The sequence below is a fragment of the Podarcis filfolensis genome, assembly GCF_964270895.1.
Source record: "Podarcis filfolensis genome assembly, chromosome: 6".
NCBI classification, from domain to species: Eukaryota; Metazoa; Chordata; class Lepidosauria; order Squamata; family Lacertidae; genus Podarcis; species Podarcis filfolensis.
This window is the reverse complement of record NC_139609.1, coordinates 4,629,830-4,774,008: the sequence shown is the minus strand read 5'-3', so window position 1 is coordinate 4,774,008 and position 144,179 is coordinate 4,629,830. Positions and strand designations below refer to the sequence as shown.

At 45.9% G+C, this 144,179-nt stretch overlaps 1 protein-coding gene and 1 long non-coding RNA gene across 2 annotated transcripts; both read right to left on the bottom strand.

Moving 5' to 3' along the window:
* Positions 1 to 39,689: 39,689 nt before the first annotated feature.
* BRINP2 (BMP/retinoic acid inducible neural specific 2) lies at positions 39,690 to 126,463 on the bottom strand. The gene is made up of 8 exons (XM_083621596.1): positions 126,444 to 126,463; positions 81,681 to 82,021; positions 63,342 to 63,532; positions 57,801 to 58,000; positions 51,605 to 51,710; positions 49,963 to 50,199; positions 43,337 to 43,559; positions 39,690 to 42,122 (listed from the first exon to the last, which is right to left on the bottom strand). The coding sequence occupies exons 2-8, from the start codon at positions 81,944 to 81,946 to the stop codon at positions 41,009 to 41,011; spliced, it is 2,337 nt and encodes a 778-aa protein (XP_083477722.1). The 5' UTR covers positions 81,947 to 82,021; positions 126,444 to 126,463; the 3' UTR covers positions 39,690 to 41,008.
* Positions 46,905 to 49,956, bottom strand: LOC310765999. Its single transcript, XR_014549914.1, has 2 exons — positions 48,590 to 49,956; positions 46,905 to 48,146 (listed from the first exon to the last, which is right to left on the bottom strand). It is a non-coding gene; the product is annotated as an uncharacterized lncRNA (long non-coding RNA).
* Positions 126,464 to 144,179: the final 17,716 nt, after the last annotated feature.

Below are 144,179 nucleotides of genomic sequence, written 5' to 3'. Positions count from 1 at the left end.
ACAACTTTATTGATTACAGAAAGTGACTGGTTGCATAGGCTCTGGTTCGACTAGCTCCCTGCCATGCAGGTAGCGCTGACCCAGGACACCAGCATAGGTCAGCCAAGGGGGAACACCTGGATAAGTGGAAAGCCGGGAACAGGCTATCTCCGCCACCAAAATGTCCCCCTGGACTCAGGCATGGGCACAACCCCCCCACAGGGGTTGACCAAACCATCGAGTCCCTGGATTCCCTTAACGGAATACCTTCCACATAGGGATAGCGAAAGTGTTCTCCCATCCCTATCACCTGAACCAGAGCCTATCCGCAACCTTACAAGTTGTGACGATCTGCTACGCAGCAGGCGAAACCCAAATGGCAGCAACCAATCAGCCAAGTGGGTAAGATTCCTGCCATGCCCCTGTCCCAACAACAGACGACACACAATGGCATAGCAAGGTCAAGCGCAATAGCCCTAAAATTAGAGAGAGGTTGGCGGGTGTTCCGAATGCACGGGCCGAAAGAGGAAGCTCTGGGTCACGTGCATGGGCATAAATAGGTCCCTCGAACCTTTTGGACTGCATCCCATTGGCCAGATTGTACCCAGCTTCGAGGGACTTACCAGTCGGGTGTTGTGGCTGACCAATTGTACCCACCATAGCTGTCAATTTTTCCCTTTTCTTGCGAGGAATCCTATTCGGAATAAGGGAATTTCCCTTTAAAAAAGGGAAACGTTGACAGCTATGATACCCACCCACAACACAGGGTTTCGGTTGTCCAGGCCTCACCGCAATATGTGCCCTCTTTAAGGGAGGACCCGATTTGCTGTGGACTGACCCAGTCTGACACTCCTGAATTTTCTTGCAGCTGGAGAAGCAACTCCCAGCCAGATTATGCTCATCTCTGAATTCTGCAATGCAGTTTCAGTGCACAAAAGGTGCAAACCCAAATATGTATTTTACATAAACAATATGCGGGGTGGGAGAGCATAAAAACCATAGAAAATATGCACTTTACATTAAAAGTCCATATACTTTAAATGCAGACCTTTTGTGCATCCCTTCAAAAAACCTGCACAAATTGGGACTCAGATCGGCAGCTGCACATGCCGGGTTCTGCCCAACTTTGGGGGTTATGGAGTGCGCATGTAACATCACATGACACGTGTGCTGGGAGGAGGCCCAACAGGGTCCTCTGTGGCTGTAGGTAGGCCTGAAGGGGCCCGTTGTGCCCATGGGAAGTCCCAATGGGGCCTGCCACAGACTGCAGAATATTGAAGGGAAATTTGGGAGGCTTTGCCCCTGCCCCTGCCCGCCCCCCCATGGTGCCCCTGCCGCCAGCAAAACTGAAAAGCAGGACAGAGACTATTAACAGCAAGCTGAGGTGGCAAGCAGACCATGAGCATCACTCTGGGAAAACAGTGGCAGCCATGGTCAGCCAGAGAGGTTCCTGTCCCTGCTGCTATGGAATTTGCTGGACTGGCATCCCCATTTCCTGGAGTGCAGAGGGATCCGTGGAATTGTACAGCAAGCATTGACCCTGTTGTGCTTCATAGAACCAGGCGTATGTCAGTAACGTTGCTTGCACACAACATAGCACAGCCTAGGAACTCAGCCTACTTCAGATCCAATCTGGAGCATGCATACATTTCCCGACTATCCAAGGCATGTATCTTACTCTGATTATTCTAAATTAATTCAGACACAAAGTTGGGTGAGTCAGCCTCTCGCTAGTTTGATTTTCTGGAATGTTTCTAATCCGTTTCTTGAGTATATGATAGAAGCAGCAAACAAAGAAACAAAATTAAACACATTTGTCTCAATGCCTTTCTTACAAATAGCAGGAATGGCCGTTAGAGCATTTACAGGTAACAAGGGAATTATCTGGGCTGCAAAGGCTCGATTTCAATAATCTCTCTGCTGTGTTTGTAAAACTTGCCCCCTTTTTTCCAGGTGTATTCCTTTGGCTTCCTTGGAAGTGTCAGGTATGTAGGGAGCTTTTTCTGTTGCTGTTGTTATGAGACTCTCTTTCCTCCCCACCCCCCACAAATTGCATTGCCTGACACATCCTGTGAAGCTGTGAGCAAAGATGAAGGGCTTGCTGGCTTCTTTCGCTTTTCCCTCCACCCCTTCTCCCTGACAAACTCAGAAGTGCAGTACAGGTGGCAAATTAGCTCCAGTTCCTTGTTAATTGGCAGGCATGAGTGTTTTCCTGCTGTTCAGGTTGTCATACGCAACTTCAGCACATTTGCAGCTGTGTGTGTGTGTGTGTGTGTGTGTGTGCACGCACACATTTCTCGTTTTTGGACCTTTATAAAAGTTTTGAGGACTCTTATCCAGCCACCTTTCCCTCCCTGGGGGCTTCTTGTGTTCCAAAGAGACAGTGAGTCCATTATGGCAGGCCCTGGCGCAAGTGGAGCTGTGATTAATGAGATCTCTGCTCAAAAGCCTCTCTTGCTCCCACTTCCTGCTCTGCCCTTTTTTATTTGAGCTCTCCAGCAAGGCACAGAACAGAGAGCCCTAAGTGACATGTGGCAAAGCAAGGAGACAGGCAGGGAAAACAACAGGCAAGGGGGAAGGCAAATTTAGCTAGCAGTAAAAAGGCAGAGATGGTACAACAGTAGTTGTCATGGTGCTTTATTTCCCCCAAAATCTGGAGGGCTGAAGAAGACTTGCTTATTCTGCATCTCACATCAAGCAAGAGTCTGCAATATATGCACAAATGGGGGATGCAGATGGCGCTGTGGTCTAAACCACCGAGCCTCTTGGGCTTGCCAATCAGAAGGTCGGCAGTTCGAATCTGCATGTTGGGGTGAGTTCCCATTGCTCTGTCCCAGCTCCTCCCAACACAGCAGTTCAAAAACACACCAGTGTGAGTAGATAAATAGGTACCACTGCGGTGGGAAGGTAAATGGGGTTTCTGTGTGCTCTGGTTTCCATCACAGTGTTCCGTTGCACCAGAAGCAGTTTAGTTCTGCTGGCCACATGAACCGGAAAGCTGTCTGTGGACAAACACTGGCTCCCTCGACCTGAAAAGCGTGATGAGTACCGCACCCCATAGTTACCTTTGACTGGACTTAACCATCCAGGGGTCCTTTACCTTTTTGGATGCTCGGGTTGCGAACGTGATCCGTGCGGAAGGCACATTCACAACCCGCAGCGTTTGCAGTGTGTCTGCTCACCTGCGGGTCGCAATTCAGCACTTCTGCACATGCACAAAGCGCAATTTAGTGTTTCTACGCATGCGCAAGCGCCGAAACCCGGAAGTAACCCATTCTGGTACTTCCAGGTTTGGTGCAGTGTGCAACCTGAAAATACGCAACCTGAAGCGTCTGTAACGTGAGGTATGACTGTATGCACAAAATAAAGGACTATCCACCTAAAACATGTCAATAAAAATGATAAATTATTAATTTATGCAAATATGAATGTAAACTGGAGCTAAGGAAAAAGCAAAAACCTAAGCATTGCAGGTTTGCAAACACAGAGGGTGCGCAGGTCCGGCCATGGCATCTAAAAGAAGAAATGAAACATTTTTAAAATAGTGGTTGATTAACATTTGCTGCTTTTTGAACACAAAAAAATGCAAAGAGCTTGTGCTGAAGGAAACCTTATACACATTTACCTTTCCTTCACTCTTTCCAGGCATGGTCCACATTTTAAAGCTCCGTGTTTGAATGCCCCCCCCCCCCGCATTTTGCTCTAGAGAGTTTTCTCCTTTAAAACCCACTCTTTAAAGCTGATTCGAAGCAAACTGCAATCTGTGGGAAACTCAAATTGATACTTACTCTGATTGAGTGCGAAACAGCAGGTTTTAGCAGGGAAAGCTCTGAGGCAAACCCCCCCCCAAACAAACCACCCTGACCCTCTTTCTGTGCCTAGAAAGAGTGGGGAGAAAGATTGTGAGAGACTGATTGTGGATTAAATCTGTAGATTTATATCTAAACCTATCCTACATGTGGCACAGCTGGGCCACCAGCTGAAGCTGATGGAAGGCACTCTGAGCTGCTGAGGCCACCTGAGAGCATCAAGCGCAGGCCATCTCTACCCCCCCCCCCATCTGGTCTAGCGAACCACCTACTAACAGTGCCTCAGTCTCATCTGGATTGAGTTTCATTTTGTTGGCTCTCATCCAGTCCATTACCGAGGCAAGGTAATAATAATAATAATAATAATAATAATAATAATAATAAAAATTATTTATATCCCGCCCTCCCCAGCCGAAGCGGGAGTGGCTAACAACAATAAAATAACACAACGTTCTAAAATCATTTCATTAAAATTAATTCAACTCAAATTGATGGCAACCATTAGGCTAAAGTTCTGTGAAGATTGCCAAAGGAGGGAGTCAGGCTGTGTCCTGACCAAAGGCCTGGTGGAACAGCTCTGTTTTGCAGGCCCTGCGGAAAGATGTCAAGTCCCTGGCTCTAGTTGAGGGCAGCTTAACAGTCCAGCACTTCCACTGCTTCACCTGCAAAGGAGGAGGAAAGCTGAGTGTCATCAGCATCTTGCTGACAACATACTCCAAACCTCTGGATGACCTCCCTCAGTGGTTTCACGTAGATGTTGAACAGCCTAGCCATAAGGGATAGGATCGAACCCTGTGGAACTCCACACTGAAGGCTCCACAGAGCTGAAAACACAATTCAAGTAGGACCAGAACTACTGCAAAGCGGTGCCACATCCCCCCCCCCCAACTTGGACAGCCACTCCTGAAAGATACCATGGTCAGTGGTATTGAAAGCCACTGAGAGGTTGAGGAGAATTAAGAGAGACACATTTCCCCCATCTCTCTCCCAACAGAGGTCATCATACAAGGCGACCAAAGCAGTTTAATGCCAAAAGTAAAAGTAAAAATGCTATCTAGAACTGAACATAGAAAAACATTCTGTTCCAAAATCAAGCATTCAGATCAATATTTAGAGGTTCTTTACTGCTCCAGTACATTATAAAGAGACTCCATATCTCCATAAAGACTTTTTCTTGCTGCTGACCCTCTCATATAGATAAATGCGAAGTCCCAGATTTTAGCTATCCATTCTCTCGCAGATGGTGCTCTCATTCCCACATCCTCATCTTGACTAATAGTAATTCTGACAGACGTCAGTAAATAAAATATTAACAACTAATCATATTTGGCTACTGCGGGGAAATTGTGGCAACTGTGAGCAAGGGCAACAGATCACAATATAAATGAACAAGCAACGTGTTTTTTCTTTTCTTTTGCCAGGAGTGATGAAAGAAATGCTAGAAGTGGTGACATTCTTCCACCCACCCTCCCTACTGTCAAAATGTTTGTGAAAAACAATAAATAGCTTTTGGCTTCGTCCTAGCGTCAATCCACCTCTGGTACTGTATGTCAAAAACCTGCCATTACAAAAGCACATTTTTCAAAAAAGAAGAAGAAGAAGAAGAAGAGAAAACCGCATGCTGAAGAAGATCATAGCACTGCCAGAAACCTGCTTGCCATTAGCTGTGGGTTTGTTGTTGTTATTTTTCCCAGAGAAGTAAAATTCAAACACTCTGAAGAACCCTGTCAGTGCCTTTGATTCAGAGGAAACCATTTCCTTTTGGGGGCGAATTGGGAATGCTGGGTTCATGAAGGAGTCAAGCAGTGTCCAGTGCTCTCCAGCCAGGCAAATCTCTCTCACACACGCACGGATATCGCTGTGAGCAAGGATGCCATTGTCAGAACTCAAACTGAGTTCCCCAGAACCTGTTAAGAGACTTACTCACTCTATTACTTTATGTCTGTCATTCTAAGAAGTCATATTACCCACCGTTTTTGGACCCTGGCCCATATCCCCAGCACCATCAAGCATCTCTTTGCACTCGCTAATAACCCCCATCCCAATAAGCAAAACCCTGGAACAGGCATCCCCAACCTTCAGCCCTCCAGATGTTTTGGACTACAATTCCCATCATCCCTGACCACTGGTCCTGCTAGTGTGGGATCATGGGCATTGTAGGCCAAAACATCTGGAGGGCCACAGGTTGGGGATGCCTTCACTAGAACTTGTGGACATCCAGTCACGCTGAACGTTGGAAGATTTAGGACAGAGAAAAGCAGCAGATAGACAAACTATGGAACTCGTACCCCCAGAAGGAAATGATGGCCACCAAATTAGATGGCTTTAAAAGAGGATTAGACAGATTCAAGGAGAAGAGGACTATGAAGTGTTACCAACCATGCTTGCTATGTGAGAACAGGATGCTGGACTAGACAGGCCATTGACCTTCTCCAGCAGGCTCTTCTTGTGTTCTTAAGCATCATTTCTTGTTCCCATGATATTCAGCACTTTGTGCCTTGTAGTTTGTTTTCAGAACAGGCATGTGTATTCTTTTTTGCCCCTCGCTGGTCCATTCTTTGTCTCTGTACAGCTTTGAGGCCTTTTTAAAGCAATCCCGAACAGGCCAGATCTTGACAGCCTGGCGAAGCTTGCAATATACACTTTAAACTTTGCCGGGTGTGCAGCATCTTAATGAAAAGCTGAGAGGGACAGGAGCTACTGCACAAGCACCTTTGTTGCAGAAGACAAGACAGGTGGGCATGTTCAAAGCCAATGAAAGATAAGGCTGTAAGTTTGTGAAGATGTGGGAAAGGTGAGGTTATGTGCAGCCAGATGAACAAAAAGGCCCAGATAAAGGTTGGAGGAAGAGTGGTAGATGGTCCTGTAGCATGAGCTGTGTCCCAGCATCCTCTATATTGAGGTTATTGATATTGTGCTTATGGAAGCAGCTGGATGAATAAAAACAGACTCTTCCTTGGAAAAATATATATACTTAACACTCTAGTACAATTAAAGTTCACTTTCCTCCTAGTTCTCTGTTTCCCAATTCTGCTTTCCTCCTCCATACCCCCTCCCTGAGGTGGCCTTTTCTCCCTTCCATTTCAAAGTTGCCTCTCCAAGGTTGCTCTCAGAGATCATGTTTAATGGATAGATGCCCTAGCCATGCATTATGCAAAGTTGTTGGAGAGTTTGCCTTGATTGTGTGTCTTTAAAAAATGCATACAGCTTGGCGTTTCTTTGTTTGCTTTTTTTACAGATTCAACTGGATCGAGAATAACAAGTTGAGCTTAATGTGTCTCAGAGCAAGATTCCTGCATTAAGAACTTGTCACAGGTGGAGCAGAGAAGATGAGCGCTGTGCTAAAATTTCCCTTGCAGTTCTCTTACCGTTCTCTATCAATGAATGAGAAGAGAAATTGCATTCAAAAATCACCAAAGGAGAGGGGAAATCTCAGTGAAATTCTCATAGGTGGGGTGCAGGGGTTTTGTCACTCTTATTGAGGTGATTGAGAGGTGTCTGCAAGGATCCTTTATTTTGTTCTAGAAATTGCCTATCTAGTGGCCAACGTTATGCAGCCTCCCTGGGTGTCCATGCTTAGGAACATAGGACACTGCCTCAAACACATATATATTCGGACACTGATTTATATTCTTATGGTCATCCTCCACATGAAAGGCAGCTTTGCTGTCTGCTGCATATATAAGGCTTACTTAGGTTTTGACTAGTTCCAGCTGAACTATTTAAAATTTTAAAAGATGATGCTGTTAAGGTGCTACACTCAATATGCCAGCAAGTTTGGAAAACTCAGCAGTGGGCAGAGGATTGGAGAAGATCAGTCTACATCCCAATCCCAAAGAAGAGCAGTGCCAAAGAATGCTCCAACTACCGCACAATTGCACTCATTTCACACGCTAGCAAGATTATGCTTAAAATTCTACAAGGCAGGCTTAAGCAGTATGTGGATCGAGAACTCCCAGAAGTGCAAGCTGGATTTCAAAGGGACAGAGGAACCAGAGACCAAATTGCAAACATGTGCTGGATTATGGAGAAAGCTAGAGAGTTCCAGAAAGACATCTACTTCTGCTTCATTGACTATGCAAAAGCCTTTGACTGTGTCGACCACAGCAAACTATGGCAAGTTCTTAAAGAAATGGGAGTGCCTGATCACCTTATCTGTCTCCTGAGAAATCTCTATGCGGGACAAGAAGCTACAGTTAGAACTGGATATGGAACAACGGATTGGTTCAAAATTGGGAAAGGAGTACGGCAAGGCTGTATATTGTCTCCCTGCTTATTTAACTTATATGCAGAATTCATCATGCAAAAGGCTGGTCTGGAGGAATCCCAAGCCGGAATTAAGATCGCTGGAAGAAATATCAAAGCCTCAGACATGCAGATGACACAACCTTGATGGCAGAAAGTGAGGAGGAATTAAAGAACCTTTTATTGAGGGTAAAAGAGGAGAGCGCAAAATATGGTCTGAAGCTCAACATCAAAAGAAACGAAGATCATGGCCACTGGGCCCATCACCTCCTGGCAAATAGAAGGGGAAGAAATGGAGGCAGTGAGAGATTTTACTTTCTTGGGCTCCATGATCACTGCAGATGGTGACAGCAGCCACGAAATTAAAAGAGGCCTGCTTCTTGGGAGAAAAGCAATGACAAACCTAGACAGCATCTTAAAAAGCAGAGACATCACCTTGCCAACAAAGGTCCATATAGTTAAAGCTATGGTTTTCCCAGTAGTGATGTATGGAAGTGAGAAGTGGACCATAAAGAAGGCTGATCGCCAAAGAATTGATGCTTTTGAATTATGGTGCTGGAGGAGATCCTTGAGAGTCCCATGGACTGCAAGAAGATCAAACCGATCCATTCTTAAGGAAATCAGCCCTGAGTGCTCACTGGAAGGACAGATCCTGAAGCTGAGGCTCCAAGACTTTGGCCACCTCATGAGAAGAGAAGACTCCCTGGAAAAGACCCTGATGCTGGGAAAGATGGAGAACACAAGGAGAAGGGGACGACAGAGGACGAGATGGTGGGACAGTATTCTCGAAGCTACCAGCGTGAGTTTGACCAAACTGCGGGAGGCAGTGGAAGACAGGAGTGCCTGGCGTGCTCTGGTCCATGGGGTCACAAAGAGTCAGACACGACTAAATGACTAAACAACAACAGGTTTTGAGTATTCTGTGCTGGAGCTTCCAGCTGCCTCTGCCTCCGGGCCTGCTAGGGGAACCTGTGTGTTCTGGGATCTGGACAGAAGGAGTTACTTTAAATAATATCATCCCCATGGTCAATTTAGCCAATTTAGCAATTTGCTCACTAGCAGAAACTCTCCAATATTTGGGGCAGATTGCCAGGGATCCTTTTCGCTGGAGATATATGCTAAGGGTTGAATTTGGACCCCTATAGGAGCACATGCTACACCCCTGAGCTGCAGACCCACTCTCCATGGATTCCAGAGCCAATCTGATAGCAAGCCCTTCTTCCTTGTTCTACCCCACAGCAGAAGGTAAATGGCTTCCTTTTATCCACAGAGAAAGGAAAGAATGACAGACCCATTGTCTGAAGATGTGACTTCCTGCTTCATATTGACACACTCTCTCTGTTTCTGTCTCCTTCAGGGCAGAAGTGGTAACTGTCCACAGGAAACAGTGTAAAAATCTTGGATTTTGACATCGCTGTAATTAGGTAGCAGCCTCTTCCCCCGAGCAAAGTTAGTAGCAAGGACAGGAATCCATGTTCTTTCTGTGTCACAGAACTCATTCCATGTGGGGAAAAGTTGAATTTCACTTAGTTTTAAAACCATTAAAAATTATCCTACCAATGCAAATGCAAACACAGCCCATCATTTGGCTCAGAGAACATGAAGTCCACTTGTGCCTTTTGACAATCTGTGGGGGTTTTTGAAAAGTGAAATGCAGTGATTAGGTGGGTGTCGTGAAACTGACCGCAGCCATGGCTTGTGGGGAGACAGATGATTGACAGTTTCAGTGCAGCCATAATGTGCAATGAAATACCCTCCCCACAGGATATCCTGCGTTTACTCCCTCTGGTGGGAAAATTTCATATAGTGGGAATTATTTTGCTAAGAACAATGGCCTACAGGGAAAGTGTTAATCAACTTGGTGCCCTTCACTCCCACTGTATCACACTTTTAAAAGGGGGGGGGGGATGAACTATGTGTGATCTGAGGCCTAGCTAAATGGTACTTGGAAATCTTGTTTAACCCCCCTCCCCATAACCCCAAGTCTGTCCCCTTTCTCTCGTTGGCTGGTTTGTCTTTCCAGCCAAAAATAGCACCCACCCCATATTGCACCAAAGGTCAATCCATTTAAATTGAACAAACACAGGGAGGCACTCAGCACAAACGACCCACAGCTTTATGTAAAGGCTCTTCTATCATTACTGTTAGCTTTTCGCCTACTGTTCCATTCCCTAAAGTTTATGATGAGGTCAACACCTTCCCTCCTAAAAGGCTTCTTGCCGAATACTAATTAGATGCCTTTGCTATTGAAGCTGCAGCAAAAAGCAAGGAATTTTTACTTTAATACTGAAGCTTCTGGGGGTTGGAGCCACGTAAGGAGGCTTGTGCAAGGGGACTTTGTTCCTCTCTCCACACAGCTCCTCCAGATGGTCAGAGGGACTCCGTTCAACAAGATGGGGCAGGTTGTTGGGAGTTGCTGGGCGAATTGCCCAATGAGGGGCAAAACCATCTTGCAAATGCTCCACCGCAGATGCCTGCACCTCATTCTGAGCAATTCCCCCGCTGCAATAGGCAATCTGTACCCAGTGATGTGCTTCTTCTGGGGGGTTGCCTGGCCCTCTTGAAAGGATTTGCAGGCAAGATGTCATGTCTGGACGGCTGCAGAGGAGTGGTGGGAGGCAGCAGCTGGTGAACCCCCAAGGGAACCCCCAGGGGGAGAAGGCTCAGAGTCACATTGAGTGGTCAGAGGGAGAAGAGGGAGCAGACTGGTGTCAGAAGCTGAAGAGGCAACTGGGGAAGATCAGTTTTGATTCAGGGGCTGGAGGGAAGGGGAGCCAGGAGAAAAAGCTGCCAGGCGGCTGAAGAATCCCAGGAGTCTCCCCCTCCTGCTGTGACCAGCTTCTCTCCCACCACTGGTCTCCCACTGGTCTCCCAGAACAAGCAGAGAAGTGAAAAGAGCAGCGGAGAGTTTGGTTGTGCGCAGAAGTAGTCTCTGATTGCTTGGGGGAAACCCTGGAAAGGAGAGGACTTAGGCAGCTGCAGGAAGGGGCCTTCAGTCCTCACAGCTGCCTCATTGGGGAAAGACAAAGGTATCCACTCCAAGCTTTAGTAGGCTAATACTTCAATATTATGATACCCATTAATCTACCACAGTCAGTTGGCTCCTGAAACAAGCAGAGAGGCCTAGATGGAGGAAGTGGATAACAAAGCGCCGTTTGTGAGAGTTTCCTTCTGCTTGCTCTGCTTACAATCCTTTTTAAATAATAATAATAATAATTAATAATAATAATAATAATAATAATAATAATTTATTGAGACTTTTCATAATACATTATACTAAAAGAACAAACTTCTATTATTCAGTCCAAGGCAATATCTTAGCATGAAACTGCATGTGACTGGGTGGGTAGCTTCTCATACTTCAGTTAAACAAGCTCAGTTACTGTAGTGTAACTGCTCAGGGGATTTTGTGGGCTAGAACCTGACAAACGGGGGCCAGTTTTCTCTTGAAAGAAACGTATATACAATTTTTAGGGACAGTTAAAAATGACACGGCAATGTGATGAGGTGCAGATAATATTGCAAGACGATTTTGAGGTCTTGTGGGGGAAACGATTATTATTTTTGGGCACATTCTCCAATAAAACTTGTAACTGCTGATCCAATTTCAAACTGAGCTGAAAGGAGTTTGTCCATCACAAAAAAATAATGACTTTTAATAAAATTAAAAAGAGAATAGTTTCCTGGCACTGTGCTGATTTGATTTCTTTCCTGAAATGATGATGGTGGTGGTGATCTTATTCCTTGCTGTGAAAGTTGCTGTTTCAAGGGGGCATGGAGTGCTAGCAAAAAACACCCCCCACATCTCACTCTTCAGTACATTTTTTGCACCTTTTTTCAGCCTTTGTTTCCCTCTTCTGCTACTTCACTTGCAGGCACAGGGGACACATTGCCATTGAAGAAGGGAACTGAGCCAACACTCCTTGCCTTCCCACACTGCACTGCAGATTCAGTACTGGTTGTGTGGGGTTATCAGAGTTGGCTCAAGACATTTTGCTTTCCAAGGCGAAGAAGAAGGTGGTGCCCTCCCCCATGCGACGTCCCAAATCTGTCCAGATTGGTAGCTGAATCTTACTTTGATGCTAGCGATGGGCCAGTGTCTTCCATGGCATCAGAAGGCAGCAGGCTAGCTTAGAAGATGGAGGGTGGGCTGCATGGCACAGACAACTCTGTTCCACTCCCCAGCATCTACCACCTGAGGTGGCAGCCTCCCTGGTGCCTAATGGTAGGGCCAGCCCTGGTCAGTATGAATGGCAAACCATTGCAGAACGCGAAGAGCAAGGCATATTAGATTGCCAATGTCACCCATCTGCAGTGCGCCATATTCTGCCTCAAATATTCAACAAAGCATGCCTGGATTGTGATGTGGGAGACTGGTTGCTCTCTAATGGGAAATAGTTCCCTGTAGCCACTCCTAAAAAGGAAGCCACATTTCACGGAGTGCCATTTTTGGCCCCTGCCTGCAATTCAGCTGAGCACTAGAGGTTCCACCATTGCATTGTCTTGGGAAACGTTATGTCTCTGATCAGGGCTCCTCTTGCAATTCCTGTCTCCCAGCCTATCAGGGTGTGTCTCTAAATTCAGACTGATTACGGTTAACGATCAGGTATTATCAGAGACAGGGCCTAGATCAAATATGGTGGAAGTTTGTTTTCCATCTCACTTCTTTTTACCACTTAAATCGAATTGCACACACAAATCACAAAGGCTCAATGGGGATGTTGCACCCTCGGTCAGAAGACTGTTATTCACCTCCTGTCGCTCCCCCTTCACATCAGGCAGTGCAAAACAAATGATAAGGCTGGGACGAGTTCCTATTTTTATCTGAATCCCTTTCTTCTATACCTGGTAGCAACAACTTGATTCTCCTCTTGGAGAAGCTACCTAAGTACATTGTGATTCATCACAGGGAAATTTCCCCCTGCGGCTATAAAAAGGGAGCCATTTCAACCCTGCACATAATGAATGGCCCCGTAGCCTGAGGTCGCTGCCATTGCTATTGAGTCTGCCTTCATGCAGCAACCAAAATTATCCCGATCAATGGGCTGCCCTTTCCGTGTATTTTGCAGAGAATACATTGTGCCCACTGCAGGGCTTAATAAGAAACGTGTTATCCGCACAGATGGGCAGGGAGGAGAGAGTCCAATCTAAAAGTTTGAATGCCCATTCAGGAAGCGTGCAAGTTCATCTATTCCAGGAAGATGCCTCAACAAGTCTCCCTGTAAGCCTTGTAGTGCAAAGCTTTCAAATGCAGTTGTATCTAGACTGGGTTTGAAGAAGCTGCTAGAAGGGGAAAGGAGGGGCGACCATGGAGATGGGGAAGCCCATCCCATTTTGCTGTCTGAGGCAAAACAGGAAGGTGCCACCCCTCCCCCACACCACCCGCCTTGCTTACTGAGGTCACACAGCAGCAGCTCCTGGGAGATCTTACAAGAGTTCCATGAGAGCCAGCATGGTGTAGTGGTTAAGAGCGGTGGACTCGTAATCTGGTGAACTGGGTTTGCTTCGCCGCTCCTCCACATGCAGCTGCTGGGTGACCTTGGACTAGTCACACTTCTCTGCAGTCTCTCAGCCTCACTCTCCTCCTCCTCCTCCTCCTCCTCCTCCTCCTCCTCCTCCTCACAAGAGTTTCATGAGATTTCACCAGAAGCCACAGTTGCATGACCCCGGCGGGGTGGGCAGGGTGCTTTCAGGGGCGCCATTCTGTGGGATTCTGCCACCTGAGTCAACTGCTGCACTCTGCCTCATGGTTGGGCCAGCCCTGCCAATGAGAATGGAGAGCTCAACCCACTCTGTACAACCTCTGAGCCTCCACAGAGACCTCGAGCAAGCTTTGCTGCCACAGGCAAATAACACACACCAACCAACATCAAAGATCTCATGCAAGGGTTCACCCCATTTGCCTTCCCTCTCTTCTAAGCACCGCTCAAGGGCAGTTTATTCACTTAGCAGAATCAAATGGTAAATATCTTCCAGGATTATACCACTTCATGCTGAATGTGAGCACTCAGCGTAATTACAAGATGGATCCATAGCTAGAGGCAGAGCCTCGGGGGGGGCACTGGGGGCGCCACAACTATGATTTACAATGGAGCAAGAGAGATGCAGGGGTGCCGAATTTTGGCATCCCACGGGGTGCTGCTGAAATTTGAGACCCCAAGATCTGCCACTGCCACAACACATTTATAGTCAGGACCCAAAGAGTGGCTTTAGATGTGTTCAGTGCGGTTTTTGGCACTGCTCTGTTCTTGGAACTGCAACCCCCTCTGTCCTGTGCATCTCACAAGTTGCACTTTAAACTCCCATAGGTTTCACATGGCGGTGATGTTTGTATGTGTGTATATATTGTGTATAGATACATAAACACCTGCCCAAACCTCCCTTAGACTTGTGATCCTGGACAACATATTTTCCCACTTGCCGCATAACAACCTGCCTATGCATCCGTTGCCTGTTTTGGCATGTGCCCAACACACGCCAGGAGTTCTCTTAATAGGGAAAGAGACTTGCATGCTACCACATCAATTAATTTTCCATCCAGCCTTTCAGACTCAAGAAAAACCCCTCCCCACAAGGCAGCTTGTACAGCCATAAAACCTGCTAATGTTCAGGTGTGAGGAGCATGTGTGTGTGATATCTAAACATATCTAAACATGCAAAAAATGCTGACTGACAGCCTCCCTTTCCCACTGCTGCTTGAACTCGTCTGTCTTTTCAAAATTAAAAGCGAACAGCTGCCAGACTTCCCCTTGCTTTCTGCAGGCACAATCTAAAGCTTTAAGCATAGCAGAAGCCTGTCTTATTGACATTGAACATCCACAGGGCCTAGCTGAACTGAAGACTGATTAAGCCAGGGTCACTCCTGGAACAGAGGAATCTGTTCCAGATCAAAAAGATCTGAGCGTCTCTCTCATTCACCCTGAGAAGAATTTCCCATTGGTGTGCAGGCTTTTGTGAAGCTCTTTGCAGTCAATATTGTAAGAACCTGCATTAACATAATATGAAATAACAACCTGGGGAATTTGTACTGAAGTGGTTAGTTCAAGCTCACTGCCACGGAGGAAAACACAGAGATTAGAGTTCATCTTTCCATAAAGCTGCTCTTACGCTGGGGAGAAAGCAACTTTGGCTGACAATGCTCAACAGAATAATTACTTAGCAAAGGGCTTGGTGCATAGTCTAAAAATATCCCGCTAGTGGCAAAGACCACATATCTAAATGCCAGGTGTGCTCTGCATCAACAGCCAGGTTGGTTTGCCCATTGGAGAGAAGCTACAGGCACTGTTCATCCATTCACTGAAATGGTGTTGATCATTTTTGCAAGGCAGTGAACAGGCCTATGATTCTCTGCCCTATGTGTAACATAGCACAGGAGGCAATGTTCCGTGTTGTCACATGATCCATGTAAACCGCATTGGCTTTTGCAAAAACAAGTCCTGCCTCTCTACCATCCTTAGAATTCTTGGAGACCTTGATCACATTTTGGGTGATCCCATCAATGTTATGCACAGTATGCTATGTTTCCCCTGCACAAACGTGGCATGGGGCACAACACAACTTGCTTAGCGCAGGAACCCCCAGTTACCCACATGCCAACGACATCAACAGCAGTAACTGGTTAGGAACATAACATGCTGGGAATCTGACACTAGGAAGACTTGTGCCAGTAGATACCTTGTGTTTTTAATGCTGCTGTGATGGGCACAGACCTTGATACATTTATTTATTTTGGCAAGGGCTGGGTTGGCGTGGCAGGTTTCGTTCACCCTCCATGCTCTGCCCCTGGTCCCTCCTGGTGGGCATATGTGCATTTGTGCATGTGCCCCAGGCGCTGGCAAAGGACGCAACATTGTTGCATGGTATGCAGCCTGGTTCTAAGCCTAGGCTTCTTGCTTCCATACCAGAAGTCTTGTCCATGTTTGATTTCAGGAATTCTGGTATCTGGGTTGGGCTGGGAGTGCGTTCTGGGGCAATGCATGGAAAAGTGAGCATGAAACCAATCCATGCTGCTAGTGTGTTGCTCAGTGCTAGACTTTGGATACCCTGCCTTCCTTGACACAGTGAAACCTGTGTAAGGAACTGCATGTACAATGGTAGTGAATGCAGTGATCTGGTACCTGAGATACAAGGTTCAAGCATGTGCACTATATGAGCAGTGGCGGAGGAAGCTGCTCAGGCACCTGGGGCAGCACGCCCAGGGGTGGGGTGAGCCGCCCATAGGGGCAGGGCGCACCGCGGGGCCTCCAGAGTCCTCCTCCCACTCAGCCACCCTAAAGCTGGGGGGAGGCAGCGGGTGGACCATTTGGACAGCGTGGAACCTGTGTGTGCCCAAGCCACTGCGTCTCTCCCACGAGAGATGTGTGTCTTGGGAGCACTGCGGGCACAGTAGTGAGTGCCGGCCGGCATTTTGTCACCCCCCCAGTGGTGACACCCAGGGAGGCTTGCACTCACCACACACCCCTTCCCTTGTCCCTGTATATGAGCATGCTCCTGGCTGGTTTTTACTCTATGACACACACATGCTAGCTAAAATAGTGCTTTCCCTCTGCTGGTCAGTTGTGAAGCCTACATGCATCAGGGGCAGTAGGTGAATCTAGATAAAGCAGCAACCAGGCATTAGACACCCCTCTCACCTCTGGCCCTGAAGTCTGCTGTGGTACAGTCCAGCAACAGTTACCTCACACAGGAACCAGCTGATAGTGTGCTTTATCTCAGTGTCCCATTGCAGAGCCGAGTTGAGGATTTGTGAAAATCTGGGAGAGGGGGGAGAAAAACCTGCCTCCAAGCCAGAGAGCACAAATTTCTCTCATACTAAAAATGCCACCGGCAATCTCCAAGAGAATCCAAGAGACCGGGCGAAAGAATTTCTCATGACTTGGAGGGTGGCAGAAAATAGAACAAATGTAGGCCAGCAAGAGGTTAAGGAATGGCTCCGCTGGAGACAACATAAGGCTATTAAGAGCAGGAAGAAGGAAATACTAATGCATCAAACTGTGTGTGATCCTCCATGCGTCTCTTGCCATTAAACAGTCTTCAACAGGAAAACAAAACACAAATTGCACGATTTTGATGAAGGAAGTTGCCGCAATAATCTTGTGGCTGGCAAGCGGGGGTTGGTTGCCAAGCGATTCCAATTCCAATTCCTTTATTTGTTTCTAGTCCCAAGACCATTGCAAAACAGTATAGAAGTAACAGTATAGAAATAAGACAAGGTAGCAGAAATAAGAATGAATAATTAACCTGGGCGCAAATGAATTATAACATGAACAGTGCTGAATTTCTTTGGCCTATTGTCATAAAAATCGATGACAGGAGATTCTTTTAGGTCAGAGCGTTTTCAAGAAAGACAGAATGACACAAATCTCTTCAGAATGTTGTTGTTTTGTTGTTGTTTAGTTGTTTAGTCATGTCCAACTCTTCGTGACCCCATGGACCAGAGCACGCCAGGCACTCCTGTCTTCTACTGCCTCCCGCAGTTTGGTCAAACTCATGGTAGTAGCTTCGAGAACACTATCCAACCATCTCGTCCTCTGTCGTCCCCTTCTCCTTGTGCCCTCCATCTTTCCCAACATCAGGGTCTTTTCCAGGGAGTCTTCTCTTCTCATGAGGTGGCCAAAGTATTGGAGCCTCAGCTTCAGGATCTGTCCTTCCAGTGAGCACTCAGGGCTGATTTCCTGCTGTCTGCTGGGCCAGGCACACACATTAAAAACACACATTAAAAGCTGCTGTCTGCTGGGCCAGGCACACACATTAAAAACAAAACAAAACCAGCCCAGCTCTTCCTCTGGGTCAAGCCAGAGGTGACTTGTCTCAGCATGTCCTCTGACTCATCCAAGCATCTGGCACATCCTGCTTGTCCATCCTATTTTGTCCATCCTATTAGCTAGTTCAACAGTCCATCTTTCCTGTTTTCTTCAGAATCAAACAAGCCCCGGGAAAAAATAAGGTTAAAATAAGTTAAGATAAAATACAAGACAGAAAACTGAGGAAAATGGAAAGGATTTGCTGAAACACTTAATTGAAGTGGAATACAAAAAGGGAGGTGTGAGGAAGTCGTGGAAATAAGTGAATGAAAGATAAGATACTGAAATTAGGGATGTGTTTTAAATTGTGTTTGTTGTATTTTGTTAATTTAATGTTTTTAGTGTCAGTGTTATGTAGTGTTTTTGTATTGTATTGTATTGTTTTGTTGAATTATTTTTCTTTCTTTTATACTCTTTAAACTGTTAATAAATATTATTTTTTAAAAAAACAGAATCAAACAAGCCCCATCTTCATCTATATTTTTATCTTCAGGACATGCACATCTCCATTTATACCATTAGGCTTACTAAATATATCTTCAATTATACCATGAGATCACTTTTTAGGCCCCTCACTATCACACTTTGTCCTGTAAAAGGGGAGAAAGTTATTAAAAAGATTCAAATGAAATAAAGCATAAGTGATGCAAATCTGAATATAAGTATGTAAAAGCAGAATATACTTGAAATTCTGTATGTCCCTGACAGCATCATCTCTTAAGAATTTTTGTCTCTTGTCAATTTCTGCCTATAGAAAACATACATTTTTCATAGCTTTATATTTTTCTTGACCACCCAGAATATGGAACTCAACTTTCCTGATTTCCTGCCTCAGATTTCACTCTCTCGCAGGCATGTCCAAAATCCGTTTGGGGGGCTTAATCCGGCCCTCTGATCAGTTTAATCTGGTCCCCACAGGCAGTTCCTTCTCTGGGTTCTAAAAAAAAGGTCAACAACTTCAATCCTAAAAAAAAAAGCTCAACACCTTTGGTCGGCCTTCATGCATGTTCACTTCATCAAATCTGGCCCTCTTTGAAAAAAGTTTGGGCACCCCTGCTCTCTCGAAACATTATATAAAGGACAGTATAGAATCCCACGTGGAAGGTCTTCAGCTTGGTCTAAACCACAAGGATTTAAGGCTCTGGCATATTTCTGTACCTTCCTTCTAAGCCAGCTGAAGGTGACAGATCTAAGGAGGCTTTAGCTAAAGCCACCCTATCCCCCATATTGTTTTTGCAATATGACTCTTACATTCATACGTTTATCAGCTTTTTGTAATTGCAATATTTCAGAAAGGGGGGGTTGTTAGATTGACACTCCAATCTACAAGTTGTACTGACCACTTATTTTGTCTATCTGTTGTAGTTTGCCAAGTGTTACCTGGTAGTTACACTGCCAACAGTTCTCCTGCCCTCTTCCCCCTTTGTTTTGACAGATCGGGAGAGGCTCGGAGGTCACAGGCGGGCGGACATTGTCCAGGAGGGCCACAAGACGTGCGGTTTCTCTGCTGGGCAAGGTGCAAAGCCCTTATTTCGCACCCTGTGAAATATAAATGTGCAGAGCTTTTTAAAAACTGGGCAATGGCACACCACCTACCCATGACTCCCGAGCCTCCCCCAATCTTCTTCCCCCTTTGTTTTGACTGATTGGGGAGGCTCGGGAGTCGCGGACCGGTGGCCATTGCCCAGTTTTTGATTCCTATTTGTAGCATTCCAAAGGGCATCTGTTTAACTATCTGTTTAGGAGCAGGGTGCTGGACCAGACCATTTTTTTTTAATCTGGTCCAGCAGTGACACTCTTACGAGAAGTGCTGTGCTCTTGGGGAAGTGTTTTCCAGTCCTGGTCTTGGAACCTTGACCTCTGAAGCTGATCCTCCACAAAATATTCACTCTTGGGTTGCTTCCAAACAACCCAGTTATGGAGCATCCAACCTGATTTATCTACTCAAAGTTTGCAGGTAGGTTATAAAATGTTGGCTGTTTTTTGAGGTTCATTCTTCTTCACTTGCAGGGGTGCTACACAATATTGTGTTAAGCAATTGCTGCCCCATACTTCCAAGTGCATTTCTATATCACTTTTCTTACTGCCAAAAGTGAACCGAGGGTGTTAAGGTGTTGTTGTTGCACAATAGTGTGGGAAATTGCCGTCAGACATAACTATGCATGAGTGCTAGTTAGTGCATGAAGGGGTTAATACAATAGAGCTGGATTCCAGGACTCAGCTGGTTCATGCTTTCTCCTCTGACGAGGGAGGAAATGAAGCCCTCACTTCGTATTCTGTCTCTTTCCATGTCATGGAACATGTCCAAGTGAGCTCCAAACTTAGAGCACGTGTTTGAAGCAATCTTTCCGTAATTTCTACCCAAGAGTATTCTGCCTTTGTTCTTCTTGCTGCTTGGATAGATGCATGACTCTGACATTTGGAACATTTTGTAAGTAAAGCATTTTAAACTAACAGTGTGTGGTCTGTTCATTGCAAAAGGGGTAGAAATAGAGGAGTGCTGTTTCTGGATTAAATGAGATTATAGAGTTTAACAACCTATATTCCCAGCGCTATATTGCTTCTTGACTTTTTATGTGTTTAAACTCTGCTACTGGGGACTCTCTCCTGCTGGAGAGTAAGTTTAGCCCAGGGGTAGGCAAACTAAGGCCCGGGGGCTGGATCAGGCCCAATCACCTTCTAAATCTAGCCCACAGACGGTCTGGGAATCAGCATGTTTTTACATGAGTAGAATGTGTCCTTTTATTTAAAGTGCCTCTCTGGGTTATTTGTGGGGCCTGCCTGGTGTTTTTACATGAGCAGAATATGTGCTTTTATTTAAAATGCATCTCTGGGTTATTTGTGGGGCATAGGAATTCATTCCTTTTTTTCTTTCAAAATATAGCCTGCCCCCCACCCCCCAAGGTCTGAGGGACAGTGGACCGGCCCCCTGCTGAAAAAGTTTGCTGACCCCTGGTTTAGCCCCATGTTTTGAATCCAAACACCCAGCCGATCCTTTTGTTATTCACCCCACATGTGGGACACAGGGATCCATATTCCGCTGTCTGACCCCCGTACAAATAGCATCAAATCACTTCAATTGTGCAACCTGAACTTGCCATTCTGCAGTTGAATCCTGTAAAAGAGCCTAGAAGGAGTAGGCATCAATGCATTTTCAAATATTTATCGGCCCAGGAGATTTGTTAAAAACACCCTGAGGTTAGACTACCAGATCCCTCGCAAACCATGGATTGTGCTACACTTTAAAATTCAGTGTTTAATCAGAGGCAAGACTGCTGTTCCCCTTCATCCTCTTCATCACCCCACCCAGCTGCCCCCTCAAGTCCTTCTGTCTACTGGCTCCTGGGTAGAAGGAGCAGAGAGAGAATAGGTGGGGTGGGGAGCTGTGTCTGCCTCCATCTCCCAATTCAGAGGTTAATTGTAAAGGTACAGTGAGAATCTCTGCGTTGTGATCTGGCAGTGCTGTGCTAAGGGCGTCTCTCCTTCTCCCTGCAGAGTCTTGAGTCAAAGGTGTTTCTTCGCATGTGGCCATCAGCCTGCCTTGGTAAGCAGCTTCTCCTCCCTTGGACGTTGGGGCAGCTGCCATCAGAGAGGCAGGGCGGAGAGCTGAAGCAAGTATAAATAGAACCACTCAAGCTTTGTAACAAGCACTTCTTAACATTCCAGTCAGGTTCTGAGACCTACAACAACAGCCGCAAAAGAGATGGGGAGGTGAAGAAATAGCAGAAACTCTCCAAGCGCTCTAGCAAGCTGTCAGCTGGCAGGTTTCTTCTATTGACAGTGCTGTCAAGACCCCCTCCTGGGAGAGAGGGGTGGCTAATCCGCCTTCCCAGCCTCTCCTCCCTCTCACTCCACAGCCTGTCAGGCACACGGCTCAGCTAATCAGCCAGTCACTTCCCTCAAAAGTTGCTTTTGATTCCTGTCCACCTCAAGTGGGATGGAAACGTGGATGGCTAAATGGTTATGGTGCCCCTGGGCGTTGGGTTGCCAGCTCTTTTGCAGTGGCCCAGCTCCTGTGGCCTTAACAAGCAGTCTGGGTGGCGGGTGGGGATTTCTCAGAAAAGCTTTCCCACTGCTTTGCATGGCATCTGACTACGTCCTACTCAGAGCAGGCCTACTGAAACTTCCCATCCCAAGAAAAGCGTCACCTGCTAAATTCCTGCATCTCAGAAATTTGTAGAGCAGGTAGACACCTTTCTGTTACAGTGAAGGGCGAAATGTCCCCTTTTTGTTCTTCCAGACCTATCAGTGCAATGCACAGCTCTTTTCCTAGGTCTCTGCACCTCATTGTGCTGAGCACGGGGAGGCTTATTTCTGAGCAAACATATACAACGCCATGTGTTTTGTAAATTTGTGTTTTGTAAACTGTCGGCAAGCACATATATTGCACATAAAATATGTAATTAAAACATGTTTTCAGCATGAACTGATTTTGCATTAACAGCTATATATAATTCACGAGGAAAGGAAGATGTTGCTTGGGTTACCTTCAATACCATGTCAGGGGAAAATGGCGTATAACTTTTACATTTACCCATTAAACTAGCTGATGTTAAAATATGCCTTAAATGTAGGTAACATCCTGTTTTGACTGCCTTGAACCCTCCCCTCTCCCTTAAAAAATACTTCCTGGATGAGGTGGCAGTCATGCTCTGTGGTCTGTACCACTTCAGACGGTAGGAGTGCATATTACCTGTTACCTTCCCCATTCAAAAAGAAAGAGAACATCTTGGTGCATCAAAAGCTAGAAGGTCATGGAGAAGTTACAGAGTCCAGGGCCAGCCCTCCCATGAGGCAGACTGAAGCAGCTCCTGTGGGCAGCAGAATCCCTGAGGGTACCTCACCTGCCGAAGAAGCGAGACATGGTGGCAGTGGCTTCAGGTGAGCTCCCGTGAGAGTCTCACGAAATCTCGTGAGATCTTGTGGGGCTTTGTGTGAGATCTTGCCGCTGTGCTGTTTCTCCTCATTTCTCTGGTGAGATAAGTGACGCTTCGGCAGGTGGGTGGGTGGAGCTGGGGGTGGCACCTTACCATTTTGCCTTAGGCGGTGAAATGGGACGGGCTGCCCTTGCCAGGCATAGTTTTACCCAGTGCTTTTTTGGGGGGGAGGGGGAAAGGTGCCGGTACTCACCATGAAATTGTTACAGTAAGTGCCACACTTTTAACATGGGGGTGGGGAGGTGTCAGTACTGTGTACACTTGAGTAAAGGTTAAGGGACCCCTGACCATTAGGTCCAGTCGGTCAGGGACGACTCTGGGGTTGCGGCGCTCATCTCGCTTTATTGGCCAAGGGAGCCAGCGTACAGCTTCCGGGTCATGTGGCCAGCATGACTAAGCTGCTTCTGACGAACCAGAGCAGCGCACGGAAATGCCATTTACCTTCCTGCTGGAGCGGTACCTACGTATCTACTTGCACTCTGAAGTGCTTTCGAACTGCTAGGTTGGCAGGAGCAGGGACCGAGCAAGGGGAGCTCACCCCGTCGTGGGGATTCGAACCGCCGACCTTCTGATCGGCAAGCCCTAGGCTCTGTGGATTAACCCACAGCGCCACCCATGTCCCGTACACTTGAGTAGCCCCAGGAAAAAGCACTGGTTTTACCACCTCATCTGCTGCTGGTAAGAATCAGGCCTGAGATATGCTGCCAATCTCTGGAAGCAAGTAGACTTTTTATTTTGTGGCTCAGAGGTCAGCATTGTTGTTTTTTAACTTCTCACAGCAGCGGTCTGACCCCAGCAGCCACCTAGTGCAATTTCTAAATCATCACTTTTAGAGAACAGCCAAATAATGTTTGCTGAGAACGAATTGCCTGCCTTTGCTGCTTTGATATTATTTCAAAGAAATTAAGAAGCAACATTAAAAGCATTCTTTGAGGAGAAGAGCCTTGCAGCCATCCACTCTCCTTGCTGATTTCTCATCAGGGGGCCATCTCTAGCAGTTTCAGTAGTTAACAGTTTCTGCCTCAGTGTAGAAGTGGCCTATCATTGTGTCTGTCCCCCCACCCCCGAATAAGAAACAAAGCATGAAGGGTAACTTTTTACTGTACCAGCTTTTGTTAAGAATATCTTTTTTCTTGAATGGAAATAAATCCAAGCATTCCAAAGATCGCAATGGTATTCACTTTGTTGGTCACTGCAATGGCACATTCTTCCCAGCAAAATGTCCATCAGCAAATGAGGGACTGAGGCCGAGGAAGAGACAGAATTGTTTGTCTAAGGCTACTGATGGCACAATCCTGGGCACGTCTATCCAGGAGTCCCTCTGAGTTGTATGAGACGTTATCTGTAATAAGCATGTTCAGGACTGCAGTCCAAAGGACTTCATGCACCAAGTCCCTTCCACCTCTTAAATTCCATGATCCTATGAAAACCCACCATATACAGTGGTGCCTCGGGTTACATACGCTTCAGGTTACAGACTCCGCTAAGCCAGAAATAGTGCTTCAGGTTAAGAACTTTGCTTCAGGATAAGAACAAAAATTGTGCTGCGGTGGCGCGGCAGCAGCAGGAGGCCCCATTAGCTAAAGTGGTGCTTCAGGTTAAGAACAGTTTCAGGTTAAGTACGGACCTCCAGAACGAATTAAGTACTTAACCCGAGGGACGCAGGTGGCGCTGTGGGTTAAACCACAGAGCCTAGGACTTGCCGATCAGAAGGTTGGTGGTTCGAATCCCCGCGACAGGGTGATCTCCCGTTGCTCAGTCCCTGCTCCTGCCAACCTAGCAGTTCGAAAGCACATCAAAGTGCAAGTAGATAAATAGGTACCGCTCCGGCGGGAAGGTAAACGGCGTTTCCATGCGCTGCTCTGGTTCACCAGAAGCGGTTTAGTCATGCTGGCCACATGACCCGGAAGCTGTACACCGGCTCCCTTGGCCAATAAAGCGAGATGAGTGCCGCAACCCAGAGTCGGTCACGACTGGACCTAATGGTCAGGGGTCCATTTACCTTTACCACTGTATAAAGATTGTGGGGATGTTTTACTTTGCCTTCATGAGACATGTCAGAGAGAAATTCTCCTGCCCCCTTTCTATGAATGGGGACTGCACAAAGGTGCTGGAATGGGGCGGTTGTCCAAAAGAACTTTCCACTGAATTGTGCCTCGTGAGCCAGAGCTCCTTGAATCCTGTTCTGCTGCCCTAAACGGCATGCAAAATTGACTCCCTGAGTCCATAATATCCCACCATAAAATTTATTCTCTGGATAGTGACGCCGACAGCAGCAGCAGCTCTGACAGTCATCAAGAGATGTATCATATCAGCTGGCAGCAGATGTTGGTGCTCTGGCTGGCTTAACTTCCCTAGCATGTTAAAACATACAGCACAAGAGCTGGGCTAAGTGGATGAATAATAACCCCCGCTGGTCAAAGCCAGCACACAGCAGCCCGCAAGCTCACAGGCAGACTTAAAAGGGTCTCCCGGATTGGCTGGGTCAGACGGCGCCCGGGGAAGAAGGATTTTTGCAGGTCATGAAGCAACTTTAAAGTTCAGACAAATTTTCCTGCACAGATTTACAGTTCCTTCTCGCAAAGGAAGGTGGGCACTCCCCACCCACCCTTGCAATCTCGATCAGTTCTCTTCCCCTCCCCGCACATGCCAAAAATAGGGATGGGATTCAGTGGTGACAGAACACCTCTCTGTGCTTGTTTGTATTTTACAATTCGAGTTTTAGCTCAAGGTGACATACAAAGCTAAAATTATGCTGGTGTTCAATAAAAGAACTAGGGTGAAAATTTGATTGAAGTGTTGAGTTGCTTTTTTGCAGGGGGCAAGTTCAGCTATTGTGCCAGCTTCAGGTTGCTCAGCTCATGAATAGCTGTATTCCAGGTCTAGGATTGCTTTCCCAACCACTACTTAGATTCCACTTGTGTCTTAGAGACTTGCAGATGAAACTTTTCCTAACATAACTTAAAGGAGATGGAAAATTTCTGCACATCAGGCCGTTGTTAAAAGGACAAGAGCAGAATCAATGCTATCTACAGATTCTACACCACCAGTGAGGCATCTGTGGCCTTCCAGATGTTGCTGGAGCACAGCTCTTATTGCCCATAGTAGCTGGAGATGAGAGTTGGAGTCCAACAACATCTGGATAGCTACAAGTTCCCCACCACTGATCTATCTGCATCAGGGAAATGATGTTGTCCCATCAGCCCCAACCACCATAACCAGTAGTCAGGACTGATAGGAGCCATAGTCCATCAACCTCCACAGGTTTCCCATCACCAGTCTATCTGCACCATCCTTTGTGTGGGATAACTAGTCTCATGTAGCCAACAAGCTTAAGTCTAATTAAGGCATGAAGGGGTTAATATCACAAAGTAAGCTGTCCTGCCAGGCTTAGCTATGTTCCACCTTGGGAGGAACTAGTCTTTGTTCCCCTCTCTCCCCCAGGAATTGAAAAGCTCAGTGTGCAAAGAGGTTCTGAGCTGGTTGTTGCAGCTTAAGCCACATGGCTCTAACAGGCCATTCTTTAATTCCTGTACTAATAATTTAGGAACTTTCATCACTTTGTAACAGCTAAGTTTCATCGCCTGTGCAACCTATTATGAAGCACATTAATCTGACCTTTGAAGAGTTTGCAAGTAAACCATTTTATAAACTTACAAAATGTGTGGCTTCTTTCAAATAGAAAGTTTGGAAGGAACTTAGAAGGGAATATTTTAAAGGTCTAATAGCCTATATTCCGACTCTTTACTGCTGCATATTTTGTGATTTTCAATCTCTGCTGGGATTCTCTCACCAAAAAGGACTTGCCCCAAACTTGGATCTTGGCATCCAGAAATTCTCCTTTTATGCCTGTTTTTTTCTCTTCAACCAACACTTTGCTTGCGAGTATGTCTCATCTGTATGCTTATTGATCTCGTTTCTCGAAACAGGGAACATGAAAACACTGTTTATATCTCCCAAGTAAAGAAGCTGGTGTCAGGTAGCACCAATGTGCGAAGGGGTCATGGTGCAGCTTTGCCTTTTAAGATGCCGGACATCTGAATACAGTTTAACAGCGTAGCACTTATTTCTCTCTTCCATAGATTCACATTGGCCTCTTCCTGCTGTATTCTGCCAACAAAAGGAGGCTGTAAAAGTCGTTCAGATGGAAAAGCATTTAGTCCAAAGCCTTTAGACAACCATTCATTCATTTGCAACCACCTACAACTTAGAATTAGCAAAAAGCTGGGAAATTAGGGTACTTTAAGGACTTAGACTTAAGGGCTATCACAAAGCGTTCCTCTGCTTGAATTGCCACACTCTCCGTTTTGTCCAGAAAGACATGGAAGTTGGTGCCTCTTTTCTGAAGGATAATTCTTCCTTCTTTTTGCCTTCAAGCATGGCAACGGTGGAATACCTTCATCGTAGACTTGTTTAGATGGAAGGGACCTGGAGGGTCATCTAGACCAACCCGCTGCAATGCTTTTGTTTTTTGATCTATCTTTAAGAAGGTAATGTCAAATGATCTTAAAGTGCTTACCATACTTACTTAACTCAACTTTTTACGTTTGATAACTTACGAGAGGTAAATTTTAAATGCAATCAAATAAAATATGTTTAAGGGCAGAACATGTGCTTCGCCTTTGCTCAACCAATGGAGGGGCTGCCTCCTTGAGATACTATTTGCATACTTTGAAGCCATTTTGTTGTGGAGCTGTAGGGTTTGATGAATGAATCTCTTCCTGTTCCTGTACGTTTGCCCATAAATCTGTTCTCTTCCATTTGCACATTAAGCTGCAACTTTTTTTAACTGGCACCAAAACTGACATTAAATACATATACTGTCAATGAATGAATGAATGAATGAATGCATGAATGATTTGGGACCTGGCTAGCTGAACAATTGTCTCCTTGAACAGGATGAACCTATTTCCATGATGTGGCCATCTGAAGAGGGCACTTTGAGGTGCAGATAACAGGGATATAAACTCACGAGCTTCTTGGCGTCCAAATGAGCCCTGGGCCACCTCTTCCCTGAGCCTTCAGTTGTCAGGTGAAAACTGTTCTTTGTGAACATGCTTTTCAATAGGCTGCTGGGTGATTTCTAAGCTTTTTGCTGTGTCGGCTCTGGTACTCAATTGCTTTTGTGATTTTTTCTTCTTCAGGTGGATTGTGAGCCACTCTGAGGACTTCATTTTGGTTAGATGGCATGGGGTAAAAATTAGTTTATGAATAAATAAATCTCTGTGTACTGTGTCATTTTGCCCCTAGGGTAGCACGGTAGATGCAGCTGGTGCTGTTGTGTTTTTAGGTGCTCTTTGAAAGGCTGAGGTATTCAGAATTGTTAATGACATTTTGGGTCTCTCTCTCTGTGTGTGCTGGCAGGAAACACTCAAAGCCTAGTTCTCACAGAGGCAGTAAAACCTGTCTCTCGGTTATACCACTTAAGATTACAGGTTGAGGCTCGTATGACTGAACGTTCCTCTTTGCACAAATAAGTAAATAAATCCCTCCACACAAATAGTAGGTTTATCTGGGAAATAGCTAGAACTTCCCCACCCCGCCGAGATATACTAGCTCTCCATGCGAATGTCTTTTTATTTATTTGGTTTTATGAAGGAACGTTGCATCACCTGAGTTCTTACCTATACTCTGAAATGGTGCAGCTCAGGGATCTTCTACTGAAGTGAGAACCTGGCAGGCGGAGGAGCCCAAATTTATATATATTCCACAGAGGACATTATCCTGCAATATGCACTTGGGAGCTCCCACCATATTTTGTGGGCATAAAGGTAAAGGGACCCCTGCCCATTAGGTCCAGTCGTGGCCGACTCTGGGGTTGCTGCGCTCATCTCGCTTTATTGGCCGAGGGAGCCGGCGTACAGCTTCCGGGTCATGTGGCCAGCATGACTAAGCCGCTTCTGGCGAACCAGAGCAGTGCACGGAAACGCCGTTTACCTTCCCACCGGAGCGGTATCTAGATCATGGGTAGGCAAACTAAGGCCCGGGGGCTGGATCCGGCACAATTGCCTTCTCAGTCTGACCCGCAAACGGTCCAGGAATCAGTGTGTTTTTACATGCGTAGAATGTGTCCTTTTATTTAAAATGCATCTCTGGGTTATTTGTGGGGCATAGGATTCTGTTCCTTCCCCCCCCAAAAAAAAATATAGTCCAGCCCCCCACAAGGTCTGAGGGACGGTGGACCGGCCCCCTGCTGAAAAAGTTTGCTGACCCCTGTCCTAGATGACTGGTGCAAGTTTAATCTTCCTTCTTGATGGATGGCAGCTGCAGCAAAAGGGACAGCTGCTTTCTGTCCCCTTAACTGGACAGACGAGTTCCTATAGGAGGAGGAAAGTCATTTCTGAGACCTTGGCCAATCAGAGTGCTTTCCAAAACCTGCCTCACAAACAACCCCAGGTGCCCCGGCTGCTTAGCCTGCTTGCTGTTGCTGGACATATTTATTTTATTTCCCTACCTGGATCAATAAACGCAAGTCATCTTTCTGGCCCTCCAGTTTAATTGCAAGTGATGATTAAAGGCCTATTTGCTGAGGTTTAACTGCTTCTCCATTCAGAGTCATTAAACCTTCACTAGGGGCCTCACGTTTCAGCTGCCATGATCTGCTAAATGCATTGTCATTTACCATTGTGATACCAAACTAGATCACCCAGGTGGCTGCAGTAACACACTGCTTGCTCCCTTGTTCTTGCACCCAACTGCAGGATAGATGCACAGAACATTTAAACAGGTCAAGCTTTTTCTGGCACAAAAATAAGTAATGTGAAAAGTATAACCTGCCATTTGTTTTAAGCTACTGTTAAAGTAACAGGTTAAAGGGGGAAACCCCCAGATGGTCAAGTCCAAAGGCGACTATGGGATGCAGTGCTCATCTCACTTTTCAGGCCAAGGGAGCCAGCATTTGTCCACAGACAGCTTTCCGGGTCATGTGGCCAGCAGGACTAAGCCACTTCTGGTGCTGAACACCGTACTGTAACAGAAACCAGAGCGCACGGAAACACCGTTTACCTTCCTGCCACAGTGGTACCTATTTATTTGCTTGCACTGGTATGCTTTTGAATTGCTAGGTTGGCAGGAGCTGGAACAGAGCAACGGGAGCTCACCCCGTTGCGGGGATTCAAACCACCAACCTTCCGATCGACAAGCCCCAGAGGCTCAGTGGTTTAGACCACAGCGCCACCCACATCCTGTTCAAGTCATAGGGCCAGCTAGAAATAAAATCAAGGGGAAAAGAGGGGGAATTCTGTGTTACTGGAGGAAAAATGTTGCCTTAGGAGGTGCTTCTAATATTTACCCAAAGCTGCATGTGAACATAGAAAAGGACGCTGTTATTCCTCTTATACCTAGAGCTACTTGAATTCTGAATGTTTATATATGCAGAGTTAGATGTAGTGCAACATTTGGATTCACACACAAATCTTCTTTCATATGTATACAGTAGGTTTATAGTCCTCATGATTTCAGGTGCACTTTTAAAAATACTTCTCACTATTGCACAGCTATTATCCCACATTTTAGGGGGATCTTAAAAAGCTGCTTATAAAGAATTTTAAAACTATATTTTTCTGCACATTTTATATCATTTACTCTAGTGGCAACGTAACTTTGTTTAGTAAAAGTGGCAAGTTACATTGTGGGTTTTTTCCCATTTCTGAAGATGCACAGGCTGTTCTGTGGCTTAGCCAGAGCTATCTATGCTGCGATTCTGGGAGAGTGCAGACCCCCCCCCCAATGTAATATTGGATGCAGGATTCAGCTTCCTAGAAGTTCAGCTTAAAATTTCAAAACAGCACATTTGTAGCCTTTATGCCTGTAAAAATGTATGTAATGCCTGCTGAAATTTCAGAAGTGTAAAGTCTATTGTAGTAAGATTTTCTGTGATTGGGCAGTTGTTTAGCTCCTTATCAACAAGTAAAAATATAATAAACAATAATGCAAATTATAGTACAAACTGCAGATAAAATTAAGCAAAATGTAAGTTATGCAAATGTGTTTTATTTGCTTAATTTATACAAGTTGTAGGATTCAATTTTTTTGGAACAAAATGTCAATTAGCTGGCTGAGAAATTTTAGCGTACCTCTACTCTGAGCTTATTTTATATAACATAGTACAATGGTAGCTCGGTTTTTGAACATAATCCGTTCCGAAAGTCCGTTCATGTTCCAAAATGTTTGAGAACAGAAAACTGAAAGCGGGAGCCTCAATATGGAAAACTTAAAATGAAAGCTGCGTTTTCTGTTCAACTTCTGAGGCACATTCGAAAACCGAAGCATTTACTTCCGGGTTTTCAGTGTTCGAGTTCCGAAACGTTCGATTATGGAGCTGTTCGATAACTTGAGGTACCACTGTATACTGTGGTATCTCAGGTTAAGTACTTAATTCATTCTGGAGGTCCATTCTTAACCTGAAACTGTTCTTAACCCGAAGCACCACTTTAGCTAATGGGGCCTCCTGCTGCTGCCGTGCCGCCGGAGCACAATTTCTGTTCTCATCCTGAAGCAAAGTACTTAACCCGAGGTACTATTTCTGGGTTAGCAGAGTCTGTAACCTGAAGCGTATGTAACCTGAGGTACCACTGTATAGGCTGTAAGGTGAACTGGAAAGTAAGGGATGCACAATCTCTTTCTTTCTCTCTCTCTCTCTCTCTCTCTCTCTCTCTCTCTCTCTCTGTATGTGTGTGCGTGTGTGTGTGTGTGTGTGTGTGTGTGTGTGTGTGCGTGCGTGCGTGTGTATACAGTTGGTCCTGGCAAGTATTAACCACTCTCAATTCCAACCTGATAATTGCCACCTGCCCAGATTTTAACTTGTTTGAATTAATTTTAAGATGTATTCTAAATAATTGATGTCTGTTTTTATGTATATTGTGTTGTTTTTATGATGTTAGCTGCTCTGAACCCCGGTCTCGGCTGGGGAGGGCGGGATACAAATAAAATATTATTACTTTTATTATTATTGTGGTGGTGGTGGTTTTTTTTAAAAGAAAATAACCCCTAGATTCTGAATTAACAGAGCTCTGCTAAATTTCCTGCAGATTTGGTTTTTTTGGTAGATTACATTTAAAGCAATGAAACTGAAATTTGTACCCTTCTGGTGCAAGAGTTTGAGATGCTAACTTTCACACTGTTTATCCTATGTGGGCCCAATATGACTGGAAGAGATCCACAGTGTATTGAAATAATTTGTGGGAACATCATGGAGAAGATGCAGAATATGTGTGCAATAAAGCTTAGGGTTTCAAAATCAATCAATCAAACTTGGTTTAAGGGTGGGGTCCAAGGGTGAGCACGGTTTGAATTTTGCATAGTTTCTGATAGCAGGCTAAACAGAGACCATTTTGATGTATAATGTGCAGTTGAAAGCTGACACCCTGAGGTGTTAGGATTTTTTAATTATTAAGTGAAATATGAAAAATAAAAGTTATTCCACTAGTTAGTATACATTTTGCATTGTCTGTCCTACATATTTTCCACGATGCTCCCACAGATTATTCTTACTGGGCAAAAGGGTACTAACTTCTATTTTAATAATAATTATTAAAATTATTATTATTAAAATTATTCTTATACTTATTCTTATTTTAATTTTAGAGCTGTTCATTTAAATGTACCCTTGCAAAAGAAAAGAAAAGGAAATTTTGTATGAAGAATTTAAAGTAACGTTCTGGAGCAGTACTGCCCATCTGAAAGAAAATAAAAACAAAGAATGCATGTTCCACATGGAGTTGCGATGAAGTGAGATAATTGTGGTCCTTGCCTCGCAGCCTTGCAAGAGAGGTTCATTTCAACAACTGGCTGGTCTTATTTGATCATGGAATGTGAATTTCTTGGTAGAAACTGCTTTGATCTCTCCAGTGCAGAATATGAGCAGGGGAAGTTCAGCAGGGAATAAAGCATCTGAGCAGCTGCATAATAATTATGTATCATCTGAGTGCAAAAAGTGCTTGGCGTAAGGCAGGCAAAGGCGATTGCTGTGCCCACATTTAGAAATCAGAAAGAGTGGCACGTCCAAAAACCTTCAACGAGGAATTCCAGCCTTGGCCTAGTTTTTTAAAAGGAGATCGCCTCTGTCTGCCTACCTGAGGACTCGGAACAGAGTGGGATTGTCTCTGGCTCCTTATTTTATACCCTTCCCCAGTTCCCGGGACTGGCCTTCAACCACAGTTCCTCCCACAGCCCCACTGCACCTGCCAACCGACTCCATCATCTGTGCCCCACAGACGCTTCTAGAACCCCACAAGCCTAACCTGAGCAGAGCCCGTCCTTCTGCCCCAACTCCCTAGCATATATTTGGCATTCAGTGTTATACTGGCTGGAGGTTCTGAGTTTCACAGCATGCACCCCCACTATACCTAAACCAGCCACCCACATATATACACCCCTCCATTATCCCCCCCAAAAAAAAATATGCCATAGACTTTTAAATGTCGTGGGTTGCATTCATTAGGATCAGAGTACAGTGGTACCTCAGGTTACAAACGCTTCAGGTTACAGCCGCTTCAGGTTACAGACTCCACCACCCCAGAAATAGTACCTCAGGTTAAGAACTTTGCTTCAGGATGAGAACAGAAATCTGTGTTAAAAAAGAATGTTTATATTACAGTATAATGAGAAGGATAGAAAGGATAGTGTTGATGAACACTTTTATTGTGTAAATAATGTTGTCTTGTCTTTTCTTTTCCTCTTTTGATTATTTTTACTTCGTATCTTTGTTATTTCTTTTTTTCTTTTCCTTTTTTTTGTTCCTTTAGAAATTTTCTATTCTCTACATAATTTTCTTTTTCTTCATATGTAAAGAGATAGCATATGTTTGTATAGATATGTAAATTTTAAATCAATAAAGAATTAAAAAAGAGAGAGAGAACAGAAATCGTGCGGCGGCAGCGGGAGGCCCCATTAGCTAAAGGGTTACCTCAGGTTAAGAACGGACCTCCAGAACGAATTAAGTTCTTAACCCAAGGTACCACTGTAGAAGCATTTCCTCCTATCTCCTAAACGCCCCTCCTGGACTCCCTTCAGATGGAAAGAGGACAGCCTTGTATAGCTTTTCTCAGGATAGGGGCAGGGAAGGTGCAGTGTGAGGTGTGCATTCTTAGGCCCCAATCCCCACCTCCATTAAAATAAGTCCAGGCAGCATGTCATGGAAGAAGTAAAATGATTGCTCTTGGCTGCACATTACGCCACTCAGGTTTGGGGTTTGATGAACTCACTCTCTAGAGGTCAGTGCCCTGCACTGAGAGGCAGACCCCGGGGAACAAGGGGCTCATCTATTAGTCTCACACCATTGTGCAACTTAAGGGACGCAGGTGGTGCTGTGGGTTATACCACAGAGCCTAGGACTTGCCAATCAGAAGGTCAGTGGTATGAATCCCCGCGACGGGGTGAGCTCCCGTTGCTCGGTCCCTGCTCCTGCCAACCTAGCAGTTCAAAAGCACGAAGTGCAAGTAGATAAATAGCTTCCGCTCCGGTGGGAAGGTAAACGGCGTTTCTGTATGCTGCTCTGGTTCGCCAGAAGTGGCTTAGTCATGCTGGCCACATGACCTGGAAGCTGTACGCCGGCTCCCTCGGCCAATAAAGCGAGATGAGCGTCACAACCCCAGAGTCGTCCGCGACTGGACCTAATGGTCAGGGGTCCCTTTACCTATTGTGCAACTTGCAGTGGAGGTTTTCCCACTGACTTATCCATGCAGCCCCTCAGCTTGTCTGATTTTATTTTTAAAAATGAAAATTTGGTTTGCTTAGTCATCTCAACGGAAAAATAGATATCTTGCCTTGGTTCAACCAGAACTTTTAAAAATATGACTGCAGATGCTATAGCTTAAATTTTCCATTGTTGTGTTCTGATTAAATAAAACAATTCTGCACTGTGTTTGTGCTTCCTTGGTGCATTATTTTGTCCCAAGCAAAGGAAAGAAAGTGTGCCTACTGGAATCATCTATGATAATGTAGGTTCAAGACCCAGCCTCGCCCAGTGAAATGGCTGGGTCCATGGGCTTCTTAAGCCTTTTCTGAAGCTAATAATACAGCAACTTTGGGGTTAAGCATTTCTACAGCACTTTTGAAACTATACTGAATCCTCTTAAGATGAGGAACTGATTCAAGAAAATGATTAATTGTATTAGCCAAGCTGTGCATCGATTTGGATAGCACACATGGCATTGCCCAGCCTTGAATTGCATCAGCCACCAGGTAAGCAGGTTTAGGGATTCAAGGGAGGCAAGAGTAATGAATGCGTTTTAAAACTGGCGGGGGCAGGGGCAGCTAACATTTCACAGCATGGTTTGGCATGGTCAATCTTAATCCGATTTGTGCCTGGATTTCACCTCTGCAGCCTGATCCAACCCTCACTACCTGAAAGCTGCACCTGTTCTGTGCTACTCATGGTCTCCTTCGGGAAAGGCTCATGGTTCAGGTCCAGCTGCAATTCCCAGCATCTCCAGGCTAGGAAAGCCCCATCTGAAAGGCTGGAAAGCCTGCTGCTATCAGTGCTGACAATATTGAGCCCAATCTGGGACAGGTAAACTGAAGAAGTTGCTGCGGACTACAACTCTCATCATCCGTGAGCATTGGTCTTCGTGCCTGGGGCCAATGGGAGATGCAGTAACAACTTTTAGAAGGCCACAGGTTCCCCCATTCCTGTGCTAGGTGGACCAATTGGTCTGACTTTGCATAAGGCCGCTTCTTGTGTTCCTGTCTTCTGTGTCTTGTGGGCACTCAGCAAAGTGAGGTCAGGACAATGGTATTCCTCGGTGGGTTGGAGGAAAGGCGTGCAAGACCCTTTAGGCTTGAAAGAATTTCCATCCCAATGGAAGCTCCTTCCAGTAAGAGCTCCTGAAGCCCTTCCTTCCTTCCTTCCTTCCTTCCTTCCTTCCTTCCTTCCTTCCTTCTTCTACGCAGGAGTACTGCATTCTGCACAAATCCCTTGGAAGTTGAACGCCCTCTCAAGAGAAGACCTGATTTGGTGGGTTTTTTGGAGGGTTGCAACAAACAAGCAAGCAAGCAAGCAAGCAAACACTCTCCTCTAAAATGCCATTGGGCACAAGGAACATTTAAGGGTCTTGATTCTTGCCTTTTTCATAGAATCATAGAATGGTAGAGTTGGAAGGGACCCCAAGGGTCATCTAGTCCAACCCCCTGCAATGCACAAATCTCAACTAAAGGCATCCATTACAGGTGGCCACCCAACCTCTGCTTAAAAACCTCCAAGGAAGGAGAGTCCACCACCGCCCAAGGAAGTCCATTTCATTATCAAATAGTTCTTACCATCATAAAGTTCTTCCTGATGTTTGGTCGGAATCTCCTTTCTTGTAACTTGGAAGGCACTGGTTTGAGTCCTACTCTCCAGAGCAGGAGAAAATAAGCTTGCTCCGTCTTCCATGTGACTATCATATCTCCTCTCAGTCTCCTCTTTTCCAGGCTAAACATAAACCCAGCTCCTTCAAGGACTCCTCATAAGGCTTGGTTTCCAGACCCTTGATAATCTTGGTTGCCCTCCTCTGCACATGTTCCAGCTTGTCAACATCATTCTTATATTGTGGTGCCCAGAACTGGACTCAGTATTAGAAATACTTTAGCTGCTTTGTGATGGCTTTATGTTTTATTGTGTTAATTTATGTCTAAATCATATTTCTATTATTGTCACAGTCAGCCTGCCAGCTTTGATAAATAGATAGATAGATGATAGATAGATGATAGATAGATAGATAGATAGATAGATAGATAGATAGATGATAGATAGATGATAGATAGATGATAGATAGATAGATTGATAGATATCCACTTGAAATAAATGTTAAGAGAAATCAGTGAAGTCCCAGCTTCTCTTCCAATGGAGAAGAAAACATGAACAAGAAAACACAAACCTTGATCCACACACACATCAACACTTAAGGCTCTCCAAGTAGGGATTTACATGAAGGTATCTAACACCCTAGGACCACCCAAAACATTTTTCCTAGGCAATCAGACTGAGCTTTGGGACAGAGGCAGACCTGTGTATGGAAAGAGCAGATCTCAGCAAGCCAGACCTGGAAGCTTTCCCAGGGGGGTCAGAGAGTATCACCTGATCCACTGTGACCTATTGTGCAAGGTAGTTTGGAACGACTGGTCTCCTGGCATTTTCCACCCACATCTGGGAGACAGTGTGCAGGCTGAATCTTGCCTGACGTTGCCCACTGTGGGTTGGTTTTCTGACACAAGCACTGATGCATGAAAGTTCAGCATGTAACATTGGACTATTTCAGTGCTTCAAATGGAAAAGCAAAAGCAAACGCAAAAGGAAAGACTTCCATGAGCTAGGATGCAACAGAACGAGTCACAAGCATTCCAGTAAAAAACATAGCTAGTAAACATGTGAATAAATTGAGTGTGGTTCCAAGGAAGTGAAAAATATTGAAGGGGGCTGGATAGAACTTGAATAGGGGCTCATTTTGCCACCTGGGCCACCCCTGAGCTAAAAAAACTCAGCAATGGAGTTCTTAAGAGGGTGTGAAATCCCTTACCTGGTAGTTTCCAAGAAAAAGCCAAGTAGCTATGAGGCTTGCTTTAATTACAATGCACCCTTTGTTTATAGGAAACTGAATGGCTGTGATGATCTATCAGGATCCTTCATGATTCCATGGCATAAACCTGGACTGTTAACACAAACATGTTCTGCAAACAGTGCAAAAACATTCCCCCCCCCCGGCACTCCTAGAGAATTTTAATTGGACGCAGTGCTGTGTTCAATTTCATGGCAGGCAGGTGAGCTCTCCTGGGGTGTAGCTGGAACAAGCAGCAAGTGTGTATTACAAGGATACAACTAGAGTGTGCAGCTGCCTGGCAAATACACAGCAGCGGGTCATTCTTGGCACACACACACACACCGTAGCAGCTGTGTGTACTAGAAGGGGAATAACCGGGATATGCAGCAAGAGAGCAGGTGTGTTTTCTTGTGAGATGGTTAGGTCCTCCGGCATTGGCTAAGGGAGCTGTTTAATTGCTAATCTCAGCATCTCTCAGGGATTTCAGCTTCAACTCAGAGAAGGTGAAGTTTAGCTTGCAGGAATACAGCAGAGTACAGAAGACAGGACAGAACAGCAGGGTTGCATTCTGGCCCCTGCTACATATTGTGGTGGTTAGGGAGTAAGACAAGCCACAGAATCAATTAGGAGTGGGGCTTGTGGGAGATTGCAGTCAAACATAAATAGGCATGAGTGCTAGTTAGTGCATGAAGGGGTTAAGACAACAGAGCTGGATTCCTAGACTCAGCTAGGTCACACTCCCTCTTCTCTGATGAGGGAGGAAGTGAAGCCTTCTCTTCCTGTTCCCTCTCCCTCTATGTCATGTAATTGTGCCTAAGTGAGCTTGCAAGCTCAGAGCATGTGTTTGAAATTATGTTTCTGTGTTGTCTATTCTATTCAATAATATTCTGCCTGTGTTCTCCTTGCTGCTGCTCGAATAAATGCATCAATCTGACATTTGGAAAATTTTGTAAGTACAGCTTTTAAAACTTAACAATGTGTGGTCTCTTCATTGCAAGAGGGGTAGAAAGAGAGGAGCACTGTTTGCAAGTGGACTAAATGGGATAAAAGGGTCAAGCAACCTATATTCCTAACACTATACTGCTGTTTGTGTTTGTGACTCTACTGCTACTCAGGGCTCTCTCCTGCTGGAGAGTGAGTTTAGCCCTGTGTTTTGAATCTAGGCATGCTGCTAATTCTTTTATTATGTACCCCACACTCATGGGTCACAGGCTTTCGTTTTTTCCTCCCACAAGACTCTCATTGGCTTTTCATATTAGGCCTGGAACATGCCATAAAACTGTAGCTGATCAGGTGGCTGTTAGAATATTCATTTACTTGCTTTGGCAAAATGTTACCAGATGGTTGTGGATAAATTGGCAACTCTCAATGTCACCTACTACCAGAGAGGTTGCTTTGAGGCTAAAAAAAATGCCCCCTTGATCTTCTTGGTGAAATAGTGGGATACACTGTGTGAGACGATATTTATCTAGCTCCCTTATGATTATTTTTACATTTTTCACCCAGTGCCCAACATTCAGTATCAGTTCCCTGGAAAGGTAAAGTTGTGCTCCCACATTCAAATGGTGCTAGTTTACTCCAGCAACAACTTCATCTCTACTACTTTAGGGGGGAGTAAACTGACAGTTCAGAGGCGAGGTGCCTCACTGCCCAAGTTTCTGCTGGAATAAACATTTGCATGAGTGTAAATTTGCAAACACATCTACCCCATACTACATATTTATATCATATACTACTACTCCTCGAAAGATTCCATCAACCGTGTCTTGAAGATTTTTACACATCACTTGGGAAGACAGGTGAACTAATATCAGTGTACTGGAAGAAGCAAAGATCACCAGTGTTGAAGTAATGATTCTTCAACATCAACTTCATTGGACTGGTCATGTTATGCGGATGCCTGATGATCGTCTTCCAAAGCAACTACTCTATTCCGAACTTAAAAATGAAAAGCGTAATGCTGGTGGTCAACAAAAGAGGTTTAAAGACTGTCTCAAGGCAAATATAAAAAAATGTAGTATAAACACTGACAACTGGGAAACACTGGCCTGCGAACGCTCTAGTTGGAGAACAGCCTTTACCAAAGGTGTCATGGGCTTTGAAGATATTTGAACTCAAGGCGTGAGGGAGAAATGTGTTAAGAGGAAGGCACGCTTGGCAAATCCACACCGTGATCAACTCCCGCCCAGAAACCAATATCCCCACTGTGGAAGGACGTGTGGATCCAGAATTGGCCTCCACAGTCACTTACGGACTCATTGTTAAAACCGTGTTTATGGAAGACAATCTTACTCGGCTGCGAGTGATTGCCAAAGAAGAAGAGAAGACATATTTCTTTGCACCCAGATGTCTTTGCACTTGCACACACACACTCCAACTATTAAAGAAGCCATTTAGTCAATTTTGATTTGTTTACTGCTTTCCCTTTTTCCCCCTCCAAAAAAACCAAACCAAACCAAACCAAAACATAACATAACAATTTCTCCCTCATCCCACCCCTTACAAAATATATTAAAACAAACGCTTGGATAAGATGTGTAACTCAGCTGGAGGAGTCAACTGAAAATGAACATCCCACTCAAATTTTAAAAAACGCAAAAGCAGAAATACTTTTTTTAAAAAGCCAATCAGTTAAAACCAATACATAATAAATAAACGCTTGAAAGGCCAATCATCCATTGGGCTCTGAATACCCATTTAAAAACTGCCTGTGTGCCACTGGGAACACTCTTCAAAAGTGTATTTTCCCCCTGGTGAAATTAGCTTTGTGTGACAGGACCATGTGATGTGAATGGAACAGAAGAGGGTGACATGTTCCCTGGGGATGGTTGAGAGAAAGGGGCAATTTAGGCACACTTTTCATGTGCCAAACGCTACCACTCACCAGTTACTGAAAAGATCTCACCCCAAAGGGGTGGATCAGGAAACAAAGCAAAACTGTGGATCCCAGGTGGTGGTCAGGCAGCTGAAATCAGGGCTCTGCACTGTGTTCTTAAACTCATTCCTTTAAGAGGAGCAAGTTTCACTGGTGCGAGAAACGGACCTCCACTAATGTCCAAGAAAGCGTGCTTGGGGTAGCAGCTTTAGAAAGTAATGCGGAGAATGTAAAGGCGATGACATTGTTAGAAACACCCATAAAAACAATACAAAAGTAAACTGCGCCAGGGGAGGCAAGGGCCAAAGAACGGTTCTCCTAAGTGGGTGTTTTCGAAGCACTTGACAGAATCCTCGTTCAATCCTTTTGCTGCTCCTCTCTCCGTGTGTTTAAGGGCTGCTGACCAGATCACAAAGGCCAAGTCTTTAGTGCCATTCCCACAAGTTCAGCCCTCGGTCATGTCTCTCTCCGTCTCCCTTCTATGTCTCCATCTCCTGGTTTCTTCGTGGACCTGTACATTTTCTTGCATGCTCCACAAACGCAGCCTGCAAGAAAAGAGAGGATGCAAGGCAGACTCCTCAGCAACTGAAGCAAGACGTTTGCAGCAGCAGCCCTGCCATTTGGTCTCTTCTTTGCTGCTGTCGTGCCAGAGATTTGTGCCGCATCTCATCCCCGGGTTTGGTGCCACAGAGTCTGCAAACGCTGGAGTCTTCCAGGCTGGCAGCTGGCTGTCTCGCCGAAGAGCACGGCTGGCATGAAAGTAAGGCCTTTGGAAGTCTCGGCTTCTCATTCCCCAGTCCTCCCCTCCGGGAGCTACAAGGACAGCCCTGCCCCACTCCCAAGGCTAGCTGCACAATTTACCAGTCTCATACTCCACTGGGTTTGGCAATTTGGCATTGAAGGCCTGCAGGGTGGACTGGATGCGACTTACCTCGTTGTTGGCCAGCTTGAGCCTGTGCCGGAGCAAGCAAGAGAAAAGATCAAGGCGGGTTTTCCCAGGTGGAGAGAGGCGGTTTACCCGGTCCCTGATCTCAATCAGTTGCAATATAGCAGAGTCTTGAGAGCCTTGAGTATACGGATAATCCAGCTGGAGGACAAGGTCCCGAATGGCATCAGACTCAAAGGGCAGGCTGTAGCCAAAAACCTGCAAGCTATTGATCCTCATGTAGCCTAGGTTCTTGGAAGAATCCATCTCCAAAGGCTCATAAAATATGGTTTCATTTGAGCTGTCGTTGAGAGACTTGATGCGACTCCTCAGGTAGACATGGACTGTCTCAAAGAAGGTCTTCCACTTGCTGCCTAAAGTGAGGGTCCAGTTTTGGCACTGGCCAGAGGCATCCACATTAGTCCTTTCCCAGTCGGGAAAGCCAGTTTCATTGGTGGGCATGAACCAGCTCTCTGAGTGGCTGCCCCCAAATGGGTTGACATAGATTGCCATGACTGGCTCCAGGGTGCTGTTCTTGGTGAGACAGATCTGGAGGGAGAGGGCCAGCATGAGGTGGACCAAACCTGGCTTGTACTTGTTGCTCTTCAGGGTTACCAGCATCCTCTTCCTCCAAGAGGGGTCAAACCAGGTCCCCAGGCGCATGTCATTGCTGATGAAGATGGAGTGCACTTCAATGCGGCTGTCCCGCTTCTGCAAAAGGTACTTGAGCTCCAAGTCCTGCAAGTCAGTCTCCAAACCTATATAGTGCTCCAGGGACTCGGCCACCTCTGGGCGGCACAGTCCCAGGGTGAGCACATAGCCATAGTTGCAGGACCCACACTGGGTGGCGTTGTCCTCTGCACACGCAGCACATCCTGGTCCTTCGCCCAAGGCACATGGGATAGTCCCCTGGCAGGAGGGCTGGTCATGGGGGCAGCTGCAGCTGTGGCTTTCTTCCACAAACGTTCCTGGCACAGAGGTCTCACTGCAATAGAGGAGGGACTGAGCATGGCTCCACCAGTAGGTCAAGGGCCTGACAGAAGAAGGCACAAAGAAGATGAAAAGTTAACTTTGCATCAACACAGCAAAGACGTGTATAATTAGTCTGAACCATTTCCCATGTTTCAATCGCCCCCTAAAAAAGAAAGCAAAATCCTTCTGCAGTAAACCTTAGTACTGCATAAAGTATACACACTTTCCACATAGAAAATCAGGGGGCTGGACTTCCACTTGAGAGGGATGCATGCATGTGTTCTGTAATTATGAAACCTTCTCCGCAGGTGGTAAACTGGCAAGTTGCCAGTGGCTGGTAGTGTTTGATGGAACTCAGTCACCTGAAATCCCTTTATGTAATTATGGGAGAAGCCTGCTCTAGGGATGAGAAGGAGCTGGCCCCTTTTCCCCTGCCTTTCTGTGCCGCATATAGGAAAAAGGAATCAGTCGTGATCCAAACACTCAATGATGTGTGAACAGCAGGCTTTGAGCTAAAATGTTCACATTGTACTTTTGCATAAATAAGAAACAATTACTCTTGTTAATTATTATTTTAGACTCACTAAGTTCGGGAGGAGAGTTCAGGGTGGGGTGGCCAGGACCCTGCCTTCCTGTTAAAAAATAAAAAAATCTATCCCTCCCATTGGCAGTTGTGGGCTGGAAATAAATGAAACTGAAGTATACAGCAGCTCCTGGGTTGCATAATTCAATCCCTAGTTTGGGGGCATGTCAGGGAACAGGGGAGCTGTTGGCTCCTTCAGATGGGCAGTGATGTGTGTGTGCATGTGTATATGTGTATATCTATCATCTACCATCTATCTATCTATCTATCTATCTATCATCTATATCTATCATTTATCTATCATCTATCTATCTATCTATCTATCTATCTATCTATCTATCTGTCTATCATTTATCTATCATCTATCTATCTATCTATCTATCATCTATCTCTATCTATCCATCTATCATCTATCTATATGTATGTATGTATGTATGTATGTATGTATGTATGCAACTCCTTCCCAGTCTGTGTAACATGTAGAACATCACTAAGCCTCTTGGGGGCTTCAGATTCCATATCAGATACTAGTTCCCATGACAGATCCTTCCCACTTGGACTCCAAAAGACAACGACCACAATCCAAACAGAGTTTAGACATGCTTCAGCACACAGAACATAGTGGGCTAGAGGCATCTCTATCTTTGTACTGGATTGTGCCCAAGAAAAGCTGTCCCAAAAATATACCAGACCTCTCCTTGGGAAGTCTGAAGTGAGGTTGCCTGTGGCAGCGTTTGGCCAGATTGAAAAGACGCCGGACAATCCGATGGGTCTTCTTGGAGAGCATCTTCAAGGTGCTGCCCAACTTCTGATAGCGGTGCTGAATATCAGGATCCATTGCCCAGTACTGGGAGATGGCTGTTAAGTTCAAGAAGTGGTCCACAGGGAACTTCTTCACCAGGGACTGTAGTTCCTCTGCCAAGACAGAACAGGATGTCAGCAGGAAGGATAACACTGGAAAGCAACACTCAACCCCTGGAAAGTCATCACTCCTTTAAGAAGGTAGAGGACCAAGTGGTAAATCTTGACCTGGACTGTATTGCTTTGGGGCTCCTCCAAGGGAAAAAAATCCCTGGCACATAGCAAACTTGAGTAACAATGGAAATGGGGCAGTTTTATCATTTGATTCCAGGAGGTTGTGGACTCTCCTTCCTCTGAGGTTTTTAAGCAGAGGTTGGATGGCCATCTGTCATGGATGCTTTAGCTGAGATTCCTGCATTGCAGGGGCTTGGACTAGATGACCCTTGGGGTCCCTTCCAACTCCACAATTCTATGGTTCTATGAGTCACCTAGGACTCTAATCCTTCTCTCCCTTTTCACAACAAACAGGTTGCAGACTGGGCTACAGCACAGCCCTCCTCTCCCTATCCATGCTTCTTCTATGCAGAGACTCTTCCATGCCACACTTTGTGACATACCCGTAATGCACTCTCTCGGCAGAAGCAAAAAAGGGCTGCAGGTGGTGCCCTGGGGAGAGTAAGCCCTTAGATCATTGGTTCTCAACCTGTGGGTCCCCAGATGTTGTTGGACTACAACTCTCATTGTCCCTGAGCTCTGGCCTCGCTAGCTGGGGGTGATGGGAGTTGTAGTTCAACAACATCTGGGGACCCACAGGTTGAGAAAGGCTGCCTTAGATGCTCCAAGAAAAAGATGCAGAAGGAGCTTGAGGGTGTGTGAACGACCTGGCTGTACCCTGGGGGACAAATGCAAAAATGGAGGGCTGCACCAGCATCAACCTAGACTGCAACAGGCAAAACCAGGTAGGTGTGAACAACTTGTTGTTTCCCAGTACATTTTGGTATCTGTTATTCAGAGGCAAATTATGCAGCAGTGATATATATATTCCCTGCTAATGCTCCATTTGGGGAAGGACTGTGTCTTTAAACCACAATCTCACAGTGAGGATGACAGAAGTGAACGCAAGGTTGTTTCCCATTAATTGCTATTTCAGAATATTTCATATTTTGAAATACTTGGGGGGGGGACTGATTAAACTATATAGCAAATATAGAACAGAGTGGGTAGCTCAGTCTGTAGAGCAGGAGACCCTTACCTCAGGGCTGTGAGTTCCAAGCCCTACTTTGAGCAAAAGAAAATTCCTACATTGCAGAGGATTTCACTAGATGACCCTCATGGTCTCTTCCAATTCTATGATTCTAGGAAAACCATTGCATTTCTCTACAATTGCTGCTCCTGTTCTGTAGAGCAACATTCCTTGTCAAGACACAACAGACACCTACTTTCTGGAAACAACTGAAGAATTTTTTTTTTTTTAATGATATTTATTCAAAGTTTCAAAAATACATAGGTATGAAAAAAACAAAAAAGTACAACAGAAAAATATATCAAAAGAAGTACAAAAAGAAAAACAAGAAAAAAAATACAAATCCCATATTACATCTTTTCATTTGCTTGTTTCTTGGACCTCCTCACACCTCCCTTTTTGTATTCTAGCTTAATTCGTTGTTTCAGCAAATTCTTCCCATATTTCTCAATTTTTGTTTAAATAATTTATCTTAACAGTCTATCTTATTTATTAACTCAACATATCCTTTCCATCTTTTGCTATATTCTATTGTTCAATTTACATTAATTTCTTTAACCTTATCTTGCCTTAAAAGCCTTAAAATTCAAATTTTAAGCCATATTTCTACATAACTCTTTAAATCCTTTTTACTAAAGCCAATTGGTTCCATTCCAGCATAATCCCTGATATTTCATTAGTGTTACACTAATTCCAAAAAATAAAAAGAATTTTTTCTTTTTATAGATTTTTTCTTTTTCTCTAATTTTTATCCAACGTCCCTTCTTCCTGGTCTCGGGTTATGTCAGTCCTTTCTGACCATTGCATCCAGTCCATCAATCTGGTGATCTTATGTCCGAGGCCCTTAAGTCTCTTCTAGGCCCCTTCTGCAGATTTTCTTGTTCTTGTTTGTGCTTATGCTCTTCTTTGTCTTTTGTTGGTTTCTTTCGTAGTTTCTTTCCTTTCTCCTTGGGGAGTGGGTCTCTGGGGAATTCCAGCCGGTAATAATCTCCATTTTCCTTCATCAAACTAGCCCATTCCCCGCAGCCCCACTTCCCGTCATCGTTATTGTAATCCAAAAAGTGGTTATCCAAAAGATAATTGTCAACCTGTTTCATAGTCCCACCAGAGTTAAGAGCTTCCTTAACTCCAGACACTTCCAGCCACACTCCAAGTTCAATCTTCCAAAGTAGCGGCTTTTGTTCCTGCAAGACTTTGGGTCTCACCATTTGTGTTGCTTGGGAACTGAAGAAATTTTTGCCCCGACAGACTTTCCCAGCTGAGTGAACGGCCATCTTTTTTTGTTTCTCTCTGTGTCTCTCTCTCCCCCCCTCAAATATACTGTATCTGCTGTTTTCTGTTTTGTTTTCATCTGTTTTTTAAGCTCTTTGGATTGTATCTTGTATGCATAGGCTCAGAAGCTGACTTCACGTGGCACACCACATCCAGCGCCGCTTATAAGCTGGGCCCATGGAGACCAGCAGAGGAGACAGGAAGCGACTGCAGGCAAACATGTTGGGAGGCAAGAGCTACAGGCTGCCTCTGCTTGTGAAGCCTTGACTTATTTTGCCTCTCCTTCAGCCGCTGACAGTCCCCATGTGCACAGGACGGCAGCGTTAATCTCCAGCCATACAGCCGTGGTGAAATAACTGCTGGCTTACAACAGATTTATTAAATCTGACATCCCATATTAGATTGTAGGAAAGGAAGAATATATATATATATATATATATCACACCATCACCTTGACATTCTTTGGAAATTCAGACAGTATTGGGAAATAAATTATTGGAAAAACAATTTTTGTCGGATTAATGTTATTGAAGATGAATCCAATATTTTGTCTCTTGTTTTAGGAGCTGGAATGTCTGCATGCTTTTTATAAACTCTGTAAGTATCCTGTATTTGAGGCTATTGTATTGACTAACTTTGTTTTTAGATTAACCCATATTTACGGTGAATAAAAATGTCATCAGCCCATCCCAAATATGTGCAACTGAACTGAATATATTCTTTTTCCTCCTCTGTTATCCTTCCATCCACCTCACTTTGCAGCTCCCTCCTGCGTTGAATTTAAGACTGTAAGCTCCAAGGGGCAGGGCCTGTCTCCCCCAACCCCCGCCACTGTTGCTCTGTAAAGCACCTCGCGCAATGATGGCACCATATAAATAATAGAAAACTAAGATACCATTTTAAAAACAAAAGTAGAAATTTACAGTTCAATTTTTTTTAAAAAAAAGAATTCAGCCCAGCCCCACTCATAACCCCGATTAATTTCCAAAAAACTGTGAGGATTATGTTAATAACCAGTGCCTTTTGCAAGGCTCCACTCTTCTGTGATGGAGGGTCATCCACTGTCTCCCTGTATGAGTTACTGTACTCCTCTTATCTCTTTCCAATCAACCTCTGTTTGTGGAAAGGAATGGCAAGTTCTGTTAACTTTCAGGTTTTCATTTCAGCCCACAACATAGCATGGGAGGGCAAGGGAGCCATGACTCTTTTGGGTGCAAATTTCTGAGGGGGCGCAATCAGGTGCTCCCACAACAAGCTCCCTCATTGAGGCCAGAGCTGCGGGAAGCAAGCTCTGCCCAGGCTGGGCCTTTGGAGTTGGGGTGGAGCTGCCGCCTCCTCCTCCTCCTCCTCATGGCCAATGAGGGGACACCCTGGGACAGCTGGGAGGGAGGGGAGGGTGCCGCTGCTGCCCACTGAAGAGGAAGGTCAGAAAGCACTGCCAGAGCCACGTGCATTGCCCAGAGTGCCTCACTGCAAAGGCAGGAGGGTGAGGCAACACAGTGGTGTTCCTGTTTTCGTGTTTCTGTGCCGTATCTCTGCTCCCAGGTTGGGATGAGTTTGCAAGGAGAGACTCCCTTGATTAGACACTGGTTGGTGAAGGGACCATTGCCCGGTCCATTGGAGGCGGCGCAACACTTGCCCGCCCCGGGCACCGGCAACCCATGCTATGCCACTTATTTCAGCCCCATAGTACCATTGAATCACATACTCAGTAATTAGAAGAACAAGGATTGCTACTTTAGAATACACCGTTTCCAAGAAAACGTTAGCCTTGCAAAATCACAGATTGCAGCCTCTACTCCTCCTTGCCAGCATTTGGCTGGCAGGACCTCCCCATTTTGTTTCCCCAGCTATCACTAAGAATTTGGCTTCTATTGGGTTTCTTTCTTACTTTCTTTTCATTTTTTATAGCTTTGCTGTCATCTGTCAGGCCTCAAAATCCTGCAAGCCCTGAAGGAGCAAGTAGAATTCTTTTAGAACAGAGGGAAGTGGAACTCTGCTCCAGCTATTGCTAATTAGTTGCACTTTTACTGCCTCTCTCCTGCCTTTACCTGACGACTGTGCCATCACTTTCTTGGGAGCTGCAGAAGTCTTGCATTCACCCAGTACAACCAGTGCCTTCCCCTGCCTTCTATCCTCCACCTCTCCACCCTCCCCAGATCCTTAGTGGTGGGGGTGAAGAAGGGCTTCCTTGGTGCCCCCTTCATTTGTTGTTGTTTAGTCGTTTAGTCATGTCCGACTCTTTGTGACCCCATGGACCAGAGCACGCCAGGCACTCCTGTCTTCCACTGCCTCCTGCAGTTTGGTCAAACTCATGCTGGTAGCTTCGAGAACACTATCCAACCATCTTCTCCTCTGTCGTCCCCTTCTCCTTGTGCCCTCCATCTTTCCCAACATCAGGGTCTTTTCCAGGGAGTCTTCTCTTCTCATGAGGTGGCCAAAGTCTTGGAGCCTCAGCTTCAGGATCTGTCCTTCCAGTGAGCACTCAGGGCTGATTTCCTTAAGAATGGATAGGTTTGATCTTCTTGCAGTCCATGGGACTCTCAAGAGTCTCCTCCAGCACCATAATTCAAAAGCATCCATTCTTCGGCGATCAGCCTTCTTGATGGTCCAGCTCTCACTTCCATACATCACTACCGGCCCCCTCCATATCTCCCACCAAAATAAGGGCTGAAAACTTCTCAGCCTCAAAAAGCCTGCTGAAAAGCACACACACAAAAAAGACGTTTGTGCTCCACACAAAGTGACAGCAGATTTGTCAGGAAAAACTGGAGGAAGCCCAATGAGTAACAGCAGCTGGAGGAACAGTTACCATCTTTCTCCAATTTGCTCACCTAAGAGCTTAACAGGTGACATGAGAGCTATGAAAGGACTGGGGGTGGGGGGGGGGTGGGCCTAAAAATCCAACAAAATAGCTTCAAACATTCAGCAGTAGCTGCGGGAACAAAGGGGTGATGAAACACTCCTGTCAGCCAATAGTGTTTTCCCCGCAGACTTTCTTCATGATTTCAGCTACCTTTAAAGCACTTTTTTTTTACTGAAAATTATATCAGCAGATGAGTCTTCTTCTTCTTCTTCTTCTTCTTCTTCTTCTTCTTCTTCTTCTTCTTCTTCAGCTATTATTAAAATAATTGCTTTGCATGTGTATTTATCTATTTATTTGCCTTGATAAGGTTCATACTTATCTTCTGATCAATTTATTTTTGGTTTTATAATACACCGATTTAGTGGTTATATGTTTAAGCTGTTCTCAGCAGCTGTTTTACTTGTAGTATGATCATGAACATTTTGTTTTTCCTAACTGACCATGCTGCAAATATGCAGAATTAACCTGGGGACTAGAAAAGATATATTTGTACTGAACACATTGATGACACATTTGAATTAGCCCCACGACTCTAAAAAATAATGCTGTGTCTACCTTCTTCTAACATAAAAGTTTAGGAAAAGCCACTGCTGTTAATTTACTTAAGGAAGCCCTCAGTGCCCCAGAACTGCCACTCTCCCTCAGGTTCAGCTGGTCGACCGCCAGATGTCAATAACCATCAATGGTCAAGCACTTCCTAGCTGGCTTTTTTTTACAAACTATAGGTTCTGGTTTCCAACTGAGTTTAAAGGAGGTTCCCAAAATTGCTTCCAGTTCCTCCTGCTGTCTTTCTCCCTTTCCAGACGTTTATCTTCAAGCTTAGCTCCATCACCACACACTCAGCCAGTCTTTGCCTCCCCACATTTTCCTAGTCTTCTCTGGTTCACTTAGTAAATTTGCCTGCCCTTCTTGTGGTTATTGCAGTGGCTGGCATCTCACAAGACCTGCCTTCACCGCTTCCTTCGTCTTCTGGCTCATCTGCATTCTCTGCCAGGCTGTTCACAAGAGAGGTGCAACACTGAATGGCTCCTTGCCTCAGTCACCTGGCATCCTCCTTCCTTGCTGAGTCAACTGGATGTGGGCAATCATCCACCCATCGTCACGTTCCCCATGAGACCCACGTTTCCCAAACTCACCTGATTCCCGAAACTGTTGGTTGTGGTTCTCCCAAACTCCCTGGATCTGAAAAAGGCTCTGTTCCATAGCCTGGATGTCAGCCTCGGGGCAGTTGCATTGTGGGAAACCAAACCCACAGTAACACCAGCAGTCATTCTCTCGGCATATCAGCTCCCCCTCCGAATTGCAGGTGATGTAGCTCAAGGCAGCAGCCACAAAGCGTTCACGCAAGTACTCGGGCAGCAGGGCTTGCAGGCCTGCGAAAAGTAGGCAGAGACATTACAGGCCTCAGCTCAGCCATATCTGCATTAAGGAAAAACAGGTACTATGGAAACTTAGGAGCCACCTCCTAGGGGCCGAGGGGGTGTTGACCCCCCAATAAAATATTTGAGGGGCTCTCTCAAAGGTGATGGGCATTGCCATTCAAATGGTGTGCTTGTGCTGCGTCATGTGATTGATTACGTGGGGCAGGGCTTACCTGGGCCCCCACAATATTTTATTCAAGTTGGCACCCCGTATGGAAACCAAAGAGCTACACTCACTTCCCTAGCAGATTTTTTCGACCTATGGAACACCCTATGGAACAATGGCTTCTTTCATGATATCTGCCCTTTAGATGTTGCAAAAGAACATAACTCCATTGATTTGTGAGTTTTATCTGTTTGTGCGTATACTGAAAAGTCCCACACCTGAGTTGGCTGGAGACTGAGGACAAGCCCTGGTGACTGTGCACACATCAAAAGACGGTGAACCAAGGGAGGACTCTGACTTCCACAGCAGAGCAGCAGATGGTCCCAGGGGCAGGCAAGCTCCAGCTTCTCTGGCTAAAATGGACCTCATGGAAAAGTACTGGACATGGCCTCTGTCTGAATATGCTATCTTCAGCAAGATTTAGACAAAACTAGCCCAGTTGCATGACGGAACATTGCATGGGCAATATACAAAATTTACTGGAGGCAACACATATTAACAAAATGATGTACTTCATGTCTTTGGTCCATGATTCTATAGCATCCATTAGTGTGTTTGTTTGTTTTTAAAAAGCACTGAATGGATGATATTCCAAACTTCTTGTTGATTCTTATTGATTATGGATTTTCTCCACATCTTCATAAAAATATGCAGAATCCTCAGTATTTAACCCCAATTTACCCCTGTAACATACACAAGCACTGTGTGTTCTTCAATGAAAGAACACACACATTCAAATAACTTTGTTTCTGTGTATGTGGTGCAGTCATATGACTCACCCGGGTGGTCAGCAGGCCTGCAAGAGTTTGCATGATCCAGCTCTTGACTTAAAGGCGCATCCTCTGATTGATTTTGAGTGTAATCAGAGCTGAAGGTAAGTTACAGATATAAATGAAGGGATCCCTATGCAGAATCTGCCTTGGGCCAGGAAACAGTTCCAGCCATGGCAGCTGGGCTTAAGCCTTCAACTCAGGGTGCAGAGTGATCTAACTCAGTTCCTGTTCTGAGGCCTTCTGCCATGGAAAAGAGGTGAAGATTGTGAGCCAGGAGCAAGCAACACACCAAGACAAATGCATTTTAACTTAGAATTGCTATTTCCACCTTGTGAGCAAGTTAGAAGATGAGTCCAGTTAGTGTCCAGTGGATAATGTGGATGCAATTCCAGGCAGGTGGAAGGAGAAAAATCCTTACCGAGAAGTTGAACTTTGTTCTCAGGGCTCTGGACAAGAACAGAGCTCACAGAATCCAGGTTGTCGTAGTTACTGCAGCCAAGTGGCCCCGTTCTGGTTTCAGTGACCTAAGCAATGGAAGAGGGCAGCTTTACCATAAACAACTGAAATGCAAAGATAAAAGGACCTTTGCCCATCCTTAACATACCTGCTCTGAACATTAGATTGAATTGTGTGCATATGTTTTGATGACAGAATTTGGTGCTAGTAACGCCAAGGTTGCAGGTTCGATACCCATATGGGACAGCTGCTGAAGGAGCTGGACTAGACAATCCTCATGGTCCCTTCCAACCCTACAATTCTACCATTCTACCTGGAAAGTAGAGCCCTTTCCCAATGTTCTCTTCGACCCTCACCCTCCCAAAAGGCTGGTTTTCTCCCAGTGGAGAAATACCCCATGTATTTTCAAGATCCTCTATTGCTCTGCTCACATTCACACCACCCCCTCCTCACAACTGCATTTGTTTTGGTCCTTAAACAAAAACCCTCCATTCAAGTCCTCCAAGAAAGTGTGTGTGTGTGTGTGTGTGTGTGTGTGTGTGTGTGTGTGTTAACTATGAGCGTTAGCGTGACTTCAGCCTAGCCACCTCACATTTTAGTAGTCATCTCTAAAGCCACAAACAATGGGGTGAACAGAGAGGCAGAGATAGAAACACGTTCCAAGAAGGCGAAAGTGTGTATCTCCACGTGCACAAGACTTAAGCTCCAGATGGAGGGAAATCATGCAATCTTTAGAAGCTTAGCCAGGGATATTTTGAAACTACTATTTAGGCTGGCTTGCCAGGAGCTGGGGTTAAGCCAGGCATAATTGCTGTATACACTCATTTGCATTTTTGTATGGTTTGAGTTTTGTATGGTTTGAGTCATTTTGCACACACATTTTGCACCCTACGACAAAGCATGGAAACAGATTTTGTGTGCCACTAAGGCCAGCAGAGTGAGAGACAGAGATATGTGCCACTGGGCACAATCCACCAGGATTGTCTCCTGTGCAAGTCTCATCAAAATGAATGGGAGAAGCGCAGGAAGAGTGTGGATTCTTGCACAGCTCATGTTTGTTTCAATTGAGCCTCGCAGGCAAAACATTGCTGGTGGATGGGACCCATGTTCAACTAGTGGGGGAGGGGGGGAGAGGACATTTGGATTTTCTACACTGGACATTGAAACCTCATGAGCTGGCCCTGTTTACACTGAATTACCCTCAACATCCTCAAACTATGGGTGGGTGTATAAACACAGAAATCCAACAAAAAGTGACATTAAATTAAGAAGAGCGTGGAATGTATAAGAGCTTTGGAATGACGCAGTTAAAAATGCCGTCGCCATATTGGGAAGTTCTGTCGGAGGTCTTGAGTCTGGGAGGAGAAAGAGAGAAATAGAGCTGTTTATATATTGTGGGTGAAACTCCTCAGAGGGACTTAAGAGCGACAGTTTTGCGAGATTAATGATGGAAAGAGCGATGTTATCTATGAAGGTGATGATATATGGAAAGCATCTCGATTTGAGGATTGGAAGAACGGAAAAATTCACACAGGATTATTATTGGTGTTTATCGGCTTAAGGAGACTATCAGAAGAGATCATAAAGAAAAAAGAGAAAATATATGAACAAGATGTGATGTGGAAACAGCAAGATAAGACTGGATAGAATTATGAACTCTGTTTGGACTGATTTGGATTGATTTGGATATTAACGCAGTAGCAAGAAGATGATCGGAATCCCCCTTCGGATCTTGAAATATGGGTCCCCCCAACAAAATTTAAAATTCGGCTTTGTAATTCGGAATTTATGTGATGTGATTTAATTTGATTGGCCGGTTAATAAAAATTGTTATTAAAAAAAGTGACATTAAATGCAACAAGAGAGAGAGAGAGAGAGAGAGAGAGAGAGAGAGAGAGAGAGAGAGCGCTTTGAAACAGTAAAACTTGAGCCAAGCACTCCAGGCTTATGAGAATGCAAGAGGCCACTTTGCTTCTAAAAAGGAGGAATAATTGTGCAGTAATTGGCTTGCTGATGGAGAACAGCCCTGCCTCTAGCCACCGCCCCCCCATGAAAGCTCACCATCATTAGCATGGCCGATTTCCCACAAATAGCACAAAGGCGCCAATTGTGGTCTGACTCCCTGCTTGCTGCCCCTCCTGTTTCCTTGGCGGGGGGGGGGAGTGGAATGGGAGAGGGGAAGGCTGACTAAAGCGATAGGTTTATAATTGCAGAGCTGGGTAGCAGATCTCAGGGATGGCAGCCTTGCTTAAGCAACCTGCAAATTAAAATCCAGGCATATGTGATGGGGCGGGTGGGCAGGCAGGCAGGCAGGCAGGCAGGGAGAGAGTGGCTAAGGGGGGTGGGATAAAAGCAGAGTTGTTGCACAAAATGAAATGGAACAGGAAAACAAGCGTCTTTTCTGGTCTGAGTCTGACTGTTGCAGTACATTGTTGGAGGGAGCTGGGGAACTGGAATCCTGCATCCCCCCCCAAAGGAAAAGAAAATCAGTTAGTGGGGCTGGGAAAGGGATTTCTTGACTTTGGCTCTGGGGTGCAGTCTTGGGTGAGGCTGATCAGCAAGTGCCCTAGGAGGGTCAAACAACTGCTGACCCCTGCCCTTTGGGCTTCCCCCCCTTATATGTTTTGCACATCTGCAAGCCCTGCTCATCTCTCCATCACGGTGCCATTTTGGTTACATAACGATCCGCACTCAAAGAACGAGGTCATGATTAGTATGTAGGATACCTCCCATTTTCCAATATCCTGCCACACTGTCATGCGACCGAAGAACCAAATCTGGAATGGGACGACACAGAAAGGAGCAGGCTTGAATGCTCCTATACCTGGGATCAACAGGGGCAGGCGGTGTGCTAAGCACCTACAACCCCATTACCTTCCTCCGTTTAATGGGGACAATTTCACAGCAAGAATGAAACCTGCTCCATCCCTCATACAAGACGACGTGTCCTGATGGATGTGGATCCTTCAAAAGCGTGAGATGGTTTTTCTGTGAATCCTCTAAGGGTCCCTTGTGGTATGTATCTTGCTTATCCCACGCACAATAAACCACCCTCAACAACAACAAAAAGGACATTCTGTATACTGTGTTTACTGTGATATAAGTAATAACCAGCGCCAAACCTCCTCTCTATTATACTCACAGCCCATACTCATATCTTGGAATGCAATACTCTCCCCCCCACCCCACCCCCCCACAAACAAACACACACACACACACCCCAACCTGCAGTTCCAATTTCAAGCAGCAAAAATAGGACAGAAAGGCAATTTTTCAGTGATCGGTTGTGTGAAGACCTCTGAAGGCAGCCCTGTTTAGGAAAGCTTTTAATGTTTGACAGACTTTTGTATTTTAATATTTTGTTGGAAGCCAACCAGAGTGGCTGGGGAAACCCAGCCAGATGGGCGGGGTATAAATAATAAATTATTATTATTGTCAGGGGCTCAGGAGCAGGAGCACAGGGGAGAGAGGAAATGGAGAGCGAAGGGGAAGAATCCGAGGGCAGCGTAGGGGAGTATGACAGTGGCCCGAGAGATTCCATGAGCTTCTCCAGCGAATCAGAAGATTCCCAGAAGGGGGCGCCGATGGTCAGGGCAAGGGGGGTCCCAGGGGGAACGCACCAGAAACAAGGAGCCAGCGGGGAACCCCGAAGCAGCAGCGGGGGATCAGGACCAGTTTCCCCACCAGAGCGTAGTGGGGGGGAAGAGTCACATGTGTCAGGGCCAGCGTCTCCTCCAGTGGGGAGAGGAGATGAGTCAGGGCTGACCCCGCCTCCAACGGAGGGGAGGTCAGTTGCAGCTAGCCTCCCCGAAGGGGGAAGCAGTGACAGCAGCAGTGAAACGGTCAGGAGGAAAGTTGCTGGCTGGGCGCGCGCGCCAAGTTCAAATGTACAGGCGCGGGGGACAGCAGGAGACCCGGATGGGGAACCAGCTCCTAAAGCCCGCCGGAGGGAGGGGGAAGGCTCAGGGGACTCAGCGTCAGAAGAGGCTAGAAAGGGCGAGACCCCAACGGCCAGGCGGAACCAGAGGCGGAAGGAACTGAGGAAGAGGTGGAGTAAGGCTAGAATCTTAAATTGGTGTATGGGGGGAGGAGACTCAGACGGAGCATCAGCGATCTAGAGTTTGAGACGTAGAGCTGCACGCTGCGGCTCTGGAAGTGAAACTGAACCTCAATAAAGACTTTCGTATTTAACAACGAAGTGGCGTTGGTCCTTTGTGAGCTGGGACCTCGGGCAGCTCTGACAATTATTATTATTATTATTATTATTATTATTATTATTGTTGTCAGCTGTGCAGTTTCTTTTCCTTCTTTTCCTCAGACCTCCTCTGCAGTGGCCTCCCAGCAGAGCATTTGGGGTGTGGAGGAATGATGGCTACCGCACAAGCTCCCCTGCACTTAAGAGTTGCCATCTCCCCCACTCCCCAGGAAGCAAACTACCTCATGATTGAGTTTCATTCTGAGAAATGACAGGCAGCGAGCCCTGGGACAAGAGCCAGTGCTACCACCATTTTTGGCCACAGCGGCTGCCGCCCATAACAAACCCCCTCAAATGCAAAATTCTGCTCCCCGCAAATCACCCCTGTTACAAGTCCTAAGTTTAGCCAAACCTTCTCAAGCAAGGCCAGTCCAAGATGCTGTGCATGGGGGGGGGAAGCAAACATGCGCCCCTCCCACCCATTCCCAGTTAACAGCAGAGGCCTGTTCATGTGGAACCTTAACCTGGGCAATCTCCTCCCTCTTTCGAAGATGTTTTAAAATGTTTCCAATGTTGGCTCCTCTGTTTTGTTTTTGTCGGATCGATATTGGTTAAATGCTTAGTTGGGGTTGGCAGTTATTTTAATGAAATATACTCAGAGTCGCAAAGTGATTTCATGCTCTTTATTCAGCTCATAGTGGTGAGGAGGAATGAATGAATGTCCCCTCAAAGTATCTGCTTTATATACATTATTTACACAATGGGCTGCACATGATTGGCTCATTCTGGAATTCTACTGTAAGCCAATCAGGTTGTGGATTCACTTATATCTGGAGCATGATTGGGTGGTTCCTGCCAACCAATCATACTGCTGCATTCTGAATCCTATTGTTCTAGGACCAATCAGACTGCTGCAGTTTGGATCCTATTCAACTCAGTACATAACATTTAATTTGGGTATAACTGTGAACTGTTTATTATTGTTATGATTGCTATTGTTATGATAAGTTTCTATTGATTTATTGGTTTGTTTGTTGCTTGTATAGGATATTTTGTTTTTTTAAACATTTGATGCTTTGTTGTGGGTTTTTTTATATGTTGTAAGCCACCCACAGTGGCTGGGGAAACCCAGCAAGACGGGCGGGATATAAATTTATTGAAGAGGAAGAATCAGATGAATTGGGCAGCTGTATAGGGGGCCAATGTACCGACACGTAGCACTGCATCATAGTTATCACTGCTAAATTTACACCTTCACATATAAATTAGCACATGCATGTTTTATGCAAATCTGTGGCCTATTCTGCTCTCTCTCTTTTTTAAAAAAAGAAATATTTATTGAAGTTTTACAGAAACAAATATGCAAGAACACATAATAAAAGAAAAAATAAAAATAAAAATACATATAAAAACACAGAAAAAATAAGAAAAATTAAAAACAAATCCATTTTTCATAACTTAAAACTCATTTGCTTGTTTCTTTGACCTCCTCACACCTCCCCTTCTTGTATTCCCATTTAAATAATCAAATCAGCAAATCCTTACCCTCTTTCATTTATCTTAACTCTATATCTTAACATTTTATAACTCTGTATTTTCATCCATTATCAATTCATTTTTGCATATTCTTATTAACTTTGTTACTAATACCACTTATTTCCAATCCAACATCATTTTAATTATGTTTTTACCTATTTATAACCCTTTTTTCATATTCTCTTAAAGCATTACAGCTGGAAACCACTTAATTTCTATCCAACATCATTCTAACATTCATTAATTTTACAATATTTCTGTAGATAGTCTTTAAATTTCTTCCAATCTTCTTCCCCCTGATGCTGAAGTGGTGACCCAATCAAGGCCTAGATTGCAGCAACACGCTCTACACAGAGATGCCTTGGAAGCCCACGGCTTCATGTGCTACGGAACATCCCCCTGCCTTTTGGCTCGCCTCCAGGGTTACCTTGATGGCAGCTGTTGCTATCTGTATGTGATGGAGGCGCCGCAGAGTGCTCTCCCGATCAATGAAGTATGAGGCTGCCAGCTGGTGCAGGGTTTCCAAGGAGACGGTGGCATTGCTTCCACCACTTCCTGCCAGGCCGCCGGCTTCCGCTTTCCGACTGAGCTTGCGCTTGTCCACAAAAATGGTCAGGGACTCTTCTCCTGCAAAGGCATGAGGCACAGTGTTTAGTGAGCTGCACATCAGGACTCAGATGCTCTGGGCTCAGTGTCCCTTTTGGGTGACTGTCCAATCACCAGCTTAACGAAGGGACAAAACGCACATCTCACAGGAGAGCTTCAACCAGAGCCAGATCCCTGGAAAATGTTGAAAAGTTGACTACCATCCCATCACGATCACCCCTTGCCTCTCCTTGTCTGTTATGTGAGGCTCACGGCTTTCTTTTCCGGCAGACTCGCTTCACCCACAATCTCCCAAAAGCTAATTCACTCCCCCCGGCTCAAGTCCTTCAATGGTCACCAGGCCATATCTGGAGTCCGCAGGTGGGCAAATACCTTTAGCAGGTGAGTCAAAGCTTAGCCCCACAAAGGTCACAGCACAGAGGCAATACTGGTAGGGTATGATCCGGAGGGCATTAGCCTGCCGGTGATTTATGGAGTCCCTGTGACTGTATCTGAACATCGGGACTCAGAACTGCTTCTGAAGAAGCAGCTCAGAGTTGTTAAGAACATAGTTTCCCATCTTGAGCTAACGTCCCAACCACCCCTGGGTTGGAGAGATCAGACCTTGCTTCAGTAATCCATTACCTCTTTTCTAATCCAATCCTGGTTTGAGAACTGCAATGTACACTAGATGCGGCTGCCCTGGATGGTAACGTTGAATCTTCAACTGGAGCAGAATGGTATTGTCTATCCCATAGCAAGTGTTAAGTGTTAAGTGCATGTTCAACCTGTTCTGTGCCAGTTACACTGGTCACCAATTGGTTCCCATGCCCAGTTTGATTTAAAGCCTTGCATAGCCTGAGATCTTCCTACCTCAAGGACCATCTCACTAACTGGGAGCTAACCTGCAGGCTTGACTAACTGTTCTGGCCTTGTGACGGGTCCAGACAGGGAGAGCCAAGAGATGGACTTTCACTGATCATTCCCAAACTGTAGAGCCTTCTCTCTAAAGAGGTTAAGAGAACTACCTCTTTATTTTATTTCCACACTTGTACCAGGCTTTTGAATTTGTCTGTCTGTTTGAAATCACTTTGAGCTATGGGATAAAGGTAAAGGTAAAGGGACCCCTGACCATTAGGTCCAGTCGTGACCGACTCTGGGGTTGCGGCGCTCATCTTGCTTTATTGGCCGAGGGAACCGGCATACAGCTTCTGGGTCATGTGGCCAGCATGACTAAGCCGCTTCTGGCGAACCAGAGCAGCGCACAGAAACGCCGTTTACCTTCCTGCCAGAGCGGTACCTATTTATCTACTTGCACTTTGACGTGCTTTCGAACTGCTAGGTTGGCAGGAGCAGGGACCGAGCAACGGGAGCTCACCCCGTCACAGGGATTCAAACCGCCGACCTTCTGATCGGCAAGTCCTAGGCTCTGTGCTTTAACCCACAGCGCCACCTGCATTCCTTCGGATACAAATGTTTTAATAAATTAATAAACCTGGTGTCCTCCCTCAACTATACGGATAGTTTTGGCAGAGGAACGCGGCAAATCCAGAAGTTCTGTATCAGGGACTGGCATCTGATTGGCTCCTTGCTTGTCACCTGACTCTCCAGATCAAGAGGATTTTAGGCTGTTCCAGCAGTGTTCTAGAAACATAGATAGCTCAGTCAGTAGAGCATAAGACTCTTAATCTCTGGGTTGTGGGTTTGAACCCTACATTGGGCAAAAAGATTCATGTACTGTAGGGGGTTGGACTAGATGACCCTTGTGATCCCTTCCAACTCTAGGCTTGCCATTCCTTCCTTTGACCAGTCCCCTTGGTGGCACTGGGGGGGGAATGAACCAACTCGTGATCCACACAGTTCCTGGTCTTGAGCCCCATAATGCTTTTTGGTGCCCATACTTCAAGCTTTATAAAGCACCCTAGGTGTCTTCCATGGAAGGTCCATTTAAGCCAACTCTCATTGAATAAATTAACAATGGTTATGATTATGGCTATGATTGTGATTTATATACTGCCCTTCATTAGAAGATCTCAGGACAGTTCACAAGATAAAAAAAACAAATAATTAAAACAAAAACAACAAAACAATAGCCCCCCTCCCACAAACACATTTAAAACTGAGGATATCCTCCTGCCTCTGGGCAATTTCTACACACACACACACACACAATCAGATCCATTTATAACTTGAACATGCTAATTCTATATATGGGTGTCAACAGCAGTTCCACAGTGGACTTTTAATAGACCTACAGAAGATCAAAACACAGAAAACACACGTTCAGACTAAGGAGGGGAGAGGAAAAAGCAGCCTTGGCAAGTGAGGAGGTATTATTTAAGCCAATTGGTCACTTGCACAGCAAAATGTCACTAATTGTCTTTAGCTGTCTGGCAAGCTTGTTTTGTTGCTATTAGTAGACATGACTTATGGATTTCTAAAAATCCATACCGCTACTTTAAGCCCTGCCTTGAACTACGGCTTTAATCAATAATAACAAAGTCTTCACGCCAATTTGTATTAGTGTGAGAACTTTGTTGCCAGATTATGGGGAAAGGGCGATTCAGCGGACCCCAACGCCCCACGTGAGGTTCCCAAAGTTGCTTGGTGTGACAAGAGGTGTGGGGAGACATGGGAAGACTGAGAAGGGGTGTGGAGGGCTTCAGCAAAGAGAGACAGCCCACCATAACACCACGAAGACCCAGGATGGTACAGCTCAGCCATGGAGCTCCCTCACCTTTGGCAATGTGCCTTCTCTCAGCCGACCCCATCACAGGGCTGTTATGGGAAAGATGAGAGGGCTGTACAAAAACAGAACAGACTAAGCAACTCCTGTGACTGCCCATTGCGGCTTTTCTCATGGTACATAAACATTTCTTCTGCTTTGGACCACAGTCTTGTGGTTGGTCTGATGGAGAGTTAGTGGTGGGAAGACCTGGTCCTTGGGCTTGTGGAATCTGTGCTGTCCCACAGAGCCAAGGGGGCCTCTTTGTAATCTGCCGGTGCTGGTGCACACAATGCACTGGGGATCAAGCTTACCAGACAAAGTGCCTCTCACCCCACCAAGATCGTCGGATGAGGCCAACCTGGCAATGCTGTGACCTGCAGAGGTTCGCTGCAGTGCTTCTCAAAGGATGTGGCAGGAAGATTCAAGAACGATCCAATATTATAGTTCACGAAGGATTCATGTTGTTATGTAGCTGCATTATTTTATACTTTCCGAATGCCCCGTGATGATATTTTAAGTAGTTGTGTTTTACTGCTAGGAGTTGTTTCTTTTTGTTTTCAGATGTATTTTTTTATCAATTAAAAATTTGGTGTGCTGTGAGCCGATTTTTATTCCAAAAGTGTGGCTCAGAGAACTTTTTTTGAGAACCACTGCCTTCCTGTGGAACTGCCTGTGCTCCAAATGCAATTTCAGTACTTGAAGAAAACACATTTGTGGAGGCCTTTCCTGACCATGTAGTACCAGTTGGATTTTATTTCCTTTTAGTTTCCTACCATTGACTTAATTTGAGTTTTATTATTATTTTTGGTTTTTTTTTTTTTTTTTGGTACACCACTTGACTATTATGCATGAAAAATGGTATATAGATTTTAATAAGCAAAACAAAATATGACCAGCGGTAGCAAGTGCAGGATGGGGCGGGGCATCCACTAAAGCCAGGATGGCAGTGATACATGCCCGCCTCTGTGACTAACAAGTCATGGAGTGGCTCTCGAGTGTGAGGAGCCTAAGTTTTCCCCATGCCAGGCCAGTTTTATCCACCTTTGCACTTTTCCATTCAACATGGTCTCCCCACTGAGTTCCCATAAATATATGTGCATAGAAATCAGCAGTATTCAGAAGCTGGGTTGAAGTGTAGGGCTCTTGACAGGTCGGAGCCAAACAATACAAACTGAAAGCTTTTGCAGATGACTTAGTATTGACATTACAGGAGCCAGAATCTAGTACTAAAAGAGTATTAGAATTGATTCAAGAATTTGGTCATGTGGCAGGATTTAAGTTGAACAAGTTAAAAACTAAAGTTCTTGAGAAAAACTTAACACCGTTTGAGAAAGAGAGGTTTCAGAAGGAGACAGGCTTAACATTGGTTAAGAAAGTAAAATACCTGGGGGTTAATATGACTGCTAAGAACTTAAATCTATTTAAAGACAACTATGAGAAATGTTGGTCAGAAGTGAAAAAGGACTTAGAAATATGGTCAAATGTATGGTCAGCCTACCTGCTGCCCTAGAGATATTTTAGACTTCACCTTCCCTAAGCTTCGGTCTAGGCTGGCTTTGGTAGTTGTGGTCCAAAACATAAGGAGGGCACAACTTTGCAAAAGGGCCATCTTGACCTTTGTGTAAACAACTCTGGAGTCAATGTTTGTTTCTGTCAGGCCCCCCAATCTTTATGCTCCTTCTGCTCCTGGTGCTTTGAAATGTGTGGCTGCTTCTCCATGGCAGTTCTGCCTTGAGCTGAAAATATGTGTGTGGCCATAATGCTTGGGCTGGGAAGAGGAATTTGAACAATTTTAACCCTGTTGTATGAGCAGCACTATTGGTTGCTGAGCTGTGGTGCCAGCATAGAGGCCTCCCATGAGGTTCAGCTGGATCTTTCTTTTTCTTATTCCTCTTGTTGATGAAACTGTGAAGAGTTGCCTGCGACATACTCATGGCACTGCTGCCTGTGGGCTGTGTGTCAGTCTGCTGAGATGTGGCACCATGATGACCAGGGGGGCGGGTGATGTGGTATGACTGTAACTGTTGTCAGGGGAAGTTTTGCCGTCGCAAAACTATTGTTCAAGAGAGTTGTGGGCATCACCACCAGGCATACTGCTTGCAGTTTGATGGTTGCCATTGTATGGCCAACTGTGCACTGGGTGCCAGCCTAGGCTCTGGCACCGCAAGGACATTTTGTACAATGGATACAATGGAATTGAACTGCCTGACTGCAATCCTTTGCACACTTTCTTGGGAGTAACCAACCCTCCTCCCCACTGTATAATGGGACCCGCTTCTGAGTAAAGATACAGTGCATGGGACTGTAAGGCTGCACATCTATGGATAGTTAATTGGAAGTAAGCCCCACTGAACTCAATGCAACTTAATTCTGAGTACACATGATGAGGAGCTTTTGTTCCCACGTTGACAATCTGCAATCTCACAACTGATACACACCTTGAACTCCTTGAAGAGGAAGAGTGGGACATAAATTAAACAAATGAATAAATTAATAAAACTGTTACAGTAGTACAGAGATATTGGTGTGCCTGGAACACATTTTTTTAATACAAAAACACAACACTTAATTCAGGTACTCGGCCGATGTGGCTGAAGACTATAGTTTTTTTTAATTTAAGAGAGAAAACACATGGGAAGAAAGAGGACCATTCACCTCCAAGTGTGGCAGAGAGCAGGAAATGGGTCCCGTATTTTTTAATCAGGTTCTCGGTGATCTGCTGGAGGCTGGGCCGACGCCCCAGAAGGCGAATGTTGCGGATGAATTCTGGAGCCAGGGGCAGAGGCAAGCTGAAGAAATCTTTCCTTTCCAATGCCAAATTATTCACCTTCCAGCGAGCAAATTCTCTGGAGGAGAAAGCCAAGAAAACAGTAATGGCAAAGTAAGCACGATTATAACTGTATCCAGGATCCAGGCCTGGTTTTTCTGAATATAAAAAAGGAGCACATTTCCAGCACCTAGGAATAAGGGGATAAAGGACCCTCTGAAGATAACTCAAATACAGACTGTCTGTCGTGAGTTAAGTATACACATGGGGAGGGGGGGTCGACAGGGGCGAGCACACTAGTTCCACTTCCATTACTACTCCAGCCATCCTCACAAGTTGGAGGGTGACGTCCCAAAGTGGGGAGCCTCCTATGCATGTGGGGGCTCCTTGACACAATTCGGAACCCTGATTTTCCAGGCTTCTAAAACACACAAGGCGCCTCCGGGAGTAAAAGAACCCAGAAGCTGCAGCCACTGATCCTTGCTTCCCCAGTGGCAACAGTGGTAGGGTTGCAGGAGAAGTGAGAAGGGGTGGTGATATCTTCTAGAGTCTCACAAGATCTCACCAGGAGCCACTGCTTCTCCTCACTTCTCCGGTGGCAGGGGGGGCGCTGCCCCTTGGGATTCCATCCCCCCCCCCACCAAGATGGTTGCCTTAGTCCACCTCAGGCCAGTCCTGCTCCAAGTGAGGCTGGGAGAGGGATGGGGACCAAGTTGCACACTAGTCTCTACGGTCCACCTCTTCCTTCACCGACTTCCCTAACACAAAGACAGAAAGCCTGAAGAAGGCTGATGCACTAGAGAATTCTGCACGATATTCTGAGTGTTCTGGGTTTCTGTATGAATCCAATCTTAAGCACAGGCCTTGCAGTGTGAAGATTGTAGGCTTAATTTAAAATGTTCCAGAGGGGGAAGTGAGCCCTGCTAAAGACATTGAAAAGCTGTTCTGAATCAAATGAATCGTACTGAGCTAGGTGAACCAATGATCTTGCTCAGTATAAGGCAGCTTCTTAGGCTATACTCCTCACCACACCCTTATATGTATCATGCTTCCAAGATAGGATCCAACTCACACAAACATGTAATACCAATTCACACACTTTACTTACCTGGCAGTACAGACATCGCCGAAAAACAACGATAAACAACAGCAACTGAAAATATTACATGCAAAGTGTTCTGAAAACCAGGTGTTTACGGAAAACAGCCTGAAAAAAATGCAATTAAGACTATAGACCTAAGTATACTTACTAGGGATTAAGTCCCATTGAGCTCAATTAGACTTTTCTGCATTAACATAGAGCTACACTCTAAATTATTTTCTATTTTCCTTTCCTTTCCTCCCCCCCCCCTTCCCTCGAAATTCCTCATCTGATCCTCCTGAGCAGAAACCTCCAAATTCACTTGGACATTTAAATTTTGCAGCTATTATCATTTTCCCCACTGCGTGGAGAGTTGCTTCACCAGCCCAAACAGGACATGCAACGCTGGTCAGAGGCAGAAGGTAACATTCACAATAACAGTTCGACTGAGAACCTGCAATTGTGTTTTTGGTGGGCTTCAGGTAAAGATGTATGGAACACCACTACCAATAAATTTCCTTAGTCTTACTGAAACATTCTTATTGCTTCCCTAGGAATTCCTTGGATGTTTTGCCTAAGCAGGAACCTCCAAATTCACATCAATATTTTTGTTTCAGACAAATATGATGGCAACTCTGTTGAAGACTTCATTTTCGTGCCTAGTACCTTGACAGTAACACTGATTGCTACAACCAGAAATGAGTGATGCCAACAGCTTGTTGAAACACATAGTGGCACTAGGCCAAGAGTGCTGGAGGAATTTGGTTCACATCAGTTTGATCCTATTCCTTCAAGGAATATTTCTGATCCATACTCCATCTGTATGAACCAGCTTTCCAGATGGATAGGACATTAGAGAGATTTATACAAGGCAGTCTATACACCACAGTAAATACTGGCAATCTGTAGATCTGATAAAGTGCCCCAAATTATAAAAGGGGGTAAAGGGCATATATTTGCACGGCTACTCTTTTCCTTCCCCCAAGGCAGGATAAAATAGGCTAGCAAGCAAAACCACTTAAGAGTAACAACAAGATGACTACACATCTGCTTCGTCCTATGTTACGGTTGTCAAGCTAAACCACGAAGACATTGGCTTGCCTTTTAAAGGGTTTGATGCAGTTCTTCCTCAACTACAGAGGTGATGCTCTGGATACTGCTTTGCTTCCATCACTCCCGGCTGGCATGGCCAATGGGCAGGGATTGTGGGAAACATAGCTGAACAACATCTAGAGGGGCAAAGTTTCCCCATCCCTGCTCTCTTGGGTTCTTACAGGAAGAAAACAATGACTAGAGACCATGGGATTTGCTATTTCCGCTGCCTATTGATTCAACTCAGGAGACAATGGAAACTGCAAATTCCATGCTGCCTGGTGGGAAATTAGGCTCTTGAGCAAGCTCAGGAATATAATTTACAGTGAAGGAGAAACCGAAAGGCTTCCTGCATTTTAGTGATACCTCTCTGCTGCTAGTTACTCCTACCCCATCTGAAAGGAACCGTTTTTGTCTTGGAGAGGGGGATGGGGAAACTGGCAGGGGAAGAATGTGTAGTCCTCTATTTGACAGGTTCATAATTGTGTCTACTTCTGCCATTATCAGTACAGTTCCATTTGAGTCTAGTCATTGCATGAAACCAGACTATGTGAAGTTCCATCACTACCACCCCCTTGCCAAGTCCCAAGAAGCCAACCTGACAAAATCTCCTCTCCTTTAAAAGCTCAGCGGCCCTGCTGCCCTTTTTGCACATTGACACCTTAAGGGACACGGGTGGTGCTGTGGGTTAAACCACAGAGCCTAGGACTTGCCGATCAGAAGGTCAGCGGTTTGAATCCCCCCGACGGGGTGAGCTCCTGTTGCTCGGTCCCTGCTCCTGCCAACCTAGCAGTTCAAAAGCACGAAGTGCAAGTAGATAAATAGGTACCGCTCCGGCGGGAAGGTAAACGGCATTTCCGTGTGCTGCTCTGGTTCGCCAGAAGCGGCTTAGTCCTGCTGCCCACATGACCCCCTCAGCCAATAAAGCGAGATGAGCACCGCAACCCCAGAGTCGGTCACAACTGGACCTAATGGTCAGGGGTCCCTTTACCTTTACCTTACCACTGTGACTGGAGTTGTATCTTCCTTCACACTAGACCTTGGCTTATAAAGAAAGGCCCCTCCTTTATGAAACAGCTTTTACACTGAGAGCCATTTCGGAGTTTAGTTTTTAAGTCTTTCTGTGTGCAAAATATAGGCTTTACTCCAGATGATTCACTTTAAATTCTGATTATTTACTTCAGTTTGACCTTGGGGCAATCTCGCTCTCTCTCAGTCTGACCTGTCTCACAAGATTGCACTGAGATTGGGGAGGCAGAGGTGTACCTTGTGTATGGCACCTTGAGGGGAAAACGGTGAGGCAAAAATGTAATTAACAAAAGCAGTACCTGTTTTGGGCCACCTATCAGGCCATTCTTTGTATTGAGATCTCGGCCAAAGATAAACGTGTTGACACTCAGCAATTTTATACATATCAGTTTAACATCTGCTGCCTGTGGAACAAGTCATGAGCTACGTGCCAACCAGACCTCCACTTAAGAGGCCTCACATATTCTTCACACTATGATGGCTGGCATGGAGATGATTTCGGCAGCCTGCTGTGTCCCCTAACAATGCGGCTGTAAACAATGATCGGCCAATTTCATTCTAATCTTGACAATTTCACTGTAATTAAAACCAGGCTGTGGCTTGCAAACACTTTAATTAAGTCTGATTGGGAAAGATGGAGGAGAAGCAAGGGAGTATAGCGCATGGCTGGCAAAGCCAGCAATAACACAGAGTTCTAAAACTTCTGAGCATGCCACCCACGCAGCTGCCAAACTAAGTTTTAAACCAGGCTAAATGTGGAGTGGAGCAGAGTTTAGGCTCAAATGACAGTTGCGAGATTGTAAACCCTAAGCCAGTTTCTCCAAACTCCTGGTGGTTGAGGAACATGTTTTACTTAATTGTAACTGAATGCACAATTCACTCTTCAACCTGGAAAACTTATTTCTAAAATGTTAAGAATAAAAATTGAATCCCACCAATTTTGGTTTCTGTTCAAGTCACTGAGATTCGTCCTGGGCACAAACTTGTGCAGATTGCAGTTCTTCTGCATCGCTGCATCTCCAGTGTGCTCACACACAATACAGAAGGTGGGTTTATTTATTCTTCATACAACATAGCTTGATAATTACTACCACATGGCAGTGGCAGCAACAAAAAGAGCATCTCTCTTAACCAATACAATCTATTCGGTGAATCTCGCAGCAGAGCTCTTTTTAAGTCTTAAACTGGCTGGTGCAGACCAGGGTTGCATCACTGACAAAGGACCAGTCAATATCCTGCTATGAAAAGTCTCTGCCATTTTGAACCCATGCCAGTACAGTGGGTTTATCTATTTGCTCATTTTCACGAAAAATCCTTCAGGGCAACTTATATATATATATATTTTAAGTGCATTAGAATAAAACCCTCAAAATCCTATTAAAATCCTTTTAAATATAGGTTGGGAAATAGTAGAGAGATCTGATGGATTTATTATTATTATTATTATTATTATTATTATTATTATTATGCTGTTACCCATCCTGTGAGATTGAATATATAAATAAATAAATAAATAAATAAATAAATAAATAAATAAATAAATAATAAACACACCTATTTATGTATGTTATACTGAATGTACAAAGTTTAGTGGTTAATGGCATTCACATGTGAATGCTAACCAGCTGCAAATTACCATAATCTGTTTGCCCCCACTTTTGGATACACAATAAAACACTGACAATGACGTTTAGATGGCTCTCAACATTCACTGATTTAAATGTTATGTTTCCATTCCTCTTTTGAGTGCTTTGCATGATAACCAATAAGAGACACACAGGAGGAGGCTGGGGAGGCGATTGGGAATGGAAAGTTTACCAATGGTGGGCTGGTGCTCAGAGACATTATGGCTGGGTACACAGTATCATTTACTTTGGCTCCAGTGTGCTCCCACTCCTGCTGTTTGGAGCCATTTACACATTGTGTTAGCCACAATACATATCTATCTTGCAAAACATATGCAGGTCCTGCTTTCCCAACAATTGTTAGATGGAATTTCAGTTATCCAAACATTAGGAACTTCACTATACATACTTCAGATTCAGATATCCAAACAGCAGGACCTCAAACCAAGTAAGCAGCTTAAACAATCCTAAGTTTTTGTGTGGTAGGAGGGAGGGGGAGAGATCAGACAAATAAGACAGCATTTTTCCTTCCTTGTTTGTTTTTTGCAAGGTTTCAGAATGTTTTATTGGGTTTTCTCATCCTCTTGGGGTCAAAATTTTGTGGTCAGGAACGCATTAGAAATTTCCCCATAGGAATAAATGGAAATCATAGACTTGCTATGTGAATCCTCGGCTAACAAACTATTTCCTGAGAATGACTTGTGTTCGTCTTCCAAATAAATAATAATAATAATAATAATAATAATAATAATAATAATAATAATATATTTATATCCCGCCCTCCCCGGCCAAACCGGGCTCAGGGCGGCTAACATCAAAGTATATAATACATTAAAGCATAAAATCCAGCAACCCCACAATTTATAACTATAAGGGTTGGGAACATTAAGTACTCACCAGGCTCAGTTTTTTGTATGAGCCACTGAGAAGAGTTAGAGAGGCCGCTTATATGCAAGGTCTTGTAAAAAGAGGGGGGTCAGACTGGACCCTGACCAAAGGCCTGGCAGAACAGCTCCGTCTTGCAGGCCCTACTCTATTTTGAACTTAAAAATGGAAAGTGTAATACTAGTGGTCAACAAACGAGGTTTAAAGACTCACTCTTTAAGGGGGGAGTCCAATTGGAGAACAGCCTTTACCAAAGGTGCCATGGACTTTGAAGACGCTCAAACTCAGGACGAAAGGAAAAAATGTACTAAGAGGAAGGCCCGCTTGGCAAACCCTCGCTGTGATCAACTCCTGCCTGGAAACCTATGTCCTCACTGTGGAAGGACGTGTGGATCCAGAATTGGCCTCCACAGTCACTTACAGACTAACTGTTAAGACCGTGTTCATGGAAGACAATCTTATCTGGCCACGAGTGATTGCCAAAGAAGCAGCAGCAGCTTGTCTAACAAACTATTTCCTGAGAATGCTCTGTGTTCGGATAGAGAGACCTGCATGTACTGCTGTTTAATGCATTTGCCTGAAACCAGCTTCCATCCCATTGAAAACATGAGCCACATTCACTTCACAGTGAAACTGAGGTGTGTGTGTTTCAGACAGTCATTGTGCATGTGCAGGTGGCAGGTTCAAGAGCAGGAGCTGGTTCCAGATGTAGGGAAAGCAAACAGGTAATGTGCATAGTGTGGAGATATCCCCACCCCCTTTTTGATGTGTACAACATGCAAATGTGACTGCTGGCATATACATAACCTATAATCCCAGATACCATGGGAGGGGGCTGGTACCTTCCTGCCCCGCCCTTGAGCCAGGGATGGAAAAAGATTCTGGGCTAGGCAAGGCCTCAGATGGATCCAACAGGACTCTTGGGTGTTAATACGTCAGTTCTGACATCACCATAGAAAGTTGCCAAAGCTGTGCCCAACCCTAGTGTAACGCCTTTGTTCTCAACTCCTGGAAACACTCACTGCTGAACAAGCCACTAGGAAAACTGTGGGGGGGAAGAGAGAGAAATGAGACAATCAAAAAGTAGCAGTGTTGGTCTGAGTTAAGTATTGCATTGCCCTGTTAAAAGGCTGTGGCAAAGGTTAAGAAAGGGAGGAATCTGCAGTGGCTAAGGCTGGCCTAAGTTTACCTGCGCTTCTGTCTCGCTGAAACAAACAAAAACCCCAGACTCACAAAGGGTTAGCAGCCTGCCTGCTGCAGAGGAACAGAAAGATTAAGGCCGCTCTAGTCCCACAGGGTTGACTCCTCCTGCCCCATTTCTGTCACCAGAAACCTCTCAAGAGAGCCTGTGGGTGTCCCACAGCAGAAAGGGTGTGTGTGTGTGAAGGTAGAGAAGGTGCGGGGAGAACCCAACTCTCTCAAGGCCAGGGCTTAAGAGAACAGACCTAGCTCAGGCACTGGCGCCAGTGATGCTGTTGTTGTTGTCAGACGCACTGCCTTTCAGCATCTCTTCCCTCCCTGTGTGCATTCATTTCCCCAAGCCACATCCTGGCTATTAGGGTTTCCGTAAGCTGGGGAGGGGCCAAGCACACCATTCCTTCAGGAATAATCAGGTGGGCTTTGGTGATGCTCATTAAAGTGAGGAATTGACAGGGCTGATTAGAACGAGGCAGCTTGTGAGCAAGAACCGTGAAAAACTGCCAGGCTCAGAACTCCGCAGAAACTCGTCCATCATGACTTGCGATGCCCCCGTGCCTCTACCTTCCCACTGGCTAGAAATCTGCAAATGATGCCAAATCACATCAACCTACACAAACAAGCGCAGCAGAGCGGGGGAGGCTGGAAGCAAAACTTGAGCAGGGCAAATAAAGTGCCCTTTAGGGAAGTTGACAAATACAAAAAAAAACCCCATGATTGAGTGTGGCTGAATCAATGGCCTCCTCATTAGCTCATGTGGGTTGCCCAGTAAGTGTACGGCCAAGAACACAGTAACCCAGACCCAAGAGGGGCCTAAAACAAAATGTTGCAGCGTGTCTTCTCCCCTAAAAAGAGTGCTCTAAGAAGGGAGGGTTTCAGCCATTCCCTGGAAGCAGAGTATTCCAATTCCCTCTCTTTATCTCTCTCACACACATACACATTCTGTTTTTTCTTTTCTAGCTATCACTCAATATTCTGTAGCTTTTAAGCAAGCTCAGTCCTTATTAGCCAGGGTTTTTTGGGGGGTGGGGGAGGCTGCCTTCTGGATAGTTTTTTTGGGGGGGGATTCGTTTTGCACTGCAAACATTGCTGCTCCCCCAGTCATGCTGATTCTTGCCTCTAGTTGTAACTTCCCCAAGTTCACCACCACATGGAGAGAAAGGAACATAAAAGCACCAGCAGATGCAGCTGATACATGTAGCATCACCAAAGTTATTTACTCCTTCCAGGCACAGACCATCCCAAAGGAGGCCTTATATGACTGAATATTCCATGGAATGGTTGAATGTCAGGACACTCTGTTGCTAGGTCTATGACGTCCAACTTGCAGGTGGTGATGTTCTGCACGGGGTGGGGTGGGGAGACCTTTGTGTCCATGGAGTAGGGTTACCAGACATCCCCATTTCTCGGGGACAGTTCCCGGATTTGCGAATAAGTCCCCGGACAAATTCCATCCCTGGAATGTCCCCGGATTTCATCTAATGTCCCCGGGAAACGCAGAAGCAATCTCAGCAGCCCGGAGCACTTGGCTCTGGCTGGCTTCAGGAGCCGCTCAGAAGTCCCCATACGATGGTGGTGCAGGGGCTCAAAGATGCAGCTTCCAGGATGCCTTCACCTTCCCTCACCCCAGCAACTAACCTGTGAAGGGAGACTTCACGCTGCCTATCGGAGCAGCCTCCCAGCTCCTACTTGCGTGCAAGCAGGAGGGGGCAGGGATCTCTCAGTTAGGCAACAGGAAGCCTTCCTTCCCAGCTGAGGGATCCCCGCCCCCTCCTGCTTGCACACAGGTAGGAATGGGATTGGGGCTGCTCCGATGGGAAGGGAGGCATTGCGCTGCCTGAGAGATCTCTGCCCCCTTCTACTTGCACGCAAGTAGGAATTGGGGTGGGGCTGCTCCGAAAGGCTGTGTGAAGCCTCCCTTCCCAGCTGAGGGATCCCTGCCCCCTCCTGCTTGCACACAAGTAGGAATGGGATTGGAGCTGCTCTGATGGGAAGGGAGGCATCGCGCTGCCCAAGTCTCACCAGTGCCGCTGCTCTTGGCCCTCCTTCTCCGCCTTCCATACCTGACCCACTGCACACCACTTCCCCACCACCACCACCAAAGAACCAACAACATGAGCCCAGGCTCATGAAGAAAGGAGATAGAAACCTTGGAGGAAGGGGAAACGTGGTGGTTGAGGTCAAGGCGGCAGCCGCCCCTCTGCCACCGCCATCGCTGCAGCATCAATGAACATGTTTGCATTGATTGATTGATTGATTGTGTCCCCATATTCACTGGAAAAAAATCTGGTAACCTTACCATGGAGGCTCCTCCCGTTTTTAGGACTCTGAACAATTTGGAAGGTGACAGAACCTTAAACCAAGGGGTGGCATGCCCATCCCTGCTGCTGCTTTCACACTCATTTTCTTTATTATTCTTACAACTTTTGCTACTTTATTTACACATCACCTTATATCTGAAGGGCTCAAGGAGACTTACATATAGCAAACAAATATTAAAAACAAATATTAAAAACGTAACTGCTGGAGAGGGCTTTAGTCTACGAATTATGCGAATCCACCAACCCCAGATGTCAAATCTTTATTGCTTAGCCAAAGGCCACCATCAGTCATATAACAATGCAATGGAAAAGGCGGGACACGCCTCAAAATAGGATTAAAACATATGAATAGCACAACCCACTGAGATATCCAATATATATCCAATATATTTTACATGATGATAGCTTTAACTTTCATTATGAAAGCAACAGGTTCTTGCCAGTTTGTAATTAGCCCAACACTTTAACAACAGAATTGACAAGTCCTCCTACTACAGAAATTCTTCATCTGCCCTTCATTATTCTAAATCATGCAGGCAGTCAATCACGTGGCATTCTACCCATTCTTTTTTAATAAGCAAAACTACAACTAGAAAACTAGCTAGGTCATATACAATCCTCCTACAGGTCTGGTGGTTAATAATAATAATAATACCCCGCCCATCTGGCTCGATTTCCCCAGCCACTCTGGGCAGCTTACAGCATATTTTGAAACATAATAAAACACCAGACATTAAAAACTTCCCAATACAGGGCTGCCTTCAGATGTCTTCTAAAAGTCAGATAGTTGTTTATTTCCTTGGCATCTGAAGGGAGGGTGTTCCACAGGGTGGGTACCACTACCGAGAAGGCCCTCTGCCTGGTTCCCTGTAATTTCACTTCTCGCAGTGAGGGAACCAGTGGAAGACCCTCGGAGGAGGACCTCAGTGTCTGGGCTGAGTGATTGGGGTGGAGACACTCCTTCAGGCATACTGGGTCGAGGCCATTTAGAGCTCTCAAGTTCGGCACCAACACTTTGAATTGTGCTCGGAAATGCACTGGGAGCCAATGAAGATCCTTTAGAACTGGTGTTATATGGTCCTGGTGGCCACTCCCCGGCACCAGTCTAGCTGCCACATTCTGGATTAGTTGTGGTTTCCGAGTCACTTTCAAAGGTAGCCTCACGTAGAGTGCTTGAAATTATCGTTCCACAGATGTGCCGAAAAAGATAAGAGATAGGTCAAAGCCAATCGCCCTACCACACCCTTTCAACTAAAATCAGTAGCATCCGGTAAGGTTGGCCAGAGCCATGATACCACCCTCCCAACACTGGAGACATTTCACCTTATCTAGATAGGGCTGGAGTGGAGCAGAGCAGAGCAGATGGCACGAGGTTGGCTCTGTAGCTCTGCCCCACCACACCAGGCATCACTCACTAAAATGATCTGGACAGAGAATCAATGATTCTGCCATTTTACACGCTGTCCAGGGACTTCTAGTTCTTCTGAGTGCTGGTGCAATTATTTTTATTATTACCATCAGTGCAGAGAAAAATAGAGTGGTGTGGCACACCAAGCCCCAACCACCATCTCAGGACCATTCAGTAAGCTTCCCCTCAATGAGGTAATGCACTGAGACAATCCCCGGCTACTGCTGCTGCTTGCCTTGGATGCCAGAAAACGGCAGGTTCCCTTCTCTCTTCGGCTTGTGGGGATTGATCTTGGCACTTGCTTCGCCCCAGAGGAGAGCAGGGAGCTTCTGGGGCAAGTCCCCAACCACCACCTGTCTTGGCAGCTGGCTCGCTCCTAGCTGCAAGACAGGCACAGAACAAGGAACCGATTCCATGCCTCACCTGGTTAACAGGGCAAAGCCGCTTGGCTCAGACTTAGATGTTTACAGAAATACAAAAATATCAGGTTCCTCCTGATTAATAATGCTTGAGAGCTGATGTAGGGTACTAGCTGAGCAACAATAGCAATGAATCTGAATGCTCGTGGTTTCCATCTTGCCTTGCCAGGAACTCACAAGGTTCCTTAGGCAAGCCACCCTCTCAGCTTATCCAACTGCAGTATGGGGTTCATAATATGATTCTACGCAGGTGGCGCTGTGGTCTAAAGCACTGAGCCCCTTGTGCTTGCCGATCAGAAGGTTGGCGGTTCAAATTCCCGTGACGGAGTGAGCTCCCGTTGCTCGGTCCCTGCTCTTGCCAACCTAGCAATTCGAAAGCATGTCGAAGTGCAAGTAGATAAAGAGGTACCACTCCGGCAGGAAGGTAAACGGCATTTCCGTCACTGCTCTGGTTTCGCCAGAAGCGGCTTAGTCATGCTGGCCACATGACCCGGAAGCTGTCTGTGGACAAACGCCGGCTCCCTCGGCCTATAGAGCGAGATGAGCGCACAACCCCAGAGCCGTTCGTAACTGGATTTAGCGGTCAGGGGTACCTTTACCTTTACCTTACAAGGCTATTGTAGGGATTACAACAAGATATGTGAAATGCTTTGTGCACTCAAAGGTGAAATATAAAGACTGTTATTATTAAGAAGACAGGCTTATGCTTGTCTTTGCCTTACTGCTGTGGCTAATGCCCTCCACTGACTTCTTTATTTCCATTTAACTTTTAACTCCTGTCCCAAGAAAACTGTCCTGTAACTAAAGCTAGAATGAAAACCAATATTTCTCCAAATCTGAAGCTTCCCATACATGAAATTGCAGTATTTAGAAACAGGGTATTTTTAAAGCACCAAACTGGGCTCTTGCCGCAAGGCACTGACAGCCTCACAGTCTGCTGTGAGGATGAAACATAGATACAGGGCAATTTGCCTTGAGCTTTTGACATAACATGGAAAGACATTTATAGAGAACAAAGCAAGTGCAATTTGAAAAGGTTGAGTGTTAAACATTTTTGAATCCTGATCAACAGTAATTACCAAACCTGAATTATCCTTTTCTTGTTTGTCCAAACCCAGTCTTACGGTTTCTGTCCCCGAGACAAACAACGAGAAATATACCAAGAATTAATCTTAGTTATAGCTTGTGATTTTTCTGAAGTGCTATACATTCTAGGTCAGGCTTCATCAAACTCGGCCCTCCAGATGTTTTGAGACTCCAGTTCCCATCATCCCTAACCAATGGTCCTGCTAGCTAGGGATCATGGGAGTTGTAGGCCAAAAACATCTGGAGGGCCGAGTTTGAGGAAGCCTGTTCTAGGTGGTGGGGCCTCTGGAGACCATCAGTTGGTACAGATTTCAGCTGCTGGTTGGTGCTGAGCTACTGGAATATATTACACCTAAAATGGTACCAACTGCATTGGCTGCCATTGCCATTGCTGGTTATAACCTTTAAAGCCCTGAATGGTAGGAGACTAGCCACCTGACCCAAACCCACCAACTCACCAACCCACCATGAGTCTGTTCCTTGAGTTTGGCATTGGAGGGCTCGTTTATGTGCCCACTGGTAAAGACAATCCGGTTGATGTGTACTCATAATATAGTCTTCTCAGCAGTGGCTCCACAGTTTTGGAAGTAGTTCCTTCTGAGATTTGGCAGGCCTCATCCCTGCCAATGTTTAAGAGGACCTTGGGACTCCCCTCCCCTTTGATGGCTTTTAGGGGTTAATGTATATCGGAGTTTTAATACTGAAGTAGTTATGGAATGTCTATTTCATTATAAATGTTAATCCTGCTGTGATTTTAAATAGTGTTGCGAGTTTGTAGCTAAATAAATAAATACCCTGGAATTATCTTCCCATGGAAGCAAATTCAAAATGGAAGCTTCTGATCTGGGAAAACCATCTAAACTGGAACAGCTTCAGTGCCTCCCAGTTTCATCCACAGCCCTGTCTCCTTTCCCTAAACAGAACGGTGCCAGCACAAAAATAATAATCACAGTTGCCATTTCCTCCAAATACCCAAAGCAGTATCTTAACTGCACAATTAATTTATCTCCCTGTAAATCTTTATTTTATTAGCAGTCCTGGCTTCCTTACAGAAAGAAGTTCTACAAGAGATGAAAAATTAACCATTGAGATCTTTTCTCTTGGAGTATCAAGAGATGCACTATATTGGGAGGTGGTATTGTATCAATTGTGTGGTTATCATCTAGTGGAGGAACAAGGAATCTTTTTGAACAGGTCAACTCGAAGGAAGTCTGAGCCTCTGTAGGATGATGGCAGACTGAGCTTTTGTGGATGATTTAGTGTGCTTCCAAGAGAAATGAATTCCTATTTAAGATCTTCTAGTCACATCAGCCACAGTTAACCTCTGGACAATTTTTTTGGCTTAGGCCAGGCATGTCCAAATCCTAAAAAAAGAAAAGCTCAACAACTTTGGTTGGCCCTCACACATGTTCACTTCATCAAATCTGGCCCTCTTTGAGAAAAGTTTGGGCACCCCTGGCTTAGGCACTTCAATTCAGAGACCATTCCAAAAATCCTATTTTGAATCGTGGCTATCCTAATATCACATCAGCCAAATTTGAAGTTTCTTCTTCAGAAAGTTCTGAATGTTCTGAATAGAAACACTTGCACTTTGCCTTTCGGTTACGCAAATAAATGTTTGCAATGCCGCAAACATTGGCATTTGCAACAAGACGTACCAAGCTGTGAAAGGAAACCTATAACTGCCGGGCAAAGGACAAGGGACACTCAAGGCTGGTCGATTCATGCTGGCAAACATATTCAACCCTCATTTCAACTGTTTACCCAGTTTGGAGCTCCAGTCCATCACTGCGGACATTATATGTTCTGCAAATACACCAACAGGGTGCATTCCTTCAACAACCCAGGTGCCCACCAGTGTGTATCATTTTTAAAAATTTGGAGCCACACTTGAGTAGCTTATGCTATCAAGGGAAAACCCTAGGGATCTGGCCCACCAAACCACTGTTTCAGTGGCCCAACAGCCCCTGGTAGAATCAGGCAGAATCAGGCCCAAGACATTTTGACACCTGAGGTGGACCACAAAATGGTGTACCCCCCCCCCCGAAGAAGCTACTACTGTATTTAATAAGTTAATGTGCGTTGTTAAATTTATTTATTTATTCAGCAATAATTATATACCACTTAATTAAAAACAACAACCCTCTAACAAAAAATAACCCCCAAAAAACCTCCCAATGAAATAAAACTTTATAAACAAGGCGACATAATCAAATTATCAAAATATAGATAAAACCAAGACTTTTACAAATGAATATAGATAATAAAATTACATATCGGGGTAGGCTTGCCTAAATTTTTTTTTAAGCAGGCGTAGAAAACAGGGTAATGACGTCACTTGCTTAATAAATGACTCAGTGGCGAAGAGGGACCAACCAGCACTAATAACGATATAATACCAGCAATATTCTCAAAAGTCAGAGTTAGGTTTATATAGGGCTAATTTTGATACGGTAAATCTCATGTGCATAGGGACGTGGGTGGCGCTGTGGGTTAAACCACATAGCCTAGGACTTGCTGATCAGAAGGTCAGTGGTTCAAATCCCCGTGATGGGGTGAGCTCCCGTTGCTCGGTCCCTGCTCCTGCCAACCTAGCAGTTCGAAAGCACGTCAAAGTGCAAGTAGATAAATAGGTACCGCTCTGGTGGGAAGGTAAATGGTGTTTCCATGCGCTGCTCTGGTTAGCCAGAAGCGGCTTAGTCATGCTGGCCACATGACCCGGAAGCTGTACGCCGGCTCCCTCGGCCAATAAAGCGAGATGAGCGCCACAACCCCAGAGTCATCCATGACTGGACCTAATGGTCAGGGGTCCCTTTACCTTTTTAAATCTCATGTGCAGCCAGGCCAACTGATTTGCTGCTATCTTGCGCCTCTGTTATATTTGGTCCAGCCAGTCTCTCTCCTCCTGCAGTTCAGGCTGTGAATGCCTGTTCAATACTGCTTTGTAAGAACCTTAAATCAGTTTGTTCAAATGGAAGTGTCCACAAAAGATCCTTATTTTATGTTTTATTTATCATTACATTTCTATTACTGCTGTTACTAATAGTACTTTGGCGCAAGCTTTTCCATTGTCGTTGTATTTTAGGGTCCTGATGGAAGTAGCTTGCACCGAAAACAGCCACCACAATTAAGAGCACAGAGAGGTGACAGGCACGAGAATAAAAGTGAATTTTTAAATCCCTCCTTGGAGGGAGCGCAGCTGACAGCTCCCCTGTCACCAACGGAATTGTCAATCTAAAATGATTGCTTTTCCAATCTAATTTTGATGCCTGGATAGTTCCGTTGCAGCTTGCCAAAATGAGAAAGTCAAGTGAGTAAGCAAGCAAACTACCACAACCCATTGTTGTTGTTGTTTTATTAAAGCAAACAAAAACAAACCAACTGAACCACTGATCCTGCCTCGTACAACCGGCTTTGCTCATTTTCTCCGAGAACAGCCACTGAAATATTTATGACAATCTTTCCTAGTGACATCGCCATGAAGTCTATTCAAGCCAATCCCCGATATGTTGACAATCAAGCTGTAGCCCAGCAGCTCTTTATGCCAGTTCTGAGTCTGATAAACAGCATTCCAAATGGGGACATTTCATGGGTTACACTTTAAGCCTCCCCCAACCCATGCATTGTGTTTTGTTTTCTTCTCACAGGGCTTCAAAGATCACCCCTCCTTTCCCCAGTGGCAGTGGTTCTTATACTGTCAGATGAACCTCCCTAGTGGGATATCGTCTCTAGAGCAGGGGTATGGACCCCTTTCCCGAGGGCCACAGTGCCTTCTGGGCAGCTTTCCAAGGGCCACATGCTGTCAGGGACAAAAGCAGGCAGGGCAATGGATGTAAACTTGACCACTGTACAGTCTCACACCCCTCTCCATCCTCCCTCCAGGCAAGCAAGGGGCATAATCAGAGTTCACATAATGACCAGGCTAAGGCATTCAGAGTGCAAAACTGGAAGAATGAGGGTGTGTAGCCTGGGGAGATTTATTCAGGCCAGATTCAGATGCCTGAAGGGTCAGATTTAGCCCCCCAGGCCTGAATTCCCCCAACCATGCTGTAGAGCAGACTTTCTCAAACTTGGTTCCTCCGATGTTGCTGAACTACAACTCCCATCATCCCTAGATAGCAGGGAAGGGGAAAGCTGCTGTAGAATATTGTGTGCACACAATACTCCAGGGACGGATAAGATCCTGAAGCTGGTAGTACGTTCCTTTCCCACCAACAAAGACAATAAGGGGATCCATACAGATACAGAATGGATTTATAGAAGTGACAACATCTCCATTGCCCCATTATCTGAGGGAAAAGCTACAGCTTTGTTAAGGTGGTTCCCTATGTATAGTTTTAAGACAGCCCAACAAGATTGCATTCCGTTCCTCTCCTAAGGCTAGTGTTGAGCTGAGTATCCCAATTCCACAACAGCAGGCGTATGAGCATTGGAGGCAACTATCTTTGCAAGCTCATCTATAGAGAATCTGGTGCTGAGACAGGGTGTGAGTAGAGCAAGTTTAGAAGGGGACCCTGAGCTCAAAAGGTTTGAGAAACACCTCCTCTATATAGGTTCATGGCCAAAAGTCAGAAGCAAAATGTAAACCCGGCCCAGATTTAAGGAAGTGCCCGTTTATCAATATGAACGAAAAGCATCTGAAACCCTACTGAGATGGAACAATTAAAAGGTTAACTTCTGTTGGTCTTCAGTTCTGTGGCTGAGTTGCCATAATGGTTCGGTTTGGTCTGAGCCAACCTTTTTCCTGGATCCAAAGAAAGGGATCCAAAGAAAGGCTGCTGCTGCCTAGCAACATAATATCATGCTATCCAGGACAGGTTTTGCCTCTGGGCAATTGCTGCTGACTTCTCCCTTCCAGCAAAAATCTCCACTAAACCGCAGCGTAGCTAGGAATGGATAGATTTGCCCATTGTACACATTTTGTCCAATGCACACATTTTTTAAAACATTTTTTTCCTACTATAATGCATTTTTGTATGTTTTCCCCTACCATGCACTATTGTAAGTACTCTTCCCAAATATGTACAGGGTTGGAGAACCTCATCACACAATTCAGAGAAGTGTGGCTTTTCAAGGATTGCTGCATTTCAATTTGTGATTGGTTTGGGACATGCAAGTTAAGCAGATTTGCATTAAAATATGAACATATTTCTCCATCATCCCTAAATGTAGTGAAGTAACCAACCCATAGATGTGAGGACAGGGTGAGGACATAAGCCTAGATGATGGGAAAGGAGTAGAAGTTGAGAACTTTATTGTCCCTCTGTTATAGTTCACAAGGGGGACTAGCATCTGATCTCCATCAGGGCCAGCTTCACACATTTTGGTACCTGGCAGAATATCCAAAGGGCACACTTCCCTCCCACAAAGTAGCACAGGGCAAAATCTCCTCCTTCAGCTCCTCTTAACTTAAGTGAACCAGATGCCTCCTTCAAGTCCTGCCTGCATCAATGGTATGTTCTGTGGTGACCCAAGGCAGTGTCTTCTTCTTCTGTCACTGTGTCCCAATTGTGAACTCCCTTCAGATTGTTCCCCTCATTACCAGCTTTTCATTGCCCCCCTCCAAAAAAACCCTTTTACCTTGATTTGTTAGGAGTTTGTTTAGGGGCAAGCTGAGATTGTGTTTGTTTAATCTAAAAGTGATGAAATATTGTACTGGTTTGCTGTCTGCTGCCCTGAAATCCTCTTGGGATGAAGCATAGTCTAGAAATAATGGGACTCAATCCATTTCTATATACCGTAGATTCTGGCGTATTAGGCGACTGGGCATATTAGACGACCCCCCAAACTAGCAGCTGCAATTTGGGGGTTCATCTTATAAGCCCAGTCGCCTAATACGCTGGGCAGTTCCGCGCCGGGAGAAAGTCGCCCAGCGCGGAGCGGAGCCCACCACCCCTGCTGCTGCTCTGCTCCGTGCTGCCCATACCCGGCATATAAGACGACCCCTGGCTTTTTAACCCCTTTTCCGGGGTTAAAAAGTCGTCTTATACGCCGGAATCTACGGTAACCCCTTTCAGTCCATAAGGTGAGATATGCTGGTGATGGAACTGATGGAAAAAATCCCGGCCCGTCTCTTTGGCTTACCTGTAGATCCTGTACCTGGTGGCGAAACCCTGCCGAAAACGCTCCATGAAGTCAACATACTCTGGGGCTCGGTGAAATGGTCCTCGATCAGTGAGCAGCCAGTCCAGTGGTACTTGGCTGGAGGAGGCTGTGGAGGCATGCTGTTCGTGTGGTGTGGCAACAGCTGCAGCCAGCCCCCAGCACCCCAGAGTCAGGACCAATACTGAGGACACCCATGGGACCATCAGCCAGAGCCCGTTAAACTGAGCGCTGCGCTGCCACCTCATGCTTCTCCTGCTCGGTTGGCTTCTTCATTCTCTCACCACTCCTTCCCTCTCGGCGCTCCTTCAGGATTTCCTGCACTGAGAAGGCACAAGGAAAAGAAAATGGGTCATGACTTATCCAAACAAGGTGCTGAGCAATGCCTAGGGCACGGCTGCACAACCTCAGGACCCACTAAGCTGAACGCTTGTAGCTTGTCTTTCGGAAGGGTCAATCCCCTTTTTATTAAACAGAGTAAACAACACGGGGTCCAACCAGTACATTGAACTCTGCCGCCTGAGGAGGGCAGATGGGAGCCAACCTTCACACCCATTCAAAAGCGGGACTGGCACATGCCCACTGCTGAAACAGCCATCCAGGGGCAACGAGTGGCAGCACTGCTGGGTCAGATCCATGAGGGGCCTTTGAAGTTCCTGGGGGCACCAGGCTTGATTGACTAAAGCACACAGATCCAAGTGGAGTGCTTACTTGCCCTCGTGGTCTCCATGCTGCAAGTGCTTTGTACGTTTGTTGTTCATCCGGGGCCATCTGGGGTAAAAAGATAGGGTAGAAGCAAAGTGCCAGTGCTCCTATGCTTTTTCCCCTAAGGGGGTTCAGGTGCTACAGCTGAGAGAGAGCTGCAGTGAATGTATGAAGTTGTCTTATACTGAGCCAGCCCCCTGGTCCATCTAGCCTCACCTGTTCCAACTTTCTCCAAGACAATGGGACCTTTGAGTCCTGTATGGCCAGCCCCTCCAAGAGACTGCAGGTCTCCAAGGATTTCAGCAAGAGTCGTCCCAGCCTGGTGCCTGAGATTCTTTAACTGGAATTACCAGAGAATGAGCCCAGGAGCTTCCACATGCAAACCAAGTTCTCTGCTACTCATCTGCATCATCTCCATATAAATATAAATATCCCAGGCTAGACACCTGAGGCAATGCTCACTCAGGTCATAGCAAGCACTTAGCACTTGCACAGCGTAGCTCGAAGCATTGTTACACTTCCCATACATTTAACTCAGTCATCTGTATAATTTAGGCTGACAACTGACCAGGTGTGCGGCCTGGCCTGGCCTCTTGCCTTTTAAGAAATGGCAAGTGCCGTTTTTCAAAGCATGGGAGATGGCTTTTAGGACTTTCAAGATGTTCCCTCCTCTGAATGCCATCATACCAGCTGTTCCTAAAGGCACAGCTATAGCAGCTTCTTCAAACAGCTCACAACTCTAGTGGTTGTTTGAAAATTAGCAGCCCTGCTTCTAATAGGCCTATAGCACAAGCCAGGGGTCGGCAACCTAAGGCCCATGGGCCACAAGCGGCCCATAGGGGTCGTTTAACTGGCCCATGGACCCCCGCTGCCTGCTTGGGGACCCCTGCCGCCTGCTCAGTCTGCTCCCATGTGCCATGCTAAACCGGCGTGGAGCAGAGCGGGGACTGCCTTCCGCAACGCTGGCTGGCTTCCCACTGGCTGCAAGAAGCTCCTGCAGCCAATGGGAAGCTGTGCACGCCTCCTCCGCGCTGGAAATAGTGTTTGCGCATGCGTGCGCACGCACTCCGGCCCACCGCGGTGTCTGCAGGACCGTGAACCGGCCCAAGCCACAATAACTTTGCCAACCCCTGGGATAAGCCTATATTATAACTCAGGACGGACCCATTGACACTCAACGGCATGACTAGCTTGGGTCCATTAATTCTGTTGGGTCTACCCTGAGTATGATTTGGTCGGTGCCAATCCATTGTAGGTATGTGGGCTGAGATGCCCCCAGCCACCTGGTGGCCTCAAGCCTTGCTTATCCTGACACAGCAACAGAACCACTGCATTTCCCAAACAACCCCCAAATTTATCCAGCATTTATCCGTCACAAGCGGCCTTCTCTTCCTCTTCTGGGGCAGAGTCCTCTCTACCTGCCAGCCACCTGTCACTTAGTTATGCCCCACTTGTTCTGCAAGAGGGCACCTGCCATGCCCCCCACCTCCCTTAGCCCCAGCCTTTTAAAAAATAAAATACTGTCAACCCCAATTCTGCGCATCACGCGCCCTGCAAAAGCGAAGGGCTTATTTCTTTTGTTCTAAGGCCTCAGTTGCTGAGGAAATGAAATGTTGATTGACAGCAACGGGAATAATTTGTCAGGATCACAGCGCCAGTTGCCAAACCAGCTAGACAAATAAAATAAATAAATCCCAGACAGACAAAGCAAACAAACACAATATAAACAAACAGCTGAAAGAGCATCTCTCTCTCCCAGTCTGGGGCAGCATTTCCCTGCCCCCTGCAGAATTCAACTTCTATTTCAGAACTAAAATAGATGTGTAGATTATTTCAAGGAGGCTGGTGTGATAGCAACTTTGCTTCACGTATAAATCTCATCCCGGTTGTAGATGAGAAGCATTTTGAAAATCTGCTCACAGGAGTCTTTAGTTCCGAGTCTGTGTGTGATTCTGTTCTTTTCTCAAAGTACAAACGTTTTGTTTTCCCACCCACTCCAGAAAAAACAAGAGCAAGAATAGAACGAATTCTGGGACCTTTACCACCATCACTGCTACTATTCATTTATTTATATGCACCATCAATATGCAGAGTGCATAGGCAGAGTAAGATTGGGGGTAGGGATAGTCTCTTGCTTTAGCAGCTTAAAATCTGAATGGAACTCTCTACTCAGGTGACAGGCTAGCAATCTCAAGATGTACTCCACCCCTGATGCCCTTCAAAAAAAGGGCTATAACTTTGTCACATCTGTTGTTTCTTTGCTTGCAAGAAGACCTGCACCAGCAGCTGGTACTTCCAGGAGCCTTGGGAAGAGACTTGCCATCATCACCCTCCCCGACATTTGCCATTTGCTGCTGTCAGTCTCCTCAGGAGTAGGGATTTGGGAGCCAGCTGTATGTCATCATCGAGCCCTCCCCTCTGAACTGCATTTAAGCCAGACTCCTTAGAGTGTAGCAAGGCCAGTACCACAAACTTTATTGTTGGTTAACACCTGTTTTGCTTTATATTCTTAAGCCTACATTTATTCATTTGGGGAGGGGGCAATATTGAATTGATTCTGTGTTTGCCAAATTGTTGATTTTTTTCCTGTATTTATTTCCCCACTGGGGAGAGGTGCTGCGGTGATAGGTGTACATGGGGCAGGGGCAGAAGTTGCCCTGGAGACAATGCTGCATTGACGTTCTCCTACCCTGGCGTGCGAGTGGCACACAGAGCCGGTGACCAGTGGGCCCTGGTGGTGTTACCAAGTGGCGTGCTTTCTTTGCAGGGTGTGTTTTGCCACCGCCACCCTCCTTTTCTTTTTCCCCCCTTTTTTTGAAGATAATCTTTATTGATTTTATGATTACATACTATACATATACACATTACTTTACATTTACATTTACTCCGAGTTTACTTCCCGCCTTCCTTCTTCTGGCTTTTTTATGTCGTCTCTAAGTTTTTCACATTGTCTTTATCGATTTTGTATATTGTTGTTCTTCTTTCAACTTTATCCATACAGTGTCTATATACAAATAAATATTTCTGTATATAAATGTCTTAAAGGTAAAGGTAAAGGGACCCCTGACCATTAGGTCCAGTTGTGAACGACTCTGGGGTTGCGGTGCTCATCTCGCTTTATTGGCCGAGAGAGCTGGCGTACAGCTTCCAGGTCATGTGGCCAGAATGACTAAGCCACTTCTGGCGAACCAGAGCAGTGCACAGAAACACTGTTTACCTTCCCGCTGGAGTGGTGCCTATTTATCTACTTGCACTTTGACGTGCTTTCGAACTGCTAGGTTGGCAGGAGCAGGGACCAAGCAAAGGGAGCTCACCCCGTCACGGGGATTCAAACTGCCGACCTTCTGATCGGCAAGTCCTAAGCTCTGTCCTTAACCCACAGCGCCACCCAAGTCCCTATACATGTCTTATTGTTTGTCTATATTCATTTACAGATACAATTAGTTACCTTGATTGTATTTTACATTTTAATTCATATTGTCATTAACATCCAATAAAGTTTCTTTTAATTTCCCATTATGAGGTTTATTTCCATTCTACTGATTTCACTATTTCACCTTATCCTATCCTACCTTATCCTTTTCTGGGCTGGATATGTGTCTAGGACGTCATGGAGGTTGTACCAGAATAGCAGCAGCATAGCTGCCACTCCATCCTGGTTTAACTGGTATGCAAGCTTGCTTTGGGGAAAAGTAGCAGGAGAAAAACAGCACCACGATTTCTTGTTAAGAACACGGGATAAATGGAAAGGAAGAACGAGATTGAGCAAATCCCTGCCTATTAAAACAAAAGCTGCTGCAGGCATTGGCACAAAAGCCGGTGGGGGGCGGGGGCAGCATGGAGCAGCTGCCTTGAGAGGTTTCTCAGTCTGGAATCAGTGGCTAGCAAGCTGTACATCAGAAAAAGGTCTCCAACTCTAGACCAGGGATGGAGAACAATGTTGTCGGACTACTGCCCCCATCATCCATGACCGTTGACTTTGCTGAGTGAGGCTGATGGGAGTCAGAGTCCAACCACACCCAGTGAGAGTCCCACTGGCTCTCTATCCCTGGTCCAAACAATTTGAAGCTGTTAGGAACCAGTTTAGTCAGCTGACAGGTTAAGAAGGAAGGCCTGACAGTTCTTTGCTGCTCTCAGGAGAAAAGAGTGGCTTGGTTCCCCCCCCCCACCCCCAACGGCTGCCTCACCTTCACTTTTGATCAGATTAGCGGTTTCATCAAGCCACATTTGTTCGAGTGCAGAACTGTAATCTCTGTCATGGAAGATTTCTGTCCAAATAGGGAATGAACGATACAGAAAATTTTGGCCATTGAGAAAGTACAACATAATGTGTCAGGAGATATTAATGAGAAAAGGTTTATCAGAGCCTTCCTGCAGGTATAAACCATCATGTTTTTGAGTATTTAATAAAAAATTAACTAGTTTTAAAAAATCTGTTCTGATTCGTTACCTGTTATTTTTAAAATTCAGGATGTCCATTCTGTTTTGGGATTTTTTTAATGTTTCAAACTGGGAGCTAAGGAAGACACTAAATCAAGACCTAGTAGTGATGAGCAATTTTATTTTAAAAAATGTAGTTGGTCCATTTAATTCTGCTATTACAACTTCATTTGTTTGGTTATTAAATTCATTGAGATCCATCATATGTGTTGCTCTATGATTATGTAATTCATTCTCTTTGTTCATTATTTTTGTTTCCTACTTTTTATCAGTGCAAGACCCAAGTACTCTTCCACGGCCAGCAATTCCTGCTACTATGAAAGAAATGCATGCCAAAGTTGTAAAATAGTTCCAAATACTATACATTAATTCATTGCTCACTCAGAACTCATTCAGTAAGTTTGCTGAGGCCCTCGGATTTTTATGAGCATCCTCTGTTTTAACTGACTGTTGCTTTTTTAGTTCATTGTTTTCAATCTGCTGTTTGTGCATTAATTTGTATGATTATTATTATCATTTATTTATTGTACTATTTTGTTTCTTGTTACTCTGCTAGCCCCACTGTTGAAGGTGAAGAATAGAAATAAATAAACAATACTATTAAACTCTGACCGACCTACATGCACATCACTGGGCAAATGTTATTGTCAAATGATGTTTTTCCCATTCCATTTTATTCAACAGGAAGGGGGGGGGGGAATCAAGGCGCTTTAACGAAAATTGACTCTTGCTCCCCAGTGGAATATTCTTTAGTTTTACCCAGCCATGTTGCTTCAGCAAAGAAGTATTTCAATCAGCTCTAATTGATTCACATGCTGTATTCTGGCTTTCAAACAGCCCACTAACCTTTATGGGCTCCTTGGTTGAAGCAGGCCCCCCACAGAGCAAGAAGCATCACGGGGGGGGGGGGGGGAGCAAGCAGAGCTCTGCCAGAAGAGTAAATGCAAAACCTGCAAACAGGGTCTCCATCACCACCTTCCATAATAAACCGCTCAAAGTGCGAGAAACAAGACATGTCAATCACAGCATGTGGCTTTTCCATTCTAATGCAAATATAGCAAATGCGGCGCACCTTCCAATGCTTGGTTGGCAGACTATTACTATAAGGGTGGACTTGGGGTGCATACAAGCCTACAATGATCTGTGCAGCAGCCTTGTTGTGAATGAGTGCGCACAAAACCTTTCCCTGTAGGTAACAGAGAAATCCATTATGCAAGTCCTTTCCCTGCCTGAAGGCAGGAGCTGATTTTCCCACCACCCCACCACTCCCAGGAACTCCCTTTGTCCTGAGGATGGCACTGATTTGGCCATAGTCAGAGTGAGTCAGAGGGGGGAGGGCTGCAGCTGAGGAGAGCCTGGTACAGTACTGGAATTTGGGGTGGGGAAGGGGAGGGGAGCTGCTGAACCCATAGAGGCCAGTGGTGCGGGGCGTTGGGGCGCCAAGTTCTGGAGGGCGCCAGGGAAGAGGCGTAGGCTGCATGCAGCACCTCCTGGCATCAGCTTGCCGCCCTCGCCCACCTCCGCCATGCTGCGGCGCCTTCATCTGCCATGGCCACTGCAGCACGAAGCGTCCAGCTGAGCTGGGAGGCGCCGAGTCCACCCTCCGCCTCTTCCCCGCCGGAGGAGCCGCCCTCCAACCACTGCCCACCTCCTCCAGCCCTGCCGGCAGCGCTGTCCTCCCTAAAAAACTCTGGGAAACGGGAGGGTGGGTGGGCACCGGAGGGAGCTTTGCACCATGGCACCGGATATGCTTAAGAAGAAGAGGTTAGGAAGAGCTGTTTCTTAACCCCTACTTGACTCACACAGGAGCAGAGTCGGGGGGCAAGCACAAGAGTGCTGGGACTTCCATGGAAAACATGGCTCCTCTTTAAATAAATAAATAAATGCCAGCCAAGATGCCCCGGAACTGGGTAGAACTATGAGGAAGTGGATGGAAAACAGTTTCTGGAACACTAGGTATCATTTCCATATGTTGCATTAACTTTGCACTTGAGTCATGCACAGTTATGTATGGCAGGCTGATCCTGGAGCCAATTCTCTTGCACACAACCTCTGGCTGTGCAGCATAGCCCTGATCCAAAAGCCCACAGAAAAATGCCAGTCCTTGGCTCCCATGAAGCTCTAATAATACATTTTGGATGTGACTGGTAACTGTCCTGCTGTTCTCTTACAAAGGACCTCAAATGGCTCTGCTAGCGCATGCTGTTCATGACCTCCCTCCACCCCAGTCCTCCTGCCATTTCAGTTCTGGGCTCTACTAATGCATGTCAATCAGCACTTTCAATGCACTCCCTGCTATTTCATTTCTGGATCCCCACCTGGCTCTTCCGCCGAATCTCCATCAAAGCCTTCATTACCCCTTGCTGCTCCATCTCTTCCTACACACATACAACACGGCCATTGCCACTGGGTGTTATTACTGGCTTCCAACATCCCCACCTATCCGTGCTGCGAGTCTCCTCCTGACCACACAGCCAACACACCTTAACCTTGACCTGCCACATGCTGGCTAGTCCAGCTCCAGCCAAGTACAGGATGAGAGGAACTATTTCATCTAACACACAGCTTAGGGAGCAATTTCTAAGGCTGTTTCAGAATGGGGCTCGCACTCACACATAGCCAATAATTGAGGCCAGCCAGCACCAGGTGGTCCACAAACCAGGCTGCATGTATTCCATTCTGCTATGACATGGGTAGGTAAACTAGACCCGGGAGCTGGATCCGGCCCAATTGCCTTCTAAATCCGGCCTGCAGACGGTCCGGGAATCAGCATAGAACGTGTCTGTTTATTTAAAATGCATCTCTGGGTTATTTGTGGGGCCTGCCTGGTGTTTTTACATGAGTAGAATGTGTGCTTTTATTTAAAATGCATCTCTGGGTTATTGTGGGGGATAGGAATTCATTCATTTCCCCCCTCAAATATAGTCCGGCCCCCCACAAGGGACAGTGGACCAGCCCCCTGCTGAAAAAGTTTGCTGACCCCTGTGCTATGGCCTCAGGGTACAAATGCCAAATGGGACATCAAGGACAGAAGTTGGAATCCTGGAAATCTCAGCTTTCATTAAATATTTTTCTAGCATTCAATAAGGGAAGAGGTATGAGTAGGCTAAATACTTTACAGCAGGGTTAGCCAAAGTAGTAGTAGTAGTAGTAGTAGTAGTAGTAATAATAATAATAATAATAATAATAATAATTATTATTATTATTATTATTATTTATTATTTATACCTTGCCCATCTGGCTGGGTTTCCCCAGCCACTCTGGGCAGCTTCCAACACAATATTAAAATACAGTAATGCCTCAAACATTAAAAGCTTCGCTAAACAGGGCTGCCTTCAGATGTCGTCTAAAAGTCTGGTAGTTGTTGTTCTCTTTGACATCTGGTGGGAGGGCGTTCCACAGGGCGGGTGCCACTACCGAGAAGGCCCTCTGCCTGGTTCCCTGTAACATGGCTTCTCGCAGTGAGGGAACTGCCAGAAGGCCCTTGGAGCTGGATCTCAGTGTCTGGGCTGAATGATGGGGTGGAGCCGCTCCTTCAGGTATACTGGTCAGAGGCCATTTAGGACTTTAAAGGTCAGCACCAACACTTTGAATTGTGCTCAGAAACGTCCTGGGAGCCAATGTAGGTCTTTCAAGACCGGTGTAGGGTCTTCCAGATGTCTTGGGCTCCAACTCGAAGCATTTCCCCTTATCATTATTGGCCTAGCTGGCTTCAAATATAAACAGAGTAGCAAGGGGAGAGGGGGAGGCTTAAAAAAAATTCCTCGTGGGTTGTCCGCCTTATTAAACCACCTTTTCCAGGCTGCTTTACTCCCCACAGAAGAATCTGCGCGTGGGTGCGAAAACAGATGGTGAGGGAGATTTTTAATTGTAAAAAACGGCTGCAGGGAAAGGGTTAAGCAAGCTAGCAAGCATACGCACATATGCACCAGCTTTCTGGCCAAATCTTTCATGGGCTGTGTTAAAAGTTAAACAAACACAAAAACAGTTGGGAGACTCTCCACATCACTCCCAGCTTCCCCCTTAAATGCTGTTCAGCCAAGCCTGCTGAGAGAGGATGGATACAGGAGGCCTGCAGGGCTTTGCCCTGTTCCTCCGCGTATGGCTGTTTCTGTCAAGCGCAAACTGCTGCCTTTTTCTTTTTTTCCTTAAAAAGTCCATGCCTATGGACCCCTTTTTCCATTAAGAGCCTGTCACCTGTGTGCTGCCACCAGAACGCTGCCTTGCGCTCCGGGCACCAAACCCACACTGCCAGCACCAGAGAACCACTGTCTGGCGGAGACAGCTCATTCCAAGCTGAAGATTCGCCCTGCTGTTTTTCCTGCTGCTGCCGCCGCCGCCGCAGATGCAAACAGGGAGCGGCTCTCACCTCCTGTGGGCCCTGGCGCAATGAGCTCCCCTGGGGACTCCGAGGCAGCCGAACGGAAAATGTGACAAACAATTCAACACAGCAGTGATCATCTCTCCCCCGAGGGCCCTGCAGCACCGGCCACTGAGGAGAAAAGGAAATAAACTCACAAGCTGCACAATCCTGGCAGCTGACAACTGGGCTTCCATAGGGTGGTGCTCTGGACCAGAGCTTTGCAGGTCCAGGAGAAAAGCCAAAGGTTTGCCACCTCTTTATGGAGAGCTGGGTGGGTGGGGTTGGGGCTCGATCATGTTTTGACATCAAAGAATCACAGCAGGGCAATGGTGAGCATTTTAATAATAATAATAATAATAATAATAATAATAATAATAATAATAATTTAAAAATATTTAAATTATTATTATAATAATAATAATTTCTGGGGGTGTTCTGGAGGGCACAGTGGGATACCTATGGGAACTATAAATTTGAATTCTGAATTTATTGTTATTCATGTATTTTATGCTGTTTTTTGTTGCATCAATTAAATGTTTTAAATTTAGCCGCCCTGAGCCTGGTTTTCTGAACCGGGAAGGGCAGGGTATAAATAAAAAATTATTATTATTATTTTTTTAATTATTATTTTTTAATTTAAATGGGGGGCAGAGTGAGATCTTGGGGGTCCACAAAAACCCTTTGGTGCCATGATATCGCAGCAGAAGACCCACAAAGACAGTTAAACAGCAACAGCCATTTTTCCTGCGTGGGTATGGACAACGCAATTCACTTCATTTCTGCTATAAGGAAAGCCTGTTACAGTTGCTAGACAATCTCAAAAGGCTCAGATTTTATTCAAATTTCAGCTCAGAGCGATTAATGGTCTCCCTCATAAACTCAGAGAGATTTCACTCTGTCTTTTAAGCCCCACATTTTCAATGTGGAAATCTTTCGTGCACAGAAGCTGAACCCGGCTTGCAATTTTAAGTGCAAAATGGAGCTTTCTGATCAGCATCTGTAATTACCAGCAGGCCGAGATGAAAGGATTGCACTATTCCTAGGTTTGACCTCACAGCCCTCCAAGGGATTTAAAACACATTTTACTTTCCTTTGGAGAAGAGTCTCCTCTATCTTAGCCCCAAGTTACCTCTTCAGTGAGCACAAGGGCTGTTGGAATGAGAGGGTAAGAGAACATGTCTTATTCCTATAATCCAGGCATCCTTCCTTGGGCTGACACTTCCCCTGAAACAAAGAGGAAGGGCTGTGAGCCTTTCCAGGATGTGTTGTTGTCATTTAGTCTTGTCTGACTCTTCGTGACCCCCTGGACCAGAGCACTCCAGGCACTCCTGTCTCCTACTGCCTCCCAGAATTTCATAGAATTCATGTTCATAGCTTCGAGAACACTGTCCAACCATCTCGTCCTCTGTTGTCCCCTTCTCCTTGTGCCCTCCATCTTTCCCAACATCAGGGTCTTTTCCAGGGAGTCTTCTCTTCTCATGAGGTGGCCAAAGTCTAGGAGCCTCAGCTTAGGATCTGTCCTTCCAGTGAGCACTCAGGGCTGATTTCCTTCAGAATGGATAGGTTTGATCTTCTTGCAGTCCATGGGATTCTCAAGAGTCTCCTCCAGCACCATAATTCAAAAGCATCAATTCTTCGGCAATCAGCCTTCTTTATGGTCCAGCTCTCACTTCCATACATCACTACTGGGAAAACCATAGCTTTAACAATACGGTAACAATGTGTTGTTACTCAAACCATTAAAACACACTCATACTCAGTCAAGAAACACTATTTGGGCCATTGGATTTATACTGGGACATCGGCACGCCTTTCCATTTGATTTATTAGTTGTTTTGTTACGCTTGCCCAATGTTTCCACATTTCTGCCATCTGGAGGGGCATTCTTGTGCTACTGTGCAACAAAAACTACTGCTGATACAAATGAAATGGAAGTGTATAGCCACACGAATAGCCTCAACACCACAAATCATGATATATGATCCATAGAAAGGGCGTGCAGAGCAGCCCCGACTTAGCAAAAGACATGTCTTCTTATTAACTGCTAGTACAGTTCCAGCTTTTCCTGACACCTTCCAGAAGCTCCACCGCTTAGGACCCCTCTCAACTAGCTAGTTCCTCCACAGGATGAAGGTTCAGGGTATATGGTTGCCAAAGGCACAGCCCCACACTTATGGGTGGTGCCTCTTAGGGCAGGCAGTGGGAACTTCTAGGCTGGAGTAAAGCTCACTGGGGGTACAGCACTCATTGGGATCAGCACCTGGTGGGGCAGAGGACAAATACTGGCTCTGCCTGGTTGTTCAGAGAAAAGGCTTTACTAACATGAGGACAAAGCAAAAACAGAAGCCCTCAAACCAAGGAGAGAAGAGCATGCCATCCCTATGGGATGCCAGTGTGGTGTAGTGGTTCAGAGCGGTAGACTCGTAATCTGGTGAACCGGGTTCGCATCTCTGCTCCTCCACATGCAGCTGCTGGGTGAGCTTGGGCTAGTCACACTTCTCTGAAGTCTCTCAGCCCCACTAACCTCACAGAGTGTTTGTTGTGGGGGAGGAAGGGAAAGGAGATTGTTTGCTGCTTTGAGACTCCTTAGGGTAGTGATAAAGCGGGATATCAAATCCAAACTCTTCTTCTCTTCTATGGCTCCAGCCTTCAACCTGAGATTTTAGCTCTGCCTTGAAGGCTAAAACTTTGAAACTTCAGGCTGAACTCTCATGACCTGTCCAAGCTACCTGAATACCAACCCATGAAGCCAAGGGTTGGGTGGAGTGAGCCAGGGAGCAAAAGGCCAAAGTGGAGAGTAATAATTTCCTCTGAATTGTCCACCAGCTTTGTGGTTCCTCAGGGGTCAAAAAAGGGAGAGTTCGCTGTTGCTTGCCAAAGTAGGGCCAAAGCACCACCCCAGGAACATCAGGGGTTGAGATGCTGCTCCATCACATCTAGGGACTGGTTCATGGGCTGTGGAAGTGACGGAATCCACCAAATGGCGCCTCAGAGCTACTGGAGCTGGGTGGGGTTGCTGTCTCATCTCCCTACTAGAAGTTAGCACCAGCTCTGTTTGAGCAAAGAAATGACCTCATCAGGTCCGGGTGGGACTGAAAGAAGGCCTGCTTGCATATTGCGTGGGAGAGGCAAATGTTTCTCCACTCTGCCCTGCTCCCCCCCCCACTTCTGCTTCCATGGACAGATGGTATTAATGGGGATAATCACCTTGATGGCTCAAGGCAGGGGTGGAAACTTTTCTGAGCACAAGGAACACCTTTCATTGTGGGCAACCTTTTGGGGGGGGGACTGCATGCCAGGGATTGGCAGAGTCTAGTTTCAGTCATGCAGAAACAAGAGGTTCCTACACAGGTATCTCTTCACACATTCCGGCCAGGCGAAAGTACCCACGGAGGGTGCAGAGGAGGGTCACTATGAGTTGTGGCTTGGGGAGTCCTGCATTTGGTCCCCAGACCAAAGATTCACCCCACTGTTCTTAAGAGATGGCCCCACAACTACCTGTTCCAGCTGCTTTTTCTCTTTGCCCAACTGATGATTAAAGAACAAGCAGTAATAATAATTAATAATAATTTATTATTTATACCCCGCCCATCCGGAGTCTGGGAAACTTGGTAGCAACCCTACAGAGACCGACAACCAGAGCGTGTAAGATTTAGAAGTGAGAATTATTTCCAATTAAGCTATAGGATTAACTTTGCTTTTCATTACTTATAATTTTGTCTTACTCTTATGCCTCGTACAGCACATTATACTCCAGCCTCATTATTTTTGCATCATTAACATTTATTATTTTAATCTCCCCCCATTTGTCTCCATTGTATATTTTGCACGGGCGATTGCTCATATTCATGAACATCCCCATCAAAGTGTTACAGTTCTTGCACTTTCCTTACAGAGTGACCATCCTTCTTATCATTATTTTCAGTCTAATATGTATCTGCTGCCATCTTAATTGTAACCGGGACCCAGGACCAGGAAGGAGCTACCGCAATCTATTTCATTTAAAGGGATGATTTACAACCCAGTGAGCAATTTGATCATCTGGCCATTGATTTTGGCAACCTAATGGGAAGTTGAAAATCTGGTCCTAAGGAAGAAAAATTGGGCTTTTGTTCAGGAGTCTGTTGATGATAACTATTTATAACTTGCTGGACAATTCGCCTAGGCATAAAGCCTAGTCATAGATATTTTCAGACATTTAAATCCTTTAACACTTGTGCGTTGCCAAGAACACAGTATAAACTACATGTATGTGGACTAGAAACAGGTTGCTTGCTTAATATGCAAACAGCCTGCTGAGATGATTTGAACAGGTCACTGGCAAGAGTTGAATGTTGTTGTTTTTAGCTTATAGAACTTCCTCGCAAAAGGAGGAAAAACAGATAAAAGGGGGAAGAAGTACAAAGCTATGGTTTTCCCAGTAGTGATGTATGGAAGTGAGAGCTGGACCATAAAGAAGGCTGATAGCCGAAGAATTGATGCTTTTGAATTATGGTGCTGGAGGAGACTCTTGAGAATCCCATGGACTGCAAGAAGATCAAACCTATCCATTCTTAAGGAAATCAGCCCTGAGTGCTCACTGGAAGGACAGATCCTGAAGCTGAGGCTCCAATACTTTGGCCACCTCATGAGAAGAGAAGACTCCCTGGAAAAGACCCTGATGTTGGGAAAGATGGAGGGCACAAGGAGAAGGGGACGACAGAGGACGAGATGGTGGGACAGTGTTCTCGAAGCTACCAGCATGAATTTGACCAAACTGCGGGAGGCAGTGGAAGACAGGAGTGCCTGGTGTGCTCTGGTCCATGGGGTCACGAAGAGTCGGACTAAACGACTAAACAACAACAAGCTCTTATGACTTGTGGCAAACTACTCCTGAATCTGAGGGTTTCAAAAGCAATTTGTAGTATGGGATGGACAAAAAAATAATAAAATCCACTAAAGGAGCACAAGCACCCCATGGGAAGTAGATCTTTGGATCCAGGCCCCCAGGAAAAGGACACAAATGTCTGCATCCAGAACAGACTCCCAATTCGATACCCTCCCCCAAAATCTTAAACAAAGGCATAAATGTTCCTGACCAATGGAATCTAGAAAACAATATGAAAGTCTGGGGGAAAAATGATTTCAAAATGCTTTACTTAAAGCCCCTCATGCAAAAAGTACTCAAAAGCAAATAAAACTAAATTGTTTACAATGCCGAATATTTTAACACTTTAAGAACATTTTGTCAAATAATGAGTATGGCTTTAAATAGTGAGTAGTAACTCTAGTTGTCAGGTGTTTCACTCAACCTAGTTGACATGTTCAGTGGCCTAAACGTTGCAAATACTCAAGGAATCTTTTAGGTTCTGCTGTTGAAAACTGAAGTTCACACTGCTGATTCATAGTCTCCTTGCCCACTACAAGTATTCAGAGTTTATAGCAGCTGCAATTATTCAATGCAGTCTGGCCTCTTGACCTCACTAAGCCTCTGAGCAACCAAGTACCTAGCTTTTCATCTACATCTTGAAAATATGCAATATCATTCCATAGCGAACCCAGAATAATACAGTATTTATTTTAATGCCTTTATAACATGTAATGTTTCACATTTTTGCCCCTGTCCGGGTCGCAACCATGGTCAGTACTGTCCCACTCTTATACTACTGCTAGCAATAAAGTCTAGTTAAAACCGAGGTTTTCACAAAACCTGGTGCCTTGGAAATCCAGTCCCTTTATGAGGTTAAACTGAGCATTCAAAATTACTAATGACCTTTATAAATGTTGCTTTTAAACTGCTGCAATTCATCCCATGGCTTTTGACAATCACTTGCCCAAGGCTCTGCCTGTACCTGTTTAAATTCGCCGTTTGTACGTTGGGAGCATTATGCCTAAAGTGCCTGAAGTGTTATCTCGAGTCGCAGGAGTGTGTCGGTGTGCACCAGCACATGGTTAGCAGGGGAGTAGGGGGTGGGGTGGGACGGGATGTAATCAGAAAGGTAAAGGACATGCAGAAAGTACAGACAGAGATGGCTACATTCCTAACATTGGCCACCCTCAAAGGTTGTAGGTGATAACACAGACATTCTGGCATCAGTAAGCAAATGAATATTCCCCCAAGGCTTGCAACCTCCAATGCTTGCAATACCAGCCCCCAGCAGCTGCACACACATGGTACCAGGCTGGGGCAGCCTGGCAGGCAGAAGTTTTCCAAGATTTCAGACAGGAGCCTCTTCCCACCCCAACCTGGAGATTCGAGGGGTTGAACCAGGGGTGTTTTGCATGCACATATTCACTGAGCCCAGAGGTCCTGCCCATCCTTGCTGCCTGGTATCTTGGAGATGCTACCACTTGAGCCGAGGATCTCTGGCACACAAGCCATGAGCTCTGTTGCTCAGCTGTGGCCCCTGTCCCCCTTTGTGCAAGGATCAATGCAGAGAAAGCCGTTGGCACGCTGGCATGAAATCCATGCACAGCTGCACAGCTGCATAAAGAAAAGGCCAAGGCGCTGTTGGGGCTGAATTCTCCATGCAATAGCATATCTGAGCAACGCCCTAGAACAGGGGCAGCAGACAATACACAGGACTAAGACTCTTTTGCATGGCAAAAGGCTTCTTGTGGTGTCCCACAATGATAAAGGCAAAACAGTTGTTGCTTTTAATTACATTTATGTACCACCTTTATGTGGGACGTGAGTGGCGCTGTGGGTTAAACCACAGAGCCTAGGACTTGCCGATCAGAAGGTTGGCGGTTCGAATCCCTGCAACAGGGTGAGCTCCCGTTGCTTGGTCCCTGCTCCTGCCAACCTAGCAGTTCGAAAGCACGTCAAAGTGCAAGTAGATAAATAGGTACCGCTGTGGCGGGAAGGTAAACGGCATTTCCGTGCGCTGCTCTGGTTCACCAGAAGTGGCTTAGTCATGCTGACCTGGAAGCTGTACGCCGGCTCCCTCGGCCAATAAAGCAAGATGAACGCCGCAACCCTAGAGTCCGTCACAACTGGACCTAATGGTCAGGGGTCCCTTTACCTTTACCTTTTTACCACCTTTATCTTCCAAGGATCTCAAGGTAGTGTACATGGTTCCCCTTCTCCCCATTTCGTCCTCACAACAACCCTGTGAGGTAGGCTAAGCTAAGGATTGTCTGATGTTTGCTGGGGGGGTTAATACACACACATATACATATGCACGAGAGAGAGAGAGAGAGAGAGAGAGAGAGAGAGAGAGAGAGAGAGAGAAAGAAAGAAAGAAAGAAAGAAAGAAAGAAAGAAAGAAAGGAAGGGAGAGCGCTACTTATATTTCATTTAACAGTAAAACTATTACGCTGTTTTCTGTTAATCCTTGTGCTATTCATAGCATTCCCATTCTTTCTCTGTGTTTGCTAGATTGAATGGTTATTTTTTTGAGCTCTGGCATTATCAGAGTCATTGTTTTCCAGGCTGAAATATATTTTGCCACACAACCTGTCATGATAGAAGGAAGCAAGGGGTTCATTGAAATCTGCATGGAGGAAAATCCTTCCAGAAAAAAGCAGCAAAAAACTAAAAACCAGAACAGCAGCTATCTTTGACATCAGATGCAGAAGTTGCACATGAAAACAACAACACGGTACATTTCACACTTCAACCTCTTGTAGCATCTTTCTGTAAAGTTTCCAGAAGCAGATATTATCCAATCAAAGAGCTTTCATGAGTGGTTAGGTTCTCTAATGGGTCAGACCCACGTAGTTGTGATGTCCACACAACTAGGGCGCACTCAGGCATGGCTGTGACATTATATCCAAAAGCCAAATATACATGCAACTTTGAAGTGTGCAATCACTCATTACTGTAATATACATTTTGAAAACTGTGTTCACTGTAAGTTAAATTGAGCAACAGCCACATTTTTTTACAATGCAGAACACGGCAGAATTAGCAGCAGAGATCAGCTAAAACCGTGCTGCGAACCAGATCCACAGTTTCCCATTCAGCCCTGATTTTAACACCACATTATGACACAGCACAGGATATATAACTAAATCAAGCAGTGATGGAAGTAAAATTGCTACCTGCTGCTTCTTAGGCAAGACACTTGGGTCTGTCGTTCCTCCGCCTCTAGGACTTCCCACTTCTTGCCAAGTCCATTGTGTGCTTCCTCCCTCCCTCCCGCTGCCCTGCCGTTCTTTGAAATCCAGGGACACCGTTCTGGCATGGCAGAGGAGCTGGCGACCTCACATTCAGACCACAGGTGGGCATTCTTCCTCAGCAGCACCTACATTTTGGGCTGATGCTCATTAAGGTTTGGCCATTAAAAAAACCCCAACCACATGAAATGCTGTTACCATACATCACCCTGCTGTGAATATCTCTGCCTCTCTCTCTCTCTCTCTCTCTCTCTCTCTCTCTCTCTCTCTCTCTCTCTCACACACACACACACACACACACACACTGATGTATTTTCTGCCTGGCTTAAAATGTGCCCTTTTTGAGGATCAAGATAAAAGTCTCCTTTGTTTGACCGGAGCCCCCATTAAAGCCCTCTTCCCCATCCATTTTACCAGTCCACCCCCCTTTCTCCACTTGAGCACACAAAGAGGAGATGCATACAGTGTATACAGGCTTTTGGAAAACAGCCAGCCAGCCAGCACCTCAAAATTGCAATTTTTATTTATAGATCTTAGAACTGCTTGGCTGGTGGTAACACTTGCTTGGCAGCTCATTAACGGCACAGTTCAGCTTTTCAAAGCCTGGAATACAGGTGGGTAGGGTGGCAAGACACATCCCTGATGAAGAGAGCTAAAAATGACTGCCGCTCTGGCTCCCAGGGCACAGGGTCTCGCCAGCTTGCTCAGCCCCTTAAGGCCAGACTAGACAGGACAACAGTTACACAAAAGCAAGTAACATGCATGTTCTCTGATGTAAAAAGCCTGCCACGGGGCAGTAGGCCATGTTGCCTTTTTAAGCTTTCAAATTCTAAAAATTCTAAAAAAGTTGTGACATGACTTGGGAATTCAAAAGATATTTTGGTTAGATTAATATGATTTAGTTTTGCTTGGTAAGCAAAATGTGTGTAAAATTGCATAAAGGTAAAGGTAAAGGGACCCCTGACCATTAGGTCCAGTTGTGAATGACACTGGGGTTGCGGCGCTCATCTCGCTTTATTGGCTGAGTGAGCCGGCGTACAGCTTCCGGGTCATGTGGGCAGCAGGACTAAGCCGCTTCTGGCGAACCAGAGCAGCACCTGGAAACGCCGTTTACCTTCCTGCTGGAGCGGTACCTATTTATCTACTTGCACTTGACGTGCTTACGAACTGCTAGGTTGGCAGGAGCTGGGACTGAGCAACAGGAGCTCACCCCATCGCGGGGATTCAAACCGCTGACCTTCTGATCGGCAAGCCCTAGGCTCTGTGGTTTAGATCACAGCACCACCTGCATCATTTGCGACATCGTAGTGATGATGTATCAATAATGCTGCTCTAAGTGGATTCTGGGGGAAAGAGGGAAGTTTTAAAAGAGGATGTCACCCCATGCTTGGGGTTCCTACTCCTGTGTGGACCTGTCGTGCAACAATAAAGATAATGGTCTCACGGGCGGGTTTGGTGTGTGCAGGCTTCCCATCAGCTCAACAACTCTGGTTCCCCTGAAAAGTATGAAATAAAGTCAAACCATTTTTTGCAGGTAAAAAAAGAAAAAAATCAATGTGTGTGTGTGGGGGGGTGGCAATACATTTTCCGCACCTGGTACCAGCTGACCTTGCTTTGCCACTACATGGTCTACTGACCGCTGTTTTGCTCCAAATCACTTGGCTGGAACTTCCTTCTTTTACTGACTACATAGACCCGTGGGGGAGGTTGCACAGACCATATTTAACTTGAATGATGGTGCCTGAAGGCAGCGCCCTCACATTTTGCATAACCAGGAACAGATGCAGTCCTAGAGACTTCCAATGCCACCTTTGTCATAGGGGAACGTTGCAATTAAGTCTCCCACACCAGGAAATGGTAGCTATCCTATTCCAAAGGACTCGGAAATGTTAAGATTAAAACATATGAATTTTTTTAAATAATTGGGAGGGGGGTACAAGGAAAAAGTTTGCCCCCCTGCACCAATTCCAGGACAAAATCACCACCATTTGGCTTTATGTCTGTGTGTGTATATCACTGGAAAGTGTTTAGAGCATTCCATGTGCATTATCATTGCATAACCTTGTAAGGTAGGGCAATCTTATTATTATCCCCATTTTGCAAATGGGAGCTGTGAGAGAATGATTTCCCAGAGGCCAGCGAGAGGCTGCCTAGTGGGTTATGGCCGAGGCAAGGTTTTGAGCAAGGGGATTTCTTACATCCATCTCTGTCTCTCGGCCTCTCAGCCACTACAAAGCACCAGCTTGAAAAGCAGTTGGTTTGACATGCTTGTTCAAAGTAGTGATGCGCAATCCTTCCAACACACTTCAGGCATTTCCTAGTCCTACAGAAACTCCTTTCGCTTCTCTGAAATTCCCCTGAATCTTTTGCACAGCCAGGAAGCTTCAAAATTGTCTTCAGTTATTGCTTTAGACAAAATGTACAGGACAGTCTGTGCCACTGATCTGCGTCACTGGAGCAGATTTGGGAAGGCATTTCCTCTGCTGGGCTCTACCACCACAGAGGCCCCTTCTGTACTTGCTGAAGCTGCAGGTGAAAGAGAGTGTAAAGCCTCAACATTGGGCATTGGGCATTACAGGTCTGGAATGGCAGCGATGAATCCAAAGCTAGAATCTTTCCTGGAGCGGACACAACAAAACAGGATAAACTAATAATAACTACCCCAGACTTTCCTCCCTGACAAGTGGTTTTGGATGTAGCTCCATTCTGCCCCACTTCTCCTGGTCTGAACAACAACGACCCCAAATTGGTGTTGCACAACTGAATCGTCATACCACATTAGGTATCCCACTAAATGCAGTGATCTGCCTTCTTTTGACCAGCAAAAATACAGGCGGGACCAGCAAACCTGCTGGGATTCAGCAGAGGAAACACAGCCCAGAATAACTAAGGAGATAGTACAAGAATACTTGGCTAGTCTAGATGTATTCAAGTCTCCAGGGCCAGATGAACTGCATCCAAGGGTATTAAAAGAACTGGCAGATGTGATTTCAGAACCACTGGCAGTCATCTTTGAGAATTCCTGGAGAACAGGCAAGGCCCGGCAGACTGGAGGAGGGCAAATGTTGTCCCTATTTTCAAAAAGGGGAAAAGAGAGGACCCAAATAATTACCGCCCAGTCAGTCTGACATCAATACCAGGGAACATTCTGGAGCAGATCATTAAGCAAACAGTCTGTGAGCACCTAGAAAGAAATGCTGTGATCACCAATAGTATGGATTTCTGAAAAATAAGTCATGTCAGACTAACCTGATCTCGTTTTTTGACAGAATTACAAGCCTGGTAGATGAAGGGAATGCAGTGGATGTAGCCTACCTTGATTTCAGCAAGGCATTTGACAAGGTGCCCCATGATATTCTTGTAAAGAAGCTGGTAAAATGCGGTCTTGACTATGCTACCACTCAGTGGATTTGTAACTGGCTGACTGACCGAACCCAAAGGGTGCTCATCAATGGTTCCTCTTCATCCTGGAGAAGAGTGACTAGTGGGGTGCCACAGGGTTCTGTCTTGGGCCCGGTCTTATTCAACATCTTTATCAACAACTTGGATGATGGACTCAAGGGCATCCTGATCAAGTTTGCAGATGACACCAAACTGGGAGGGGTGGCTAACACCCCAGAGGACAGGATCACACTTCAAAACAACCTTGACAGATTAGAGAACTGGGCCAAAACAAACAAGATGAATTTTAACAGGGAGAAATGTAAAGTATTGCACTTGGGCAAAAAAAATGAGAGGCACAAATACAAGATGGGTGACACCTGGCTTGAGAGCAGTACATGTGAAAAGGATCTAGGAGTCTTGGTTGACCACAAACTTGACATGAGCCAACAGTGTGACGCGGCAGCTAAAAAAGCCAATGCAATTCTGGGCTGCATCAATAGGAGTATAGCATCTAGATCAAGGGAAGTAATAGTGCCACTGTATTCTGCTCTGGTCAGACCTCACCTGGAGTACTGTGTCCAGTTCTGGGCACCACAGTTCAAGAAGGACACTGACAAACTGGAACGTGTCCAGAGGAGGGCAACCAAAATGGTCAAAGGCCTGGAAACGATGCCTTATGAGGAACGGCTAAGGGAGCTGGGCATGTTTAGCCTGGAGAAGAGGAGGTTAAGGGGTGATATGATAGCCATGTTCAAATATATAAAAGGATGTCACATAGAGGAGGGAGAAAGATTGTTTTCTGCTGCTCCAGAGAAGCGGACACGGAGCAATGGATCCAAACTACAAGAAAGAAGATTCCACCTAAACATTAGGAAGAACTTCCTGACAGTAAGAGCTGTTCGACAGTGGAATTTGCTGCCAAGGAGTGTGGTGGAGTCTCCTTCTTTGGAGGTCTTTAAGCAGAGGCTTGACAACCATATGTCAGGAGTGCTCTGATGGTGTTTCCTGCTTGGCAGGGGGTTGGACTCGATGGCCCTTGTGGTCTCTTCCAACTCTATGATTCTATGATTCTATGATTCTATGAAACCTTGTTGGTAGAACTACCCAATTTCACCTCTTTCCATCAGCTTTCTCACAGGGCCATGGGCCAGTGGCAGCTGGTGAACCCAGAGGCTACGGGGCAAAAAGCCAAGCAGCTGGTGGAAGGCAAAACCAGGGGTAGCGAGAGGTGAAGATAATGGCAGGTGTTAGGTAGAGCACCGCAAGATTGCAATCCTATTCACATTCATGTGAGAGGAAGCTCCACAGTGGGACTTGCTCACGAGTAAAGCACAAAGGACCATGGTCAGGCCACATGGATGCAGACTCCAAGCAGGAAGAGAGTGTGTAAATATTTGAAAGGGGAGAAAGAGGAGAGGGCATTGGGCTCTGGGGCAGACAGGGGTGGGGGAGCTCCCATGGCTTCAGACCTCTGGGCTGACAAGAGGACTGTGATGACACCAACTCTCCCTCTTACTGCGCTTAAGAGCCTCCCCATGTGCTTAGGCCCCTCTGCACACAGGCAGGCTGAATTCCCACTGTTTAGGCATATGACCATTCTTCTCTCTGCCAAAACACATACATGCAAACAAACAAACAAATAAAATACCGCATTTACTCAAATACAACGTGAACTTTTTTGGCGAATTTACGTCATGAAAATTAGCGTGCACATTAGATTTAATGGCACCAGCAAATACTTTTTTTGTTTCAAGGTTCTGAAAATTGAGGTGCGCATTAAATTTGATGGTGCATTAGATTTGCGTAAATGTGGTCAATATGTGGGTTCCACTAACCCTTCGAGCACAATGCCCCTTTACTGGACAATATGCACCTGTTGGCAGTCCCTATCAAGAGCACCGCATTCCTGTCCCTCTTTCTCAAGTCACCCAACCATATGCAACTCTGCCCCTTCTGCTTTCAATACGATAAGAACCATGATTTATATAGTGCAATTGCACTGCAGAGAGCTCAAAACATTTTATGTTCACTGCCTTCCTTACAACAACCTTGCAAAGTAGGTGGCATTATTGCGCTCATATTGCAGGTGGGGAACTGTGAGAATCCCCAAGGCTTTCCCAAGGCCACCCACTGAGTTCATGGTGCAGGTGAAATGTGGAACAAGCACCAGCAGACTCACAACTCAGGTCCATCCTGATGACACATCAAGTCTCACGCCGCTCTGAGTCACTTTCAGACTCAGCGAGTCCCAATCCCAGTGACAAAAAAAAATCTGTCTGCTAATGATTTTTGTTTCATTTCAGACTAATAGGAAGCAGTGGGGATGGGGTAGCAGAAATTAGAGGTTAAAAAACCCCCCGATGTGATCCATTTCTCCTGCGGCTAATGCAGGATTGGTCCCCAAGCGCTGCTCTCTCCTGCTTTCACTTGTCCAGTTCTAAACGACTGTAGCAACAGGGTTTCGTCTGCTTCCCCAGGGAGCTAATTCCACGGTCTAGTGGCTTGGACTGCTAGGAAATGGTTCCTGATAGCCATTTTATGCATTTCCTTTCCTTAATTTCAGCCTATTAGTATGGTTTTTAGAGTGTCCCCATTTTCCCCAGACTCCAGCCCAGATTCTTGGAGCTGTAATTTGGCCTCCTCAAGTCGAAATTAAAGAATGAAGAGCAGCATCTAGATTCTGTCGCTCTGCTATTTCTAATACATATATTTTTATCCTCTTTTATATAAATCCTGTATTTCCTGTTCACCCAGCTGCACTTTCTCCCTTGTCACAGCACGACGCCCATCTGTTCTCCTAGAAATAGGCTTCAGATATTTCCGACATCATGTTGGATGCTGCTCGGTCACTTGAGAATCCAGCAGACAAGAAGAGAACAGCAAACACTGGCCCTCCCTGCCTCCCGTCCCCAGGAGGTATGGCCATCTCTGCAAAGGGGAGCCTGAAAGGCAAAGGAGGAGGGTGCCAAATCCAACAGATGGCACGTACGCTGCAGCCTGCTGGAGAGAGCTCCCCGATGGCTAGCTGAGGAACAATCAAGGACCAGGCAGAAAAGGATGAGGAGGAAGAGCAGGATCAGGTGGGGAGGCAGGGGAAGACCCATAGCCCAGTGGTAATGGCATATGCATTGCACGCACATGGTCCCACATTTCGTCTCTGGGGAAAAGAAGCTCTGGTCGAACAACTGGAGAACTTCTCTGCATGTGGGAGAGGCGGCAATTCTGCAGGGTGCGGGGAACGTTCTCCCACACCAAAGCCTTTTCATGCAAATTACCTGGGAGTGGAACTACAACGGAAGGCTCCACACAACATTTAATATATCCTGCTACTAACATCACAAGTAACTTCTATTCAGGAGCAAATGTCCTTTCTAATGCCAATTGAAAGATCCCTATTTTCAGGCTCAGCTGAGGGATTAATGACGAGTAGCCTCTGATTTGCACCATGAATGGCCTCTTTAAATGGCACACCCACACCCACCCACAATATCAGACGAGCTTCCTAAATGGTTCCATGCTGAAATGAATCTCAGGGCAGGGGCCAAGGCTTTTTTCTGATAAAACAATGATGGGAGTTCACTCATCTCCTGCGCATTGTCAAGCTTGGCTCACAGGTTAGGTGCATTACTGTTTGCTTCCATAGGGTCTGCCCATCTCTCATTTGCACAGCCTGGATGCCCAGAATCTGAACCTATAAGCCAAAAAGTCTTCTGACATTTTTAATCGGGGAAAAAAATATTGGAAGGCTGTAAATTCAAATCAAGGAATGGTAGGAGAGGAACTACTTAACCTTTCCCCACTCCTGCTATCGGTCTACTCAATATCTCCTGTCTCATAAGCTGTATTCCCAGAGACAGCGGGTGGTGCTGTGGGTTAAACCACAGAGCCTGGCTTGCCGATCAGAAGGTCGGCAGTTTGAATCCCCGCGACAGGGTGAGCACCCGTTCTTCGGTCCCTGCTCCTGCCAACCTAGCAGTTCGAAAGCACGTCAAAGTGCAAGTAGATAAATAGGTACCACTCCGGCGGGAAGGTAAACAGCATTTCCGTGAGCTGCTCTGGTTTGCCAGAAGCAGTTTAGTCATGCTGGCCACATGACCCGGAAGCTGTCTGCGGACAAACACCGGCTCCCTTGGCCAGTAAAGTGAGACGAGCGCCGCAACACCAGAGTCGTCCGCGAATGGACCTAACCATCAGGGGTCTACCTTTACCTTAAGAAACAGCTTTGGGAGAGTGAATTTGATAGTAAAACAGTGAGAGGGGCAAACATTGACTCCTGCGCCACCCCTCCACTAAACCTGGCATCTCCTCTAAGCTGCATTTAAGTTCAAAACAAAACAAAACAGAAAGAAGTCCAGAAACTTTTCACAGGTCTAGCTTGACCCTGAAAACTAGGCCTCTGTAGTGTTGCTATACCTCACGCCGACATGTTTCTTGCCTCTCTAAAGGCAGTGCAACTCCCAATACACCATCTGCAGTGCAGGCAGCTGGAAGAACATGGCCAGAGAGCAGGCAAAGTGTGTGAGATGTGGGAAATGGGACCACATGTCCACCGCAAAGCGGCCACCCCCGACAAAGCAAGTTCTGTGAAGATGCCTTCAAGGTCCAACACCAGTCCCCCCACTCAGAGCATTCTGCACAGTGACACCTTCCCCCTGTGGCTGTGTTTCCCGATCCTGCAATGAATTCTACGGAGAAGGCTACTAGAAAGAAAAACAAAAGGCAGTAAACGGCCACTGCAGTCCAACGAAGTTTCACTTAAGGAAGCTGAAGGTGGTAAAAAATAGCCTATGGCAGTACCCTCGCCCACTTCACACGTCTTTGGATTTTTATGGACTCTTTGGACTGTATTTAACAAAGACACTGCAGAAACAGAGCAACTTCCGCTCATGCAATGGAACTTTTCCTTCCTTTGAACACCCCACCCTTTGCTTTCAGGGTCCCAGCAATGCTCCAAAGCAGATTTGAGGTTTGTGTGGAGTCACATACATACATACATATACATAATTTTATTTGTGTGTTGCCTTTCCATAGTTCAAACCATGCTCAAGGAGGTTTACAACATGAAAAAATACATAATTACAACATAACATAAGCAGTCATAAACAAGAAATAAAACATCAAAAAATACACAAATCAAACGATTTCCACATAAAGCATAAGGTAAAGGTAAAGGTACCCCCGCCCGTACGGGCCAGTCTTGACAGACTCTAGGGTTGTGCGCTCATCTCACTCTAGAGGCCGGGAGCCAGCGCTGTCCGCAGACACTTCCGGGTCACGTGGCCAGCGTGACGAAGCTGCTCTGGCGAGCCAGCACCAGAGCAGCACACGGAACGCCGTTTACCTTCCCGCTATAAAGCGGTACCTATTTATCTACTTGCACTTAAGGGTGCTTTCGAACTGCTAGGTGGGCAGGAGCTGGGACCGAACGACGGGAGCGCACCCCGCCGCGGGATTCGAACCGCCGACCATGTGATCGGCAAGTCCTAGGCGCTGAGGTTTTACCCACAGCGCCACCCGCGTCCCCACATAAAGCATAATAAGCTCTAAAATAAATATACAAAAACTAATAATTTCAATTAATAGCAGAAATTCCCTCCCCTCCAACAATACCCCATCCCAAGAGTCTGTTCAGCAGCCACAGCTTTTGTAGCTGAAGTCCGTCTGGGCCCCACCCTCCCAGGCCAGAGGGGGAAAAAGCCTGCAGGGCAGGGAGAAGGTCTTTCAGGACTCACAGCCAAGATGTGGAAGGAGAAAGGAAGTTTCATAGCGAAAGTGGAAGTTGCTGCACTAATGCAATGACTTTGTTGGATCCAGCCCTTCTTATTTTGGAAGTCTTGTCCACAATGGGTGGGAAACACATTACAGAAAACCTTTGTCCATATGTTTCTCATAAGAAGCAGAATCCCAAATGGAGGACAATAAATATTGTATGGATGACAAGCCCCAGATGATGCATTCACCACTTTGGAGGGCTGAATGAAACAATACATCTTCTGTCAGTATGGTGCAATTTACACTGCCGTGATGCTTACGCTGTTTTGATGCCAGATAAGGAATTTCCCTTGACACGGGGAAATCAGAGCACAAATTTGTATAAGCGGGAAAACATTATTTTCCTACAAGCCCTTTTTGGGGGGTGGGTTGAAGCTCTTATGTGCAGTTCTAGCTTAAAGGAGGAAGGCTGGTGCTATAAAGTCCTTTGATTACCTTCTTTTGTCCTACTGATGTGGCAAATGGCTGGACTACTCATAATTTGCCTGGATAAGGTGTCAACTATACCCATGACAAGGAGAGATGAGCTGCAACTAGGATCTGGGCTTTTACAATTGTTGCTTGGAGGCATTTATCTGCAGCTACTGGTGGGTTTTAGCATAATGGAAATCCTGTGCTCATTTCATATGACAATACAAACGTATTTTGTATTTCATATCCAGTACATCTGATGACATTTGGAGAAAGAAGAAGCAAATAGATTAGACTGCTAGAAATGAAATCACCCATCAGTTGCGTGGCCAACACATAATGACCATTGAGACATGTTTTTTAGTACTGTGGAGACCTAAGAGCAGGTTCAGTGGGCTGTGTTGCAAGGCAGGTTTCTATAAGAATCCTGAACCTAGCCTGGCAGCAGATGGGAAGCCAGGGCAGGTCTTTTAAAACTGGATGTCATGTGCAGACAGCAGTCTGTTCCCATCACCACTCTAGTAGCTTAGCATTCTGCACTAGCTGAAGCTTCCAGACCAGACCCAAGGGCAGCTCCAGATTTAAATATTGCCATTTAAATACTGAATATATCTACAAGTGGATCTTTGCACTTTGCTCCACTCTTTTTTTAAAAAAATAAAAATTGGGCCCTTTGCCTCCTAAAACCAGGCTTGTTTTCTCCTGTACAGTTGTAGACCACCAGCCCCATCCGGTTAAGAAAACAAAGCCAAGAATGTGTCCTTCTACATGGGTTAGGCAATGACAGGTTGTGATACTTGCAAGGTTCTCATGGCAGCCACAAAGTCCTGAGTCACCCCTGTCAAAGCAATCATGGCATTAATATTGAGGTCCCACCATTCCTCTAGGGCTGGTACATCAACAGAATCCCATATCTGATTGCGCAACAAAAGATGTAAACCTTCAAAAATGGAAACCAACCAGATAGATGAAATGCCAGCACCACCTTCTCCAGGGACTGGAACAATGATGGTACCAGAAGCTGGCTTACTCCATGTGAATTCAGGATTCCAGCATTTTCAAACACTGTGGGAAAGAGGGCCTCCAATTCCACACATGGCCCAACTTGAGTTCAGAAAAGAGACAAGGCTGAAGAACGCAGCAGCGGGGGAACAATAAAAGAACCTCATTGCTGGCTTGGTTGGGCTTTAAGGTGAAAAATAGCCGGATTAGAATGTCAAATTGCTGAATCCTGCAGACCTGAATCATCAAGTCCTTTCAAGCTGTGTGCTTTCTTCCTACCCGGCAGCTGCTAATTAACTCCCAGCTTCAGGAAATATATCCTGAAGCTGCGATATATATATATATTACACACACACACACACATCGGGTTGTGTGTTGTCAGCCAAATAATCAAAATGAAATCACTCTGCCTCCGGAGGCAGTGGGAGAGAAAACACCAATATTAGAGACTGGTTGTGGTAGGCAAATAGACTCAAAAGGGGCTCACACATCACATGCACACCTACCCCCCTCTCAAGCTTCCAGCTGAGCATCCCAGCAGGGGCCGGAGAACACTTTCAACACAGGCTGTATTACCCAAGTACAAAGCCCTGAATCGACCCTGAAGAATGCACTTCCGCATTCTCTTTGAATAAGGTTTCATTTGAATATGCAGCAACCCTCTGACAAAGGGTTTGCCTCAGCAACTTTTGGATTCATTTAAAGCTGCCTTAGCAACTGTAACTCGGGCCAAAAATCAAAGCAGGCTGTTTGTTTCCACCTTCTTTTGTTTTGCAAGCAAAAGTGGGATACACCGACTCTCAGGACCCACAATGACAGATCCTTTGGGGGTTAATAGGAAGTGGGGTGTTTTCAACATCACAGGTAGGATGGGCAGATGTGAGGACATAGAATCATAGAATCATAGAATTATAGAGTTGGAAGAGACCACAAGGGCCATCGAGTCCAACCCCCTGCCAAGCAGGAAACACCATCAGAGCACTCCTGACATATGGTTGTCAAGCCTCTGCTTAAAGACCTCCAAAGAAGCAGACTCCACCACACTCCTTCGCAGCAAATTCCACTGTCAAACAGCTCTTACTGTCAGGAAGTTCTTCCTAATGTTTAGGTGGAATCTTCTTTCTTGTAGTTTGGATCCATTGCTCCGTGTCCGCTTCTCTTGAGCAGCAGAAAACAACCTTTCTCCCTCCTCTATGTGACATCCTTTTATATATTTGAACATGGCTATCATATCACCCCTTAACCTCCTCTTCTCCAGGCTAAACATGCCCAGCTCCCTTAGCCGTTCCTCATAAGGCATCATTTCCAGGCCTTTGACCATTTTGGTTGCCCTCCTCTGGACACGTTCCAGTTTGTCAGTGTCCTTCTTGAACTGTGGTGCCCAGAACTGGACACAGTACTCCAGGTGAGGTCTGACCAGAGCAGAATACAGTGGCACTATTACTTCCCTTGATCTAGATGCTATACTCCTATTGATGCAGCCCAGAATTGCATTGGCTTTTTTAGCTGCCGTGTCACACTGTTGGCTCATGTCAAGTTTGTGGTCAACCAAGACTCCTAGATCCTTTTCACATGTACTGCTCTCAAGCCAGGTGTCACCCATCTTGTATTTGTGCCTCTCATTTTTTTTGCCCAAGTGCAATAATTTCTCCCTGTTAAAATTCATGATTGTTGTTGGACTTGACCCCCCAATAGCCAGCTGTCAGGGATGACGGAAGTTTTAATCCAACAATGTCTTGTGGAGCCACAGGTTCCCCATGCCTCCTGCAGACAAAGGAAAACTTGTGGGCTTCCCCCAGACATTTGGCTGTCTACAATGAGAACAGGATTTTGGACCAGATGGGCCTTTGGCCGGATCCAGCAGGGCTCTTTATATGTTCTTTCTCACTAGTGCACAAGTGCTATTTCTCCACCTCACAGATACGTTTAATTGATCTTTTAATTGGTGCTGAAACACTTTCCTTTCAGACTTTTTTAAAAAAAAAATAAAAACAAAAACTGAAATACCACTTAAATGAAGGTGTTATATCACTGTGATGCATGTTATTTTAATGCATTGCACTGCTACAGCACTATAACACTCTTAAATGACAGCCAAAAAAGCCATTCCTAGTCACTGCAATTTCAGCAGTGTAGTTAATATTGGTGAGTAGAAAGATCAAGTCCCTAGCTCAGGGAAGCCATGCAAATATATTGCGTTTAATTTTTCAAGCCAGATGTTATAGTTCCACAGGTGTGGACCATTATCCTGAACCTTCCTCATATCTAGTTTATTTCCTGGGGGTGGGGGTAGGAATATATTGGCTGATAGCTACACACACAAATTCTTGTGCAAGCTTGCCAGAAAGGGGTGGGTGTGCCTGTGGAAACTATTGTGCAAGCTAATGCTGGTGAGAGCAATGGAAGAAACAGGTGGCATCTTGTATTCCTAAAAGCAAAGTCATCTGAGATTCTTGGGTGTTCAGGACCATGAGGTGGAAAGCACAAAAGTGCAAGGACAAAACAAGGATCTAGAAGAAAATGTGGAATGCTGCTGCTATCCAATGGAGGGGAGTGCCAGTCTTCTTGTCCCTGCCCAGATCAAACAAGCAGGTCAGCTGCCCCTCCACCCATGATTACCTGTCTGCAGCTCTAGCTGAGGCCAGGTGGCACTGACCACACTATCTGAACCTGGCTGTTCCTCCATCACTGGGTCTACCCCACCAACGTTGCGACAATACTAAAATGACGCAAATGTGCGTAAGTAATGCAAGAGAACAATCCGGAAATCTCATCTGTCTTTTTAACAGCTCGGTGGCAATGACAAGTGGTACAGCAACGGCTTCTCGCATTCTGCATTTCCTTCCACCTTCTGGAAAAGATAAAAAGGTAAAGGCCCCCTGACCGTTAGGTCCAGTTGCGGACAACTCTGGGGTTGCGGCACTCATCTTGCTTTACTGGCCGAGGGAGCCGACGTACAGCTTCCGGGTCATGTGGCCAGCATGACTAAGCCGCTTCTGGCAAACCAGAGCAGCGCATGGAAACACCGTTTACCTTCCCGCCAGAGCGGTACCTATTTATCTACTTGAACTTTGACGTGCTTTCGAACTGCTAGGTTGGCAGGAGCAGGGACCGAGCAACGGGAGCTCACCCCGTCACGGGGATTCAAACCGCCGACCTTCCGATCGGCAAGCCCTGGGCTCTGTGGTTTAGACCACAGCGCCACCCACATCCCAGTCTGGAACAGGTAGGACTCTTCTTTTGGCAGCATAGCAGGCATAAGAAGCAGGACCAGAAGGTGCAACTGCCACCTACCTTAACTAGTTCCAGTGCGATGGAAGAGTTTGCCATTGCTGCCGGTCACATTAGGGCAGCCATGACATTGTGCCCTACTTATCAGACGGTCCTTCATTTGAAAGGCTGTCAGGCCCAAGTCCAATTTAAAGGACCATCAGGAGGCAGAACCAGCAAGGGGGGAATGACCTTGAAGTTGCCCATTGGTACTTAGCACTTGAACAACAGACTGAGCAGGCACTCAGGCACTGGACCCAGCCTCTCCCACTAGAGGTGAGATGTATTCTATTTCTATTTAATTTATGGTGGTTGTTTCTAAATATGCATATGTGCTTGTGAATAGGCATACACAAATCTGGGGCAAATCTGTGTCTTCTTTTTGTGATGTGTAACGGACAACCCTCTGATCCCCTTTCTGCCCCAGGAACTGTGCCTCACCCTCAGTAAAACCCTCCCATCCCACCTTGTTTCTGCAGATAGGACAGTGACCACAGGGCGGGAGAGCTATAGCACCTTGAAAGGAACACAGTAGAAGTGAATGGGGCTTCACTCGCTGGCTGTACAGTGATGGTTTGTCTGGGGTGGAGGGACTAAGCCAGGAGGGAATAGCAAAACTATCTTCTCTTGAAGCAGTGCTGTTAAATGGAACAGGCGTGACTTCCGAGTTGCAACTTGGCAATTCTGGAGATAGGCTGGAAAATGAGACTCCAGAAGCCAGACCTTTCTTGCCTCAAGGGGCAAAAGAGCAGTTGTTCCACAATGCCTTTGGCGGTATAAATTCACCTTGCTGCAATAAAGTTAATGGCACGCACTGCGCTTCCCTTCTTTTTGCAAGCTGGGTTTCCAGTCCATTGCATGTCCAACAAGGTGTCTGGCCCCTGGTTAAAGTATTCTTAATTGACTGCAGAAGCTGATTCAGGAAATGGATGTAGCATGACAAAAATCAATGCTAATCGCCCTGACAATTAGCTAATGCCTTAATAATTGGAAATCCAGGCAGTGCCATGGTATACTGTACATCTCCAGGGATATCAGTGCTATCACCTTCAGAAAGGAAGCAGGATCATACCTAGCCTTTGGAAAATTAGAGCTTAGAACTGCCTGCTAATTCTAAAAAGGGGGGGGGAGTTCGCACCCAGGATAATAATTGGAAGGAATTTTAAGGGAAGCAAAAAGAGTTCTGACTTGTCTACTTAAAATTTATGAGGGGGGGAGCAGCAGTCTTCCCCTGTGCTGAAATGGCCTCCAAAGCTAGCCTTAAGATAAAGAAAAAAAGTTGAGGAGAATTTGAAGATTCCTTACCCAAGACATTTTGGTGACTCATATGGAGAAACCGAAATTGCACACAGACCCTAGACACGCTAACGTGAGAGGTACAGCCCAACGGAATGCTGTACAAGGATAAGATGGATTGCACCCTATTCAGAGTTGTCTCCAACTTGACCACCTTTCATGGCCTCCCTGTCTTGCCTCATGAAAAAGGCTTGTGTAGGAGAACTCCCCCAGAGGCCATTCAGCGACTTTTGCACAAAGCAATCCCATGCGGCAGAGGTCCGCAGGCAACAAGGCAACTGCAAGGACAGGGCCAAACTGCCTGTCTGGGAATGACGTGAGAAAGAAGAACCCACCTGATTGGCCCCCCACGTTTGCCATGTAAGGTAAATACGGCATTATGAAAAAGTCGCCATGGCTACAACCACCTGACAAAGTTCATTTTATAGTACTACAGTCGTACCTCTATAATGTATCCCTCTGGATATGGAATCTTTGGGTTACGGCCACGGTGAACCCGGAAGTGTATACTTCCGGGTTTCACCGAGCATGCATGCACAGAAGCGCTCAATTGCGCCACGCGCATGCACAGAAATGCTCAATCATGCCACGCGCATGCGCAGAAGCACGCCTCTATTTAGGTTATTTTGGGGGTGTGAACGGACCCCCGGAATGAATGACGTTCGTATCCAGAGGGTCCGCTGTATTATTTTAGGTTCTGCTGTTTAAAACTGACCGCAGTTATGAAGGGGGTTCATGGAGAGAAAAAATTGTTGACAGGATGCATGAACTGTGGATTAGCCAGCCTCATATAAACAAAATGCTTAAGTCTAATTAATGCATGAAGGGGTTTAAACCATAGAGTAAACTGTTCTGCCAAGCTTAGCTCACCTTGGAGGGATTAGATAATCAAACCTCTGTTCCCAGGTTGCTCCAGGCTCAGACCTCATGGCTCTTACAAGTTACTCTTGAGTTCCTATACCAATAATTTAGGAACTTTCACAACTGTAACTATGCCAAGTTTTACTGCCTGCACAACTTTTTTTGAGTGCTGTATGGAAAAGCACATGAATCTAACCTTCGAAGAGTTTGTAAGTCAACCATTCTTAACTTACTAAACAAATGGTCTTTTTCTATGCTAAGGGAAGAAGGAAGATTTGGAAGTCACAACAGCATATTTTGAAGGTTTGACAGCCCATGTTTCCATGCTTTACTTTGCTGCATGTTTTGTGATTTTAAATCTCTCCTGGGGTTCTCTCATCTAACAGTACTTGCCCCAAACTTGGATCTTGGCATCCACAACTGCTCCTTTTATACCTATTTCTTCATTGCCACCAACAGGAACAGGGCAAATTACATCCAGAAGGCATTTATCCTCCTCATTTCACCTGCTAAAAGAGCCTCCCTCCATCAGCATTCAAGCAGCCCCCCCCCCACTGCTGTTTCACCAACAGCAGTACTGTGTCTCCTCCTCCCTGGGCACCCCTTCATCCCCCTATTTTAAAGGTCTCAAAAAAAAACCCAAGAACAATTACAAAAAGCAAATGTGGCCATGCTGACCCATAAGGAAAAATCCAAAACACATATTAGAGGAAGGCCCAAGTTCTTCATAACTCCTAAATAGGTTAGATGGTTAAAACAAAACAAAAAAAAGGCCAGGAGGAGAGGAGGGGGAAAAGGCTATTGTTCAAGCAATCTTTCCCTGCATCTGGTAAGATTCTTAGACGGAGGTAGGAGTCACTCAAATGAGACCCTTTCAGGTGCTTTGCAGGATTCAGCTTGCACCAAGGCTTCCTGCAAAGGAGAAGGGGCGTAATGGCTCGACCCCCCATCCCTGCAAACACCAAAACTAGCTGTTACTGAATTCTACCTCCATCCTTAGGTGAAACACACAGGTTATTTTGGTTGGCAGAGAACAGGAATAAAAGAGCAAACAGGCAGTCCTCGTATAAACAGAGGGAGAGACTACCGTATTTTTTGCTCTACAAGACTCACTTTTTCCCTCCTAAAAAGTAAGGGGAAATGTGTGTGCATCTTATGGAGCAAATGCAGACTGCGCAGCTATCCCAGAAGCCAGAACAGCAAGAGGGATCGCTGCTTTCACTGCATATTTTTCACTTCATTTTTTTTTTCTTGTTTTCCTCCTCCAAAAACTAGGTGCGTCTTGTGGTCTGGTGTGTCTTATAGAGTGGAAAATACTGTACTTTTAGGTACCGGCAGTATGTTAGGTTGAAAGAAAAAAGTCAATGGAAGTCCAATTGAGTAGCTCTCCTCGGAGGCCTCCGTGCTCCTTCTGAGAATCAAGTCCCATCTTCTGGAAATACAACATCCACTTCCTCCAATTTAGGATCCTGCCACACATATTGAATATATGTAATTGGTTATTTGAAAAATTGTGCCAGCTGCTGCTATCAAATATCATGCAGCTCTGGTTTTCTCTTCCTCCAGTGGTTGAATGTACTTAACTGTGCAGGTCAGTGAGAAGGCCACGACAAGGCTGGGTCTTCCTGGCTTGCTGCTGTCCTTGAGTGTCTGAGCGAAAACACGCTACGTGAGCTCGCATTATTTAAATAGAACTCTTGACCCATGACACTGTCTGTGGAGCCCAGTTTGTACTCATATCCAGGTTACAGCCAAGCACACCTGAGCCATGTGACCCCACCATGGTTGCACTACCAAGCCATTTGGTTCTTCGTGGGTTAATTCAGGAGGTAGAAGTAGGGTTGTCACTAAAACAGTGCGAACACCAGTGGTGTAGCGTGGGGGGTGCAGGGGGGGCCGGCCGCACCGGGCACAACATCTGGGGGTTAGGGTTAGGGGGCGCAAATCCACGGGTTAGGGGGCGCAAATCCACGGGTTAGGGGGCGCAAATTACTTGCCTTGCCCCGGGTGCTGACAACCCACGCTACGCCACTGGCGAACACTCTTTCCACCAAAGCACTTATCAGACACAGCACAACCTATGCAAAGGCTGATATTGTGGATGCACAATGGAAGAAGATGAGGCCATCTCCTTAGGCTTTTTCAGTTGTAAGGAGAGCTTGTTTCATAAATGGTTAGTGGGTGCTTCAGTGTTTGCAGGACACACCCTACCTGTGCCTTTGCGAGATTGGGGGGATACAGGTGTTGGGTAGACAAGAAAAAGCTAAACAATATGAATTCAGCCAGCCAAGCTCTAGATCTGCATTTCTGCAGTTGAGTAAGTTAACCTTCAAATTATTTTATTTTGCAGTCAGCTAGCAAAGACTCCATGCAACTGAGTGGTGTAAAATGGGGTCTACTTGGAGGGGAGTCTCAGCACTAGAAACAGGACCCAACAGAAAGTCCAGAAAATGAAACCTGGTACAATATAGCAGCTAAGAAACTGGGCTATGAATTAAGGCAGCCTCAGTTTGAAATGGATTTCTGCAATGAACTTATTCAATGGCCTTAAGCAAGCCACTCAGTTTGCCCCAAAGCCATTTGGGATTGAGAAAACCGACCTCCATTGCAAGTAGGTTATGTAAGTTCTGCAAGGTATATAAAGCACTTTGTATATTGTAAAGAGCTACACAAACGCTATGAATGGTTATGATGATGATATCACTGTCTCAAGTTCTTGTGTCCTACGACTCGTGTAAAATTGCCATGTCTAATTTTAAGAAGCCTCATTTTGAGAAAGGATGCATAGAAGGGAGAAGGTAAAGGACTGGAAGAAGACTGCTGTTTGCCTAAGGCTAAAGACTGGCTTCAGCAACCTACCCACCCACTTCAGGTTTCTGCTTCTTCCAGAAGAAACCATTTCTGAGCAAACTCCTAACAGAAAAACATGTTAGACACAGGAAGAGCGCACAGACTGAGAGGGAAGGCTGGCCCCTGCTGGTCGACAAACGGCATGGCATCATGCGCCTTGCTCCAGCTTTCCGAAGGATTGTTCCCGAGACCCAGCTAAGCTCGCAAGACTTGTTGGGATTACAGTGCACAGCTCACAGCTTTGAGCAATGCAGTTCGCCCTGTAATGTGGTGGAATATATTCATCAGAGCAGCACTTAGGTATTATTAAAGGCAAGACAAGGGCTACACATTGGCTACAGCTCTTTAAGCAACAGAAACTCCAGAATCCAATGGGTTTGGAAAGTTTGGTTATTCTATTTGTTAAAATGGAATGTAAATCCCCAAAATTCTGCAACTGGAATTAACTGAAGAAGCTACAGTAGTGTAACGGATAGAGAGCAAATCCTGATGCTGCCACAAAGCCCACTGCATGGACTTGGGCAAGCCCCTTTCTCTCAGCCTTTCTCACAGGGCTGCTGCAACGGTCAAATGGTTTCAGCTCGTCCATGTCATCCTGGTTACCTTGGCAGAATAAGAGCCAAGGTCCCTTCAGGTCCCCCAATGCAATATTTGTAGGGTGCCCCCCCCAAAAGTTGATAGGCATTGCCATTCAAATGGTGTGCACGTGCCACGTCTTGTGATCAATTATGTGGGGTGGGGTTTACCTGCCCCCCCAGTACTTTGCTTGGAAGAAGGGAAGGGAGACCAAGTTCCATCCCATCTTAGTCCTTGCCTCCCTTTGTAATTCTGCGCATCTCTACTCTGACATCCTTGGCTAACCAACTGTTGTCCCTTTGTAGCAGAAGTCTGCCTGTTCCCCACTGTTGCCTCCTCTGCAAAGAACTCATTCTCCGGACATGATGAGGTGGCCCTCCCCCCTCCAAACCCCATCTTTATCACTAGGCCTTTGGTTTAATTCCTTAATCTTCCTCTCCAACTGTAATTAAGCTTAAATCCCTGTAACTGCATTTGCTCACATTTATCCTTTCATCTTCTTGCCTCTCCTACCCTCTCCCCCCCTCCCTCCCTCAGCGTTCATTTTAGATTGCAGGTTCTGCGGAGGCAGGGACCGGTCCATTTCTTTATTGCTTACGAAGCTCTGTAATGTGTCATGCAGATTGATGGGCACTATATAAATATAACCATCAAGATGATGCAAATCTACGCTCTTCATTCCGTCGTTGAATTTTATTGCAGGGTGTTCAATCCCAGGCATCTCCAGGTAGCTCTGGAAAAGACTTCTGCCTCAAGCCCTGGAGGACCCCTGAAAGTCACCCACAAAGCTTTCCCAGCAAGCTCCCCCAAAGACTTAAGGAGCAAAATAGGGTTGCAAGGTCCAAAAGAGGACAGGCTGTTGCTGCACCCTAATACTTGTGTAAAAGGGAATTCCAGAAAGCGCATTTTGCCGTGTAAGCTATACCTGCTGAAATTATGTCTTCTATGCAAGTATCAAGACAGAGCCTGTCCTTTTTCACACCTGGCCACCTTTTCTCATGCCTTGGTTCCTCTTTGTAGAACAGGAACAGCACTGCAGGAATTGACATTGCAGGATTGATGGGAGGCTATGAACACTTTTGTGAGGATAAGTTCCACAGAGCTCAGTGGCTGCATTCACCAAGTCAAACTGTGGTTTAGTGTGAACACATATATTCATCAGGGAGAAGACTGAAGATTCTTCTAGCTAAGCCAAGGTTTGGCTTTGTGCGTTGTCTGAACCCCAAGATTGCGGTTAAACTCTGTCCTGCTTGAACACAATCTGTAGCTTCTAGCTTTGGATGACAGACACTGCTGAGCTAAACTGGAAAGCAGCAAAGCAGCTCCAGTCTTCTTTCTGGAAGTCAGCCCCAGTGAGGCTGATCATCAGCACTGGATCTAGGGTGGTGGTGCATGAGGTCCCCCCCCCACAGGACGCTAAGCTAAGGGGGTGAAAAACTGAAATATACATTTTGGGGTGCCAATTTTTGGCCTCACACAGGGCGCCATATTAAGAAAGATTGCCAAAATCCACCCCTGCTGACCTTAATGGGCAAACCAAACCAGCGGAACTTACTTTGGAGGAAACATGCATAACACTGGGCTGCACATGACAGAGAAGTTCTGCCCCCTGCTCTTGAGACTTAGGATGTGGTACACATGTGTAGCTTGAAAAGCTGGGAAGGTTGTTCCCTACACCACTGCAATCTTATGTTGCTCAACAGACAAGAAGGAGGGGGCAGAGATGTCTTTCCCTGATGCCCATTACCTCTTGTTTCCCTGATTCAAAATTCAGTTCACTGAAACTGCTCTCTGCCAATGCGCAATGGCTGCCTAAAATGTACACCACTCATCTAATGGCTTTCCATGCTTCCTCTTGCCCCACTGCTTGCCCCCATGGAAAACCGCTCCTTAGCACTTAATTAGAGCAAATGGCCATCCACGTTTTCCCTGGATTGAAGTTTGTTCCAATCTAGAAGCAAGTGGGAATGCCTTGAAGAATATTTAAAGGAAGACAGCATGAAGGTGAACTGGCAAGTAGGATGAGCCTATGACCAGCAGTAGACAAGACGAGGTAAGTGATGGGAAGGGATGAAGAAGGATGGTAAAGGAAAAGAGATGTAGCAAAATAAGGAAGGTGAAAGGGGATGTCAGCGAAGGATAGGTTGGGAAGTCCATATAAGCTTATGACAAAATGATGAATGCATGTAAAATATAATCCAAAAACGGTGTAAATTAAAAAAAGAAAATAAGTTTGTTCCAATCTATCGCTAAGGAATGGGTCAAGTGGAAAACTTGCTCAGACCCGTACTTTCTAAGCAAGAGACAAGCAGAAGTGTGGACCAGCCCTTAGTTGTGGCTTCCATTTGATGGAAGGTGGCTGAGCACATCAAACAGGAGTATTTCTCAAGAAGCTACAGGATGCTGATGGATCATGTCTGGTATCATGCAGCTTCACACGCCAACGATGGGAGTGTGCTGCAGCCTGAGTAAGCAGTAATGTAAACACAGCTTTAGGGATACAGTGGGCCACAGAGATGTAAGTGCTGTCTTTCCAAAAGAGAGGGAAAGTGGTGGGGTGTGGAGAGAGAGAGAGAGAGAGAGAGAGAGAGAGAGAGAGAGAGGTTATACGCATGCACTCATCATGCCAAGGATGAACCGAGGAGCAGCGTCTCATCCTAGAAAGCCCAGGAAGCCCTGGATTCCCCTGGCCTTGCTATGGCTCTTGTTTGCGTACCTGGGAGCAGTGGGCCTCCTGACACCTCCCCCAAGGGGATGGAAAGCTCCACAGCGAATTACTGGTCCCTCCTGAGAGAGGATAGGAAGGAGTTGGATGACGCAGGAAACTCATTTATTTTGCCCTCTGGCAATGCTCCGTAAACATCTTGTTTTGAAGGCGAAGGAGCCTTTCCGAGCTGCCTCTTCCGAAAGAAAAATGCCAGTTCATTTAAATACCAGCAGCCTGAGCGCTAGGGAATAATGTTAAGGCTGCTGGGCCTTGCCTCTTCCCTGCCAACAGAGTAGCATGCACTTCTAATGCCAACGCATTAAACCCAGCACCTGAGCACATGCAGTTACATCAACACCCAGTATTCCTAAGCTCCCGTCTTCTAAGGACTTCAGGTGGGAGAGTCAAGTGTGGCTGACCCAGATTCAAATCCCCACCTAGCCATGAAGCTCACTGGATGATCTTGGACTGGTCATGGTCCCTCCAGCTACCCAACCTCACAGGGTTGTTGTGAGCAAAAAGTGGCGCAAGGAGAACCATGTCCACTGCCTTGAGCTCATCGGAGGAAAGGGAGGGTATAAATGGAATGAATAAATAAAGGAATGGTTTCCTTGCCTGCTATTTTATCTATGCAACAACCCTACAAGAGAGATAGTGCAAGCAAACATCTGAACCAGAGTTTCCCACCACATCCTTCTCGCTCCCTCCCATCTGGGAAGGGGTTCCTTTTGAAGAAAGCAAAGGAGATCACTTTTGTTCTTCTTTCTCTCTTGAGACCCCATGTGATTCCTGAAGAGCACCACTATTTCTAGTCAACTCAGTGACCCCCAGCCCACTTGCAGATATAGAGACCCCACAGCAGAAGCCTGGAGAACAACACAATGCTAGCAACTTACCCTCACAAAATGTTAAGAAGGCATTCCCTAAAAGGGAGAAAATTGGGGCAAAGAGTGGTTTTCCAAAGATGAGCACCAGAGACTAGGGGCAGTTTAAAAGCATGGCCATGGTGCACATAGGATGAGAAAAAACAGGCAGTGCAAACAGGTGGAGAAAAGAGGGGATTTACTCCAGAGAGGGAGGCAGGGAGCACATGTTCCCATTGTTGGCATCCTATATTACAGAACAACTACAGTTTGTAGAGAGTCTCTGTTTCGTCTGCCTCAAAGCTAAACTTTTGTATGATTTCTCCTGTCCCAGCTGATGCAATAAACAGAGTTGTTTGCCTCCTGCATTATCTCACAAGCTCTGCTCACTATCTAGTGAATGACCCAGAATATGGATTCTCCAAAGATTGAATGTTGATTATCAGGAAATTGAATTCCTTGACCTCACACTTGCACTGATTTTTTTTTTTTTAAGTTTACAACAAGGCCAGAAAACCTTTTTTTTAGCCTGAGTGAGACATTCCCTTGTGGATAACGTCCTGAAGGGGCACAGACCAGTGTTGGGCCAAGCCAAACTGTGGACACAGCAAGAAATATAACTCTTATCTTTGTAGAGCAGGTTGCATTCCAGTTGTACGAAAACCAGGTGTTTCTGCAGAGGCCCTTTTGAGGAAGGGTCTTAGCTCAGTGGTGGAGCATCTGCCTAGAGAGACTCCTGCCTGAACCCCCAGCCACTCTGGGCAGCTTCCAGCAGAATATTAAAATACAATGATTCATCCAGTATTAAAAGCTTCCCTAAACAAGTCTGCCTTCAGATGTCTTCTAAAAGTCCGATAGTTGTTTATTTCTTTGACATCTGATGGGAGGGCGTTCCACAGGGCAGGCGCCACTACCAAGAAGGCCCTCTGCCTGGTTCCCTGTAACTTCGCTTCTTGCAGTGAGGGAACCGCCAGAAGGCCCTCAGCACTGGACCTCAGTGTCCGGGCAGAATAATGGGGGTGGAGACGCTCCTTCAGATATACTGGGCCAGACACAATAGACAATACTGAGCAAAAAGGACTGATTGTGCAAGGCTTTCTATGTTGCCACAGGCCCCTATGAACAGGTAGCTCCATCCTGGCAAATGAGGCATGTTGTCATCACAGTTCAAAGACCCCAATTTAGCCAAGCAAAAGCACTTGGGGAGGGTGGCAGAACCAAATCAGTGAGGATCATGGCTGGGTGGGGTGGGGGGTGGGCATGGCCTGGAGGGACTCCCAAGAGTTGGCCTGGAGGATCACCCGTGGTCCACAGGCCCAAGGTCCGCACCCATAGGAGAGCCTTAAAAAGCTCCAGGGTTCAAGGTCAAGGGGCTACTTAAGTTCATAATTACATTCCAACTGTAGAACACTTGACTATCCAGATTCTACATAGAATTTCTACCCCTTTGTGCTCTTTGCTGGAAGATGTCAAAGATATGGGATTCAAAACAAAGCATAAATAAAACGACCCCATGTAAAATTGGCAGTTGCACTTACTGTACATCTGACTGATTAATATCATTTCTATTAATTGCAGAACCCGAGTTCTCTTGATGCATAATTTGACTGGGAGGTGGAAGGGAGTGCAATACGAACAGCCAGGTCTGTAGGCCAGTATTTTAATGATCTGCACATTTAAGCTCCTCTTTAACACTGTCCATTTTTCCGGTGTTCATGCGATGGAAGCACAATCCACAAGGGAGTTCTCCTGCACAAGCCCCATTTTCCTGAGTGAGAATTACCTTGCATTGCTCCCATTCTGTTCGAGGAGAACTGTGCAGTAGAATTTCCACGTGGCTTGAGCTCCAAATCTGTAATACAATGTGTGTGTGTGTGTAACAATCTAGCAGCAGCATATTATTATTATTGACATTCTGGGGTGTCATTGTCAACCTGATTATGACTTTTAGACACCCTTGTACTATTATTATCCAGATTGCACCTTTCACAGCTGAGAAGCCCAGACTATTTAAGACTGACAAGAGACTGATGCTTACAAAAAGAGACATGCGCACACACTACATTTTGCCAGAGGTACTACTGAAGGTGTGGGCAGACCCTACCCCACCCTGATGCTTCAGACCACAATCACCTATATCTCTTATCTACCCGTTAAGTCACAAGTGCTATAATGAATTAAATGGTCCTATATACTGACTGCTTATTCATCTTTGAATGTATCCAAAACAAAGCCTTTGGATCTTGCTGAATGCGGCTCCCCACCTCTTGAAATCCAAAAATGGCATCCACCTGGTCCCTGTACCTAGAGAAGAGCAAGCACACTTTGGTGTAGTAATTCAGTAGACCTAAGCCATAAACTGCCAGGGAACAATTGGTGCACTTTTTCATAGATTACAGATAGCTGAAGACTATTTATTTCTCAATTCAAACTGTATACATGCTATACGCTTATATCTTGGGGAAAATATTTTGGAGTGTGTAAGAAGGTCCATCCTTCAGTGCACCACTGTTTTGGAAGAGCCCCCATGAAATATATGTGTCTCTCCTTATTGGAGATACAGCAAGCAGCCTTTCTTTGTAGGCAACTGTTGCATTTCCACATCTGGAGTGCCTGAATCGTCCAATCAGGCCCAATGCAAGACTGTGTCAGAATAGCCAACGCCCCAACAGAGGCTGCCATTGTAAAGGAACAGTGAACCAATCAGAGATGCAGCAGGCGGCTTAACTTGAGAACGAGAATTTGTATGGGAATGAATAACTATGGGGAAATTGGAATTTTGGCAGGTGCTGAATGTCATGCAAGGATGAGAGGAGCCTTTCCACCCAGGGCCCTCCGTTCTACAAGGTTATCAAGGTATGGTGGTCCTCCTCCTCTTGCTTCTAATGCTGTGATGCAGAGGTCTGGTTGCTCTTGCAACAGTCCTGAGAATCCCGGCTTAATTTTATAAAAATGAAAATAGAAAATTAGCTTTCCTTGTTGCACCAAGGTCAAATGTGGCCCTTGGAACCAAACAAGTCCAAGTGATGGTAACACCAGGCCCCAGTCCATCTATTTGGCAGATGAGACATTTGTCCCAGTTGCTGGATCAGCCAGCAGTTTTCAAACCAGCATGTGAGGAACAGCAGTCAGAAACTGTACAAAAGAAAGAGCCAGAGGGGGAATATCTGTGTTTGCGGATGGGTAATTGAAAAAGAAGGGGTGCATCACACAACATTACAAAGACCACAGGCCTGTGTAGTTTGGGGAAAGAGGGCACCTACCCTCAGATAAATCAATGCTTTGGGGGCACAAGACCAGATTCAACAACGTATAAGGAATTCTCTGTCAAACTGGCAGGCTTTATTACTGTCTGTAAATGTTACAGCGTCTCCAAAGCCATCATGGAAGCAGAGAAAACCATGAGAGAGTGGTCAGCTTTACTCTACCACACACAAGTGGGTGTGATGAATAATCACATATGCTGCACTGTTACAAGCCATAGGTCATCCATCCTCAACTGCAAAGTGGCCAGTTATTTTTTATTTTAATTTATTTATTAAATTTGTATACTGTCCTTCATCCGTAGATCTCAGGGAGGTTTACAGCATAAAAATACAAGATAAATACACAAAATGCATAATATAAACTAGAATAAAAAGAAAAAAACACAAACCAACACACACACAGACCCCTGCTATTAAGGAACAGGGAAGAAGTAAACAACTGATTTGGTCTTGGCAGAATTGGATGTGTACCCATTACTCTCATGTCCTGACTATTTTTTACAATAAGAATACTTCAGTTATTTAGAGGAATTCGCCAACACCTGCAATACCTATAAACAGGAGATACCATTTATTTCACCAAAAAGATAAACCAAAATCCTTGCTGAAAGTTTGTGCCTATATGAACCCTGGCATTAAACACCCCTAACCTGATAACACGCAGAACTGGTTTAATATCTGGTTTCCATCGCATATTGTTTTCCCCACCCCACTCTTTGTCTTTAACTCTAGATACACAATAGAACGAAGTTCAACACCTCCACCTGCATCTCCATGCTGAAAAACATCACCTGTTGAATTATCAGCCTTATAGGTCATGCATGTTCAAAAGCTCTGGCGGGGGGGGGGGGGCAGGGACAAAACAGGAACAAGACTTACTGCACTGTCTGCCACTCTCATATACTTTCGGCTAGGGAAAGAAGAAGGCAGCCAAAATTTCTCCCTGACATCATCTGCCATCTTCTCTCCTCCCACTTCTCAGCTACGGGGCGTCAGAGCCCTTGCTTTGGGAGATCCTGGCTACCAGGGTATTTGAACTCTTTGCCCTTCGTCCACCTGCAACAGCACAGGAGAGCTTTACAGCCACCCACCTCTCCTCGTTCCATTAAGCTCATACTTAACAGAATGCCTGGTGTGAAGGGAGGCAAAACAACCACTCCACACCACTGCAAGCACTTATGCTTAACAATAGCCTAATGAATTAATTGAAAATGCCCACTGGAGCTGACTAAACCCATGTCATTATGTGTACTTTACTCTCATTTTACATTTATCCCCTCCAAAAGTAGAAGGATGCAAGCCACGTCCTTATTAAGCCAGGGTTTAAGAAAATGTGACCACTTCACACATTTTTAGATATACACCTTAGTGTGCTGTCAAGTATTTATATCGTCCAGGTGTACTCATCAGGGAAGGGTTATTAGCCTCGTCTTCTTATTAAGTGTACACTTGGTGGCAAGCCCAGGTATGCCTAGTCTACATAATGTGTGAAATGATCCTTACATTACATGAAACAAGAGCTGCTGATCTGGTACTGAGCAAACCAATTAAGAAAGGAACTTACATGGAGTCCAGCGGCAAGCTGGACTTTAAAACAGGTATTTCCCTGTAACCCACAAAGCTTGTATTCACATTGCCATGCCAACAACTTGAGCTTATTTTTAAACAGACACAAAACAACTGATTTAAAACAAGAAAAAACCCTTCCATGTTCAGAATTTTAACATCAAGACTTTATTGCGCTCTTATTCTCTGCCGACAACCAGAGAGGGCTAATGTGCAATGTTGGGTGTAAATTTAGTATGGGCAATAAAATATATACATTTCATCCAACTTGCTTATCAACTATGCTCAGTGCTAGCCTGCAGAATGAATTGTTATCGATGGTCTCCACAACTGTGGCTTTCAGGAGGTGGCTGTTCTCAGGACAGAGGCGTATGTACTGAGATTAGACCCAGGATTTCCTCAGAACAGGGCGTCTGATCTTTTGGCATGGTGGAGGAGGGATACAAAAGATGGTTAAATCTGTAGAATCCAAGTGGTTTTACTTCCTTAGCAGAAAAGAAGGGGAGATTTCTTATTCTAACTGAAAGCAGATATTTCGGTGGATCCTATTTTGTCAGCAAAGAGCACTGCAGGGTGGGTGAGCTGATGGGGAATGAAGATTCTGTCTTCTGAACTGAATTGGGAAGGGCTGATTTCCATGGTATCTTAATACTGGGGAAGGAGATGGAATTAGCAGCCCTGAAACTTAGAATGTAGAACTCATGAATTGCATGTTGCCACATGTTCAAGGGCTAACAACCAACCTTTCTGCCACTGCCCCTTCTGGGAGGGGGAAAAAGTTAATTTCATTTGGCCAAACTTCCATTACAATTTGTTTGGCAGCTATAAAAATGGCCAAAACCCTCACCACAACCGAAGATGCTAGGGCTGAAGATTCACCTGGAAGCATCCCCCACCCTCAGGTCCTGACAGGTCCTAACCCATCATCGGGGGGGGGGGGGAGATGGAGGCTGCAGCTACCTGGCCTGGCAATGGACATTCACTCTGCTCATGCTCACAAGCGCTCATGATTACAGGTGCCACGACTGAGCCTTCACATCTGGCTCTGAGCTCCGAGCGAAACTAAGTGCTTCCACCCTCCTTTCTTCCCTATGGCAAATAGGAATCAATCTTGGAATGGGGCTGGGGTGGATACCCCCCCCAACACACAGATTCCCTGCCTGCTTCCACCCCCACCCCACCCCCAATGGAAAACATGCCCTGCAGACACAGACCTGGCTAACCGGGAGCGGCAATTAACCGTGGACTCGATCCGCCGGCATGTCCCCCATCCTCCGCAGCCAACTGCGGCCCGATCCCTACCACGGCCGGATCCCCAGCCTCTCCGGGAGCACTCGGACCCCGCAGGTGCTGCTGCGCAAGAGCCCTGCCAGCTGCCCCCCCCCCTTGCTGGGGGCACCATCCCTGGGACTCCAAGAGAGACAGGTGCGCCATCCCTAGGCACCCCACGCTGCCCGCCCCGACAGTCTGCGGTGCCAGGTCGCTTCCTCTGCCCCGTGCCCTCTTTGCCCCCCGCCGGACCCAGCCCGCGCAGCCCCGGCGAAGGAGAGCTCGCAGGAACTTCGGAGCCTTACCCGGCAGCGCGGAAGGCGGCGGAGAGGCGCAACTCCACGTCGCAATCCAGAGAGGCCGCCGACAGCGGGATCCCGGCGCCGCCGCCTGGCTCTCCTCCTCACAGCCTTCCGGGAGAAGTTGGGCGCGACGGGCGGAGGCATCGACGGCGGCCCTGGGCAGCTGCCCCGCGAGGTCCTGGCCGGCGCAGGCTCCGCCGGGCCGCCGCGCGGGCGCTGCCCCTCCGCATCCCGGGCGGCGCGGCTCCCGCGGAGCGTCGGGGTTGCCTCGGGCGGAGAGCGGGAGAGGCGGGCGGGCGGGCGGGCGAGGGCGGCGGAGCTGGGGCGGAGTAGCGGGGCAGCCGGCGCCTGCCTTCCTTCCTTCGCTCCCTACCTGCCGCTTCCCTTCGGGCTCCGCGGGGGAGGAAGAAGGGGCCCCCGACTCGGGGAGAAGAAGGCGCCCGGCAAGCGGCAAGCCCCGCGGCGCGCCGCCGCCCCCCGGCCCATGCTGGGGCTCTGAGCGCGGCCGCGGCTCTTCCCGGACGCCGCCGAAGCTGCCGGCACCTCGGAGCGCCTCACCTGCCGGCTCCCGCGCGGAAAGTGGCTCCCGGAGCACAAGGCGGCCGGCCTCCCTCCGCCGCCGCCCGCCTCGCTTTGAGGGATGCGGCTCTCGCAGCCAATGGGGTCCTCGCTCGGGCTCCCTGCGCGGCCCTGATTGGCCCGGGAGCCTCGCACCGGGCGGGGGGGGGGGGTTGGCCGTGGATCTCTCTCTCGAGCTGCGGCTCGGCTGCCCCTTCTTGCCTGGCGCCGCGGCGGAGAAGAACTTCTCGCTGCTGCCGCCGCCGCCGCCTTGTTTTGGAGCGAAGAGCTGCTCCGGCTGGGATAGGGCCGGCGGCGGAAGGGTGAAGTCTCGCCTGGCTCGACCGCAGAGGAATCGGAGAGCGGGGGGATTTGGGGTGCTCTCTCTGCTCTCTCGGCCCCTCCTGCTGCTGCTCCTGAAATAGCGAAAGAGATTTGGCTTGGGAAAGGAGCCCGCCGTCGAGAGCAAAGAGAGCAAACGCGAAGCATCAGCCAGACGGATCTTCGCAGGCAGGAGGAAAGCGAGAGCCAGGCGGCGAGAAACTGCTAAAAACCTCTAGCTCTCCAGGGAGAGAGAAGGGCATCGTTGGCTGGTCGGGGCTGTATTTTTTAAATTTATCTTTAGGAGGGTGTTCCGGATGCAGCCTTGCTCTTGTTTGCAAGGGGCAGCCTACAATCAGGAAATGCAAGCAGCCGAGAGAGAGCAGCGAAATGTAGCCCAAAGTACTGTGGACTCCCATTGGGAGAAGTTTGAGCACGTGCCTAACTCTCCCATAAATGGGTTAAAGTCGTCTGGACGGCACCTAACACAAATCCATGCTTCTCCTCCTTCAGTGCACACATTCGGATGCTACCCTTTCCAATACCTTTGTACATATACTTTCTGGTCGCACATGTTCTAAAATCACAGGTCCACAAAAGCACTACATTAAATATGCCTCACCACCACTTGTGTGTAATATCAGGCAAGTCCGTTCCGGGGGCTTAATCCTGCCCGTCGGTTGGTTTAATGTAGCCCCTGTGGCAGTTTCTTTCCTGGGGTAAAATCCTTAAAAAAAAAACCTCAACAATTTCAATCCGTAAAAAAAAAGGTTAACAACTTTGGTCGGCCCTCACGGCCTTTCACTTCATCAAATCTGGCCCTCTTTGAAAAAAGTTTTGACACCACTAAACCTCTTGTGGGTCTCCTTGATTTTGGTGTAGCACAGGAGCCAAATGGCTGAGGTGTGTGATCTGAAAGTTGCTGGTTCAAATCTTAACTCTGCCATGAGTTTATCAGCTGGTGTTAGGCATGCTACTTGTTTGCAATATAAAAACATTTTCCAAGATCCCAGGATTGCAAATATGACCGTTGCAGGGGGCTGGACTAGGAGGCCCTTGGGATCCCTTCTAACTCTACAATTCTACAATTCCTTAATTTGCAGTATGGGGTCTACCCGACAGGGTTGTTGTTTTTTTAAAAAAAGTTTTTATTGACAATTTCAACATAACAAATTATCAAAACATATCATATTCATTATTTTCCCCCTTTTCCCCCCTTCAAACCCTCCCCCCCCGAGACTTCCCACAGCTCCTCTCTCTGATTTCTCAGCACATATTATTCTCCGCATGTTATAAAATTATACATATCCTTACATTATCTATCTACCATGTTATCAACTAATAAATTTGTGTATGTTTATTCAAAACCTGCCAAGGAGTCCAATCATTTTGTTGTCTTTTTAGATAAATTGTAAAAAGCTCCCATTCATCCTTAAAGTCACAGTTGTCCTTGTCCCGCAGTTTGTACGTCAATTTAGCCAGCTCTGTGTAGCTCATCAATTTTTCTTGCCACTCTTCTTTCGTTGGGATTTCCTCATTCTTCCACCCTTGTGCTATCAAGACTCTTGCCGCTGTTGTAGGATACATAAATAAGTTCTTTGTTTTCCTTGGCAGGTCTTGTCCTACCCTACAGGGTTGTTGAGTCTGTGACATAATACGTGTGAATTGTTTAGAAAGCTCTAAAAAGCACTGTGCAAAACTAAGTGTTAAATATTTAGCTCCTACAATGGGCCATTCGGCAGAGCACGAGACTCTTAATCTCCGGGTGGTGGTTTGAGCCCTGTGTTGGGCAAAAGATTCCTGCTTTGCAGGGGTGGACTAGATGACCCTAGTGGTCCCTTCCAACTCTATAATTCTAGGATTGTTGTAATCTTGGGTCGGTGGTTGTCTGCAGTAGGAGAGTGCGGTTTAATGGATCCAGGAGACTGATGGAACAGTCTTAACAAAGTTGCCAAGTATCTCCTTTGCCAGAGAAATTTCAAAGTAAAAAAGCCCACAATGACTAGGAAATAGAGTCTCCTCTAGAAGGCAAAAAGGGACACAAAAACAGGATGTCTTTCTCCCGTGAAGGCTGAAAAATAGGAACTTTGCAGGTGGCAAGGGGCGGGGGAGGGGACACCAACAGCTCTTTAATTGGGGAGAATCATAAGCCCTTTTTATGGCAGAGGAAGAGAACTTTCACTAGTGGGAAAACGTAGCCTCTTTCCCGAATCAGTATTTCCTACATTAATTCAATCCTTTAATTTTTGAAGGGTATTTTCAAGGCTATGGTTGCCTGCGCTTCTAAAAACTCAGAATCCTGCGGGGAGAGAGGAACCGTACCAAGCCGGGAGAGGCCTGGTGGCAGAAATGGGTACATTATATGCTAGCTTATGCAAATGTAGAATACCCAAGATTACTTTAGAAGCTGTTTATTCAGACTTTGTTTATTTGAGATTATTGTGCTTGTATCCCAGCCTCCCTCCAAAGAACCCAGGACTTCACGCAATGGTTCATATATCTCCCCCCACCATGCACACACAACTGCCCTGTGAGGTAGGCTCAGTGAGGGGAAGGGGGAGTAGCAGGACTATGGTCAGGTCACCCAGTGATTTGGGCATGGGTCTCTCTGACCCAAGCCACACAGTGGGCAAGGTTCAGCCTCAGCCCCATCGCCACCCTCTCTCTTTCTTCTTGCTGCAACCTCTAAGTCCACCAAGACAAGAGAAGTCAGATTCAAAACAGTGGCTCAGGATTGGGGGGAAATATACACTTCAGAAGGGACGCGGGTGGCGCTGTGGCTAAACCACAGAGCCTAGGACTTGCCGATCAGAAGGTTGGCGGTTCGAATCCCTGCGACGGGGTGAGCTCCCGTTGCTTGGTCCCTGCTCCTGCCAACCTAGCAGTTCAAAAGCACATCAAAGTGCAAGTAGATAAATAGGTACCGCTCCAGTGGGAAGGTAAACGGTGTTTCTGTGCGCTGCTCTGGTTCACCAGAAGCGGCTTAGTCATGCTGGCCACATGACCTGGAAGCTGTACGCTGGCTCCCTCAGCCAATAAAGTGAGATGAGCGCTGCAACCCCAGAGTTGGTCATGACTGGACCTAATGGTCAGGGGTCCCTTTACCTTTTATACACTTCAGAATATGGATCGTGGCACCTCTAAATTGTGGTTTGCAACCCTTCAGCACCAACGGCCATGATTTCAATTTTGAGAGAGCGCATGGGTGCCAGTCATGGTACGATTGTCATGGAAAGCATGTCACAGCACAACATGGATGCTGTCGAGGGCATTGCGTAACACAAAACTAGTGAGAGTGCTATCATGGTGAAGCCATCCTCATAATTCTATTTCCATACTATAGAAGGCTTAACACAAGTTCCTGGATTTCTGCCTGCCATGCAGCTGTTAAAGACACAAGAAACCTCTTTCCTTCAATGCCAACTCTAAAACAAAGCCTAGGCTGCCATCCTGGACCCACTTACCTGCGAGTAAGCCTCATTAAACACAAATAAACTTGCTTTAAAGTAGATGTGTGTACCATTGTAATGTATGTTAACTATATGGTGAATTCTTAATGTGTTCTGCACATGCCTAAGGTTCTTTGCAAAGTTTTCACACTTTCATGGGGATGGAGGTCTTTAAAATCCACCTACACTTACTGCATAATAGTAGTATTTACAGAAATAACTCCTAAGGGTGTTCTTTATCCCAGATGAACCCACCACAGGAAGGATGAATCCTGGTTGCTAGGGGGAAAGAAAGAGCAAATAACACAAGGAGATTCGAGGGATGGGGAAATAAGTTAGAAGCAATAGGAATCTAAGTTGGGGTGCACTAAGGGGGGTTAGGAGGCAGAAGTTCTTTAGGGCTCCAGGGACCCCTATTGCCTGGTGTTCAAATGCTTGGGTATCCAAGGAAGGTCTTCAGGGGCACCAGGTTGGGGACTAGAGAGACTTGAGCTGCTTCCTGAGCAGTCATATTTTGGGGCGGGATTCAGTTAAAGGTAAAGGGACCCCTGACCATTAGGTCCAGTCATGGCCGACTCTGGGGTTGCGGCGGTCATCTCGCTTTACTGGCCAAGGGAGCCGGCGTACAGCTTCCGGGTCATGTGGCCAGCATGACTAAGACGCTTCTGGCGAACCAGAAAGCAGTGCATGGAAACGCTGTTTACCTTCCCGCCAGAGCGGTACCTATTTATCTACTTGCACTTTGATGTGCTTTCAAACTGCTAGGTTGGCAGCAGTGGGACCGAGGAACGGGAGCTCACCCCGTCGTGGGGATTTGAACTGCCGACCTTCTGATTGGCAAGCCCTAGGCTCTGTGGTTTAGACCACAGTGCATATCAGCAAATTCAGGTTGCCCAATTGGAGCAAATACCTGCCCCCCCATTGGATTTTTTGTGAAGGCAAAATACTTTGGAAAGTGCAGGATAGCTCTTGTTTGATACAACACCATAAAACTTTCCTGCACACAAATCAGAACAGGTGCTCGGTGAACGGAATTGTATGGAAGCAGGTCTTGCATCTTAAAAGTAACAGCTGTCATAGGAGCCAACTCCTAAGGGCCGTAGGGACTTTGGTCCCCACAATAAAACATTTGAGGGGGCCGGGCCCCACATAGTTGATGGGCATTCCCATTCAAATGTTGTGTGTGCACTGCATCATGTGATTGATTGTGTGGGGTGGGCCTTACCTGGGCCCCCACAATATTTTATTAAAGTTGGCACCCCTGACATCTATAGTTCTATAGTGCCAGAACTCCACCCCACCCTCCAAATGGATACAGACCTAAATAAATACTCCCTTGTTCCCCATTGTTGGTCACTAGCAGATCATGAAGGGGCTATTGCTGCATCTTTCAGATAAAGAGCATGATAACAACATTTTCCTGTAGAGGTGAGAGAAGAGCCCCTCAGTGTTGTTATTTTAGGGTCAGTTAACAACTGAAAGGCCTTGGGCCAAGTTTGGCCTCCTGGGAAGCAATATTTGGCTCCTCAGGTTGTCAACCTAAAGGCAAAATGCATAAGGGGACATTCTGTAGCAACAGAATTGCTGTCAGAATGCATTAGGGTGGGAGGGCATCAGTGGCGTAGCGTGGGGGGTGCAGGGGGGGCCGGCCGCACCGGGCGCAACATCTGGGGGTTAGGGGGCGCAAATCCACGGGTTAGGGGGCGCAAATTACTTGCCTTGCCCCGGGTGCTGACAACCCACACTACGCCACTGGAGGGCATTGAGACCCTGTCTATTACCCCTCATTCTCTTCTCAAAGACTGGTAAAACACCGTCACAGCCCCGGTCTTAGAATGTCAAAAATGGCACAACAAAATCTCCCTGTTTCCCCCTTTCTTTCTCAAATATAAGAGGAAGAAGAAGCTAAGATATCAACTTGAGCAGAGGGAGGTGAGAAGAGCGCTTTGATTCTGCCTGGGAAGCAAAGGACAGTGGTGAAGATTAAGGCTTTGGAAGGTCTGGGAACAGAGACGATTCGGAGATTTAGGGGACATCAAAGAATTAAACATTAGGATTAGCCAAGTGGCTCATGGGAACCAGATGTTCAGAATGTAAGGGAAAGGACAAAAAGTTTTGGCTACATGCTCTGTTTTTCCTTTCTTCCCCACACCTCCTCCTTTTGCTTCTGACCTTGACTTCTTACAAAGCAAAGCTGCCCATTGATATAAACAGAAATCTGTAAACCGTGGGGAGTTTTGGGTTGTTGGCTGTTGGCTTTTGTTTTGTTTTTTTTTAATAAGAAGGAAATTCAGGGTTAGTTGGTAGTTTTTGGATTTGAAAATGGGAAAGGGAGGGCCAGGACATACTCTTTGAGACCTATTTCCAAATACATATGCGACGGCGTCCAACATGCTACTGAGGATCACTGCAGATGGTGACAGCAGCCACGAAATTAAAAGACCCCTGCTTCTTGGGAGAAAAGGAATGACAAACCTAGACAGCATCTTAAAAAGCAGAGACATCACCTTGCCAACAAAGGTCCGTATAGTTAAAGCTATGGTTTTCCCAGTAGTGATGTATGGAAGTGAGAGCTGGACCATAAAGAAGGCTGATCGCCAAAGAATTGATGCTTTTGAATTCTGGTGCTGGAGGAGACTCTTGAGAGTCCCATGGACTGCAAGAAGATCAAACCGATCCATTCTGAAGGAAATCAGCCCTGAGTGCTCAGTGGAAGGACAGATCCTGAAGCTGAGGCTCCAATACTTTGGCCACCTCATGAGAAGAGAAGACTCCCTGGAAAAGACCCTGATGTTGGGAAAGATGGAGAGCACATGGAGAAGGGGACGACAGAGGATGAGATGGTTGGATAGTGTTCTCGAAGCTACCAGCATGAGTTCGACCAAACTGCAGTGGAAGACAGGAGTGCCTGGCGTGCTCTGGTCCATGGGGTCATGAAGAGTCGGACATGACTAAACGACTAAACAACAACAAGATTAGTCTATACAAGTGTGGGAACGAAGCAGTGATGAAAGAGGGCAGACCACACAGCTCTTGCCAGTTGCTGGGCAATTCACATCCACATCCCTCTCTGAGCTTAGAATACCTAGCAACACTTCAGGGAGTGCCAGGGGGAAAGGGATCAGTCAGTTTAATGGGGGGAAGTTATCCATTATCTGAATAACTGGGAGGTTCCCCAAGACCAAGACCAAAGAGGCAATGTGAGGTGACTGCCTCAGGTGGGAGGATCCACACGGGCAGCAGAGCCAGATTGAGATCTTGATTCCCCTTCTTCTCTGGTGAGGAACATGGAGTGGGTGACACCATTTTGTGGTTCTCCTCAGGTGCCTTGCCCTCGACTCCTTTACTAGGGCCTAGAGCAGGCTTCCTCAACCTTGGGCCTCCAGATGTTTTTGGCCTACAACTCCCATGATCCCTAGCTAGCAGGACCAGTGGCCAGGAATGATGGGAACTGTAGTCTCAAAACATCTGGAGGCCCAAGGTTGAGGAAGCCTGGCCTAGAGGAGCTCTGGGTGATGTGGAACCCAAGCCCCACACTGTCGATATTGTACATCTTTGGGGAATGGGAGTAGAACTTTCTGCTCCAACCTAAGGTGAGATTTACTTTGCCTTTAGCTTGCAATGCAGGGCTTTATATATGGAGGATAGTTCTATTAGCTACCACTAACCTTGAGAGCTAAATGGAACTTCCATGCTCAAGAGGCACACACCGCGGAACCCTAGGAAATAGCAACAGTGAGAAATCTACACCTCAAAATCTAAATTTCAAAAGCTGGCCAGATCCCAAATTCATAAGAAATGTTGACTCTTATTTTGCACCCCATCCCCTAATGAAACAGATCCAGCAATGCTTAAATTACATGTAGACAAGGTGTCAGTCACAGTGGCAGGCCTTGTTGGCTCTCACCAATTCAGATAGCAGTAATTAATTTATAACATAGATGCTTCTGGAGGGTAAAAGTAAAGACAGAAAGAAAGGATGTGTCAGGGAATAACTTTTTCTTTATGACAACAGTTGAACAGGCATTCTTCATCCTCCTGTGCCTACAAGGGCTTCTCCTTATTTGGTGAAGAAAATGACTAATGTAGCAGAGTTGATGACCTTGGCTATGTTGACACCTCCAGGCTGAGTACAGGGGATGACCAATTGTTAAGAGAGCATCTCCTGCCTATTGAGCCAGAGTTGCTTGTTGACCTTGGTGCAGGCACAGTTCTGTCTGAATTGTTTAATTGTAGCCTCAGTGTTTTAAAGGCACCTGAAGAATGACCCAATACACAATGCCTGATGTATTAACCTTGCTCATACATAGAACAATTGATAACCTCTTTGTTATCTTCATTGCTCACCAGTTTGCCTACATCCTTCTTAAGAATTATGTATGTGGCTCCTGTCTTCCCTGACCATTTACTGCGCTGGCCAGGGCTGATGGGGTTGGGGGCTATAGGCTGTGTGTGTGTGTGTGTATGGTGGGGAGAGCCTGGTTGTTGCAATGTATTCTTTCATTTCTTACAATTATTCTGTTATTGTAATTAAATTATCTCTTCGGTTTCTGCCAATATATGGGAGAGTTCTGTCCAAGGGGTGCACTGGTGGTTCCACACACCAGCCAGGCTTGCCCATATCTTGGGTCTAGAGTCAAACAGCTGCTGGGGGAGCTGTCCAGATGTGGACACTTATTGGTCTGTGTTCTGGGGTGGACACCTTGCTTCTGTTTTCTGGGTCTGAGTGCTGGGGGAACATACCACCCCACTAGCATTGGCTGCAAGCACCCCATTGCCATTTTGCTTCTTAATGATTTTATGTTGTGTCTTTGTAAGGTTCTCTTTCAATGTGTGCTTTTTTTGTCCTGATGATCTTTTTAGACATACTGTACATGTTATATGAATATATATAATATTCTGAGAACTGCTTAGAGCACAAAGTATTTGTGGAAAATGAAGTACTGTATATAAATAAACTGAGTTTGCCCACATAATTAAAAAAATGAACAATTATTCTGAATGTTATCTAGCTTGTGCCATATTGCAAACAAAGGGAAGTGGTCAGACACTTACAGCAAATCCATCCCAAAAAATCAGAGAACATCAAATGAGAATAACAAGTAATGCTATGGAGCATCAGAGTTTTGCACTGTTTGAAAAGCAGTATTTAATATGGTTGTTTTAAGTGGTGCTGTGGTCTAAACCACTGAGCCTCTTGAGCTTGCTGATCGGAAGGATGGCGGTTCGAATCCACGAGACTGGGTGACCTCCCGTTTCTCTGTCCCAGTGCCTGCCAACCTAGCAGTTCGAAAGCATGCCAGTGCAAGTAGATAAATAGGTACCACTGTGGCAGGAAGGTAAACGGTGTTTCCGTGCACTCTGGTTTCCATTACGGTGTTCCGTTGTGCCAGAAGCGGTTTAGTCGTGATGGCCCCATGACCTGGAAATCTGTCTATGGACAAACACCGGCTCCCTCGGCCTGAAACAAGATGAGCGCCGCAACCCCATAGTCGCCTTTGACTGGACTTAACCGTCCAGAGGTCCTTTACTTTTACATTTAAGTGTTAGATTAAACTATAAAGCCCTTTGCAGCCTTAAGCCACCACACCCTAGGTCATCACCACAGTAATAGTCAGCATTCTGAATTGTGTTTAAAAGCTAAAATGCAGTCAGTGCAGTTGTGCCGAAACAAGTGTCCCAACTTCTCGACTCACAGCTCCAGCAAGCACACAAGCAGCTTCTGAATCATCTTCAAAGGCAGATTGCAATAATCTAACCTGGAGCCTATCAAAGAATGCGGAAATCTGACTGGGACATCATTGTGGAGCTGCGGCTGGTTTTGCACCATCTTTTATTTATATATTTCAATTTAATTTACAGTATATCTCTCCTCCTAACAGGTCAGAGTGAATGAGACTGAAACACAAAGAGATTGGGGGTGGGGTGGGAAATAAATTGGTGCGTTAAGTTGCTTAGAATAAAACCTAGAAACTTAATTTTCATTTCTAACCCTAGACATTTTTGCACCTGAAGCAAAAAGTTGAAAAGATCCTCTCTTTGATATTCGCTGGAGCTTTTAGAATTATTATTTTAAAGCACGTACAGACTGAACTCAAGAAAATACTGTGCCCTGTGAAACTTGATGCATGAAATGTTGGTTCCATGTTGCTTCATTTGCAAAGGAGAGACAAGTGCAGATGCCGGAGCAGCAAATCGTTACCATAAAATTGTTCCAGGAGCTGATCCAGGGTTTTGTTTCCATTGGGAAAATTGAGGCACAGGGGAAGCTAGTCTCTTTAAGAAATGTGGTTTATTGTAAGATGTATTTACACCTGGAGTCTTCAGTGGAGGGGGTGCTGAACATTATACGCCAAGCGTGTTGCTCCTTGCCCCTCTCATAGCTTCAGAAGCTTGGGTCCAAAGTAGTAGTCAGTCATGACTCCCCATTTCTTGGTGCAACCTCCTCCAGCCAGCGCCAATATGGTTCTGCTGACTTCCTCCTCCTTGTTCCCAGAACACATTTAGATTTCAAAAAGGACAAATTTTCCTGTGACATCATGCCCCCCACTGTCACCTTGGCAACCTTTGAAATCTCCTTTTTTTGTCCACTCCTCCCAGCAGAAGGGAGGGATGGCCTTTGCATTGCCAATTGTCTTAAACAGTCCAGCACCTGGCTCCCCATTGTTTCTCAGTGGCTCTGCACTTAGCTACCCAGCCAGGCTAGTTTGCATAAGCTAAGCCAGGAATTTATTGCCTGCCGCAGTTATGCAGCTTGTATTTCCCTTCATGTCCCAAATATTAATGAAATACTGCTGTTTATTAATTTCTACCATTAACTAACAAGACTCTGGTACCCTAGATCCATGACAATATCCTCCTGGCATTGCCCCTTGTTGTCAGGATGTGAGTCACTAAAGCTTTTGGATAGTCATTAATGGCAGACCTGCATAGAGTGCATTAAAGCAATCTTGCCTCAAGGTTCTGAAAGCATTAATTATGTTCATAGTGTCTCCACCTAAAAAAAACCCAAGATTTGCAGTCTCCTCACCTTAGAGAGTCGGTAAAAAAACCTCTCCTTTCCAGGAGAGGCCTTCAGAGGTGCTTCTGAGGAATAAGCAGAAGTGGAGTGAGCGTGGTAAACTGCCCTCCTGCCCTTTGTAAATAACACCCCCATTTAATTTTAATCTCTGGAATACAGATTTTAGCTGAAGGAGTGCTTTTTTTAATGTAAATAAGTTTATAGGGAATTTTTAATTACATCTGCTTCTTCATGCGGATGTGGCATATGTTGTTGTTGTTGTTGTTAACTTTGCTGTCTGGTATTTGACTGCAATAAAGATTGATTGGTTCATTCATTCATTGAGCCCTATTTAAGAAAGGGCTTAACTTCATGAGGATTGTACTGTTCTTTTGCCCTGACCATTAAAGGAATAACAGAGTTATGCCATGAAAAGGCCACTGTATGTATGTATATATGTATGTAAGTATTTATTTATTTAGCAAAAAAATATGCCACTTGATTGTAAAAAGAAGAAGAAGAAGAAGAAGAAGAAGAAGAAGAAGAAGAAGAAGCAGCAGCAGCAGCAGCAGCATCTCCCAAACCTAAGTGATCTGGCATCTTTATAGTTTTGTACAGTTAACGAACCAACCAACCTTGAATTTATTCTACTGTACTCACAGTTGAGCTATTAAAATGGCACATTAATTGAGTCCAGTTCTGTGGTCTCATTTGACTATTGTTCTAAGTTGGAGTCAGGACAAGTATGTCTAAAAGGACGAGATAGTTATAACTGTTAAGTTTTAAAAGTGGGTTGCTGAAAGGGCTGTAGCTGAGTTGTAGAAGACATACTTTGAATGTAAAAAGGCCCAGGTGGTTCAATCCCTTGGTATCTCCAGGTAGGGCTTGGAACGACTCCTGCCCCAATCCCTATAAAGCCACCGCTGGATCATGCTGACAATATTTAACTAGATGGACCAATGACCTGGCTTTCTACAATGCAGCTTCCAGGGTCCTTCCCTATGTTACATTCCCAACTCTCAAATACTCTGCTCTGGGAATGTGACGTAACCAGGCTCCAGAAATAACGGAGGGCTCAAGCTGCCAAGACAGATGGGGCAACTGGCTGTGAAGTCCATGGACAGGCAAAAGGCCAAAACCAGAGCAGAAGGCCAAGAGGTGAATATGAGACAATAGGACAAGTTGTGAGAAGCCGATGGGTGAAAAGGCAGGCATGGGGATTGCCTAATAAGAGTCAATATGGAAGTGAGTGCCCTTGCTGATCAACTTGTTGCTCAGACTGAAGGGCACCAAGAAGCCATGAAGACTTTGTGGAAGCAAAATGTTATTGGTTCCCCATGATCACCTGACTCCCTAGCTAGTGTAGTGCCACTTAAGAGATTTCTGCTTGGTAGCTTGAACTGCCCATGGTCTCTTCTTTTTGACCAGCTGCCCCAGTAGTGAAGAAAGGACCAAAGATTCTTGGGCTTGAGCGAGGAACCTCATTGTGGCTTGACAAACAGTCTGAGACAGGTTGTGTTAAAACTTCAAGCTGTCTTCACATGAAGAAAGGAATAGCTTTGTACATAAAGAAGGCAACTCTATTGTGTGCTGCCTCTTTAAGGAAGAAGGCTGAGAGTCTTCTGGGTGAGACGGACAGGCGGAGATGTAAATACACTTGAAGAAAAGTTTCTGTTTTGCAGGAAGATACATCCAGGGCTACTAACATGAGTTTGACCAAACTGCAGGAGGCAGTGGAAGACAGGAGTGCCTGGCGTGCTCTGGTCTGTAGAGTCACAAAGAGTCAGACACGACTAAATGACTAAACAACAACAACAACATCCGTGGGGTTTCACGCAGTTTGATTTTTTCAGACAAATTCTGTAACTTTTTCTGTTTTTATCAGAATTGGATACAACGGGAAGCATGGTCATCCCTAAAGCCTGCCCAATTTCAGAACGATGACTGCAGTGGTTCTCCCACAAGGTCAGATTTGCATAATATCTGTAATAATGAAACAGAGGAGAGCATACCTTCCAAGTATCCCGATTCTCCCGTGAAAGTCCTAGAATTACAGAATGTCCCTATTTCCTCTGGCAGCTCCACCTGCACTGAGCTTGGGGAGGGGGATGAGCCAGAGTTTGTCCCGAATAGTGGCAGCAATGGCAGTGCTAGCTGCAAAGGAGCATCCTGTTGCCTCTCCATGGCCACTGCTGCTGACCTCGTCACTTGGGCAGCTCATAGCGGCTGCTGGAGAAGGAGAGGCTGCTGCCATTGAGGCCCAACCCTGAGTGAAGCACCAGCTCTGTGGAGCAAGCAGAGGGCAGGGCTGCCCTGGGTGGGAAGAAAGGGGCAGCAGAGCGGAGCACAAGGAGTCTTGATTATTATTATTATTATTATTATATTATTATTATTAAAGAAAAGCTTTGTGCATCCACGTCTAATCTTGTCCCTTTCTTAAATGTATTTATTGGTGTGTGTTTTTCTTTTTGTAAATCCACTAAAGAATAAAATGCAATAAAACTGGGGTTTTCTCGGGACAGTGGAGGGGGTGTTTGCTGTTTCGTGTAGTTGGTCCAGTGGCACTCGCCCTTCTCCTGATCGAAAGCGCTCTTGTGTTTAAAAAAGAATGGGGGAAATTTGTTGTGTATGTGCAGAAATGCAGTAAACACACTGGTACACTGGCAGGTTTAGATTAAGCACTTGTAAGTAGAGTAAAGAATTAGAGAATGTAAAGGTGTACCAAGTGGATAAAAATGATAACAAAATGCAGAGAATGACGTAAGATGTAAAGAAACAATAGAAGGAGGTGGAAGGAAGTCTTGAGGTTTAAAGAACCTCAAAAGAAGGTTTGTAAAATAGTAGGGTTTTTTATTAGAAGTATAAATGTTAGATGGTATCTTTATTTTATTGATTATTATTTTTGGAAATAATTAATAAAAAGTTATTTACAAAAAGAAGAAGTGCTCTTGTGGGGGACAAAAAATGGGGGGAGGGCCTGAAGTGAGGAATATTGGAGCCTAGGGGGGTGGGAATGTTTGTGCCAGTCAGATAATTCCTCTCTCCCAGCCTTCTCCCACTGGTGTTCAACTTCAGGCTAACTCACCTAGGGATCCAGTTGCGTTGCTAAGAGGAAGGGAATAAAGTCAGCCCTGAGCCTCTTCTTGCTGTTTTTTGAAACTTCTCCAAGATCCTCTTGCAGCAGCCTGCGGCACAGAGCTCCCAGAGAGATTTGAGAAAAGCAGCAGGAAGAGGCAAGCATCTCTATGCAGCAGGAGTTGCCGCCTCTTCCTTTCATTCGGCAGCGACTCGGAAGAGAGCCTCTGATTCACCTGCGACTCAGCTATACGGCTGCAAATAAAACGCTTCAAGTGTGTTTTAAGCACGATATACAATGTGACACTAGATGGCGATGGTGAGCCTCATGGGAAATTCAATGTCTTTTTTAAAACCCTTTTTTTAAAAAAGCATTTTCAGAATGGTTTTTTATATGTGCGTAGATTCCACCCTTGTTAGTGGTGTGAGCCAACTCAGAAATGTGAGAACTTTCCCAAATGACCCCAATCTGCCTCGTAATTTGGGATATAAGGCCTAGAATCAGATAATAATAATAATAATAATAATAATAATAATAATAATAATAATTTTATTTATACCCCGCCCTCCCCAGCCAAGACCGGGCTCAGGGCAGCTAGCAACCAATAATAAAAACAAGTTGATTAAAATACAATTTAAAAAACAAGATTAAAATACAACATTAAAACATTAAGATGCAGCCTCTTCACAGGAGGAGAAAGGAAAAAAGAAAGAGGGGGAGGGAATAAAACTGATTCTAAGCCAAAGGCCAGGCGGAACAACTCTGTCTTACAGGCCCTGTGGAAAGAAATCAGATCCTTCAGGGCCCTGGTCTCATGAGGCAGAGCGTTCCACCAGGCCGGGGCCAGTGTTGAGAAGGCCCTAACTCTGGTTGAGGCTAATCTAACTTCCTTAGGGCCCGGGACCTCTAGGGTGTTGCTATTTGTGGACCTTAAGGTCCTCCGTGGGGCATACCAGGAGAGGCGGTCCCGTAGGTATGAGGGTTACCCAAGGGCCACAGCCCTTGCCAGGTCCTGGCAGTAAAGAACCAGCCCCCCCACACACACACATTTGAGTCCTGCACCAACTGGCCCTG

Excerpts from the sequence above, each read along its gene's own strand:
- BRINP2 (XM_083621596.1), bottom strand. The coding sequence starts at position 81,946 with ATGAGGTGGCAGCGCAGCGCTCAGTTTAACGGGCTCTGGCTGATGGTC. Across the intron at positions 63,533-81,680 it reads ACCAGGTACAGGATCTACAG|AGAATTTGCTCGCTGGAAGG; the intron begins GTAAGCCAAAGA and ends TTTCTCCTCCAG. Across the intron at positions 50,200-51,604 it reads GAACAAAGTTCAACTTCTCG|GCCTGCAAGCCCTGCTGCCC; the intron begins GTAAGGATTTTT and ends TACTTTTCGCAG.